Source organism: Erythrolamprus reginae, chromosome 2 (genome assembly GCF_031021105.1).
Source record: "Erythrolamprus reginae isolate rEryReg1 chromosome 2, rEryReg1.hap1, whole genome shotgun sequence".
NCBI classification, from domain to species: Eukaryota; Metazoa; Chordata; class Lepidosauria; order Squamata; family Dipsadidae; genus Erythrolamprus; species Erythrolamprus reginae.
In genome coordinates, this window is record NC_091951.1 from 117,871,722 (window position 1) to 118,015,900 (window position 144,179).

Genomic DNA, 144,179 nt, shown 5'->3' on the forward strand with positions numbered 1-144,179 from the left:
TGTATATTGTTTTTATCATTGCTGTGAGCCGCCCCGAGTCTGCGGAGAGGGGCGGCATACAAATCTAATAAATAATAATAATAATAATAATAATAATAATAATAATAATAAAAATAAAAAAGTTCAATGTCACATGTCCACATCACTTAGCAATGACAATTCCAGCAGTTCTGGTTGCTGCCATTAAACAAGGACTACACAGGTTAGGTGAGGACCAGAGGTGAGTTCCTCCTGGGTCCTCCCAGTTCGCCTGAACTGGTAGCAACCCACTGGTGATGCCATAACGGCATCATGTAACTGGTTCGGTTGGTGCCAGTCTGTGGGTGAAATTTTTTTTGAATAATTTTTTTGGGGGAATTTATTTAGTTATTTATTTCTTCTGACCATGTGCAGAAGCCACGTTTCTGGCAATGCACATGTGTTGCCATCTTGTTTTTGGCTTTATTTTTTTCGGCTGAAAAAAATATTTCATATCTTTTGGCTGTGTGCATGTGCACTGGCAAAGCAAATCAACAGTAAGGTAAGTTAGAACCAATCCCTAGTGAGGACCTCATGTAAGAACAGCATCTGGACAGCTTTCCCATTGACTTTGATTGTGGGAAGCCAACAGGAACATTGGAAATTGCAATCATGTGATCATGTCTTGCAGCAACATTGTAATTGTGAGCTAGGTGTTAAGTGCCTGAATTGCAATCATATAACCACAGGGATACTGCAACAGATGAAACTCTGATGACCAGTCATATAACCCTCCTCCCCATCACAAGTTTTAATGGCCACTGAATGATTTGTTGTAACCCAAGGACCGCTTTTACTTAGTTCCCACCATAACCCATGGTTTTTTCTGTATCTGTTGACATACCCCAATTCTCACTTCTATATGAGAATGTGGACATAAACTTGCTCTTGTACCCAGCTAGATTTCCTTCTTTTGATAAACATCGTCTACTTTGTCTTTTTTGCTATTTGTGCCAAAACACATTTACTTTGGTCTTGGATTTTACCGTTTATCTAATGTTCATGTTTTCAGCCAACAGCATGATGTTATCTACATAGAAAAGTGCATGTATATTCATGTTCTCCACTAATGTAACTTTAATGTCACTACAAGTATTCCTTAGGCATACATCCATAAATATACAGTATTAAACAATCAAAAGGACATTACACATCTTTGACTTATTCTGATCTCAGTGTAAGCTTTTTATTTATTATTTATTTATTATTTAATTTATTAATGGGACTTGTATGCCGCCCCTCTCCGTGGACTCTGTGAAATACTTTTGCCAAGTATTTCATTTATTCCCCTACATATATTACTTTTATTATATTCTCCTCTTCACTGCCATTTCAACCATCTCTTACACAAAAACTATAAGACAAAACATTCACTTTGACACACACATACACACACACACTTCTGCAAGAGAATGCTGGCTTTTTTTACTTTTGGCAACAGCAGAAAATATTGCTCTGCAGATAGCAGATATGGAGATATTTAAAATATTCCCGGCTTAGTTTATCATATGATTCATAAATAAATAAATAAATCATGTGACACCTAGAAGCTTCCATAACTGCATTCAATTTTCTGACACTGTTAGGCAACAACATTAATGAAAAAGGTCAGAGTTACTGGGTTACTATGACAGGGGGAGGACGAAGTAGCTGTGTTTGCCACCCTTAAAATCTGCAATTTATTAAGGGGGCAAGGGTTGTCTAATAAAAACAACAGAACCTGCAACACATTTTCCCTTCATATATCACTGAAGTACATTTATGAGCAGCATATGATATGGCAAGCACCATGTAAAGTTACAAATCAATAGCTGGATTAATCTTTACTCTGAGAGTTGTGGCTGACTTGCAATTTTATAATTCTGATGAAAGAATGGGATGACTACCTGGAAATTATTTGGGTAGAAGAAGAGTTTCTTGTTTTTTTTAGACAACACCTTCCAGTTGGAATTTCTTCACTGAATCACTATCCATAGAGGAAATGTTGAGTCATAGGCCTGGAAATAAAAAGGAAAATTTCAGCTTAGTATGTGAATAGAAATTAGAAATAGTTGGCCTCAAAAATAAGCGTGAAATTCATTTTTGCATTGAGCCTAGGCTATTCAAGAACAGATGAAAATAAATAAAGGAGACTGGGAAGGTTATGGTAACAAAACAATGGGTACCAAAAATTATTGGGGGGGAGGATATTGTAAGAGGAAAACCTTATTAGTCTATAGTATCAGAAATCTAACATTGTCTGGTAGCATTTTTCTGAGTAACGAATTTTATTATAAGACATCAGTTTTCAAGAGTTTGTCAGATGCAAGGAGATTCTTTGCATAACTTTGTGTTGTGTCTGGGACTGAAAGACTCTGCCAATAATCACCAATGTCTTAGTCACCTCCTGATGGTCCATGATACATATATGATACAAAATATAGAAGACAGCTATAGGTTTCTCAATCTATGCATGCTATATCTCTGTTTGGAAAGCTGTATTGGCTGTCAATATACCTTGGGTTCAATGACAGATTCTGATGATTGCCTATAAAGTTTTCCATGGCATGGGGACAGGTTATTTGTGGGAACACTTCTCCCCAATCAGATCTGGCAGGAGAGAAACATTATTGATTCCATCTGTTAAAGAATGCAACCTAGCAGGATTCTTTGTGTTGCCACATCATTCCTTAAAAGATAAGATTGTCCTTGACCCTGTTGCCCTTTGCAAGGACCAAAAATAAAGCCGTGACCTAAAGCTTGGGGTCTGTTTGAGCTAGTGAATGAAGTTTACTGAAAGAGCAATAATACTTAGACTTATATACCGCTTCATAGTGCTCTACAGAATCAGCAACAATCTGGACCCTCATTTTACCAACCCTAGAAGGATAAAATGCAGTGGTGGGTTTTAAATTATGTCAGTACAAGGTACATGGTTGTTAGGGTTTGCCATTGTAAACTACCTATTGTAGTCTCTTGTACTATCACTTTAAATATTTCGGGCTGGTTTGCCATAAGAGGGCACCAGTACTCCTTCCCTCAATAATGCCTTAAAGCTCATTCGCTTTTGTTTTGCCCTGAGGAGGAAGTGTATTTGCTTAGTGCTTATTATATTGGATGGCTTAGTGCTAGTTATGGATTGTTTCTATTTTATATATATGTAAATAGTACTTATTAAGCATAACTAAGTCTGTGTCTTTTTCTTTGGCTTTACCCCACATCCACACTCTGTTACCAACAAATTAGATTGCCACCACTTTGTGTGCACGCTTGCACACAATGCTTTTATGCGCAGGTGGGCAGAGCCTCCCGCTATCAGTTCTAAGAACCGGTCTGAATAGGGAGCAACCCACCGCTGGTGAAAGTCAACCTTGAGAAGGTCAGTCAGCAGAATTAGCCCGCAATACTGCATTCCAACCACTGCAACATCACAGCTTGAAATATTTTGAATTGCATTTAGATGGATAGGGGATTTTATATTTTGGGTGGGCTTTTTGCTGGTTTTTAAAATTCTTGTTAACCCGGAGTCATTTATTTCAGATGCCAGCCATATAAATTGAGTTAAATACTGTACATGCATTAAAGATGCAATTTGGTGCATGCTTATTTGAGGGTAAGTTCCAGTAAATTTTAAAAGGCTTAGTTTGGTTATAGTTATATACTTTTCAATTACATATTTAATCCCTTAACAGTCGGGAGTAAATGGCAAACCTGATCTGGGCTCAGAAGCAGGGTTAAAACGCAGTTGCCATTTGAACGATAGATCATTAGCAAATTAAAGAGCTATAGGCTATGTTAGGAATGCCAAGAAATATCCCAGAAGGCAGCAGTTGTAAATCACTTCTGAACTAAACCCCCCAAAAGCATCATGAACAGGAGAAAAGAAGGAGTCTGTCATAAAGGGAGGCTACTGGAGGAAGTATCTGCTAGATAACTGCTTTGCAGCTATATCTCCAGATATATTAAAAATGTCTTGTTATCCTTTCTCTATTTAATTTTTTATTTTGTAAATGATATGCATATTGTACTGCATCCCAAATCAATAAGAAAGTCGCCTTTTAAAAGACAGCAATGAAAGTAAAGATGACTACCAGTGGAAAATGTGGTTCAAAAACATGCAAACACTAAGAATTTTGTGTATTACTATGCTCCACAAACCACAAAAAACCTCTTTAAAAAAAAGAAATCTCTTTATTTCTCTCCATATGGAAAAGCTGATGAGACAAAGAATACGGGGCATATTTTCATCTCGAGTGATGAGGATGTGAAAAGCCATAGGTGCTCCAATACCTTTTGATTCTCCTTTGCACGCCACATTTTACAAAAGATTCAGACAAAGCAGAATAAATTCAAAGAAAGAGAATGGGGGCGATTAGGGGAATTAACTAAATCTTGTGAAAAATGACTGGAGGAATAGGAAATGCTTAGCCTTGAGAAGAAAATGCTAAGAGTAACTTGGTAGCATTCTTCCAATATTTGAAAGGTTGACATGCAGTAAAAGTCACGGTATATTCTCCATTATTCCAGAGAGGTTGACTAACGTATGAAAAAGCATTCAACTAATATACACAGTTGTATTATGTTGACTCACTTTTTTTCATAGTAAAGTGTGAAGATTGCCTATCCTGTACAACAAGGATTTCATTGACGGCTGCATCAGGGTGGTATTTGACCTGAGGGATTGGGGTGGGCGTGGCCAGCTTGACATCACTCATGTTAGAAAATAGAAACATAGAAGACTGACGGCAGAAAAAGACCTCATGGTCCATCTAGTCTGCCCTTATACTATTTCCTGTACTTTATCTTACAATAGATATATGTTTATCCCAGGCATGTTTAAATTCAGTTACTGTGGATTTACCATGTTGGGGTGCCTGTTGTGGCCCAAGTGCTCTGCCAGCGAAAACGGGCTCTCAAGCTCCATTTTCACTGCCAAAGGTCCTTCACTATTTCCAGGGTGGTCCCATGGGCCAGAACTAAGCACCCCAAGCCCACGGGCCTTGAGTTTGAACTCCTGCTATACAATGACAAAACCAGAGCAAGGCTGGACCATTTGCCTACCTCAATAGCAAGCTGACCAAAGGAAATCTCGCATTGAAATAATGGATAATAAATTTGAACCATTATTATTTCTTCGCACATTGACTTATTATTTATTTATTTATTTATTATTTGGATTTGTATGCCGCCCCTCTCCGAAGACTCGGGGCGGCTCACAACAAATGTAAAACAAATCATAAATAATTCAATTAATTAAAATATTTAAAGATTTAAAAAACCCCATATACTAACAGACACACACACAGGCATACCATGTATAAATTAAATGTGCCCAGGGGTAGATGTTTAGTTCCCCCATGCCTGACGGCAAAGGTGGGTTTTGAGGAGTTTACGGAAGGCAGGAAGAGTAGGGGCAGTTCTGATCTCCGGGGGGAGTTGGTTCCAGAGAGTCGGTGCCGCCACAGAGAAGGCTCTCCCCCTGGGGCCCGCCAACCGACATTGTTTAGTTGACGGGACCCGGAGGAGGCCCACTCTGTGGGACCTAATCGGTCGCTGGGATTCGTGCGGCAGAAGGCGGTCTCGGAGGTATTCTGGTCCGATGCTATGAAGGGCTTTAAAGGTCATAACCAACAAGTAGACTTCCAAGTAGAACCAAATTAAACTGTATGCAGATTCAATCCAGCAACATTTGATCTAGCCAAGTCAAACCATACAGTTTAAGGTGGTTAAATGAGTTTTTGTAAAAATATACAATACAAGATAGAATCATAGTAGTCTGACCACAAGGCAAATAGAACCCCCTTGGCTCAAGTAAAGATGGGGGAAATGGTGTGAGCATGCCTTGCTTGTCTGTTGTAGCTAGCTCATAGCACAGTGTTTTCCTGGCTATCTATTGTTTGAACAAGGGCATGTTGCAGTTAGTTGCCTGCTGACTCGATGGGGGGGGGGAACCCTGATAATGGGTAGCTTTCTGTGGATTGTTTGGATTGAAACCAATACTCCAATACTATGGAGGGGGGGGGGAAACCTTCACTGCCAACAATGACCCAATGCCATTGGCTGGGTTGAGAGATGATCGACATTATGCTATAGTGAAACTTGGCCAGATCACAGCCTGTTGGCTTAAGCAGCTGTATGTAAAAAAGGTGAATAGAATGGAATGGAACGGGATGGAATGGAATGGAATGGAACGAAACGGAACGGAATGGAATAGAACGGAATGGAACGGAACGGAACAGAACAGAATAGAATTTTATTGGCCAAGTGTGATTGGACACAAAAGGAATTTGTCTAGATGCATATGCTCTCAATGTACATAAAAGAAAAGATAGGTTCATTAAGAATCATAAGGTACAACATTTAATTTATTTATTTATTCATTTGTCCAATACACAAATACATAGGAAGAAAATAGACATGTGGTAATATATATAAGGGTAAAAGTGAACTTAGAGGAAAGGATATATGAAAGGAAGAGAATATATATGATAGGTACAAATAAGCAATCAAATCATTTTAGGAACCAGTCAATTATATATTTTAAAGATACAAGCAACAAAGTCATACAGTCATTTGTGGGAGGAGATGGGTAATGGGAACAATTTAGAGAGCTGGGATGGCGCAGCAGGTAGAATGCTGTACTGCAGGCTACTGAAGCTGACTGTAGATCTGTAGGTCAGCGGTTCAAATCTCATCACCGACTCAAGGTTGACTCAGCCTTCCATCCTTCCAAGATGAGTAAAATGAGGACCTGGATTGTGGGGGCAATATGTTGGTGAGTAAATTATTTGTTTAGAAGAGTGATGGCATTTGGGAAAAAGCTGTTATTGTGTCTGGTTGTTCTGGTGTCCAGTGAGCTATAGTGTCATTTTGAGGGTAGGAGTTGAAGAAGTTTGTGTCCAGGATGTGAGGTATCTTAAATATTTTCACAGCCCTCCTTTTGACTCGTACAGTACACAGGTCCTCAATGGAAGGCAGGTTGGAAGTATTTTTTTTCTGCAGTTCTAATTATCCTCTGAAGTATGTGTCTGTTTGTTTGTTCGTTTAATTTATCGGCCACCCTTCTCTTTGCAAACACAGGGTGGCTTATAACAATAAAAACATAATACAAGATTTAAAAATACCCCAATACATAATAAGAACGCTAAAACATTTATCCCAATAAAACAACACACAATCAACCCTCATACTTACTAGTGGCTGGGGTGGAGGACCATCGCTTAACGATCCCAGGCTTGCTGACATAGGTGTGTTTAAAGCACTTTTCAAATGATGAGGAGCTGGTTCTAGAGGACCAGGGCCACAACAGACAAGGCTCTGGCATTGTTTGGCCGATGGGACCTGGAGGAGCCCGACTCTGTGAGACCTTATCAGTCAATGGGACATATGAGGCAGAAGACGGTCCCATAAATTATCTGATCCTAAGCCTTGTAGGGCTTCATAGGTAATAGCTAACACCTTGAATTGTGTTCAGAGACCAATCAGAAGCCAGTCCACCTTGTGGAGTGTTGGACTGATATGGGTGTATCTAGGTACACCCATCACAATTTGCGCAGCTGTATGCTGGACAAGTTGCAGTCTCTGAATGTTCTTCAAGGATAGCTCCAAGTAGAGCACATTGCAGTAATTGAGCCTCAAAGTGATGAAGGCATGAGTGACTGTGAGGAGAGACTCCCTATCCAAATATGACCGCAACTGGTGCACCAGGTCAATCTGTGGGAAAGCCCCCCTAGCCACAGCTGAGAGATGTTGTTCTAACCTCAGCTGTGGGTCTAAGAGGACTCCCAAGTTATGCATCCTCTCTGAAGGGGTCAAAATCACTCCCCCGAGTGATGGATGGACAATTGGCATTGTCCTTGGGAGGTAAAACCCACAGCCGCTCAGTCTTGTCAGGGTTGGGCTTCAGCCTGTTGATGCCCATCCAGACCCCCACAGCCTCCAGGCACGAGGACAACACTTCAACTGCTTCACTGAATTGTCATGGGATGGAAACATACAGCTGAGTATCATCAGCATACTGATGGAAACTCACCTCATGCCGATGGATGATCTCACCGAACGGTTTCACGCAGATGAATTTAAACATGCCTGGGATAAACATATATCCATTGTAAGATAAAATACAGGAAATAGTAAAAGGGCAGACTAGATGGACCATGGGGTCTTTTTCTGCCGTCAGTCTTCTATGTTTCTATGTTTCTATGAAACCAGTTGTTGGGTTGCAGAAAACAAACCACACAGTTATAGAGGTGCAGATGACAGACTCAATGATTCCTCTGTAGAACTGTATCAGTAACTGCTTGGGCAGTTTGAACTTTCTGAATGTGTACAGAAAGAACATTCTTTGTGGTGCTTTTTTGATGATGTTTTTGATGTTAGGTGTCCATTTTAGGCCTTGAGATATGATAGAACCTAGAAATTTGAAGGTCTCTACTGTTGATACTGTGTTGCCTATTATTATAAGAAGTGGAAGTATGGGCTGATTTCTCCTAAAGTCTACCACCATTTCTACGGTTTTGAGTGTGTTCAGTTCTAGATTGTTCTGGTCGCACCACGAGGCTAGTTATTCAACCTTCTGTTGGTATGTAGATGAGTCTGATCACTATTGTGTCATCTTCAGTAGTTTAACAGATGGACCATTAGAGATGAAGCAAACAGTTCCTCAGATTCTTAAAGAAAGAATGCGTGCAAGGAGTGTGCTCAGCTATGGAATATTGTTCAGCTCTGTGAATTATTATATGTCCAGTTACAGCTTGTACAAATGGCTAAAGCATTCCAATCTGAGTATGCGTTGCTAAGCCACAGACCTACTCACTTCACCTATGTTTCTAGGTAAGCAAATAATAGCTGGCGATGTCAGAATCAAAACTACTCCACCCACTGAACCACCCATTTCATCCTAACTATTATGTTCTCCTCCCAACTTTTCAACAGAGGAGGAAAATCAAACAATAAGATTTCAGCATTTTTGTACTTCTTATAAGGTTGACAGAATTTGCTTGTTTGTTTATTATTTATATTCCACCTTTATTTTTACAAAATAACTCAAGGCAACAAACATATTCAACTCATCTTTTTCCACCTATTTTCTGCATAACAACAAGCCTCAGAGATGGTATTGCTGAGAGAGAGTGACTGGCCAAAAATCACCTCACTGGCTTTCATGGCTAAGACAGGATTTGAATTCACAGTCTCCAAACATTCTAGCCAGGTGCTATTTTCAATTTTTTAAAAATTGCTAAATTACTAGCACACGTTGCAAAAGTGTCCTTATAATTCTCTGTAAATTTAAGCTCTTAAATAAATGGGAGTGGGTAGTTACGAGTTTACATCAATATATTTATACAGCGTTATCAATTTCTACAAAGAAAGCATAAGACTTCAGCAGGCCATTTTTCATGTTAGGACTTTTTTTAAAAAATGATTTTTAAAAGTTAGAATTTTTTTACATCACTGTAATAGATCCTCCTTTCAATACACCTGTCTAGAGTATTACAATGCAGCCGACATGGGGCTACTCTTTTCCCCCCAAAGTTTTTATTGAATTTTTAAAAACAATATGAAAACATAAAAGACTAATAAAGCACATAGTTATTTTTACACTTTACATTTCTGTAACATTGAAAAGAAAAAATATATATATGCATAGATATTACCATATCAATCTACCATATCTACCATATCCAGTGCAATAATAAACTTCATTAATGTTTGTCTTTACATTTGCTATTTATTTCTATTTGTTTATTTGTTTGGGTTTGGGGGTTTTTTGGTGTGTGTGTGTGTATAGAATTTTCCCCATATGGTAAAAAGCTCTCTCTCTTGTCTATTATGTAGTTCATAAGTAAGTCTTGTCATTTCAGTGCAGTCCATCAGTTTACTAATTATCGTGTTCTCTGATGGGGGATTTTCATTCTTCCAAGTCTGTGCAAATGCTAGTCTTGCTGCAGTTAATATATGTATAATGAGATAATGATTTGCTTTGGTGTATTGTCCCTTGATAATCCCTAATAAGTATGTCTCGGATCTTAACTCTATGTCACATTCTGTCATTTCTTTTATCCAGGTCTTGGTCCAATAATTTCTTGCCACGGAGCAGGCCCACCAAAGGCCCACAAAATGTGCCGTGAACTTTTTTGCATTTCCAGCATAATGAATCTGTATTGGGGTAAATTTTTGCAAGTCTGGCTAGAGCGAAATGCTAATGATATAATATTTTATATACGTTTTCTTTGTAAGAGACTGATAAAATAAATTTGTAATTTGCTTTATCCCAATCCTCTAGCTGTATCACGTATCCGAAATTTTTCATCCACGCAATTGTTTTCCTTGATTGTTTCCTCTAATTTGTCATACTCAAATAATTATACATTTTTGTTATAAATTTACTGTGTGGTCCTACTAAATTTTTAACTATTAGATTCATTTTTTTTACTCATACCATATTCTTCCAGATCTGTTTTGTATCTGCTCCACAATTGAAGGTATGGGAACCAATCAATGTTTCCCTTCTGCCTCTAGTCTTCAGGTTACTTTCTCTATCTAGCAGCTCTTTGTATGTCCTCAATTTTGTTTTATCTAATGTGTGGGGATAGATCAAAGCCTCTATAGTGTATAACCATCAAGGTATCTGTATATAGCGCTTGATTTTGATTTTTCTCCATATATGTAATAGGGTTCCTCTTTGGAAATGTGTATGTTTAGTATTCTTTTTCCCCCAAAAGATGGGCATACCAACCTTTTTGGATATTATATCCCTCCAATGTTAAAATACTTTCATTACTAAGCATGATCCAATCTTTTAAGTAAGTAAGATTACTGCTTGTAAGATTACTGCTTGATAATATGTTTCTAGATCAGGCAGCCCAAAGCACCCTCTGGATCGGTTATCTTGTAGTGTCTTATATTTAATCCTTGTTTTTTCCCTGGAGCATATAAATTTGGATATTGCTTTATTCATTTGTCTAAAAAAATTATGAGAAGTGTCTGGCTGTTAGCCAAAACTCTAAATATTTGATTTTTTTTTGTTGCTTGTAATCCTGTTTTCACTAATTTCCTGGTCTGTGTGTTGGGTACAATTTTTGGTTAGCATTTTTGTTTGGTCCGTATTAATTTTAAATCCTGCCACTGGGGCTACTCTTGAAGAATATTTGGAAGTTTCAATTGGTACAGAATTTGGCTGTACAAACAATTTTGGGCAGTCCAAGAATGGCATGTGTAATATCCTGAAGGAGATGGGTAGTCTAGGTACATGAAATGCAAGTAAGTAAGTAAGTAAATAAATAAATAAATAACTTTGCTGCATGAGATGTTCTGGGTGAAACTTTGCTTCCAGGTTCAGTTCAAGGTATTGGTTTGCTATGGGACCAAATTATTCAAGGCACTGCTTTAATCCCATCATATCAGCCCAGCCCATCCAGTCGGATAGAAAAGGCATGTTACAGATCCCCACCAATTAAAGAATTTTGACTTTATTATTATTATTATTATTATTTATTCGATTTGTATGCCGCCCCTCTCCGAAGACTCGGGGCGGCTCACAACATGTAACAACAAATCATAAATAATCCAACAGTTTTTAAAATGTTTAAAGATTTAAAAGACCCCATATACTAACAGACATACACACACGCATACCATATATAAATTTATCCAGGTCCAGGAAAAGAGCCTTCTGTGTTGTCTTCCCCATCCTCTGGAATTTCCACCTCCCCGCCCCCCGCGACTCTCTTGGCCTTTTGAAAGTCTGAAAACCTGGCTTTGCCAACTTGCATATGGGTCTCAGAGAGGGGTATAGTTGGTGCCGTGAATGTCTCCTTCCACCTTTTAACTTGCAAGTGATTTAATAAGCCTGCCAGTAGAGGTTGTGAATGCTCCATCACTTGACACATTGAGAAGAAAATTGGACTGCCATCTGGTTGGGGTGGTGTAGGGTTTCCTGCTTGAGCAGGGGGTTGGACTTGATGACCTGCAAGGTCCCTTTCAACTTAAATAAGTAAGTAAGTAAGTAAGTAAGTAAGTAAGTAAGTAAGTAAGTAAGTAAGTAAGTAAGTAAGTAAATAAATAAATAAATTAACGAACAAACAAACAAACAAACAAACAAACAAACTCCTTGTTTCACCGTGACCTTTTTCCTGATGCATTGTATCTTTATTAATGTATTGTATTTTTATATACTCTTGAGAGAGAGACTACATTTGATAATTTTTTTTTTTTAAATATAAAAGCCATGTATACAATTATTTTCTTCCTTCAACCCTATTGTTGTTCACAGGACAATTTGGCTAAATTTAGAAATAATAATGACTGGCTCCATGTCACAGTTTCTTGGGCAAACCACCAGCCTTCTTTTTCAAGCCTAACCAAACTGGTAATAGAATAAACAGAGAAGGGCAGGTAAATGTAAACAATGCAGGAGGTGGAGCACAGATACTGAATTATGTAATGATGCATGCAAGTGGTGGAGTTGTGGAAAAAGTTCGAACAATAACCTTTGGAATTTAAACTGAACTGTTATAACCATGTTCTACTTTTATTTTTGAAATGCTGGAGGCTAAACTTTATTAATACAGTTAATTGTTACAAGAGAATCAATTAAAAAAATAGGAACTGTCTCATCTCAGACAGAAGAATGTTGCAGCAGTTTAATAAGTACAAAACTACTTAGAAAGTGGCCTGGTTTCAAGGGCATTGTGTATGAGGGTCACTTTCCTGTGGAGCAGCAAAATAACTTAGGCCACTGCTGTATCACTACAGATGAAAAGCTGTAAATTGTGTCACACACAAATACACGTAAACACAGAGAGAGGAGGGGGAGGGAGGGAGGGAGGGAGAGAGACGTCCATTGCATAGCTGACCAAGGTGAAAGGACAAATCAATGGGGGAGACTGTTTTCAGAAGTTTATTGAGATATTTCACTACCATAGTTATAGAATGAGGAAGGCTTGCAGGAATAGGAGAAATGTAGCTTTACCATCAGAACATCTAAGGATGACTAAACCATCCTATTCAGGACCAAAGATAAGATGAAAGTAACATCATGGGGACAAACTGAACAACATGTTGCTGTAGCAAGTTTTTAAGTGAGAGACGTTCAAATGAGGAAAATACTATTATACTATTTAGTGTAGCAGGCTATAACCTTAATATTTAAGTCCCATTATTTGGGACCCTTTCTAATCTAGGATACTATAAATCCCAACACATGGAAGTCAGATCTTTTTTATTCAATCTCCCCCTCACCAAAACACTACTCAGAATATTGAGATGGGATCTGGGTCCAGTTTTGCCTTAGTTGCAGCTCTCTCAAAGACTCCTAAAAATAGATAATCATTTTAGATAGACAAGAGTATAAAAAGTAAGGGGAAACATTTTATTTTCCATTCTTCTGTTAACCCCTCAGAGTTCCCACTGCTTGTAACGATTTGTACAATATTGTGTAAATAAAACCAATCCATACATTGGCAGAGGGGGCTCTACCAGTGACTTGTTTACCTAGAAAGAAATGTAAGTCAAGATTGCTGGAATTGAAGAGGAAACAAAGGCAGGCTCTACTGTGTTCTTTGTGATTGTTGTTTTTTCTATGCTTTCCTTAGAAAGTTGCTCTTCAGTTAGGGAAAGCATATGAACCTGAGGTTTGAGAGCTCTCTCTCTCTCTCTACTTCCCTCTCTCCTTCCCTTCCTCCCCCTCCCCTTCTTTCTCTCTCTCCTTCCTTCCCTTCCCCCACTTCTCCTTCTCTCTCTCTCTCTCTTTCTCTCCTTCCTTCCCTCTTTCCCTTTCTCCCCTCTCCCCCTCTCCTTCTTTCCTTCTCTCTTCTTCCTATCTCTCTCTCCCATTCCTCCTTTCCTTTCTTCCCTCTCTCCTTTGTAATTTGAGCACTAGTTAGCAATTGACTCAGGTATAAAAGAACAGCAGGAACCCTCAAAAGAAAAAAAGTTGTTTCTGTGAATTAAAAAAAACAAAAATCCCTCCCCAAGCCTAATCAAGGAATATCTTTACCCCACGGCTCGTTCTGCAGAAGGGCCCAAGGAGAAAGTTGGATTCCCGCCCGCCCTGAGCGTGAAGGGCCCCGCCTCTCTCTTTCTCTGCCCTCTGTTCCTCCTCCTCCTCCTCCTCCCTCTCACCCTGTACGGGGAAGCCGAGAGAGACGTCAGGCCGGACCGGAGATTAGCAGGCGCTTTAACTGGATTAGAAAAGCAGCAGAGGCAAAAAAAAAGAGAGAGAGGGGAGCCGAGCTGAGGAGAGAAGTTGCTTTGCGAGTTGTTTGCAGCCGGCTGGCCAGGCGCGCGCTCTTCTCGTCCGGCTTTTCTTTCTGGCTTGGAAAGAGCCCCCGCCATGCCCCAGACAGTGGCTCTGAACGGTCCTTCGCCCTGGGGGTTCCGCCTGGTCGGAGGGAAAGATTTTAGCACCCCGCTGACTATTTCCCGGGTAAGTGTGAGGGAAAAACCCGCGTCTCTCCCTGCTCTGAGCGCCGGCGGGGGGATGGATGGAGGTTGGAGAAGCGCCTCAAGGCGACCGAGGCGGGAATTGGCACTTTTGGTCAGCACTCGCGTCGCAGCGCCGTTTTGGGCAGACTGGTAGAGGGTGGGGGGGGGGGAGAAAGCGTGCGGGCCTCGGTGCCAAGAAAGCACGTTTGTACCCGCCTGGTTTCGTTCAAAGGTTATCAGGGGACTGAGGTGTCTTTGTTGTTGTTCTTTTAAGTAGCCTTTGTCCATCGGCGTCCACCGGGCACCATGACATCAGCTCGTGGCAACCTGGAAAGCCCCAGACAGACAGACAGCCCGCCCACCAAACAGAAAAGTGGCGATGCACTTCAAAGGCCCTCTGGGGCTCTTGTCGACCCTGCGGGAGGCACTTGTTACTGGCCGGCCGGCCGGCCAGCTCAGCGTTCTGGCGCTCCCGCCGTTGCGGCTTTTCGTTGCTTGTGGAGAACAAGCGGGACGAGAAACGGGAGGGCGCCGGGAGTGTAAACGCCCCTGCGAGAAAGCAAAGATGCTTGGCGTGCGATTTTAGGCAGATCCCCGTCTGATTTGGATGCTGTGAAGAGCCGTCTCAGATCTGCAAGGCGCTGAACTTTGGGGCAGTTTTTATTCTCTCCCTCCCTCCCTCCCTTCCCTCCCTCCCTCATTCTCTCTCTTTCACTCCCTCCCTCCCTCTCTCTCCCTCTCTCCCTCCCACTTCTCTCCTTCTCTCCCTCCCTCTCCCTCTCTCTCTCTCTCCCTCTCCCTCCCTCCCTCTCCCTCCTTCTTTCTCTTTCACTCCCCCCCTCTCCTTCCCTCTCTCCCTCCCCCTCTCTCCCTGTCTCCCTCACTCCCTCTCCATCTCTCTCCCTCTCTCTCTCCGTCCCTCCGTCCCTCCCACTCTCTCTCCCTGTCTCCCTCACTCCCTCTCCATCTCTCTCCCTCTCTCTCTCCGTCCCTCCCTCCCTCCCACTCTCTCTCCATCCATCCCTCCATACATCCATCTTCACTCCAGTGCCTAGGCTGGAAAGGAAGACTTTAGAAAGAGAAAGCAAGCTGCTGAGTGAATTAGCAGTGAGTGGCATTAGAGTTTAACAGTGCACTTTTTTTTTTAAGGAATGTGCAGGCAAGTTTCTTGGAGAGAGGGAAATGAAAACTTGCAGGAAACAGACCCATCAATAAGTGGGCAGAGACACACACACAGAGAGACCACACGTGCACGCACACACACACACACACACACGCCTTGGGTCATCACATTTGGGAAGGCAGAGAATTTCCCCCTGGACATATTAGTCACAAAAATTATTGTCTTATGTTTAATGAAATCATTTCCTAAACTCCTTTAAATTTCCAATAGGCAGGTCCTAGGTGTGATTACTAAAACTATGTTTTCCCAAAAGCAGTGGGACTTGAATATTTATTTATTTATTTATTTATTTATTTATTGGATTTGTATGTCGCCCCTCTCTGAGGACTCAGGGTGGCTCACAGCATATATAGTAGACGTAACAATACAATAGATCCAATTAATACAATTTTTTTTAAAAATTGAATTCTAAAACACTTTAAAAAACATTCATTCAAAACATTCAATATGTCGGGCAGCTTATAATCCTAAACATATTAAATAGACTATGTCAAAATTCAGTGGCATTTTCTGCTGAGAAAGATAACAGGATTACATTGCACAATTACCCCATTAAAATAATTAGTGTTCATTATTAAGATGCTTAATGCACACAATAAACAAGTACTGGTCATGACGTTTTGTTTCTGAAAGATTTTTGTGAAATGTTGTTCTCTCATGATGAAAGTTAAAATGGGGAAGAATAACGATCTGGTCATTTTAATTTTAAATGTGCATGGTTTTATAATAACAGCATATTAGCTGGCACAGTATAAACCTGATATTATAGGAAAGTTACTATGTAATGTTTGAGTTCTTGATTTTAAGGGAAACTAACATTGAGCAGAATCAACTGAGCACACAAATATTTGAATGAAAAAAGTGGATCTGAAAACAGTCTGGGTAAAGATTAGTAAAAAAAAACCTCTGGCAAGAGAAATTAATAGCAAAGGAGCTCAAAAGCAGGAGAAAGGCAATAAATTACATTCACAAACTATTCCAATGCAAAGGAAAAAAATGAAGGACAGCAAAATAAGCTAGTGTGACTACATTAAAAAATAGTTAAAGGAAGATTTGGGGAAGAAAAAAAAGACAAAAATTAAAAAAAAAGGAGAGGGGGGGAAAAACCAGATCACAAAGGAAAAGCAGGTAGCCCAGAACTATAGTGCTGATAACTGGCAAGCCAAAATTCAGAATTAGATGAAATTAGTAAAAAAAAGGTTAAAAATAAAGCAGGACGTCTTAAAACCTCTTCAAAATCCATCACTATAATAGCTGCCCAATGCAGAAGGAAAAATGCTAATAAATGACAAAGAAGGGGCAGAGCTATTTAACTTTGTTTTAGTTCAGTCATCAACAAAACTATGAGTTGTACTTAGGAAGAGCAGAATGACAGGGTAGGTTTATATTTTACACTGACAGCATTATGTATGTATGTATGTATGTATGTATGTATGTATGTATGTATGTATCACATGTTTTTTGCTGAAATTTTAAAATTAAGGGAGACTAGGATGGCACCATTTCGGCCTTGTATATATATATACATTTCGGTCTTGGTATACAGTGATCCCTCGAGTTTCGCGTCCTCGAGCATCGCGAAAGGGCTATATCGCGAGTTTTCAACCCGGAAGTAAACAACACCATCTGCGCATGCATGCCCTTTTTTTCTATGGCCACGCATGCGTAGATGGTGGAGTTTCCCCAGCTGGGAAGCAATAAGAGCAACGGGGTGGGTGGGGGAAGGCCGGGCGGCGCGCGCGCGGGGGCCCGCTTCCCAGCTGGGAAGCAATAAGAGCAACGGGGTGGGCGGGGGAAGGCCGGGCGGCGCGCGGACAAGCGGCAGCAGCGAGGCGGCGGGGAAACCCCAATCTTCGGCTCCTTGCTGCTGCGGTGGAAGTAAAAACACCATCTGCGCATGCGCAGATGGTGTTTTTACTTCCGCACCGCTACTTCACGAAAAATCGATCGTCGCGTGGGGTCCTGGAACGGAACCCTCGCGATGATCGAGGGACCACTGTAGTCGGGTTTCTTCCCGTGTAGGATTTAGAAATTTCTGGCGACGTTTCGACGAGGTCCCACTCGTCATCTTCAGGCTGGTGCTTCTGTCCTTGTTCTAGGGCAAACATTTCTAAATCCTTCACAGGAAGAGACCCGAATATACCAAGACCGTCATACCTGTACCCGTGAAAATCTACGAAAACAAATATATATATTTGTTTTGTTTGATTCGATACAAAAAATATGTAACCCTTCCCTGGTGCAGAGCTGAAGGGATTGGATACTGTAGCCTAGAGGATAATTCACTGCCTTACAAGACAAAGGTTGCAGGTTCAAGTCCCAGTGGGTATGGCTAGATGATGAGGCCAAAATAAGGCCGAAATAGATCTATCCTAGTCTCCCTTAATTTTCAAATTCAGCAAAATAACATGTGACACACACACACACACACATATATGTCACATGTTATTTTGCTGAATTTGAAAATTAAGGTACAGTGATCCCTCGATTTTCGCGATCTCGTTCTTCGCGAAACGCTATATCGCGATTTTTCCCACCCGATGACGTCACTCTTCCTTCCTTTCTCATCTTTCTTTCTTTCTCTCTTTCTCTATCTTGCTTCTTCCTCTCTCACACTCTCTTCCTCCCTCTCATCTCTTTCTTTCCTTCTCTCTCTTTCTCTATCTCTCCCCCTCTTGCTGGCGGGCGGCGGGTGGCGGGGCGGGCGGGCGGGGGCATCAGAGAGGAAGACCCAGGGAAGGTTCCTTCGGCCGCCCAGCAGCTGATCTGCTCGGCAGCGCGGTAGCAGCGAGGAGCCGAATCGGGGTTTCCCCTTTGCGTGGGCGGCGGGGAAACCCCGATCTTCGTCTGCTCGCTGCTGCTGCGGCCGCCCAGCAGCTGATCTGCTTGGCAGCGCGGGTAGCAGCGAGGAGCCGAATCGGGGTTTCCCCTTTGCGTGGGCGGCGGGGAAACCCTGATCTTTGTCTGCTCGCTGCTGCTGCGCTACCAAGCAGATCAGCTGCTGGGCGGCCGCAACAGCAGCGAGCAGACGAAGATCGGGGTTTCCCCGCCGCCCACGCAAAGGGGAAACCCCGATCTTCGTCTGCTCGCTGCTGCTGCGCTACCGAGCAGATCAGCTGCTGGGCGGCCGAAGGAACCTTCCCTGGGTCTTCCCCGCCGCCCACGCAAACTCCACCATCTGCGCATGCGCTGCCATGAAAAAAAGGGTGCGCATGCGCAGATGGTGTTTTTACTTCCGCAACCCTACATCGCGAAAAATCGATTATCACGAGGGGTCTTGGAACGGAACCCTCGCGATAATCGAGGGATCACTGTATATATATACCTTTGAGTTTAACTTTAGGACTAGATAATTGTATCCTAGGGTACTGTATTAAAAGAAGTAGCTGAGGGAAGGGTTGAACTCTTATATTTGAGGATTGTTGGAGAATGGATGCTGCCAAGCAACTGGAGGAGAGAATTATTGACCATGATGTTAAAAAGATTCAAAAGAAAATATAGCAGACTACAAACCAGTATGATGTTGATACTTGGGAACATTCTAGAATCCATGAAGGCTTAGATCAGCAATTTAGAACCAAACATCAAGAGATGGTCAGGGGTGGGCTACTGCCCGGACAGGGGGAGGGGAATGCGGTGAGGTAGCAAAAATGGAGCTCCACCCCAGAGCACCCAATTTGCACTGAAAGATGTTGAAAGAAAATGCAGGGCGTCCTGCATAAGCCACGGTCACAGTGTGGTAGTACAAATTTTGATAGCCCTTCACTGTCTATAGTATAACTCACATGGAAAACAATGCAGCAATTACCAGGAGCAGTGATTTGTTGAGAACAAATTGTGTCAGATTAATTTTAGCTGCCTGGCTAGTGTAGCAAAATCAGGTGGTTGCTTAACAATATGGTCTGAAAATAATACATAGATTGCAAACCATCAGTGGCTCCTTGCCAAATTGGAAAAAGAGAGTGGGTGTGGTGCCATAAAAATATTTTAGGTAGCCTACTTTTCAATATTTTATTACCTATTTATTTACCATATTTATCAAGCCACCCTTCCCACAAACTCATATCTCTGGTCTGAGTACAACACAACACATTTAAAAGCTCCACAAGAATCCAAAGCCAACAAACCAAAATAAAATAAACATAAAGTAATCATGCAAAATAAATAAAACAACAAGTAAACCCCAAGAAACCAGGAGAGCAAACATCACTTAATCTCATACAGCCGCCTTGCACCCTGGAATCCCCAAGGCTGATGAAAAAAGGCATGTTTTCAAGGGCCTTCTTGAAGAACCTCAACTCAGGGGGAGTGATGTTCCAGAGAGTAGGGGTCATAGAAGAAAAAGGTTTTCCCAGCTGGAACTTGTTAGAAGATGGGACCCACTGCATACTCCTCCTGCCTGCTCCACTGTTTGATTGAGATTGTAGAAGAAAAGTTTATTAAATTTTCAGATGGTATAAAGTACCCTAGGAGAGATGAATGACATTTCAAACAAACCTGATAATTTGGAGAAATTGGAAGAAAGTAATGAATGATATTTAATAATAACAACGGCAAACTTCTTTGCTTAGGGAAAAATAATCAAATCTGTGTAATAATTGATTATACGGGTATTCCTGGATTTATGATGGAGCCTGCCCATTACAGTCATATGTCATGGTGATCATCAAGTGAAGTATCCATGTGATTGTCATACTTAATGACCACAATTTCTGCTTTCCCCATTGCAATCATTAAGCAGATCACATAGAACAGTGATGGTGAACCTATGGCATGCGGAGCCATATTTGCTGGCACATGAGCCATTGCCCTAGCTCAGCTCCAACCTGCATGTGTGTGCCAACCAGTTGATTTTTGGCTCACCCAGAGGCATTGGCAGGGCGCTTTTGGCCTCTGGGGGATGGGGAAGGGCATTTTTACCCTCCCCTAGTTCTAGGGAAGCTTTTGGAGCCCAGGGAGGGAGAAACATGAGCCTACTAGACCCACCAGAAGTTGGGAAACAGGCCATTTGCGGTCTCCATGGGGGGCGAGGAAAGCTGTTTTCACCCTCCCCAGGCACTGAATTATGGGTGTGGGTACTTGCGTGGCCCCCACTCTTTTGGTCCCCCCCGAAGAAAAAAAGGTTTGCCATCAGTGACATAGAATCTCTGGTGATGAATGCCCTAGAAGGCTTAGTGTGGGTCAAGACCTGCACTATGTGTCAATGTACCATTTGTACATCCAAAGATGAACGGCATTGTTGACAGCTTGATGAGTTATCAGCTTGGAAGACTATTTCCAATATACTGTTTTACATATAAGTCTATTCATTTGAATACATGACAATGAATATGAATATGATTAATTTTATTGCATATGATGTAAGTAAGGAAAGTAAGGAAATATATAAAAATAGCAGGTATATCTGAGAATATTTGATCTTGAATGCAAAAAATAATACTGTAAGAACCTACTAGTCTGTCCTGAAAAACGTCCATGTTAGACATTTCTGTTATAATATTACTTGAGAAAGAAAAGGTGAATGTAATCTATCAAAGCCATATACCATAGATATTCCGTATACTGTAAAAATGTAAGAGTATTGCACTTTGTCTTAATATGCTTAATGTAGCAAAACTGTACTTTGCATCTTTCTGTATCTTAGGTCTGAAAAGAACTGTTTTTCTCTTTGAAGAGAAATGCTTTGTTTATATTATTTGTTATTGGTTGTCAAGCCTTTGCACAGAGAAAACAGTTAAGGGTAATTCCCCATCTACAATCTGCAAAGTGATTTCAGCAAATGATTTTACAATAATTCACTGCAGCAAGTTAAAAAGAATAAGGGGGGGAATGAAAATTTTCAGAACAATTATAACAAGTAATTAACTTGGATTTTTATTTGCAAAGGCTACTAATTTAGATAGGCTTTCTCCCTTAAATACTCAATGTTTTAAACTGGGATTTTAATAGCAGAAATTATTGTAGTGGATAAATATTTTTATTTTATTTTTTCACCAAATTTACACAAACTTCCATATATATACCATAATATCAAGACATCCATAGTAATACATTTCTGTCCAAAATGCTAAAGATACAGTACAGTATATCCTTAATTTGCTCCTTTTATACTTATATCTTCCATCTGCTTTCCTTCTATATTTCATACTACTCACCTCCATCTTCCTCTCTTCCCTCTACTTTCTTTCTCCCTCTCTCCCTCTTTCCTACTTCCTTCCTCTCTCCCCATTTCCTTTCTATTTCCTCTTCCTCCCTCTTATCCTTCACTGAGTACATCTAATCTTAATCCATTTTCAATCCACGTGTACCAATCTAATATAGAATTATTAACCTATAAAAACCTTTTAACTAAATAATTGTGCTGATTAATTATACAAATTTATACACAACTAATATTGTTAACACAATTAACTATAAAACAATAATTCAAAAAAATTGATGACATTCCACCCTCTATCATCCATTCTCTTTTAATCTCTCAAATATTCTATTTCTTGTAAATTTTTCCCTTCCAACCCCTTCTCTTAACTTTTTCTTTTACTTTCTTTTATTTTTGTAGCAATAACTTTTTTTCAAAATACCTTTTCTCCCTTTGGAATATAGTATTAGTGTAGGTCTACTATCAATTCCTCATAGTCTCTTCTTCCTATTACCCCATCATATTAAATTGCTTCCTCTGATACCAATGCTTATAAATCACTGTAAATCCCAGTGTAAATCCCAGTGTAATCACTGTAAATCCCAGTGTAATCATCAGTCTGTTTTTTATTTTCACTTCTCTTTTCATCTTTGTAGTCTTCTTGTTTTTCATTTTCTTCATTTTCATTTCCCACCATTGTTGATTCTAAATGTTTAGCACCTGGTTAGGGCTGGAAAGAAACTTACTTGGAGCAAGTTAGAGTAATGAAAAAAATTCTGCAAAGACTTAGAGCTTGGAAAACATTCTTCACAGACAGTAACAATGAAAGAACTTGCAAGATAAAGCTGGGAAGATTGTTAGCACCTAGTTAGGGCTGGAGGGGGGGGAGCTTCGAAAAAAGCTATTCAGAGTATAAGACACACTTGAATTTTCAGCTTCTTTTAGGGATGAAAAGGGTGCATCTTATACAGTAATACCTCGTCTTACGAACCTAATTGGTTCCCGGGGGAGGTTCGTAAGATGAAAAGTTCGTAAGACGAAACATTGTTTCACATAGGAAACAATGTAAAATCAATTAATCCGTGCAATGAAAAAAAAATGCAAAAAAAACGCCGCCGCCTGGCTGTCACCTTTTAAAACAGCTGGGGGGCTTCCCAGCATCCTCCTGAACCTGAATGCCAAACCCAAACTTCCGGGTTCAGTGTTCGGGAGGTCGCCGAGAAGCCCCCCGGCTGTTTTAAAAGGTGACAGCCAGGCAGCGGGGCTTCTCGGCGGCCTCCCGAACCCGAACTTTTGCTGAACTTCTGGGTTCGGTGTTCAGGAGGCCGCCTAGAAGCCCCGCCACCCAGCTGTCATCTTTTGAAACAGCCGGGGGACTTCTCGGCGGCCTCCCGAACGCCAAACCCGGAAGTTCGGGTTTGGCGTTCGGATTCAGGAGGACGCTGAGAAGCCCCCGAGCTGTTTCAAAAAGCGACAGCCGGGTGGTGAAGCTTCTCAGCGGCTGTGGCGGCGGGTTCATAAGAAGGGAAAAGTTTGTAAGAAGAGGCAAAAAAATTCTGAACCCCGGGTTCGTATCTCGGGTTGTTCGTAAGACGAGGGGTTCGTATTATGAGGTACCACTGTACTCTGAAAAATATGGTAGATAGTTGCGCTAACATGCTAAGTAAATGAGTGTGAAATGTTGTTAGAGAAGAATTCAGTCATGCTTGTTTTAAATACTATTGCTCTGACATGTTGCTATTAGTTTTCCCTGAGACTTGGTTCAAGTATCCACACTATTCTGCAAAGGGCAACAAAATTACAAGCCTCAAAACCTGCTGGGCTTGAGAATAATGTGATGGAGCCTACTATTTATGCATTTCCTTGATAAATTGAGTATAGTTTCCCCCTAAAATACTTGAAGAGTTAGTGAGCAGCCAGTCTAGAATCTAAGACAAGATTTCACACTAAGCCATATTTTTGTTATGGTAACTTTTATGCTAGATATCCTTCATTGCTTCCTTGTTCCTCCTTCTTTCTACATTTGTTGCTTTTATTAGAGTAGTTGCTGTGTAATAACAACAGTGTTTTAAGGTTATCCATTTATATGTATATTTTTCATATCTGGCAACTTTCAGATGTGTGGGCTCTGGGGAATTCTAGTAGTTGAACTCCATAAATCCTAGAGTTGCCAAGTTTGAAAAAGACTGATTTATATATTTTTGTATGAAATAGTTGTAATATTAGGCTAATTTATGATAAAATAAATTTGATAATATTCCCATTATTGCCACAATAACAAAAGCTGAGAGATTAAAAACTAATATGTGCCTGCAGTATTTTTTTTTCCTGCTCTAATGTGCTATTTATTTTTCTTTACCTCTGTGAAAAAGGTACATTTATTTACTGCCATATATAATTCTCTCTAATATTAAGTTCTGGTATGCAACAATTCCAGCCTTTTCATTTACTTACAATGCCTTCCACTCCCTGTTTACCAAAGACCACCATCTGCAGTCTCTACTTTGTAGTATTCAGGTGTAATTAATTATGGAGCAGCTTCTTAGCAGATAAAAAAGCTTTACAGAGAATCATTAGAACTGCTCAGAATATCATTAGGCTTCAGCTACCAGCCCTGGATGATATCTTCACACCTCGCTGTTTTAGAAAGGTGCACAACATTCTCAGAGATTCTTCTCATCCTGCTTACAATCTTTTTGGACTGCTGCCTTCTGGCAGAAGATACAGAACAATTAAAACTCGAACCACACGTGTTCTGAACAGTTTTTATCCCAGAGCTATAATTGCACTTAACAATGTAGTAGAGGGTGACCATCAGTGAACTACTGGACAATACTACTTGGTTTGTTGTGTGGATGTTGGATGGTTCAGGTAAGAAATTGTCACGGGTTGAGTATGTTCTTTTGGATTGTTATGTATGTTGAAATTGGTCTTGGCATCATACGAAGTTTGTTGCATGGGTATGCTGTGTATACAATGACAACAAAGTATTATTATTATTATTATTATTATTATTATTATTATTATTATTATTATTATTATTATTATGAGAGTTACTCACAATACAGGCAGTAGAGACCAATCTCACTCCAGTAAATTGTGGCTGAGAATCAATTAAACCAGCTGTGTCCAAGTATGGAATTGAAATATTTATACAATGGAGGCCTCTGGGTATGCTACCATTTACACCACCTGCGGACATAATGTCATAAATGGCAGGGATCCTCCCCTTCACTTAGGTATTTTTAATAACTCCTGGATAACATGAGTATCTTAAAATCATTAGAAATTGTATACTAATCATGTTGTTAAGGAGTCAGTATCTGTGTAGTCTACATGTGGTTAAATAAAGATGACAACTTTGGTCTTGAATAGCTTTCTGAGTTATTCACAATGCAAACATCAGTTAGGTATGTGCCCCACCTGTAGAAATGATCCATTAAATCCCGCATTACAGTAATCTCTTAGCAAACAGATGCAGCTCCATCTTATTCAGGTTTATTCAAATATTTTGTGTATATTTCTGTCATGTTGTACAGCTTGAAAAATATTAGCCTTGTATGTTTTAATGGTTCCCTCCCCCAAAATATTTACGATTGTAGTCCTTCAAAGTTTGTCTCTATGGCTGAGTATTGTGTTGGTTCACATCACAGTTTTGGTTCTGCAATTGCTGTTATTAGTTTCACTTACAAAATGATTCAAGTTATTTCATTTTTTAAAAAATTAAAGCATCCATAAAGCAACTAGCCTAGGAAACAAAACTACCCTTCAACATCTCCCTCCAGTTTAAAGGGACCATTGAACTATCCTAGCCTGAAAGAAAAAACAGGGTTTCAAAGGACACCTGAAGGCAGGCAGGGTTGGAACCCTATGAATCTCCAGGGAAGGCTGTTTCAAAGGGCAGGTGCAGTAACAGAGAAGGCCCACTTCCTGGGTCCTGATAAATTAACATTTTGTTTGTTTGTTTGTTTGTTTGTTTGTTTTATTGATTGATTGATATGCTGCCCCTCTCCGAAGACTCGGGATGGCTTACAACATATAGAAAAAACCAATAGAAATATCCTAATCCAATTTTAAGGATAAAACTAACTAATCTAAGACTCAGGTTCCTTAAAAACCAGCCTCTCCCATTCAAACATTCATTACATTCATCAGCCAGGGGACTAACATCTAATGCCCCCAGGCCTGATAGCACAAATGACTCTTCAGGTTCTTGTGGAAGGCAAGGAGGTTGGGGATAGTATGAATCTCGGGGGGGGGGGCTGGTTCCAGAGCGCCGGAGCTCCCACAGAGAAAGCTCTTCCCCTAGGCCCTACCAAGCAACATTGTCTAGTCAACAGGACCTGAAGAAGGCCACTCTGTGGGACTTGACCGGTCACTGGGGCTCATGCGGCAGAAGGCAGAAGTAATCTGGTCTGAAACCATGTAGGGCTTTATAGGTTATAGCCAACACTTTGAATTGCGTTAGGGACATGGGCATACCTAGGGAGGCCCATGACTGCTCCCATGGCTGCATTTTGCATGATTTGTAGTTTCTGAACACTCTTCAAAGGTAGCCCCATGTAGAGAGCATTACAGTAGTCGAACCTCGAGGTGATAAGGGCATGAGTGACTGTGAGTAGAAACACTCTATCCAGATTGGGCTGCAACTGGCCCACCAGGTGAACCTGGGCGAATGCCCACCTCGCCACAGCTGAAAGATGGTGTTCTAAAGTCAACTGTGGATCGAGGAGGACACCCAAGTTGTGGACCCTCTCTGAGGAGGTCAAAAACTCCCCCCCAAGTAATGGTTGACAGATGGGGTTATCCTTGTGAGGCAAAACCCACAGCCACTCCGTCTTGTCAGAGTTGAGTCTGAGCTTTTTGACACCCATCCAAATCCTAAAAGCCTCTAGATACCGATACATTACTTCCACTGCTTCACTGAATAGGCATGGGGTGGAGATGTATAGCTGAGTGTCATCAGCATACTGATGGTAACTCACCCCATGTCCAGGATCTGAAGCAAATCAAATCTATCAAAAGATGGATAGCACCATAGAAGACATGGGATCCTTCAAATATCTTGACCTTGTGCCATGGCCACCTAAAAAGTGACCAGAACAGGTGAGAACATGAGGAAATCTCTAAAGCACACTTGGCATATTACTACACATGTGCAAAGGCTTTCCTGACCATAAGTGCCATCTTTGAGATTGCCAAGTGGGATAGTACAAAAAATGGATCCCCTGTTCCAGGCGGACATAACACCCTTGGCCGCTTAGTTTTATTTGATCTAATCTAAGCCTGTTCCTCCCTGTTTCCCTCAAGAGCTTCCAGACACTTGGACAAAACATTAATTGCACTGTTTTGTTATCCAATTATTGATGGACACTGCTTCAGTCTGTTAATGTTACTTCTTCCAGTGGGTTCATCTAAACCTTGCCATGAAGAAAGGAGGAGAACCACAGCAACACCATGCTTCTCATTCCCTATAGCTGACCCATAAGGATACCATAAAAGTTGTGGAAGTTTCAATAGCTGAATATAGCTGAATTCAATAGCTGAATATAATGTTAAAATGTTTTGTTTTAATGTAGGTAGAATGACAAAATACTGAAAATAAAAGTTATTTTTTCCAGTTCCTTGCCTGTCTTAAGAAGTATTTGATAAGGCTCTTTCTTAGATTTGCTCTTCTACAGCAAAAAATATAGTTTAGCTTTATTATACAACCTGAATTTTGTGACTGAATCTTGTTTGTTTCATAATGTGGCACAGTGGGGAAACCTTTCAATCTAAGATATCACAGATCAGGGGTGACATGCTGCCAGTTCAGGCGAGCTGGTTGGTCATCATAGAGACGGTAGTGATCAGAGTGCAAGGCTTCCCCCACCCACCTGGATGTCGCCATTTGGGTTCTTTTACCCTCTGTGCATGTGCAGAATGCTTTGCATATGTGCAGATGGTAAAAGAACTTGAATAGTGGCTTCTGGGCAGATAGGGGAAGCCTCACACCGGCTCTAGGATGACCAATTGGCCTGCACAAACCAGGAACATTTCACCCCTGCCACAGATGTGTTACAGAATATTAATCCCCCAGTTTAACCATCTCCAATTAACACACTCTGAATTTGCTATAGAAAACCCAAGTTACTTTAAATAACCTCACAGTGGGCTGGTGGTATTCAAGGGAGAAAAGGTTGGTTTAGATTTATATCATTTTGGACATAATTGTAAAATATTCTTTGTTTATTCAATCCATTACATTTTGGCACACAGATAATTAGAGCCATTTTAATGTCATGCCTCTTATTAATTACTTCAATTAGTTTATGGCACCGGCAATGCAGAAGTGGAAATCAAACAGGAGAAATTATTTATAATCTTTTCATTCCCAGCCTGACCTTGGTGGAAGCTTAACAAAATAAATCTCCCACACCCTAAACACTTTCTGTCTTTGCCAAGCTGGATGAAACAAAAACATTCAAGCTCCTTAGGGGAATTTACACCATTTTGCAATGTTGGTGTAATGACATCAGACATTTTTTAAAACAAAGTTTAAACTATTGTTTTTCTGATGCAGGTGTACCTAGCTACTGTAGAAATAGAGATATACAAACATAAGAAGAGGAAAGTTGAAATTTAAAAACCATATATATATTGGAGAACATATACTGAAGAAAACCTATTTTTCAGATTGATTACAATAATTTAATATTTCTAAAATGAAAGCAGTTAAAAATACAATCTTTTAATAATACTGATTACTCGAATTCCTTGTGTGTCCAATCACACTTGGCCAATAAAATTCTATTCTAAAAGTGGGAGTACAAATAAAATAAATGAATGTAATCATTCATACTTAATAAAGTTGCTTCTTGAGAATAGACAAATACCGAATATCTTGATGCTTAAGGGGCGCAGTACAGATCTTAAGTTTATTAAATTTATGCATGGTATGTCAGTATGTATGATTGGCTTCTTAAATTGTGTTTTTTTAAAATTAACTTAAATATTAGATTTGTTTACGAGTCTACGGAGAGGGGCGGCATACAAATCTGATAAATAAATAAATAAATAAATAAATAAATAAATAAATAAATAAGTGTGTATTTTGCATAAGGTGTGAGTGATTTGCCTGTTTTTCCTTTGAATGTGGATGACATGAGATGGTATTTGATTTACGTGGTTAAGTGTACTCCTGTAAATAATATGATTGGCCTTCTATGGAATTGTCATTTTGTCCTTTGCTGGGACAATACATTTACTACTGCTGTTTTACATCTGCCTTGAAGCATTTTCTTGCTCAAATTATCTCTGAATATATTTGGATTGCCTTCTGTGAACTTGATATTGGACCCAATCTTATCCCCCAAAATATTTTCAAGAGGAATTTTTGGGTTTGGGATCTCTGCCATATACTGAATGGACAAATAACTGATTTTTCTAAAGTACAATTTTATCTTTTGAGAAATTGATATTCTCCAGAACCAAAAGTTTCTTAGAACTCACTCACTGAAAGAGTTAACATTTGCTTTAAATCACCACAGAAGAGGGAATACTGTAGTCAGTAGTGTCCAGCTTAGGTGGTTTGCTTAGCTTCTGTGTTGGCTTCTCTTATCTCTTCTTCAATCCAGAAGCCAAGTGGTTTGCTGGAGGAGGAATAACTTTGTCATCAGGGGATGACAGGAATAAATATGCCAAGCCCTATTTTGTTTGTTTTCTCTCTTCGCTAATGGGATAATTCAATTCCTTTTGGCTAGCAGCAATATTCATAACTAGGACCATACTGTTTAGTTGCAAGCTCTTGTGCTCTCTGGAGTAGATGGTTTTTTTTTACTATGAATATAAAGGAAATGTGTCAGTTTCCAGAGGACAGTTTTCAGAAATCCATGCAAAAGCAACTAAAGGCAGCCTGCTGAAATACAGTTGTTTTATTTTCTAAGGTTCCTGGCTGGAAAAAGAAGTTGTGAGTGTTAAAAATTTTAAAAACAATAAAGGCATTTTTTAGGAAGCACAGTATTTACTGTTGTTTCCATTTATCCATTCAAGCAAAAGCTGTCATTTAAACAGACTATCATTTACATTTTTCTAAACCAATTCTGATTTACTGAAGATCGGCTTGTCTTTTTTTTGTAGGAAAGTGGGATTATTTTGTTACCCTATTATTATTCTCTCTAACACAACTGTATGTAAAAGGGCCTCTCCATCCTTCATCAGAATAATTCTATCAAAACTGAACAGAGTGGGACTGGATTTAGTGGAGAAGGGTAGGGAAGTAGCTGGCAAAAATGATAAAAGTCTAAAATGAACTAGATCTTGACCTGTCCTGGTCAAGGGAAATTTTTTTCCTCATAAATCCTGTTATCTCCTGGTTGGGTGACCCATAGAAAACTAGTGATTAAACCCCAAATTTGCTTTGCCTCACCAGCCTTCCCCAATCTCTAGTGGAGGCAATGAGGCATTTGAGAGACTAAAGTCAGGTTTTATTTGAATTTCCTTAAACTCTCTACAGAAGAAAATACAGTATGTCTTTCTTCTAAGGCCATTAATTGCTGGTAAATGGGTTTGAAAGTCATGTGACTCAGAGGTGAGAATACAGTATACATTCTGCTGCATTCTTCTCAGTGCACACATACAAAAAACTATGGGCAAGTAAAACTGCAAGACAGAGCAGATACACATATACAATTGCACTGATTATACTTTGCAAAGGATATGCATAAAGGCAGACATGTGGAAGAAGGAGAAATAGAGAGCAGAAATATGCAACTATGCACTTAGAGAACCAGCCAATGTTTTCCACCCAATGAAACATTGGGAATAAATTATTTCTATCTGTCCATCCATGAGATTAATTCTGAGGACCAAACAGAAATGGGACCAAATTTGGTGTAGTGGAGGGAGGTGGAGTTGAAATCAGCAGAGATAAGTTCAAGTTAGAATATGGGCCAAATCTGTTTGGGGACTGCCAAAGTGGAGAAATGTTCAGTTCATCCTTCAAGGAGAGATGGCAGCTAGGCAGCAGCTCAGATTGTTGGCAATTATTACATTTTAACTCTCTGCCAATCATGGAATCCATAATGGACGTTATGAAGCTATTATATCATATGTAAACAAATGGCTCCTGCTGACAAAGGAATTTGAAATAATTCCAAAACTATAATCTTCTTGTTTCCCTCCGTTGTTAAAAATTGAATTTTAAATTGCAAGTTACTCTGAGATTCTTTTCAGAATTGAACAGTAATTCAGAAATATTGCTTGCTTTGCCCGATCTTCCATCCAAAATCCTCTCTTGCCTGCCGCTTGCTTCACCTGATCTTCCATATGAAATCCCCCTCTTGCCTGCCACTTCCTTTGCCCCATCTCGCTTCCAAAATCACCACTTACCCGCTGCTTCCTTCACCCCATCTCGCTACCAAAATCACCTCTTAACTGACGCTTCCTCCGCCTGTGGCTTTTTTTTTTAGCCTTAAAGTTTTGGATTTTCCTAATTTTCCTATTTACTTTTACATTGATTCCTATGAGAAAAATTGCTTCTACTTACAAACATTTCTTCTTAAGAACCTGGTCACAGAACGAATTAAGTTCATAAGTAGAGGTACCACTGTATAGACAAAATAATAAGGTACAAGGAACTGATAAATAGAACAAGGGAATCTGAAATCTAAACAAGAATTGAAAGAGCAGGGAGTAGACATAGACTGGTTGACATATTCTAAAATCCAAAGCAGGTATAATAGAGATATAAAATTATATGAATTCCAAAAAGAACAACGACTTAAATAAGATTCTGCAAGGTATGGATGAAAAGCAGATTAGGAAAATATATAAATTCTTATTAAGATATAAAATGGAAGTGGTCAAAGATACAATGATCAGGTGGGCAAATTTTTTTTGATACAACATAATTTTGGAGAAATGGCAAAGAATTTGGGAAATAAGTTTGAAATTAACTATGTCAGTGGCATATAAGGAAAACTAATACAAAATGTTCTACAGATGGCAGCTTCCACTAGCAAGACTTACCAAGATGTTCCCAAATATGACACCGAACTGTGGAAATGTAAGAAATCATATGGGCGTTATTACCATTTATAATGGTAACTACAGTGGACCTGTCCAGCAGCAAGAAATTATTGGATTGAAATTAAAAAGCAGCTTGAAGAAATAACAGGGCATGAGATGGATTCAAAAGCAGAATTATTTTTATTGGGGATATTTACAAGAAGATATAATAAAGAAACACAATACTTAATTTTTCATATAACTGCTACTCTATGCCCGAAATTGGAAAATTCATGTCATACCAAAAGAAGAAGAAGTGATACGGAAAAACCTGGAGTGTGTGAAGATGGACAAATTGACAAGAGAGATAAAACAAAAAACCGAAACAGAATATTATTTAACATGGTACAAAAGGTACAAATGGGTAGAATGAAAAGCAAGACAATTCACAATAGAGATGACTTGGAAATTGGGAATATCAATAATATGGTACCAAATATATAATATATGCAGAATATTGTATTGGCATAATAAAAAAATACAATATGTAAGACGTAGAATAAGAATATATAAAGAAATAAGGGAACCATAAATATGTATGTATGTATGTATGTATGTACTGTATGTATGTATGTATGTATGTATGTATGTTTTTTCTATCAAATCACCCAAATATGGGAGGGAGCATACTGCTTCCTTTTTGCCTCTCAACAATTATACAGTGATCCCTCGATTAGCGCGGGGGTTACCTTCCAAGACCTCCCGCGCTAATCGATTTTCCGTGTTATAGTGGTGCGGAAGTAAAAACACCATCTGCGCATGCGCGCCCTTTTTTTTCCATGGCCGCACATGCGCAGATGGTGGAGTTTGCGTGTGGGCAGCGGGGAAGACACAGGGAAGGTTCCTTTGGCCGCCCAACAGCTGATCTGCTCCTCAGCACGGAAGCAGCGAGGAGCCGAAGATGGAGTTTCCCCGTTGCCCAGGCAAAGGGGAAACCCCATCTTCGGCTCCTTGCTGCTGCCGCGCTGCGGAGCAAATCAGCTGTTGGGCGGCCAAAGGAACCTTCCCTGGGTCTTCCTGCTGCCCAGGCAAAGGGGAAACCCCAAGAGAGCCAAAAGAGCACCGGGCCGGTTGGTTCCCAACCAAAAGAGTTTACCCCGATTGTCCTCGGTGGGGGAAAACAGCGCGTCGCCAGGCTCCCCATCTTCAAGAGAGGCGCGACGGCTAGCCAGGATCCACGCAGGGGAGAAAAGGCGCCGCTCCCACTTGGAGAGCAGCGCCCCGCTTGGAGAGCAGCGCCCCGCTTGGAGAGCAGCGGCGAGCAGAGCACAGAAGACGACGAGGCTTTCGAGGGCTCCAAGGCGGGCGGCGGCGCGTCCTTCGAGCACGCCGACGGCGACCCCAAGCTGAAGGCGGCCACCACACACACACACGCCGCCGCCGCCATCCACCCCGCCGGGTTCCCCGCTTGCTACCTCTTCGCCTTCTCCCGCCTCCGAGGCCGACCAGCCCAAGCCGCAACAGACACACACACACATACACGCACTCCCTCTCTCGCGCTCACACAGACGCACTCAGACAAAAAAGAAAAAAAAATCCCCAAAAGAGAGGGACAAGAGGCAGGCACAAAGCGGGGGCACAAGGGGAGCTGCCCGGCAGAGATTGCTTTTTTTCTTCTCGTGGGCAAGTGGAGGGGGGGAGAGAGAAGGAAAGAGAGAGAAGGAAAGAAAGAGATGAGAGAGGGAGGGAGGAAGAGAGTGTGAGAGAGGAAGAAAGAGAGAGAGAAATGATAGAAAAAAGGGGAGAAAAAAAGAGAAATGAGAAAATGATTGAAGCAGAGAATGACAGGAAAGAAAGAGAAAGAGACAGAGAAGTAACTCTTGGTGATGACGTATGACGTCATCGGGTGGGAAAAACCGTGGTATAGCAAAAAAACCGTGGAGTATTTTTTAATTAATATTTTTTGAAAAACCGTGTTGTAGCGTTTCGCACTAATCGAGACCGTGCTAATCGTATTGGATTATATTGAAATTGTTATAAAATGGTTAAAAAAAATTGAAGTACAGTATTATTTATGTTTTTTGTTTTTTTATCTGTTAAAAATGTCTTTTAAAAAGAAAAAAGAAAATGGGTGTGTGTTAAGGATTGCATATACAGTATTCCCTATTGGATCTTGGATCTGGACAGTTTTTGGTCATGGATTGCCTAACTGAGCGATGTGTATAAGCCTGTATTACATATATTTAAAATTCTCATTCCTGGCAAACATACATAAGGTCAATTTTTGTTAATTTAACTAGGTTAAATGGCACAGTATGTTCTTTAATTCTCTTCTATGGTATTAAGAGAACATGCATTATGATCTTTTTTGTTCTGGTTGCTTGGAACAATAATTAATAGAGGAAATGTTGAGGGTCATAGTTACAAAAATACTGTTCAAAAATCAGTATGATTAAATGAATTGAAATCTGAAGATAAGAGAAAGAGTCTTCCTGCCTAAGTAACCACAACTGAACTCATGGGTGAGGCAAGATTACATGAAATATATTATGTTCAGGTTATGAACCAGGCAAACTCTGAATATCCTGCTCTTTTTCCATTTATAATGTCAGTTATCAATCTGAATATAGAAATCATGCAAACACTGAAAAAGAGGGCAGCCTTGGATGAAGGCATCAACTTTACTAACCCAGAAACAAGAGTAACATTGTCTCTTGAATGCTGTTACTTCGTTCAACTTTTACACAATAGAAAGTTTTAACTTTGGAAAATATTCCAGTCCTGCCAAACAAAACCACACCCAACAACTGGAATATCCAAGGTATTCTGTACTGAGCTACTTCATTCATATTATTTTAAAAGGTCAATTTAAATCTTCTTTTGGAAGACAGGAGTGGCTTTTCATTTCCTTCCCACCACAAAGAAATTAACTCACGTTTGCCAAAATAATTCAGCTATTGTTTGTAAAGGTAATATATGATTGAATATTATCAATGAGTATTATTCACCGCAATATGTACAATATTGTTTTGATTCAGCTTTCCCTTAATTGATGGAGTCAGTTTTCCCAATTTCTAGCAAGGTTATTTTAATTCAACCTAGTTGTATAATCTTTTAAAAGTACTGTAATATGTTTTTTCTCCTTTTTCTGTATTAAGCCATTGCCAGGTCTTAATGGAAAACATTGAACTAAACAAGCTTTTTCATTTTTTCAATTTTTTCTTTGTTTAAGAACGTATACTATAACAAAGGCTGACTTATCTACCAAGAAGCATATGGAACACTATAGAAGAAACACAAGAATGGTTGCTAAACCTTTATTACACTGCAAAACAATTTTATTATTTGGATATGGAAATTGCCTGAATCCACTAATCTGAATGAAATGGATCAGTAATACTTATAGAGTAGTTCTGGAATAATCTTATATAAATTAGAATCTTGCATTATACAAGACTATTAAAATCAATCAAGACTACTAAAAAAAAAGAGGGTCAACACTTGGGAGAAGGTCAGTGTTGCAGAAAGAGATAATTTTTTTAGAAATTAATCACACATACCCAAAGGTTACAAAATTCTGGTTGTTGTTGTCAAGGGCTGTCATGTCATAAATCAGATTTAGACAAATAATGGATGGCAGCGATACAGAAAATTTTACTTTTTCCATGTGTTTGTTAATCCAGATTTTTATAGCCTAAATGTGGTCACCCTAAACTGAACAGGTTGACAGAAAAGTAGTAGAAATGTAACACATGCCATAATGAATGTATTAGTTAAATTAAAATTAATAATAAATTAATAGGTTATTTTACAAAGGAGCTTAAATTGGGCCTCTTCGTGAATGTGGAGCACAGATTAGATATGGCTACTTTGCTACAAAAATCTGAATGAGCTCTAGATAACAGAAGAGAGTTTTAGTTTTTTGAATTTGTTGTCAGGTAAATGTTTGCAGCCCAGGAATGGTACATCTGGTATAGAATGGATTTGTGACAAGAATTTTACAGTACAGTATTTCAGTTATAGCATTGGTTTAGCTATGTTACTATTCCCAATTTAATATTATTTAACATAATAAAGAAGGTCAAGAGAGAGAAATCACACCCAGGTACTATGTCCCATCAGATTCTGAAAGCCACTAATAACCTCGGAAAATTCTCTCTTTTTTGTTTGTTCATTTAAAAAAAAGCTCTTTCTTGCCTTGGTGGAAAATAAATATATTCTGAGGAAATATCTTTATCTCTGATCCTCATGAAGCAACATGTTCTTTATTTAAAAAAAAACAATTGGAGATGATGAAAAGCATTTACATATTAAACACATCTTGACAAACAAGATTGCAGCTGCAATAAAATATTATATTTAATGGAGCAGATATGATTAAAACCACCAGCATAGTTCCCTCTAAGCTGAGCAGTAAGCAATCGCTCACTTAAAAATCATCATCAACTCAGAGTTTTCCAAACCTGCCCAGAAGCCGAGAGGGAAAGAGTGAGAGGGAAGGAGAGAGAGAGGAAGAGAGGAAGAGAGAGAAACAGATAGAAAAAAGAGAGGAAGGAAAAGAGAAAGAAAAAGAATGGGAGTAAGGAAGAGAGAAAGAAAATCAAAATCTAGTTTGAAACTAGCTCAACTATTTAAGTGGCATTTTGATATTGATAGAGTTGCCCTATTATGAGCTCACTGTTATAGACACACAGTACAGTATTTTATTTTGAAATTCTGTGAGGCAAAACAGGGTGGGTTTTTTGTTTGTTTGTTTGTTTGTTTATTATTTCTGTGCCGTCCAGTCCCGAAGGGACTGCCGCTCAGACACTATACTTTTCCGCCCTCCCCCCCCCAAAAAATTAGAGGGAACACTGACCACCAGAGCATTTTCTCATTAGATAATGCCAACTATCTAGAGTTTATGTTTTAATGACAAGTTAATAAGTAATAATAGAAGTTGTGAAAGAGTATTGAGGAAACTTCTGGAATGAATGTTGCCCTTACCAACTTTCTCCTCTCCAACTAGAAATCACATGAGCTACAGCACTGTTTTTCAACTTTAAGATAGGTAGACTTCAAGCCCCAGAATTCCCCAGCCAGTATGCCGAACAGTTCCAAATGTCTTGGAGGATATTAGGTTGAGGCGGTAATACAATACATTTATTTATTTTGTTTTATTTATTTATTGGATTTGTATGCCGCCCCTCTCTGCAGACTCGGGGCGGCTAACAACAGCAACAAAACATTATATAACAAAATCCAATACTAAAAAGAGTTAAAAACCCATTATATAAAAACCAATCATACATACAGACATACCATGCATAAAATTGTAAAGGCCTAGGGGGAAGTGTACCTCAGTTCCCCCATGCCTGGCGGCAGAGGTGGGTTTTAAGTAGCTTTCGAAAGGCAAGGAGGGTGGGGGCAATTCTATATATACGTACTAGCCACTGATTTAATGTTAAGGTCAGCTGTATAGGTGGAATTTAATTTTTTTTAAATACCAGTATAATCGATGCTTACTGAAGGATTTTGTTTTATTTTAAAATGCATTGTAGTTGCTCTACAAATATTGCTAGGATCTACCATTAGTCACACTCAAACAAAGTAACAGTCACTGCAAGATCTTGGCATTAAGACAAAACACCAGGGGAAATGCTGTTGAGTTTAATAAACAGCATGATATTTCATGCATGACTGGCAAGTGACAAGCTATTTGAGTACTAGCCAAGCAAAGCTGTTGGGGAAGATAACACCCCAGCATGAAGCTATTAGTGTGGCTTCCATAATGTTGACTGCTTCTTTTAATTGCAGAAATATTTTATCATTTATTGCTTAGTTTCAAAGAACTGATCCATGTCGCTAAGCACTGAAATTTGGGATTAAAGGCTGGAGATTTCCAAGAGTCAAATATACTTAGAGCCAAATTTTAGAACTTGTTGAACTTTGAGCTAAAAATGTTGATTTCGGAATTGTAATCAGTTGTCAAGAATTATTTTTATCAAGTTCCAAATATAAAAATCACATTTGATTTCTGAAAGGGCAAACATTTAGAAACTCTGAAGAATATTTACATTCTTAATTTTGATCTGCCTATTGAAAAACAAAGGTACTTTATCAGTACGAAATATGAATTTCATTCATGTACAACATTAAACCAGAAATCATAGTTTGTTGAATAAGTCACTGGCATCTTTTAAAAATATCACCAAAGCACTAAGTAGGAAAAATCACAAAATAATTTACTTTGGGTATGAATCACTGGTCATGGTATGAAACCTGAATTTCAGACATCTGTCTTTGGGGAAACTCAGAGGAAAAAATATTAATAATTGATAAATTCTGAAAAAGGTTCATGGTGCTGTTTTCTGTTGCTAGTATTCTCCCACCAGCTCAGCTTAGGGCTTTAGGAATTTAGTGTTAGCATTTTTAGATAATTTTACACTGTTTTCTAAGAATTATTGTGCTTGAATTATTTACTGAGTGCACTAATTCTCTGTTAAAATATGGGCAATTCCATTGAACACCACACTCAGGTGTAGAAAATATGATCACATACTCTTTAACTGCCAACTATATGCCCAAGCTAGGGTGTAATATTTAGAGCCACTACTTGCAGGAGAAAGCCAAGTGTGATATACAGTAGTATTTAAGACAACAGGCTACAAAGCAAGCTGGCTGATCTTGGGCCAGTCAGCCTAGGAAAAAGGCGGCAATAGCAAATCATTTCTGAAATTTTGCCAAGAAAATTGCGAGGACTTGTATAGGCAGTTGCCAGGAGTCAATGTTGACTCGAAGGCAACAATAACAGCAACAAAAATTACAGGATAACTCACTGGGTTCTTCAAATATCTCCCACTTCCATGTATTTGTCCTTTCAGGGACAGATCTGAGTTTCACACAATCAAAACATCATAGTTTATAACTTTTCTTTCTTTTTATTCTATAGATAAATCCAGGAAGTAAAGCTGCTCTTGCAAACCTTTGCCCAGGTGATGTCATTTTGTCAATTAATGGTGACAGCACAGAAAATATGACACATTTAGAAGCACAAAACAAGATCAAAGCTTGTCTGGATCAACTGATATTGTCTGTGAACAGGTAAATGTCTCAACTTTCTATCTCATGCTGACCTATCAGGTATATGCACACATGTGGTTGGGCAGTTTATACCCAGTGAGTGACAGTCCACAGGCAATGATATAAATGATATATTGTGGAAGAGGGCAACTCTGGATATTTTTAGTATTTATGTAGCACTTTTTAGCCTGGTTTCATGGCCTGTTTTACTGTAAATAAAGAAAAACAAATTTTGCTTATTATTTTCAATTGTTGTTGTAATCCCCGATGTGGCAAATTAATAAATTATCATTTTAATTCTCAGCATGTGTGCATAGGCCATTAAAAAAAATCCCCTGGTTTTAGTTTGTTCCGCCATGAGTAATTAAATATGACATACTCCAGCATTCTGAGTAAAATTTTCAAGGCATATTGGGAATAGAAATACAATCTTGTTCCTCTTGCATATGTATATGCAAGAACAGGCCCAGTATTTCTGCAAGAAAGGAGGACCCGGATTGTGGGGGCAATATGCTGGCTCTGTTAAAAAGTGCTGTTGCTAACATGTTGTAAGCCGCCCTGAGTCTAAGGAGAAGGGAGGCATTAAAAAAATAGAATGAATGAATGAATGAATGAATGAATGAATGAATGAATGAATACATACATACATACATACATACATACATACATACATACATACATAAATACATACATAATTTTCATAAAAAACAACTTTAATTGGAAAGAGTTTTGCCTTAAAAGCCAACTCCTTGTAATTTTATCATATAAAGCATTGTCATCTATTATGTCACTGTTATAATTATTTATAATTTTGATCACAGAAAGTGAAGTAGAGCATCCATTCCCTCACTACTGAAGAAAAGGATTAAATATTAGTTAATTGTTTTGTTTTATTCCATTATCAAATCACACAGAATCTACATAATGAATCTGAAAGACAGGTAGCCCTTGACTTACAATCACTACTGAGCCCAACATTTCTGTTGCTAAGTGAAACATTTATTAAGGTAATTTTGTCCCATTTTATGACCTTTCTTGCCACAGTTGTTAAGTGAACCTCTAGTTGTTCAGTTAGTAACACAGTTAAATGAATATGATTTTCCCATTGACTTTGCTTGTCAGACGCTTGCAAAAGGTGATCACATTATCCTAGAAAACTGCATCCATTATAAATATGAAACAGTTGCCAAGCATCTGAATTTTTATCACGCGTCCATGAGGATGCTGAAGTAGTCATAAGTATGAAAAAGCATCATAAGTCATTTTTTTCAATGCCATTGTCACTTGCTTTATTTATTTATTTAATTAATTAATTAATTAATTGGATTTGTATGCCAGCCCTCTTTGAGGACTCGGGGTGGCTCACAGCGTATATAAACACAAAACAATAATGTAAATCCAATTAATACTACAGTTTAAAAACAATTAAAAGAAAAGTTTATCAACCAAACATTCAGCAATCATACTTAAAGCATTCGGTGGTCAGGGGGAAGATTTAAAAGTCCCAAGCCTGGCGGCAAAGATGAGTTTTTAAGCTCTTTCGGAAAACAAGGAGGGTGGGGGCAATGCGAATCTCTGGGGGGAGTTGATTCCAGAGGGCCGGCCCCCCCACAGAGAAGGCTCTTCCCCTAGGTCCCGCCAGCTGACATTGTTTGGTCAATGGGACCCTAAGGAGGCCAACTCTGTGGGACCTCACTTGTTGCTGGGATTCGTGCGACAGAAGGCGGTCTTGGAGATAATCTGGTCCTGTGCCATGTAGGGATTTCAAGAATCACTAAATGAACTGTTATAAGTTGAGGACTACATTAAAGATGCAAATGTAAAATTACAAAACAAACATCTCATGTTCACAGTTAAAACATATTAATGTGTTGGATATGTTTTATTTGTGAAAACAATAAAGGCAGAATGTAGCTGAATGATTGAATGAATGAACGAATGAATATTATGATCTCTGCTTTGTACTTATCAAGAGGCAGCAATTCATTTTTCTTCTCTTATCTATATCTTATCTTCTCTTATCTCTTATCTCTTCCTATAGGGGATTTTCCTCCCTCCCTTCTTAAAAGGGGCTTGCAATAATCATGCTGGTTTCAGAAGGTGGAGCAATGAAAGAATGCTGTATATCTTTCTAAACTGTAGAGATTAACAGACCATTAATTAAACATTCCTGAACTCTTGAGCTAGGTTGGTTTTTTCATTCATTTTTCCAGATACTGGCATGAGGACAAAGGATTCTTCTTGTTAGTTTGAAGCCCCTTCTATAATTTGGATTTGATCTCCTGGTTTCAGGGAATAAGCTCTTCTTTTCAAATTTTGGCAGTTTGGAACACATAGCACATCCAGTAGGGATTCCCTATTCTTTCCTTAATGGCTCTGTTACTGTCTAACTTTATTGTCATAAATGCTATCCGACAGATATTACACATTTGGAACCCAGCCTTTTACGAGGTGATTCCAAAGAGAATGTCAGGGATCTGTTAACACCAGAGGAACCAAGCCTATGGTGATTCAATTCAGGTTAATTAATAATTGAAGTTTGTGATCTGGATTCTTGCCTTTTCTGACAGTGGTCCAACCTTAAAAAAGAAAATAACTTTGGGAATGTAATTGGGAACTTGAAAAACTTCACTTAGGGATTTGGACTGAAACAATTCAAAGATGCAAGGGTTGTAAAATAATAAAATTAACCTCACTATAAGATTTGTGCAAAAGTTATAATATGTCCGTAATTTAGAAGCTAAAGAAGCCCAGAGTTATTGCAACATGTTTGACATACAAACATAGAAGACTGACGGCAGAAAAAGACCTCATGGTCCATCTAGTCTGCCCTTATACTATTTCCTGTATTTTATCTTACAATGGATATATGTTTATCCCAGACATGTTTAAATTCACTTACTGTGGATTTACCAACCACGTCTGCTGGAAGTTTGTTCCAAGGATCTACTACTCTTTCAGTGAAATAATATTTTCTCACGTTGCTTTTGATCTTTCCCCCAACTAACTTCAGATTGTGTCCCCTTGTTCTTGTGTTCACTTTCCTATTAAAAACACTTCCCCCCTGAACCTTATTTAACCCTTTAACATATTTAAATGTTTCGATCATGTCCCCCCTTTTCCTTCTGTCCTCCAGACTATACAGATTGAATCCATTAAGTCTTTCCTGATACGTTTTATGCTTAAGACCTTCCACCATTCTTGTAGCCCGTCTTTGGACCCGTTCAATTTTGTAAATATATTTTTGTACGTGAGGTCTCCAGAATTGAACACAGGATTCCAAATGTGGTTTCACCAACATCTTAGGAATCTATTTGCATACTGTTGCCTAGACCCATCATTATGTGGGAAAGGGGGACAAAGCCACAGATATTTTCAGTATTTGATCCTGTACAATTTTTATTGAAATTTTACAATTTTAAGTGAATGATATTTTTAGGTTTTAGGTTTGGTGTCTTCTAAAAGCCTATTTTGAAGATAACTACAGATAACTTTTAATATGGCAGAATGTACTGTTTACTTTTGAGAAATGATAATGCCTAGGTTGGTCGTGGTTACATATTTTATAAGAAGATTTGAACTTGATTAATTATAGACGGGATATTTTACATTGGTTTTTGTCTCTTTGCAATCTCTCAATGGAATTGTGTCCAAAAGTCTCACAAAAAATTGCAAATTATTCTATAGTCATGCCAACATTTTTATGAGTTTAATATTATTTTAGTGATTTTAAAGATACTTGTAGCTGAAAGACTTTTTAAATCAAAACCGAAAGGGCATTCTGATATACAAAGTATTATAACTTTACTCTTTATACTTTGTCTTAAAAAATATTAAGGTACCACGGTCTTGAAAACTCTGAAACTTCAAGTCAATGTTCTTAACATGTTATAAAATCAATTTTAATACAGTGGTACCCGATACTAATTGTTAATTGGTTCTGGGAGGTGCGATTAGTACCAAAATCGATGATTACCAACAGTGGTAGGCCCCACCCGGTACGAATGGGATCGGCAAACCGCTAGGACTTTAATGGGTTCCGGAGGCTGGCCAGCACATGTGCCCCCAACATGTATGTGTGTGCCCCCGTGCAAGATTTTGCTTCTGCGCATGCATCCGAAGTGAAATCTCACGGGAGGATGCTTGCGCAGGTGAGATTTTGGCAGATTTTGCCCCCTTTTTTTGCCCGTCTGCATGCGCAGAAGCAAAACAAGGGCAAAAATTACTGAAATCGCGCCCACACTAGTGTCCTTGTGCAAGATATCGCTTCGGGCGCATGCACAGAAGCAAAATCTCACATGGGGGCACGCGCACACATGTCGGGCACGCCCATGCTGGCCTTGAGATCCCGTACTAGTAGGAAAAAGTAAGTGGAGCCCTTTGCTGATTACCAAACAATTTTTTCCCATAAGGAAAAATGTAGTAAGTCACAAGGCAGCCAACACCAATAGGATCTAGCTTGTGTGTTGACTACCAAACAAACGATGAATACCGGGACAAATTTTTTGCATCAAATTGTCAAATACCAAATTCAATGAGTTTCAAAACAGTTGAGTAGGTACCACTGTATCTCTGTTTTTCCAGTTTTTTCTATAGGGTATTGATTTGGCATACAAAATGGTTCAAAGTTTTGTTCAATGAATTTAGTTTATGTCTCTGATACTGGCCAGTTCTACCTCCAGAGAAAATATGAACACAAAACTTGGATGTCATCTTTTTTGTTATGATTTAACATTTCCAACCTCTTCCACTGTAAGATTATTTTTGAGAATAGGAAATATCTTTCTGTGATGCTTCCCAGCATGTAAACATTCCACAAAAATACATAAAAGAAAATGGGAATTTTTATTGCTGCATACACATAAAAAGAACTTGTGTGAAATCTCAGCCATATAGATTTATGTCAGCTCAAAATTTCCCATAAACTTTGGTGACAATATAATACATATATACCATGCACAGTAACAGAAAATTTCATAAATAAAGGTCCTGTATTAAAATTCCTGATTAAAATCATTAAATTGTCAGAAGTTTGGAAGAGACTATCTAAGTGTCTATATAATTCATTTATCCTTAAATTAGAAATCCAAAGAATTTAGGCGGCAGTGCATAAGTCTGTAACAAAGAAAATGATATACTCTGCCCAGAGTTTTTTGTTAAGATGAATGGCTGTATAAATCAATCAATCAAACAAACAGACAGACAGACAGACAGACAGACAGACAGACAGACAGACAGACAAATAAATAAAGTCAGACTTTACTTTTCTATTTTTTCCTATAGTTTAAGAAGATTTATTTTGGAAGAATCTGGCTATATCATGGTACTGAACTTGACTTTGTGGTAATTAAACCTTGGGGTCTTATTCCCTGTAATGTTTCATATAATGTTTGTCCATCACTTTCAAGGAGGACCTTGACATCTTGGAGGGGATGTCAAGACTTGCAGGTACATTGGATTAAAGTGAAGGAGAGGTGCATATAATCAGCCTCACTCTCTCTTCCCAAATTCCATCTTGCTCCAGTATCAGGACAAGAGTCAAGATAGTTGGAGATGGTCTAGGCGTAGTGAGATAAGGAATGTTTCATATATATAGTAGATGAAATTACTGAACAAGGTTATTTAGAATTTAGAATTTCATCAGGTTTGCCCCCACTAGCCATTAAATACAACCGAGATGTATATTTGTTTTCTTAATTTAAAATATTTTTCTCATGTCTTTTAAATTGTCTTTTAGAATTATTTCTGTCTAAGCGCTGCTTGCTATTTGTTCTTAGTCCCACCTAGTTTTGTTTAAATGCTTCATTTTATTCTAATTTATTTTATTTATATTATATATTTGTAGTCTGTTATTTGGCTGAGAGGTTTTTCCCTGTCATCCACCCACTATTTAATTAACCATAAATAATTTCATTATGGTTGTGCTACATTACATGAATCGCCAGGTCTAACTTCATATAGCATATCCAGAAGAGTGCATTAGAAATTTTGTTGGACACCAGTGTACATTTGATTTATATGAATCTACTTGACCATTTTTAGCCATATAAAATCATTTTCTTAAAAACTATATAATATTATAAATGTACAAAAAGACAAAAACTTAGCAATATTAGACAAGTGAAAACAGTGGTCAAGTATCTATAGATGGCTCATGTGATTGGTCCTTCCTTCAGGGTTAGGTTGATTGTTGCTTTTAATTGTCTATGGAATTCTGCATTCCATGCCTGTGAAGGAGAATTCCATGGAAAAAACAAAGTGAATATAAGAATGTGTGAGCAGAGCCTCGGTGGTGTAGTGCAGCGTTTCCCAACCAGTGTGCCGCGGCACACTGGTGTGCCGCGAGACATGGCCAGGTGTGCCGCCAAGCTTCAGCTGGGCGGGGCGCTGCCGGTACTTCCGTCCTGGGGCTCCCGCTCGCAGCTGTCCCCCGGCTCCTGCTCGATGCCGCGGTTTTCGGCGCTCTCCTGCTGGGCCCCAAAGAAGGAAGGCAGGGAGAAGGAGAGCTCCATTCTTCGCGCCTTTTCCCCGCCTTCCTTGTTTGGGACCCAGCAGGAGAGCGCCGAAAACCACGGCATCGAGCAGGAGCCGGTTGACAGCTGCGAGCAGGAGCCCCAAGACGGAAGTACCGGCAGCGCCCCGCCCAGCTGGAGCTCCTCTGGCGTCGACGGCAAGTGTCCGATGGGAGTGGGGGGGGGGCCCGCAGCGGTCGCAGGCAGTCGCGGGGAGATGGTGGCGGCGAGAGGGAGCGCTCTCTCTCTCTCTCTCAGCTGACTGCAAGCGGGAGCCCTGACGGTGGCGGTTGGACGTGCTGCTAGACGTCGTACATGCTGGCGCTGCAGGCCTGGCATATACGGTGTCCAGCAGCACGTCCAGCTGCCGCCGTCAGGGCTCCCGCTTGCAGTCAGCTGAGAGAGAGAGAGAGAGAAAGAAAGAGAGACATATAAGAGAGGCAGAGAGAGAGAGAAAGAGAGACATAGCAAGAGAGGCAGAGAAAGAGAGACAGAGCAAGAAAGAGAGGCAGAGAAAGAGAGAGAGAAAGAGAGACATAGCAAGAGAGGCAGAGAGAGAGAAAAAGAAAGAGAGACATAGCAAGAGAGGCAGAGAAAGAGAGACAGAGCAAGAAAGAGAGGCAGAGAAAGAGAGAGAGAGAGAAAGAGAAAGAGAAAGAGAGACATAGCAAGAGAGGCAGAGAGAGAGAGAAAGAGAGACATAGCAAGAGAGGCAGAGAAAGAGAGACAGAGCAAGAAAGAGAGGCAGAGAAAGAGAGAGAGAAAGAGAGACATAGCAAGAGAGGCAGAGAGAGAGAAAAAGAAAGAGAGACATAGCAAGAGAAAAAGAGAGACTTAGCAAGAGAGGCACAGAGAGAGAGAGAAAGAGAAAGAAAGAGAGACATAGCAAGAGAGACAGAGAGAGAGAAAGAGAGAAAGAGAAAGAAAGAGAGATAGCAAGAGAGGCAAAGAGAAAGAAAGAGACATATAGCAAGACAGTGAAAGAGAGAGAGAGAGCAAGAGAGAGAAAAAAGCAACAAAGAGATAGCAAGAGAGACAGAGAGAGAGAGAGCAAAGGAGAGAGAAAGACATAGAGGAAGGGAAGGAGGGAGAGAGAAAGAGAGCAAAAAAGAGAGGAAGAAAGAAAGAAAGAGGGATGGAGAGAGAGAAAGAAGGGAAGGAAGGAAAAGAGAGAAAGAGGGAGAAATAGAGCGAAAGGGAAGAAGAGAGAGAGGGTTTTTGTCCAAACTTTTCTTTAGCCCGCCCCCCCACCCCACCCCTTTCAGTGTTCCCCAGGATTTTGAAAATATGAATAATGTGCCGCGGCTCAAAAAAGGTTGGGAAACACTGGTGTAGTGGTTAGAGTGCAATACTGCAAGTTACTTCTGCTGATCACCGTCTGCCAGCAGTTTGGCAGATTGACTCTCAATAGGCTCAAGGTTGACTCAGCCTTCCATCCTTCCAAGATCGGTAAAATGAGGACCCAGATTGTTGGGGGAAATATGCTTACTCTCTGTAAACCGCTTAGAGAGGGCTGCAAAGCACTGTGAAGCGGTATATGTCTAAATGCTAAAATGTACAGGAAAAAATAAAGTACTGAACAAATTGGAATTGCAAAATTGTATAAACTTCTGCCCGGCTGCTGGGTGGGCATGGCTATGGTGGGTGTGACCTAGTCAGCCTCCTGCACCGCGGGGAGGTGGCATTTTTCCACTCCCCAGGTTGTGGAGGCCCTCGTCAAACCGTCCAAAATCTTCACTAGAGGATCACCTGAACCTGGGTGAACCCATAGCAGCTCACCCCTGATGACAATCGTAGGTTACGAAACAGCAAATGCCAATAAGTATAAGAAGAAGATCCAAGAATCAATAGAATGGGAACTAACAGGCTCCCCCAAACATTGGAACAAAGAGTGAGGTTGAAACTTGGAAGGACAAGGAATGAGGAATTCCTTAGGCAATTAAGAGAAACTCTTCATGGTGGACCAATTATGATTTATTTGAAATAAATTATTATTTATGCTTATATATTGGAGGAGAAAGCAGAGAACTTCTAAAATAGCCAACTAAGTATTTTAAAAAGCAACATCTCTCCCAATCTGAAAACCTACATGTTTATTTTATGCAATAAGCATACTAATTATATTAACAATTGTATTGGTGCTTTTTGAGCCTTGATCAGATAAAACATCTGGACGATGTAGTTATTGTATTTCTTAACTCAGCCCTAAGCAAATCTTTGAATTGCAAATAAAGATGTCTGGCCAATAAAAGTAGTCACTGCTTAAGCCAGATGCAGACTTATTTGTTACTGAAAATGAGTCATCCTTTTAGCAAAGCATTGTTTTCAAAAGAAAAGGGAAACTAGCTCCATCAGAAAATTATTTATTGCGATCTGTATAGATCATTTCTGTAGGAATTGTTCCAGAAACCTGAATGTGTTTTCTTTATGTTGCTATCAATACAACTTGTATGAACAAACATTTCACAGTTTATTGATTTAATATTGTTTGCTTAAGCACTGTTATATTATACTTTAATTCAGTGATTGGAAGGATGATTACTAAATGTATCAAGGTTCACCCTATCTCAATCGCATTGAATATAATAGTTGTCCTTAAATGAAGTAATTTCTTCTGTTTCCCTAAAAATGTTTATTGCCATGCACCCAAAAGCCCAATTGGGTTTGTTTGTTTATTGATTGATTGATTGATTGGATTTGTATGCCGCCCCTCTCCGTGGACTCGTGCCGGCTAACAACAGTGGTAAAAACAGCATGTGACAATCCAATAGAAAAACAGTTAAAAACCCTTGTTATAAAAACCAATCATACATACAAACATACCATGCATAAATTGTAGAAGCCTAGGGGGAAAGAATATTTCAGTTCCCCCATGCCTGACGACAGAGGTGGGTTTTAAGGAGCTTACGAAAGGCAAGGAGGGTGAGGGCTATTCTAATCTCTGGGGGGAGTTGGTTCCAGAGGGTCGGGGCCGTCACAGAGAAGGCTCTTCCCCTGGGTCCCGCCAAATGACATTGTTTATCAGGAGATATTTTATTTGGGGGGAAACAGGGTAGTTGAGAAAACAAACAGTATGAACTATTTTTCATTATTTTAAAATATCGTATACTGTAATTCACAAAACTCTAATGATTTTTGATTAAATTTAAGATATAGTAAAGAAAGAATTGGAAATGAGAACAACCTCATTGAAGTACTTTTCCCTCTGAGAAAAGTATATTCCATCTGAATGTAATTATTAATTTAGATCAGTTGCATATGAAAATGCCCATCTGGCATTTATTGCAATAGTTTAATTATCTCTTGAGATTTTTAGTAAATGTAGGTCTAGCTTCTAATTTTAGACTCATGCTACGCATCCCAAACATATAAAGACAGTTCATCTTTCTTTACAATCTGGTTTAGTCATTCCTATAGATTTGAGTCACTGTGTTTTTGCACACATGTTCAGCTATCAGTGAAGGATGAGATTGCTTTCCTGTTTGTGTCCTTGACATGTTCTTCTTTGTTTGCCCCATTTATTTTCCATCAGACAGAACGGAGGCCAAAAGAAGTGGAACCAAGGTCTGATTTTAACAAATCACTTTCACTTATTTTTGTGTGTTGAGATTAAGAGGGGAAAAAAACCAAGGGTGGGGAAGAGACTTCTGTGGGCCAAATGGAATAACTCGGTTGTTTATGATTTTGTTTCTCTTTATATCTGCTGAGTGAATCCTCCTGGAATTTGGTGCTGCTCATTCTTTGCCAAATAAGGTTCCATGGAGACCCAACTGTAGCCATGTGATTAACGATCATGTCAAGAACAAGGACGTCTTTTAATGAACCTCTTTCATCTTCTGGCAATTGTTTTTCCATACACCACTACATGAATGAATTATTACCAATATGTTGTTTAAAAAAAGAGTTTTATTTTGTAAATTATGCAAAAAAATCATATCCTTTCTCAGCTACAGAAAACTGAAAAGCATAGTAGCATTATTATTGTAGACTTGGGGGAAAAATGGTGCTGTTTTAAAAGTGGCTTAATTACATTGTCTCATATCAGAGCCAGAGAATTTTTTTTAAATTTTTTCAAAATATGCACACCCTCATATTCCATTCTTTGTTCAGCTAAAGATTTGCAGAGACACATAGAAAAAATGACAATGCTGATACATTTTTAAAGACTGCACAACAGAGTGGATTTTAACATAAACATAGATGAGATCCACAATGAATATTCTGGAGGAAAATCTGAAGCACCAGATTCAACTGGACAATTGAGATACCAGACCTGAAAATCCTTATTTCTGGTCACTATTAGACAGTAAGGCTGGATAAGCAAGAAAAGAGCTTTTGAATTATTTAACACCAGTCCTACAATTAGCTCTCTCTCTCAAATGAATGACTTTGATTATTTGACTAACCATGTTGTTATACATTTGACTTGGAGCAGAATGGTATTCGATGCAATTTCTTAGCTTTGTTTTGGTCATATGCTTTAAAACAGATCAGGAACAAGCATAGCAATTCTGGTGCTGTGGTTCTTTATGCTTGGTCTTAATTAGAAAACTGAATGAAACCTTTAAAGCCAGTCCTGCATGCGATATCTTGTTAGCATTTCCATGATATATTACTAGAAAATGGTTTAATTCAGGCCTGCTTCAGAGGACCTACAGATGGCATACTGAAACTCACATAAAACATGTGAATTCATGAACTTCCTAGGTAAATTTTGAATAAAACTATTTTAAAAACAAACATTTTTTTTTAAAAAAACACAAGGTTTCCAGATTTCCATAGCCTGTAGGTTGCCAAAGAAGTGATTACTTAAATGATTAATAATGTATAGAGGAAACATAATATATGAATGCTATGATTTGTTATTTGGAGAATTATATGGAATGTGTGTTGTATATAGGCAGGGGAAAGTCAAGAGCCAATTCCATTTCATGGCAGTTTAAAACCACAATGTTTTATTTAGGTAGTTTGTTTCCAGCACATTTGGATATAATAAAGCATCTCTGATAGTGATGCCATATGTGTACATACGTGTTGTTGTATGCAGCAGAGTGATATTGGTACACATGAAAAGCATTATTCATAATTTTCTCAAATTTCCAGATTGAGTCATAGGTTAGAAATGAATAACTTCTCAGATTTTTGGGTAAGAACAAAGTATAATATTAATTGCATCATTTTCCTCTGGAAAGGGTTTGAGGAAACACTGGATCTCTGATTTCCATAAACAAATTAGATCCCTAATAAATATTAACAACTATCATATATATTCAGGAGCCATTATTGGGAATTGGGGAAGGGGAGGAAAAATGTTTGTTTCCAACAGATTAACTGTAATTTCGTTTCATTACTTGTTTAAAGAAACAATTTCAGATTTGTAGGAATTTTCCTATGCATATGCTAAACAAGATTTGTAAATAATTATTTGTTTCGTTGTCTATAGCAGTGTTTTTCAACCGGTGTGCCGCGGCACACTAGTGTGCCGCGAGACATGGTCAGGTGTGCCGCGAGGCGGTTCCCCCCCCCCCGCTATTGCCCCCCACCACCGCCGCTATTGGCACCCTCCCACGGGAGGCCGGCAAAGGTTGCTTTGAAAGTCGGCCCCCTCGCGCCCATGGCTTCTCGTCGCTTCCCCAAAGCACCGTCGCTTCCCCGAAAGCGCGCTCCTCATCTCCCTGCCAGCCCGCGGGGGGGCGGGGAGGCACAGGCAGTAGAAGGGAAGGGAGCCGCGGCCGCCCCTGCCTCCCCACGGTGCCTCCGGCCCCCTCGGCCTTTCGGCGCTGCCCCCCGCCCGTCCCCTCTCCTCCTCCGTTGTCTCCTGCCTTTTGGCGTGGCTCCTCCCGCACCCGGAACGCAGGAGACAAAAAATGGCCCAACTCTCGTTCTCTCTCCGTTCCCAGCGGAGGCCAGCGAAGGTAATATTCAATGTCGGGAGCGCGCGGGCGGTTGCGCGCGCTCCCTACCCCCCTGCTAGCCGCTCGGAATATTCAAAATAAGAAAAACCTTCGCCGGTGAAGGTTTTTCTTATTTTGAATATTCCGAGCGGCTAGCAGGGGGGGTAGGGAGCACGCGCAACCGCCCGCGTGCTCCCGACATTGAATATCACCTTCGCTGGCCTCCGCTGAGAAGAACGGAGAGAGAATGAGAGTGAGTGACAGCAACAGACAGCAAGATAGAGAGAAAGTGAGAAAGAGAGAGAGAGAAAGGGGGGAGAGAAAGAAATAGCAAGAGAGAGAACAAGAGAGAGAAAGAGTGTGAGAAAGAAAACAAGAGAGAGAGAGAAAGCAAGAGAGAGAGAGAAAACAAGAGAGAAAGTGAGAAAAAGAGAGAAAGAGGGAGGGAGAGCGAAAGAGAGAGAGAGAAAGAACAAGAGAGAGAGAAAGAAAATAAGAGAGAACAAGAGAAAGAGAGAGAAAAAATAAGAGAAAAAGAGATAGCAAGAGAGAGAGAAAGCAAGAGAGACAGATAGGGAGAGGAAAGGAGAGAGAGAAATGAGAACAAAAAGGGGAGAAAAAAGGAGAAATGATTGAGGCAGAGAATGAGAGGAGAAACAAAAGAGAGAGAGAGGGGTGATTCTTGAAGCATATGGTAAAAAGCACCCAAATAATAAGAAATGCCCCCCAGCCCATACCTCTTTTTGAAAAGAATAAAAGAGAAAAAACCCCAGCCCTCAACTGGTTTTGGAAATGGTTCCAGTGTGTATACACACACACACATAAGGGGGGGAGAGAGACAGGGATGGAAAAAGAGGAGAAGTGAGAGGGAAAAGGAATGAGGGAAAAAGGGAGGAAGAGAGAGAAATGACAAACATGAGAGAGAAAAGGGGGAAAGACAGAAGTACCCAGAAATGAGATATAAATTTGAGTAGGGATGATTGATGATTGACTGTATTTATAAGGGGATGTTACATGGGATTGTATATACGAGGGGGTTATGTATGTATGTATGTATGTATGTATGTATGTATGTATGTATGTATGTATGTATTTATTTATTTATTTATTTATTTATTTATTTATTTATTTATTTATTTATTTGATTTGTGTCATTTTGGTTGGTGGTGTGCCCCAGGATTTTGTAAATGTAAAAAATGTGCCGCGGCTCAAAAAAGGTTGAAAATCACTGGTCTATAGCAACTAAGAACTCTGTCAAGTGAAGAGAGAAGGAAAGTTTATAGTGGTGATTATAAAGGAATTGTATACTAACATAAACTGAGCAAGATCTAGATTAGTACCATATGTTAAATCTAGCGCAATATAGAAACTGACTGATACCATAAAGTTAAAATACCATCCGAAAGAATCTTGAGAACATAAATAGGATGTATATTCTATTTAACGTACGTTTAAATATGTTTTGTTCTCAGAATGGGTTGTTAGTCATAATGGTCAACTACATTCTTTACCACCTATAATTTCTGTTTTCCTTCTGTAAAGTAAGCATAATTATATGACAAACTTGCATTCCAATATATACAATAAAAATAGGACAAATCAATAAAATATTATATAAATTCAACCCTAAAACAATGCAAAAGATGCAATGCAATGTTGTTGTGAGCCACCCCAAGTCTTCGGAGAGGGGCGGCATACAATTCTAATAAATTATTATTATTATTATTATTATTATTATTATTATTATTATTATTATTATTAATAGTAGTTATGGAAAGGCGGGCAATAGTTAGTGAAATGCACAGGAAAATAAGTAAATCCTACAGCACCCCAGCCGAATGACAGTCCAATTTCCTCTTGAAAATGTCCAAAGTTGGGGTGTTCACAACCTCCACTATCCACTGGTTGATCTCTCTCACCATCAGGAAGTTCTTCTTTATTTCTAGGTTGAATCTCTCCTTGGTCAGCTTCCAACCGTTGTTCCTCGTCTGGCCCTCTGGTGCCCTGGAAAACAGCGTGACCCCCTCCTCTCTGTGGCAACCCCTCAAGTGTCTGTAGACTGCTATCATGTCCCCACTGGCCTTTCTTTTCTCTAGGTTATCCATGCCCAGTTCCAGAAATCTCTCTTCATAAGTCTTGGTTTCTAGTCCCCTAATCATTTTGGTTGCTCTTTTCTGCACCTTCTCCAGAGTTTTTATGTCTCTTTTGAAGTGTGGTGACCAGAACTGAATACAGTACTCCAGATGTGGTCTGACCAGGGCATTATAGAGTGGTATGAATACCCCTCTGGTCTTGGAGTGTATCCCCCTGTTGATACAGTTTACGACTGTGTTGGCATTTTTAGCCGCTGCTGCACATTGATGGCTCATATTTAGTTGATTATCCACCAAGACTCCGAGATCCCTTTTGCAGTCACTACTGCTAAGTAGGGTTCCTCCCAGACTGTATGCATGTCTAGGGTTTTTTTTACCTAGGTGAAGGACTTTACTCTTCTCGATGTTGAACATCATTTTGTTAATTTGGGCCCACAGCATTAATCTATCTAGGTTTTTCTGCATTTTGAGCCTATCCTCTAGGGTGTTGGCTATCCCTGCCAGCTTGATGTCGTCTACAAATTTGATTAGTTCCCCCTCTATTCTAGGTCATTGATGAAAATGTTGAAGAGCACAAGGCCCAGGACAGAACCCTGTGGTACCCCACTGCCTACCTTCTTCCATGTGGATTTGGAGCTGTTGAGGACAACTTGTTGGGTGCAGTTGGTCAGCCAACTTTTTATCCATCTGCATGTGTTGTAGTCTACCCCTTTTTTTCTAATTTGTGGATTAGGAGATTGTGATCTACTTTATCAAAAGCTTTGCTGAAGTCCAAGTATATGAGGTCAACTACATTGCATTAGTCTACTGATTTGATTATGGTGTTGAAAAATGATATGAGATTGGTTTGACATGATTTGTTTCTGACAAATCCATGTTGGCTGTTGGATATTATCTTGTTTATTTCTAGGTAGTGGCAAAGTTGTTTTTTGATTATTTTCTCTAGTATTTTTCCAGGTATAGAGGTCAGACTGATTGGTCTGTAGTTTCCTGGATCAGTCTTTTTACCTTTTTTGTGGATGGGGATGACATCAGCTCATTTCCAGTCATCCGGTAGATCTCCTGTGGTCCAGGATTTTTGGTAGATGAGGAGAAGTGGTTGTGTTGATGATGAGGTTCTAAATATTTGTTTATAAATAAGAGATGGGTTATGGGAAGAAGAGATCATCTGTAGTACTTTTAGAGAAAGTAATAAGTTACTAAAATTGTTTATACTTGTGATAAAGGCGGAAAGTCAATTCTTTATATAACTATTTTTTATTATATTTTCTATTTTTCTTTCATTTTTTTAAAAATAATTTTTATTAGTTTACAGAAAAAAAGTATGTACAAAGGGAGGAAGAGTAAATATATCTTAATTGCCATCATTGTGATAACATATACTCGCAAATGTAATATGATTATTCTGTTCAATTAAACTTTATCCAGTCAGTATACATATCAAACCCAGAACCAATTATGGAAAATTCGTTATCATTTAAGTCTTCTGACTCTTCCTTCCCTCCCCCTCTCCCCCAGTGAACTGTAACAGTTCTGAAAGCTTTAAATTACTAATTGGGCGGCATATGGGTGCTGCGGTTTTGTTGTTTTTTGTTTTTCTGTTGTTGTTTTATTTTTATCAATACATTTCTAGATTACACTTGAGATAAAGTCATATTGGATTGATCAAGGTGTTCATAATGATCCGATAAAACCGTTCAGAGTTTTATGTTATGTCGCTATAAAGGTTTCTCCACTATCCGTTAATGTATTTTTGATCTACAGTTTATGTTGTTTCCTTGTCTTTCTTTTCTTTCTCCATTTGTTTTTTTATTTTTACCCAGTCGTAACATTTTTCCCAATTCTTATAGAATCTTGAATCTTCTTTATTTTTAAGTTTTTGGGTGAGCCTATCCATTTCTGCACAATCATAATTTTTTTAAATAATTTCTCTTTCACTTGGTGTATTGTCTTTTTTCCAATTTTGTGCTATTGTGATTCTTGTAGCTGTAATTATATGCTGTATTAGGTATAGGTCTTCTTTTTTATTTTCCAAATCCATTATGCCCAGGAGGAATATTTCTGGTCTAAGTTTTAATGAAATTGCTGTGATTTGTTGTATCCATATTTGAATTTTTTTTCCATAGTTTTTTTATGCGTGGGCATGTCCACCATAGGTGATAGAAGGTTCCAGTTATGCTGTTGCATCTCCAACAGTTTGGTTTTAGGTTGGGGTAGATCTTAGCCAATCTAGTTGGGGGTAAGTGCCATCTATAGAACATTTTTTGTAGATTTTCTTTGTATGGTATTGATTTAGTAATTTTCAGGTTTTTCCACATTTGTTCCCATTGTTCTATATAGATGTTATGACCTATATTTTTGGCCCAAGTAATCATATTATCTTTTACTATTTCAGTTTCCATAGTATACCCCATTATATAATTGTACATTTTCGTTATAATTTTTTTTTCATATCCTAATAATATTTTATCAATTATACTATCTTTTTCTTGGATTCCTTCTTTCTTTTTGTCTTTAATCCATTTCGTCAAAATTTGAGCATAGGACCACCAATCAATATTGATATTTTGGTTTTGTAGTTGTTGTCTAGATTTTATAACTCCTTTCTCATCTAATGTGTGATTATAATTCAGCACTTTTTGTATTTGAAATAAATTAGGGTGTCTAAGGGCTTCAAGGCTGGAATACCACCTAGGGATTTTGGAGTAGTGTTCTTTTTTAATTCTAATACCATACATTTATTAAGGAGTCCCTGATCACGTGGTTTCTAAAATATACTGGTATTTTCTCTTTTTCATTCCATAGGAAGCTATGCCAACCCTGTAGAATGTTGTGTCCCTCCAAAGCCAAAGTTCTCTGATCTTGGAGGGTTATCCATTCTTTTGCCCATAGAAGAACCGATGCTTCGTAGTAGACTTGAAAGTTTGGTAGTCCAAATCCGCCTTGTGTTACTCTGTCTTGTAAAGCTTTAAATCTCACCCTTGGTTTTTTCCCGCCCAGATGAATTTTGAAATAGTTGTGTTTATTTTGGTGAAAAAGTTTTTGTTCAATTTTATTGGGATAGTCTGGAATAAATATAAAAATTTAGGTAAGATAGACATTTTAATTGTAGCTATCCTCCCTGATAACAAGATGTGAATTTTATTCCACCTAATTAACTGTTGTTCTGTTTTTTTGATAAGTAGATCATAATTATCCTTTTGAATTGTGCCACACCTTTTAGTTAGTATTATGCCCAGATATTTTACTTTTTTGACGGTTTGAATTCCTAAAATTTTTTCTAGTTCCTGTTCTTGTTTGATGTTCCTGTTTTTGGTTATGATTTTGGTTTTTTGTTTATTGATTTTTAGACCGGCTACCTCTCCATATCGTTGTACTTCTCTCAATAGATATTCCCCTGCTTCTATTGGGTCCTCCAAAATAAATGCTAAGTCATCTGCTTAAGCTTGGACTTTAAATTCCTGTTTTTTTATCGTGAGACCTGTGATTCTCGCAATGGTTCTTATTTGATTTAGTAGTGTTTCTACTGCTAAAATATATAGAAGCGGAGATAAAGGACATCCTTGTCGGACTCCTTTTGAGATTTGAAAAGACCTTGTTAATTCACCATTAAGTATTATTTGAGCTGATTGGGGGTTATATATAGTTTGAATCATTTTTATCATTTTTGGGCCGAATTGCATTTTTTTAATTAATTCAAGAGTAAATTCCCATCTTAGGTTATCGAAAGCCTTTTGGGCGTCCAAAAATATTAGTGCTAATTGTTTTTCTGAATGTGTCTCGTAATATTCTAAAGTGTTGAGTATTGTTCTTGTGTTGTTTCTTATGTATCTACCTGGGAGGAAGCCATTTTGATCCTCCTTTATTATTTTGTTTAAGATTGGTTTAAGTCTTTCGGCTATTATTGTCATAAAGATTTTATAATCGACATTGAGAAGGGATATTGGCCGATAATTTTGTATGTGTTTCCCCCCCCCCCCCCGGGTCTTTCGGGATTAAACTTATTAAGGCTTGTGTCCAAGATGTCGGTAGCAAACCTTTTCCTAATACTTCGTTAAATATTATTACTAGAATTTCAAGTAAAGACTCCTTTAGCGCTTTATAAAATTCGGCCGGCATCCCATCTGGGCCTGGAGTTTTGCTATTCTTTTGTTTAGCTATTGCGTATTCAGCTTCTGATATGGTTATTTCTTTATTTAGTATAGTTTCATCTGATTCTGCTATCTTTTGTACTTTCGCTTCCTCTAAGTATTTATTTAATTGGGCTTGATTTGTTTCTTCCTTTTGATACAAATGGGCGTAATATTCCACTGCTATGTTCTTTCCCCCCCCCCAGTATATGTTGTATTTCCCCGTTTTTATCTTCTAAAGTTTGTATGTATCGCTCTTCTTCCTGTTTTTTTAGTTTATAAGCAAGCCATCTACCTATTTTATTCGCATTTTCAAATTGGTATTGATTGGTCTTCCTTAATTTTATGACAATTTCATCTTGTATTATTAGATTAATGTTGTGTTTTATTGTGTCTATCTCTTCTCTTATTTTTCCATTTTGGAGGTCTTTTTGAGCTTCTATTTCTAAGTGTTTTAGTTTACTCTTAAATTCGTCTAATTTCCTATCTTTATGTTTCTTTTTTTTGGCTAGGTAAGCTATTGTTGTCCCTCTCATAAATGCTTTTATTGTATCCCAGATGTTCTGAATAGTGGTGTCAGTATTCCAATTGTCTCTTAAGAATACCTTGAGTTCTTGTTTAATATGTTTAATATAATCCTGATCTTGGAATAATAGCTGTTTTATGGACCAACGGTGTTGTCCTGGGGTCGGTATTTTAATTTTCATCAATATTGATTGATGGTCTGCCCATATGTTTGGGCCTATTTCAATCTCGTGGATTAATTTCCCAAAATTTTGGTCTGTCCAGATCATGTCTATTCGGGACCACGACTTTTGGGGCGGTGAGTAAAAAGTGTATTCCCGGGCAGATGGATGTCTTTCTCTCCAAATATCTACCAATCTATATTCCCTTGCTATTTCCTGGAATTCTGATGGCAGTGTTTTTCTATCTTTCGATTTTTTCTTCATAGATTTAAAATCTTTTTTAATGTCACTCACTGCATTATAATCCCCAATGATACAAATGTCCCCTTTTTGTACATGTGCTAACTGTTCAGCTAATTTTTTGTAGAATTGTTTCTGTTTTGTGTTTGTAGCGTAAATCGCCACTATCACTATTTCTCTATATCCTATTTTAATTTTTACAATCAGTATTCTTCCATCTTCATCTGAGTAAATTTTTTCCGGTTGGTATATGTCCCTAATGTATAAAGCAATCCCTCTCTTTTTTGAGTCTGTTAGAGCCGTGAATAGTTTACTTATTTTTTATTTTCTAGGAGTTTACGATCCTGATTTCTGATATGTACTTCTTGAAGGCATAATATATCTGAATTTTGTTTTAATAAATTCATCATTATCTGTTTTCTTTTTATCGGAGAATTCAATCCATTGATGTTTACAGACATTAACTCAAGTGTTTTTAGTGTCATTTTCTTCCCTTTTTTCCCGGTTGCTTTCCTTTCCTTTATTGACGTTTAGCCGCCGCTCTTGTTGTAACCCTTTGTTCCTTTTGTTGTTCTTCCTTGTCTTGTTCCTCCTCTCTTCTATCCTCGGTCCGTCTCTCCTCCTGTGGTAGATCTTCTATAGTTTGACGGTTCTCTGGCTCCTGTTCTAGATGTTTTTGAATGAAATAATCTGCTTTCTCGAACGAGTCTATTTTGATTTTTTTCCCATTCCACGTTACCAGGAGACCGTCCGGAATTAGCCATCGGAATGGGATTCCCCTTCTCAATAGCTTTGCTGTAAAGTAATGGAACTCTCTCCTTTTCTCCCTTATTCTTTTCGGGATCTGTTTGAGAATTATTATGTCTTTTTCTTGATACAAGATTTTCCCATTTCTTGTTGATTTGTATATTTCGTCCCTTATAGATTTTTTGGTAAATTTTACGTGGACCTCTCTGGGTAATCTGTGGTTCTTAGCATAGTTTGTTTGAATTCTGTAAATTTCATCGATGTGGTCTTTGACCTTGTCTAGTTCAATTTGTGTATTATCAGTGATCAGCTGCGCTAGTTTATTGAATAGATCTTCATCTGCATTTTCGGGAATATTTTGAAAGCGGAGAAAGTAAGCTGCTTTCTCCATTTCCAGAATTGCGATTGAGTTTTCGAGCTCGTTATTGGCCGCAATTAATCTTCCTTCCGCTTCGATTCTTCTCTCATCGATTCTTTTTGTGTCTGTTTCAATTTTTTGTATCCTCTGTTCATGGTTAATTATAATTTCCTGTATGCCTTCCATTCGGTTTTCCAAACCTTCAATTTTTCCAGACACTTTTTCAAAGTTTTGATTTGTTTCTTCGTGGTTTTGTCTTATGGTTTCTTGGGTGACTGTGGCTGCCTCTTGGCTGCAGACCATGAACTCTTGAATCAGGTTTAACGAGGCCTGGATCGATTGCAGAGAAGTTTTGTCGGTAGTTGCCATTTCTATATTTGATTTTGTGCTTTGCGTCGTCGGTGTTCCTGGTGTGGTTTTTTTTTTGGTATTTAGAGAAATTGGTTGTCATACTCCCTTTCCAGATAAGAGTGATTAACAAATTGTCTGAGATAATGTCCTTTCCACGTATTTAATTGATTAGTAAAGGAGGAGTTGTTGTTTGAGTCACACTTTAAGGTTAGTCTCACTTGGTAAGTTGGAGTAATTGAAATTCGTTCTAACGTAACTAAATTCTCCAATATTTAGTATAAGAGTAGTCAAATATAAAATTTCTAATTACTAATTTCTAACTGATTATATATATATCTCTTCTTAACTAGTCACTTATTATCAATTGTTATCAATTGTTATCGATTGTTATCAATTAATCAATTAAATAAATAGTAAATATCAGTATTCAGTACACATATAAATAAGGTATAGATAGAAATAGAGTTTGAGTGGACAATTAAGGTAAATAATTAATGTACTGTCAAGTAGTATTAGGTAGTTAAATGAATTAATTACTTAGTTAATAGTTAACAGTTAATAATTAATAGTTAATAAATAGTAATAAATAGCTTAAATAGTATAAATCTAACTTAAGTTGTTTCTAAGCAGGTCTTAAAATCCTTAAAACACTTTATAGGTATTATAAACACTATAGTTAATAATTAATAATTAATAATAATTAATAATAATTAATAATTAATCTTAGATAGTTGTCAATTGTCAATTAATTTAAAGGTCTTAATACAACAACTAGTCAATTAATCAATTAATCACTTTTGATTCTTAAATAGAAAAATAAGGTGTTTTTTTTAAAATCTTGATTAGAAAAGGAAGGAAGAAAAGAGAGAGGGGGAAAAAGATTAATACAGTAGAAAAAAGAAAGGAAAGAAGGGGAAAAAAAGGAAAAAAGGGAAACAATAAAGTAGAATCAAGAATAGGCAATTAGCTTTTTAGCTTTTAGTATTACAACACGTTCCAGTCAGCTCAAAAAATTCGCAGCGTTCACTTTAAATAAGGCTCAGCAGTTCAGTCAATGTTATTCACCAATGATCGAGGTATCCTGGTTTGTCGTAACTGTCAGCAACGGTTTCTCAAATCTCCCTGCAGGCGTGCAAAAGAAAAAGGCGTCTTCTCTCCTTCTCTCTCCTTCGGTCGCATTAAACTATGAAACTCCCACAGACCATTCTCAAAGCCACAGGCTTTTAACCCTCCTTCACTTCCTCTCCTGCTGTCTCCCAGCCGGATTTCTTTTCTCCTTCGTCTTACAATCACTAAGAGTAGCTGGATTCGCTGGGGGAGAGGAAAGGCAAATAACAAAACAAAAAGGGGACCGAGAACAGGCAGCGGTTGTCTCAAATCTTCCACCGCTGGTCTTACTTGTCTCCTCCACGTAGATATTCGGCTGTTGAGATCCTTCACAACTCGGCTCCGCTGCGTTCCGACCGGTCTAGGCCTCCCGTCTCGTTTGGTTCGCACCGCTCCCCGGTCTCCGCTCTCCGCTGCAGACGTTCACGATATACTACTTTCTATAACTGTTCTCGCCTCTGCTCTTTCTCCTCTCTCTTTGTCACTGACCACACCAGCCACACAGCATCAGATCCTCCGTCAAGCTACCGTCTCCTTCACACAGAACTTCCTCTTTTAACTTTCTAACCGGCTGCGACTACTTCCGCCCACCATCAGCAACTTACTTTTCCCTTCAAAAAAAAAAAGAAAAGCTCTGCTCTCCTCAATCGCCGCTCGTTAATCACAGGAGACTATATGAGTTCTCACAAAGCCATTGTTTAGCACCTCTAGATCATTCTGGGTAAGTAATTTTTTTTTTCCAAACCGCTGCTGCCGCCGCTCTATTTTTTTAACTTCCTTGATGACAGCTCAGTAAGCCAGGGCTTCGGACTGAGGACAAACCCCGGCTTTTTCCCCCGCTCAACTACGGGGGTTTACCACCCGCTAAGGGAGGGGTTGCGACCCCCCGTAACCAGATGCTTCCCCTAACTATAAGTCTTCTCACCAGGAAGAATTAACACTCTTCGGAGAGGGGCGGCATACAAATCCAAATAATAAATAAATAATAAATAAATAAACACCACTAAGTGGTCTTTTAAGTGAGAAATCTCGAGTACAAACCAAGAGCTACTGATTTGCACGTCGCTTCAGCCTGGCTCCACCCCGGAAGTCCGCTTTTCTTTCATTTTTTCATTTTCTTAACTTTCTCTCTTTTTCCATTGTATCCTCTTTTTTAGTTTACATTGATATTTATCTTTTTAATTGTATCTTTTAATAAAATTACTATTAAAAAAAACAAAACAAAAAACACTCACTGTTTGGAATTTGGTTTGCCTTTAATTGAAATAAGCCCATGGATTTCACATTTTGATTAGTACAGGGGTCTTCAAACTTGGCACCTTTATGACTTGTGGGCTTCCTCTCCTAGAATTCCTCAGTTGCCAAGTTTGGAGATCCCTGGATTAGTGGATAAAACTATTATTTTCCTCAACCTCCACAGCATCCTTGATCTTAAATAACTCTTCTCTGCCATATGGATGGGATATTTTTTGCACTTTTTTATTTTTTATTGGAGGTTTTTTTTTACATTTCTGTGCATTATCATTGTATCTTTAATTAAACTTACTATTAAAAGACATGCTATTATCAAACGTTTTAGGATCACTTTCAAATCAGGATTTGGTTCATGAGGGCTTATTTTAAAATCTCAGGATGATCTGACTGTAATTTCTGTAATTCTTTCTGGTGTCTTATTTCAGCTGATCAACAGTAAACAGCATGCAATATTTACCTGTGTTCTTTGTGTGCATTGTGCCTGTACGTCTGTATTGGTGTTGTCTCTTTATTTAATCTTAACTTTAAATACGTTAATTCTCACTGATTTCAGTAGAACTTGCTTCAGAATATAATACTTGTAAAAATTGAGAACAACATTCTTATCATAGTTATGGAAGGCTTTAGTAGCCTGTATAATTAATTGATTCTTTCAAAACACAATGCTTTCTTGTTTCATTTGGACAAGGAAAAAACAGCCTTAGATAAAAACTTCGTAGACTAAAACCCTTAAATGCTATAAACAGTTTGTGTGTCATTAATGCGAGCAATTCACTTAAACTTCAATATTTAATAGATCGGGAATTAAATATAAATAAAGATTCTCAGCGGTAGGAGCAAGAAGCTTTACATTTTCTAAAATGACATGTGCGGCCTAAAATGAAAAATAGAAATTCCAAATGTGAGTTACATTATGAAATCTTATTTATGTTGTTTTGATAGCAGTTGACTACTTTTGCCAATAATTGATGTCCACAAAGATTAATTTGTGGCAAGATAAGCTAAGGCATTAAATTGCAGGCTAAGGATAGAAACAGGATACTACTAGTTTGATACTCATCCTTTTCCCTTTCATTCTGCCCCCACTCCCAAATATTAATTTGCTCTCCTTCTTGTCAGCTTTAACTACTGTAGCTCAGTAGTTAAAGCAAACCAGATATTTGCAAATATGTTTGAAATTCTTACCATGAGCGTAATGCAGAGGTGGTATTCAGCAAGTTCTGACCAGTTCTGGAGAACCAGTAGTGGAAATTTTGAGTAGTTTGGAGAACAATAAATACCACCTCTGACTGGCCCTACCCCGATCTATTCTCTGCCTCATGAGTCCCAGCTGATCAAGAGAAAATTGTGGTTTTTTCAGTATCCTTCCCCTGGAATGGGGAGGGAATGGAGATTTTACAGTATCCTTCCCCTGCTATGCCCACCAAGCCACACCCACAGAACAGGTAGTAAAACAAACTGAATCGCACCACTGGTGTAATGGCTACGTTAAACATGGAAAGACGCAAGGGGACAATATTTTAACAACTGTATAGTTAAGCAAGACAATTTTTAAACGAATAGATCATATTATTTTTATTTCTCCAAAATGAACTGCTAAAGACTGTAAAATGCTATTAATATAGCTTTTCTAGCAAAAAAAAAACCACCCTAAAGCAAATGAAATGAATTGCAAATCATGCTATGTTTTGATTTTAGAAAAGATTCTAGAAAAGGTGGTTGTGAAACAGCTCCAAAAAAATGCTGGAGGAAGTGGAGTATCTGGACCTTTTTCAGTTGGCATTGATTGCAACTGTAAATAAAATGTGGCAGGAGCAGGATGGAAGTGGTTCTTGACTTCTTGGCAGGTTTTGATAACATCAGTAATGGTATCCTTCTGGATGGGTTTAGGGATTAGGAGTGGATGACAATGTGTTGTGCTGGTTCTCTTCCTTCCTCCAGAGCAGTCAGTGTTGATAGTAGGGAAAGATCCAGCCTGAAGTCACTCCTTTACAGAATTCTGAAGAGCTTGGTACTATTTAAATTAGATTAGATTAGATTTATTGGATTTATATGCCGTCCTTCTCCGCAAACATCTCCATGAAGCCACTTTGTGAAGTCAGAGGCATGCCAATAGTATCTTCTGCTGCACAAATCCCAGCGACCGATAAGGTCCCACAGAGTTGGCCTTCTCTGGGTCCCGTCGACTAAACAATGTCGTTCGGCGGGTCCCAGGGGAAGAGCCTTCTCTGTGGCGGCCCCGACTGTCTGGAACCAGCTCCTCCCAGAGATTATTATTATTATTATTATTATTATTATTATTATTATTATTATTTATTCGATTTGTATGCCGCCCCTCTCCGAAGACTCGGGGCGGCTCACAACATGTAACAACAAATCATAAATAATCCAACAGTTTTTAAAATGTTTAAAAATTTAAAAGACCCCATATACTAACAGACATACACACACGCATACCATATATAAATTAAACATGCCCAGGGGGAGATGTTTCAATTCCCCCATGCCTGACGACAAAGGTGGGTTTTAAGGAGTTTACGGAAGGCAGGAAGAGTAGGGGCAATCCTAATCTCCGGGGGGAGTTGGTTCCATAGGGCCGGTGCCGCCACAGAGAAGGCTCTTCCCCTGGGGCCCGCCAACCGACATTGTTTAGTTGACGGGACCCGGAGAAGGCCCACTCTGTGGGACCTAATCGGTCGCTGGGATTCGTGCGGCAGTAGGCGGTCTCGGAGATATTCTGGTCCAGTGCCATGAAGGGCTTTAAAGGTCATAACCAACACTTTGAATTGTGACCGGAAATTGATCGGCAGCCAATGCAGACTGCGGAGTGATGGTGAAACATGGGCATACCTAGGTAGGCCCATGACTGCTCTCGCAGCTGCATTTTGCACGATCTGAAGTTTCCGAACACTTTTCAAAGGTAGCCCCATGTAGAGAGCATTACAGTAGTCGAACCTCGAGGTGATGAGGGCATGAGTGACTGTGAGCAGTGAGTCCCGGTCCAGATAGGGCCGCAACTGGTGCACCAGGCGAACCTGGGCAAACGCCCCCCTCGCCACAGCTGAGAGATGTTTTTAGAACTGCCCCCACCCTCCTTGACTTCTGTAAACTCCTTAAAACCCACCTTTGCCGCCAGGCATGGAGGAATTGAGATATCTCTCCTGGGCCTATACAATTTATGTATGGTATGTTTGTATGTATGTCTGATTAATAATGGGTTTTTTTAAAATGTTTTTAAATTATTAGATTTGTTATGAATTATTCTATTGCTGTTGTGAGCTGCCCCGAGTCTACGGAGAGGGGCGGTATACAAATCTAATAAATAAATAAATAAATTCATCTTCACCTCTGACTGTCCACGTGATGCAGTGGAAATTCAGTTTAGTGTATGGAAACTATGGAGGTTTGGATGAGAAACAACAGGCTTCAACCCTAACAAGATTATGTGGTCTTGGGTATTAGGGCATCCTGGTTCTAGAGACTCTTCAACTTTAATTTTGAAGGTGACTGCACTGCTTCAAACAGAATTGCTGTGCAATCTGGCCGATCTCCTGGTTTTAAGGAACAGGTAGCTGTGTAACCAGGCCTTTGTACAGTTTCATATTGTTTGTCACATGTTCCCATTCCTAGAAGAGGAGATTTGCTCACAATCACTCTTGCATCAATCACTTCCCAAATGGATTATTGCCATGCATTTTACTGGGGCAGCCATTGAAGAATTCGGAAGCTGTGTGTGGTACAAAATGCAGCAACATGGATAATAATGTGTACTCCTTGATCAACACATGCTACATCTCTATCCTGCAAGTTTTTAGTGTGCTTCTGGGTTCAAATGATAGTGCTGATAGTTGGTGCTGATTGTTACCAATAAAGCCTTCCACGGCATGAAGTCAGATTGTGTGAGGAAACCACCTCTCCCTCTCCATCCAGTAGATCTGGTACATGAAGCATGCTCTGAGTCAGATCCATTAGGGAATGCAATCTAGCAGAGACTTCTGTCGCTTTGGAACAACATCTCTCTCCCACTCCTGGCCCAAAGATTTGACTCCGTCTGACCCTGCCGGCCTTTTGTAAGACCTTAAAGAAGTGGTTGTGTCACCAAGCTTGGATCTGTGGTAGAGACCATGCAATGCTTACATTGATTTGCTGATGGCTTTTTTCTTTTTCTTCCCCCCCCCCCTCTCAGCTGCTAATTATGGGTGTATTGCTTTTTTTTTTAACATTTGAGAATATGGTTTTATTAAAGACAGAAAATAATGAACAATGGATGGTATATTCTAAAGCGGGAAAGGCTTATTATTCAAGGTTATTCCGCAGTGGCATATGCTCTGTAGATCCTATTTTTTATAATTATTGGTAGCACTTATATTTCATTTTTTTTCTCCAGGAGCTCCAAGCAACAATAGTTGTATTGTGTTTGTATTACTAGGCCTTTCATGGTGCTTTTAACTGTTGTTCAGCTGCCCAGAGTCATGAATTTGAAATGGACACCATATAAAATTATTGACTGAGTGGATGGATAGATGGATGAAAGTTTACTTATCAGTATAAAGAGAATATAATAGGAAAGTAAAAATAAGTAAATGATATTTTTCATTCATCCAGGTTTCTGGATTCTTGGAAATGTATAAAAACATATTCAGGTTTACTAACAATCTACAGTGCATTGTATATATAATTCTTAATTTTCCATTGCAGGGCTGAAAGCAAGGTTTGGTCACCTAATACGGTAGAAGATGGGAAAGCACAAGCTTATCGTGTCAGTGTAGAACCTGAACCACAGGTATGTGATCTTTATATAATTTAAACCATTTTTAAAAATAGGACATCAATCTTCCTCAATATAGTTGGACATTAAATGCATAGTTAGGACATCAGAAAAATATGTTGCCTTCTCGATCTTTTGTATATTTACGTATGCAAAGTCCTTTACTGTTTGTATTTTATTTATGTTTGCTGCCTATGTTCTATTTGAAATAACTTACGGAGGTTTATATCAAAGACTAATTTTAAAAGAGGTTAATAAGCTTTATTTCTGTTGAAGGCTTGCCGAAGTGGGGGGGGGGGGGACAGGACGGGACACATAATAAAGATGAGTATTAGGTAGATCCAGTACTAAAGGAATTTAAACTATGGTTTCTTTTCTAATTTTTTAAAAAAAGGTTTGTTCATTTACTTGGAATCAGAGCCTTCTTTTAGTATCCTTTAGATATATTTCCAGAGTATTTTTAGATTCAACTGTAATGTCTAAATGTCTGTTTCGATAGTGTGGTATGTTGATGTTTATAACAAATGGATCTTTACATTTCATGCTGTCCATATATGGGCTAGGCAAGTGATCACACTTTCACTAACCTTTCATAGCAACAGCCCATAGAGACTCTGCATACAGTGGCAACAGTCTATAAAGTCTACTTGTGGTGAAGTACTGTATATTTCCCATTCAAATCATTTGACTTTGTATGAACATTATAATGCTAGGGAATATATTTCCTAGTTGGCAGAATTTTTTTAAAAAGCCAATGCAACATAAATGCAGCAGCGAGATCAGTAAAAGAGCAAATAAAGGATATTTCTTCATTAGTATCCTACTCTTGGTGCTCTGGAGGAGAAAACTGTTTTGCCACCAATATCCTTAGCTAGCAGGAGAGATTTTCTACCAGTTTAGATTCTATCTGTCAACTTCTTTGAATGCATTATACAGTATATACTTCTGAATTAGCCTGTGTGGTAGCTCATAATGGTCCATGAATTAATTCTAAAATGAAATGTTTAAATTCTGCAACATCTGTGAAGTGGTGATATGGTTTAGACCAGTGGTTCCCAATGTGGGGCCCACGCCCTACAGGGGGGCAATTTTATTTTTAATGGGGCAATTGGAACATTGTTTAAACCCAGTTAATGGCTTTTTAGGCTTCCTCCATGTGAGTAGTTCAATTTTTGAATAATAAGAATTATATATTATGGGGCGGGGGGGGAGGCCTCTCATGATTTTAAAGATGCTTAGGTGGAGCATGGCCAAAAAAAGTTTGGGAACCACTGGTTTAGACCCATGATGGTGAACCTATGGCATGCATGCCAGAGGTGGCACGCAGAGCCACCTGTGTGGGTATGTGCACCATCGCCAGCTTTTCTGGTGCATGCATGCATGCCAGCCAGCTGGTCTTTGTGCCTTCCCCAAAACAGCCTGAAAATGCCCTGGAAAATGCCCCCCAAAATCATTAAAAAATCATCAAAAAACAGGCATGCCTATGTCAGCCAGCTGTTTTGGGGGTTTCTGGTGCTCCAGTATGTGCAACACCCAGCTGGCTGGCATGCATATGTGTACCAGAAACCCCAAAGGCTGGCTGGTCTTTGGTGATCTGGCGCATGTGATTTTTGGTGCTCTGGCATGCGCGCATATTCATGCGCATGTACACTCATTCCAGTTCACTGGTTTAGATAGTTAACGTCATTGTTTCTATGCTTTTCTCACAAATCTTGACTTCTTGAGTTGCTTAAAGCAGTAAAGTACTGACATATAACAGAAAAAAATTTGGAGTCAAACATACTCTACGTTTTAGGCTCTATATAATACCAGGTGACACTGAATAAGTTGTTCCCTGCCACCATTGCATCAGCACAATACCAGAGCAATTGTAAATATGTGCTAGGCTTCCAAATAACAAGACAGACTTTCTCAAAAGATTGCAAAAGTTGCTGATACAAATAGCAAAGATTTGCAGTACTTATTACAAGAGCCAGCAGTTCAATCCTGACTGGCTCAAGGTTGACTCAACATTCCATCTTTCCAAGATCAGTAAACTGAGGACTCAGAATGTTGGGGGCAAATGCTGACTCTAAAATCTGCTTAGGGAGTGCTATAGAGTGTTAGCTTGACATCAGTTGTACAGTGGAACCCCGACATAAGAGCTGCTCTACTTAAGAGCAACTCGAGATAAGAGCTGGGAGGGGAGAGATATTTTTGTTCTACTTACAAGCCCAAATTCGAGATACAAGCGCCAAGGAGCTGTCTCCTGAAGCCAAACGCTAACTTCCGCGTTCGGCTTCAGGAGACAGCTGCGAAGCGGTGCGCGTGTTTTAAAAGGTTGCAGCCGGCCTGGGGGGCTCGGGGGGGTGCTTGCAGCTTTCTTTCTTGCTCTTTTTCTTTCTCTCTTTTACCTTCCCTTCCTCTATTTCTTCTTTTCTTTCTCCTTCCCACCTTCTTCCCTCCCTCCCTCCCTTCACTCATTCCTCTCTTACTCTCCCCTTTCATAAGTTTCCTTGCTTCCTTCCTCTGTTCCTGTCCCTTCCCCCTTTCTTTCTTTCTTTCTTGCTCTTTTTCTTTCTCTCTTTTACCTTCCCTTCCTCTATTTCTTCTTTTCTTTCTCCTTCCCACCTTCTTCCCTCCCTCCCTCCCTTCACTCATTCCTCTCTTACTCTCCCCTTTCATAAGTTTCCTTGCTTCCTTCCTCTGTTCCTGTCCCTTCCCTCTTTCCTTCCTTCCTTCCCACCCTCCGTCCATTCATTCACCCATTCCTCTCTTGATCGCTTAAAGCCGGTCCCTGGTGCAAAAAGGGTTGGGGACCTCTGTCCTACAGGATTGGGTGGCAGAGAAGTTGAACATATGTAAATTTAAAAGTTTAAGAAAGTTTACAAGTTAAGTGAAAGAAACTTCATTATTCATTTATATGTACATGTACATTTCTTCATTAAAAACATGTCTTTCTGCATAATTTAGACTAACTTTGTGAGTTTTTTGAGGGCTGGAACCAATTAAAATTATTTACATTAATTCCTATGGGGAAAAGTCGTTCGAGATAAGAGCTGCTCGACTTAAGAGCGCAGGTCCGGAACGAATTAAACTCGTATCTCGAGGTACCACTGTAGTTAAAATGATGGAGACTCTATTCAAAAAGAGGTTAAATCAGCACCTAAAAACCAATAATTTATTGGACCCAAACCAGCATGGCTTTACTGAAGGCAAATCATGTCCTCCATTGATTTCTTTTACTATGTCACAAAGGTGTTGGATAAAGGTGGTGCCGTGGATATTGCCTATCTGGACTTCAGCAAAGCCTTTGATACGGTTCCATATAAAGAGCTGATAGATAAGTTAGTGAAGATTGGACTTAATCCCTGGAGAGTTCAGTGGATTTGCAGCTGGCTGAAGCGTAGACATCAGAGGGTTGTTTTAATGGCGAGTGTTCTGAGCAGAGACTGGTTTCAAATGGTGTGCCACAAGGGTCTGTTCTGGGTCCTATTCTTTTTAATATCTTTGTGAATGACATAGGCAAAGGTTTGGTAGGGAAGCTTTGCTTATTTGCCGATGACTCTAAAGCACTGTTCCCTGTAAGCTGCGCACGTGCGCGTGCGCGCTCTCCAAAATACCCCCGTGCACACCTTTTTCCTCGGGCGCGCAGTCCCCATCCCCCTGCCAGCCCGCGGGGGAGGGGAGGGGGGGCGGGCGGGGAGTCGCGGGCAGTAGAAGGGAGCCGCGCCCACACCTGCCTCTCCATGGTGCCTCCGGCCCCCTCGCGCTCCTAGCTTCTCGGCCCTGCCCCCCACCCGCCCGGCCTCTCTTTCTCCTCCGCTGCAAGAGAGGGGGAGGGGCAGGCGTTCTCCGGAGGCTGGCGGGCGCGTGGGCCGGCGCACGCTCTTCCCATCTCCCTGCCTGCGCGCCCGCCTGGAACATTCAAAGTAAGAGCGAAGGGTTTTCTTATTTTGAATGTTCCGGGCGGGTGGGCTGGCAGGGAGATTTGGGGAGTGTGCGCCGGCTGCCCCCCGAACACCTGGCTGCCCGCCCGGCCGCCCGCCGCTCGCTGCCCGCTCCGCCTATCTTTCTCCTCCGCTGCAACACGGCGCCCAGCCACGCTCCGCCTCCCGGGAGCCCAGCTGAAAACAAAACAGCTCCAAAAGTCGGCTGGGATACTGGGAGGCGGAGCGTGGCCGGGCGCCGTGTCTTCGCCTCCGCGCGCCGCCTCCGCCTGGCCGAAAACAAAACGGCTCCAAAAGTCGGCCAGGCTCCCGAGAGGCGGGGCTTGGCCGGGCGCCGTGTCTTCGCCTCCGCGTGCCGCCTCCGCCCGGCCAAAAACAAAACGGCTCCAAAAGTCGGCCGGGCTCCCGGGAGGCGGTGTGCGGCTACTTCCTCTTCGCTGCAGAGCCGCACGGAGGCGAAGACACAGCGCCCGGCCACAGCGTCCTGCCTCCCAGGAGCCCAGCTGACTTTTGGAGCCGTTTTGTTTTCGGCCGGGCGGAGGCGGTGCGCGGAGGCGAAGACACGGTGCCCGGCCACGCTCCGCCTCCCGGGAGCCCAGCTGAAAACAAAACGGCTCCAAAAGTCGGCTGGGATACCGGAAGGCGGAGCTTGGCCGGGCACCGTGTCTTCGCCTCCACGCGCCGCCTCCGCCCTGCCGAAAACAAAACGGCTCCAAAATTCGGCCGGGCTCCCGGGAGGCGGTGCGCAGCTGCTTCCTCTTCACTGCAGAGCCGCCGGGCAGAGGCGAAGACAACGGCGCCCTCCACTCTCTCTCCATCTCTCTCTCTCTCTCTCTCTTTTTCTCTCTGTTGCCGGCGTGGTGAACGAGAGAAAAAGAGAGAGAGAGAGAAAGGAGGGGAGAGAGAATGAGAAAGAAAGCGAGAAAGCAAGCAAGAGAGAAAGACAGGGAAAGAAAGCAAGAGAGGGGGGAAGGAGGGGGAGGGAAAGACATAGAGGGAGGGAAGGAGGGAGAGAGAAAGAACAAAAAAGAGAGGAAGGAAGGAAGAGAGAAAGGAAGAGGGATGGAGAGAGAGGGAATGAAAGATGAAGGAAGGGAGAGAGAAAGGGGGAGGGAGAGATAGAAAGGAGGGAGAAGGGGGTAGTTAGGGAGAGGGAAAAGGAAGGGCTTGGAGAAAGGGGGAAAGAAAGATAGAAAGGAAAGAGGGAGGGAGAGATAGAAAGGAAAGAGGGAGGGAAAGATAGAAAGAAAAGAGGGAGGGAGAGATAGAAAGGAAAGTGGGAGGGAGGAAAGAGGGAGGAAGACATAGAAAGGATAGAATTATGGATGCAAGAACTTGCTCATGTGTGATAGTTCACGCCCACACTTACTTACTTACTTACTTACTTACTTACTTACTTACTTACTTACTTACTTTATTTATATATTTATTTTATTTATTTATTTAATTTATTTATTTATTATTTAGATTTGTATGCCGCCCCTCTCCGCGAACTCGGGGCGGCTCACAATAAAAATATAAACAATCGTACAAATCCAAATAGATTCAATAAATTTAAGTATTTAAAATAGTTTTAAAAAGAACCCCACTATATTAACAAGCACACACACAAACATACCATACATAAATTGTACGTGGCCGGGGGAGGTGTTTCAGTTTCCCCATGCCTGACGACAAAGGTGGGTTTTAAGAACTTTACGGAAGGCAGGGAGAGTAGTTATTTATTTATTTATTTATTTATACTTATATGCTGCCCAGTGCCAAAGGGACTGCCGCTCAGACACTATACTTTTCCGCTCACCCCGAAAAAAAATTAGAGGGAACACTGCTCTAAAGTGTGCAATAGGGTTGATATTCCTGGAGGCGTCTGTAATATGGCAAATTATTTAGCTTTATTAGATAAATGGTCAAAGCAATGGAAACTGCAGTTTAATGTTTCCAAATGTAAAATAATGCTGCACTTGAGAAAAAGGAATCCTCAATCTGAGTATTGTATTGCAGTTCTGTGTTAGCAAAAACTTCAGAAGAGAAGATTTGGGGGTAGTGATTTCTGACAGTCTCAAAATGGGTGAACAGTGCTGTCAGGCAGTAGGGAAAGCAAGTAGAATGCTTGGCTGCATAGCTAGAGGTATAACAAGCAGGAAGAGGGAGATTGTGATCCCACTGGTGAGACCACATTTGGAATACTGTGTTCAGTTCTGGAGACCTCACCTACAAAAAGATATTGGCAAAATTGAACGGGTCCAAAGACGGGCTACAAGAATGGTGGAAGGTCTTAAGCATAAAACTTATCAGGAAAGACTTAATAAACTCAATCTGTATAGTCTGGAGGACAGAAAGAAAAGGGGGGACATGATGGAAACATTTAAATATGTTAACGGGTTAAATAAGATTCAGCTGGGAAGTGTTTTTAATAGGAAAGTGAACACAAGAACAAGGGGGCACAATCTGAGGTTAGTTGGGGGAAAGATCAGAAGCAACATGAGAAAATATTACTTTACTGAAATAGTAGTAGATCCTTGGAACAAACTTCCAGCAGACGTGGTTGGTAAATCCACAGTAACTGAATTTAAACATGCCTGGGATAAACATATATCTATCCTAAGATAAAATACAGGAAATAGTATAAGGGCAGACTAGATGGACCATGAGGTCTTTTTCTGCCGTAAATCTTCTATGTATGTTTCTATGTTTCTATAAAGCACTACAAAGTGGTATATAAGTCTAAGTGCTATTGCTATTCCATGCAAATCAACACCAATTAACAGGCGTATAATTTAATGCTATTCTGAATTATTTTATCATAAAATAATTTTCAAGGATATTATTTCTTTTGAGTATCCTGTTTGTTGCAAAAGCAAGGTGTAGGGCAAATATTGGAGGCACATCCTTAATCTGGGTTTATTGGAGAAGCATGATGATGCTGTCTGTATTTTTCCCCATTTCTTGACTGCGTTTGCCCAATTAATCAGCTGCAGCAATTTATTCTTAAAAAACTGTTTCCAAATGTTGTTGATGTTTTCCAGAGCTGTCCATATGGGGGGACAGTCTATTGGAAACAAATGCATGAATTCTTCTGCCAAATATATTTCTGAGGGAGAATGCACATTAATTTTTATTCTTGCCATTACAAAACATATTCTTAATTTATTTTTAAAATGGAAATTAACTATGTGACTGGATAATGTGCCAAAACAATGCCTGCCTATATCACAAAACCTATTCCTGCCATAGCAGTAGTCTCTATGATGTCCAATATACTGTAGATTCCAACCAATAGGAGTATTCCTCAGATTGCAAGAGCAGTTGAAAGAACCCTGACTAATTTGGAAGAAGCTAAACAGATCCAGTTGGTACTTAGATGGGAAAACAGGGACTACAAAACAAAAATCCTAAAAAGGGATAGAGGCAAACCATTTTTGCAACAAAGCAGGAATTAGGTTCAACTCAAGGAAGAGTTTATTTCACAAATCACTGGTGTTGCAACATAGTGTCCAGGTTAATGCTCTAAGATAGGTATGTGTTGTCCCCTGTTTGGCCCTCAGCAGATAGGAATGCCTGTGTATAGCCGGAGAGCCGTACACAGGGTTAACCTATGCTAAAGTCCAAATGGTGTTTTTCCATCCCTCACCTAAGCACATTCCACAAAAGGCATTACTACCTCACTCACCTGTTGTTTTGTACCTTTCCCATTGGATGAATTTTGCTGCAGTATTGTGCAATCATTTTGTATTGGACCTGGTTTGTCACATGTATCCAACTCTCTAATTGTCTGTTTACAATAAAAGGAGGTCCCCTGACCTCGGTCGGGGTCGTCTCACCTGAACAAATTCTTGGCTGTGCCTTCTGGATGAAATAATTTGGAGAATCCCGAGCGACCCACTAGGAGCGGGTGGGAGGGAGTCCGCACACTGGTATATTTGCAGTCATCAACTAGAATAGATTTGTGCCCTTTTTAAAAATATGTCAGGCAAATTAAAAGTTTAGGAGATACTGAAGAGTAACTTTCATAATTCATTATTTTACTAGATTTAGATTAAGTGGTTGGAAAGTTGCTGTTATTTACTGCTTTCTGTAACTAACTTGCTAGTAGTTATAGGCCAGTGTTTATGAACCTTTTCGACATTGAGTGCCAAAACGGGAGTGAGTGCACACGCAGAGGCGTGGCAGAAACCAGAAGAGCAGCTCCCTAGCAAGCACGCATGGAAGCGCCAGAAATCAGAAGAGCATGCGCATGCTGGAGAAGCTGAGCTTCTGGTTTCCAGCGTGTGCAAGTGCACCAGTCACCTGGTCTTCTGATATATGGTGTGCATGTGCATGTGAAGACCAGCTGGCTGGTGCATGCAGGAAGCCAGAAGAGCAACGGGTGACAGCTGACATAACAGGAGAGATGGCTCTGCATTCCACTTCTGGCACGCGTGCCATAGGTTCACCAGCACTGTCATAGGCTGTTTCTTTACTTTTGAGCAGGCATTAAATTACAATCACTGCAGTACTTAAAATATTTCTGTGGAGTTTTTAAATTTTTCTAGGTAGAGGCAATATTTTGTAACTCCCGTTGGTTTTACATGAAGGATTAAAAAACCATAGTATATATCTTTTATATAAATTGTTGTCTTGCAAAACATGGTAGCCTAGAAATGGATTGTGAAGCATGTTGTGACTAGTATAACTTAATATCTATATACTATTAAAACTTTCTTGTGTTTATCTGTTTATAACTTTTAAATAGCCAAAATAGGGCATTGTGGGGCAATGATTTTTGAATTGAGATATGTCAAAAACTTTAACTTAAAGAATGCACACATAATTTAGGGTCTGTTACATCCATGGAATTGAAATTTGAAGAATCTTCAGACCAGTTGTATTTGCAAAATATTGGGCACTGCATCAGCAGCACAATCATGTGATTTTGATGTCTGATGTTCTCTAACAGTTTCCACATGCAAAAATCAATAAGGAAGCCAGCAAGACACTGCATTCTCATTGCTTTTGTACCCCCCCCCCCCCCGTGGCCATTTTATTTATCTGTTTAAGTAAGAAAATATTGACAAAAGAAGATCCAATGGGTCATAGGTTGTCCAGTGCTTTTTTCAAGTTTTGGAAATTTAGATTGTTTAGAAAGAAATTGCCACTACACTTGATGGATTAGAAATAGCTCTCAGGTGTTACTGACTCACCCTCTGGGGTCTAGAAATTATAGATTCCCAGATTGGAGCGAGCCATCTAGTGCTGTAGAGAAATGATTCTGAGAGTGTCGATCAAGGAACTGTCAAGAAGAAAACAACACATTTACTAACACAGACAGGGCAACACATATTCTCTTCTATTGATTCTAATATTTATCTTGCAATTACAATGATAATACAGAGGTACCTCTACCTAAGAATGCCTCTACTTACGAACCTTTCTAGATAAGAACTGGGTGTTCAATATTTTTTGCCTCTTCTCAAGAACCATTTTCCACTTACAAACCCAAGCCTCCAAAACTGTAATTGGAAAAGGCAGGGAGAAGCCTCTAGGGGCCTCTCTAGGAATCTCCTGGGAGGAAATAGGGCCGGAAAAGGTGAGGAGAAGCCTCTGTAGGAATTTCCTGGGAGGAAATGGGGCTGGAAAAGGTGAGGAGAAGCCTCTCTAGGAATCTCCTGGGAGGAAACAGGGCCGGAAATGTGGGGAGAAACCTCCATGGGGCCTCTCTAGGAATCTCCTGGGAGGAAAAAGAACCTTCCCTATGGTTTCCCAAATTGCATGCATTATTTGCTTTTACATTAATTCCTATGGGAAAAATTGCTCCATCTTACAAACTTTTCTACTTAAGAACCTGGTCACTTAATGAATTAAGTTCGTAAGTAGAGGTATCACTGTAATGTGTGTATATAAAGTGTTCTAAACATTTTACAGTGGTAAGTCAGGGCAATTATTATTATTAGTGTGAAAATATGTAAGGTCTTATGGGAGAAGAGAATGAAAGTCTCATCACTCCCCTATGTATATAATTTTCAGGCCATTGGAGAAAAGTGAACATTAATATAAATTGTCTTAGGTTTTTTTCTCTTACAGGCTTTTAGTCAAAACACAACCATATGGTGATTGTAAAAGAATGGTACTGCTTTCTTTTTATTCAGGATTCCTTTTTGTGATTTCTTTTCATTTATCTTGGCTCAAATATATCTATCTATCTAACTCACTCACTCACTCATTCAGCATATCAAAATCTAGATCATCAAATTTAACTCCCTGATTAGTATGGGAAGTTGGTGCATTCCAACTAGCCTCATCTAATAATTTCAAAGTACATTGGTACCTTGGTTCTCGACCACAATTCGTTCCAGAAGTGTGGTCGAGAACCGATTTGGTCGAGTACTGAATTAATTTATCCCATAGGAAATAATGGAAATGGATTTAATTGGTTCCCAGCCCCTGTTGACTCGCTGGAAACCAATTAAATCTATTTTCTTCATTTCCTATGGGATAAAAAATCTGAGGAGCTCTGTAAGCGCTCCAAGTTGCAGGAAGGGTGGAGGCGGCTGCAATCCCGGCAGCTTCGGGGGGCTCCTTTCCTCAGTGCTTCGTCTTGTTACCTGTAGGCAGCTGCACCAACTTTCTCCTTCCCGGCGGCGGCAATGGCGGCGGCTTCCCTTCGAGTAGCAACAGTGCCTGGAACGTCACGTAATGAACAGAAGCTGCTGGAGCGGCGGCAACTGCTGAGATGGCTCCGGTGGCTTCCCTTCATCACATGACGGTCCCAGCGCTGTTGTTCCTCGAAGGGAAGCCACCGCCGTTGCCGCCACCGGGAAGGAGAAAGTTGGTGCAGCTTCCTACAGGTACCAAGACAAAGCATTGAGGAAGGAGCCCCCCGAAGCTGCTGGGATTGCAGCCGCCCCCAGCGGTAACATTTCAGATAAATAACAAAATTTTCTGTGGCAGTTCGGTATCCGAATTTTTGTTCAGATACCAAAGGAAATTTTTGCTGAAAATTTTGTTCGGTATCCGAAATGTACGACAACCAAGGCATTTGAGAACCGAGGTACCACTGTATTCTATCATTTGTCTGAGTGAATTGGCTGCAGTGCTGAACTGCTTGAAATAGCTGCCCTGTACTTGTTTATTCGTGTTGCCCTTATGCTGATGAAATCCCATATTATTTACTTTGTCCACTAAGCAATGGCAACAAAATATACCTACAACATTACGCCTGTGAAAATCAGTTTGGTGCCATCAGGCTATTCACCAGGAGCCCATGAGTTCTAGCCGTGCCTTAGGCACAAAGACCAATGGGTGGCCTTGGGCCAGTCACTTTCTTTCAGTCCAAGAAGGCAATGTCAAACCACTTCTGAAATCTTGATAAGAGAACTTCATGGACCAGTCCAGGCAATCAGCAGTAATCAAAGACTGATTAGAATGCACCTAAAAAAAGGGAGCTTATCATGTCTCCCTTGCAAAAATCCAAATAGCCAGAAGAGGTCACGAAATACTGGAAATTCTAACTCTGTGCTACCTACTAATGGTCATTTGGATATAACTAGTATTTTATTTTGTTAGCCTGGTAACCTGACTGGTAGATAAAAGAATCTATCCTTTCAACCGTTTTAATTTGATCTCACTCTGTCATAAGGAGTGCTGGTAATGAATAAACTGATTTGAAGCCAGTGATTTAACAAAGTAATAAAGGTTTTGGCTGGCTGGACATTTTATTCTTTAGAATATTTATCGGACAATGAGACCGTGAGGGAGAGACTGAGAAAGTTAGGAACAGGAAATAGCAGACCTGGACAGTGAAGAGAAAAACTATGATAGGTTTTAGTTTGAGATAACTAAAACAATAACTCCCTAGAAAACTAAGGAAGGGTCAGCAAGTTTTAAGAATCTGTTCTATTATGAACTACTGTATGTGTATGTGTGTGTTTAAAAATCACAAGAATCCCCTCTTCCCCCCAAAAAACCCCCACCTTCTAGCACTGCACCTTTGTTTGAAAGGATTAGGTAATATAAACCTAAACTGTTTTAATTAAAGAAACTGCTCTAAACTAATTGGATTTCAGTTGTTAAAGCTTAATTTTTCCATAAAAAATATAAACATTAAACAAAATTCATGGTATAAATAGTGAATCTTTAAAGCAGCATTTGGTGCATAAAACCCACAGTTTAATTTAATGGAATGCATTACAAGTATGAAAAGAATTATTATGCTCTTGAGAAAAGAAAAAGATGAGAAAACACCCTGGCACAATTTTAGATCCTATAAGGAACTCTAAGCTTGTCTATGGATGATTTAGTGGTGGAAAGATACAAAAACTTTGCAGCTACTGTACTGTTGTTGAAATAAATCATGAATGGAATGAATTTGTACAATTTGTACAAATTATCGTTTTCCTGCCCTCCCTCCCTCCCTCCTTTCCGTTCACATCACAATATCATTTTAGAGACAGCTCATTCCAGGAGTTCAAATTGCTAGGGGTGGAAATGTCATTTAAAATCCTCCAAATGTTATTGTTGCTCTATCCAGTAATGATAAAACACATTAAATATGGTGCATGGTTAGGTTTCCAAGTCACTACACTAATGTGAGTTACCTACATTAACTAGAGTGTCTGAAATGAATATCATAATTTATTATATTAGTATCTCTATTTTATTATTTATTATCTTTGAGGATTGTATCAATCCAATTGAAATCTGACAGAAATTAATAATTTCAGTACTCAAAGTAAGCAATTATCTCCCTCCAGCAGATACCCATAGATAGGTAGTTTTCTTTTGGTTTTAGAAAGAAATATAGAGGTGCTTAAATAGCCAACATTATATTCCTAATTTGCTAGTAAATTGTTGCCTGACATATTCCTATTCTTAGTTTCATTTGTGCTTCACCTACGTGGTCAAAGCTCATGGGAAAACAATCATGGTTCTGTTAACCATCTCACTCTCTCATTTCCACACTGTTACTTCCTGTAAATAAATCACTTTGTCATTTTCAGCATGCTAGTAAAAGTCTGTTTGTAACTAAGCAACAATAGTTGGGTAAATAAATAATTCTGAAAACAATGTAATTTGCGGTTCCTCTTTGGGGAATATTCATATCCAAAGAGTAATACCATCAATTATATTTTATATGGCACTGAATCATTGGGAAAATCTTTTTATGTAAGGATGCTATTAATACTAAAAGGCTCCCAGATGAAAAAAAATCTGGTTTTATACATGGTTGAACAGGCATCTGATTGCTATTATGAATATTAATGATAATAATTCTATCCCTTCATCTATAGAGCTAGCAATTCACATATAAAGTAGCATTTTAAATTGTATTAAAAATAATATAAATAGATAAAGCAAGCATGAACAACCAACATATATCTAATGGAAACATGAAAGATTACATTCTGATGCTTGACAAGTGGTTCATATTTATGACTGTTGCAGTGTCTTGGGGTCATTTGATCCCCTTTTGCAACCATCTGCCAAGCAAAGTCAATGCGGAAGCCAGATTCACTTAACAACCATATTACTAATGTAACAACTAAAGTGATTCATTTAACAAATGTGGCAAGAAAAGTTGTAAAATGGGGCAAAACTCACTCAACAAATTTCTCTTAGTAACATAAATTTTGGGCTCAATTGTGGGAGTACTGTATACAGTTCTGGCACCTCAAGAAGGATATAATGGAACTGGGAAAGGTACAAAAAAAGGGCAACAAGAATGATCAAGGAAATGAAACCAGGTTGCAACGCTTCAGCCTTGAAAGATGGTGTTTAAGAGGTGTATAAAATCATGCATGGGATAGAAAATGTGGATAGAGAAAAATTATTTTCTCTATCACACAATACTGGACGAGGGGGCACTCCCTAAAGCTCACAGGTAACAAAGTGAGGACAAATAAAGGGAAATATTTCTTCACCCAGAGGGTCATTGGTTTATGGAATTCACTTCCAGAAAAGATCGTGACAGCTGTCAGCCTTGATAGCTTCAAGGCAGGATTAGACAGATTAATGGATGCCAAGTGTATTGGTGGTTATTGAAACGGATGTCCAAATGCCGCCTCTATGTTGATTGAGGCAGGCAGGATTCCCTTGGGTACCATTTGTTAGGAGTCAAGGGAAAGGGAGGGTTTGCCTTCTCTTTCTGCTCAAGATCCCCATGTACAATTGGTGTACTGTGTGACACACAGAATGCTGGACTCAATGGGCTTTGGCCTGATTCAGCATGGCTCTTTTTATGTTATTATGTGAGCGTAAGCTGACTACCTGTATAAACAGAGCATTTACTTTTGAAACTGATCAAATACAAAATAGAAAGAAAGCATTTAAATTCACATAATCTTAGATAGTTTTATGACATAATCTTTTCTGGTGATAAAAAGAGAAGAATTATAACACTTCTAAAATTTCATTTTCTCAGTTACAAGATACCAAAAAATCCACTACAAGAGCCATTTCCTTTTAGTAATAGTTAGAGGTGGGGGGGTTGCGTTAGTAAGCAGATTGGTCATGGAATACCAGAGATGAATATGTATTTTATAGAATATAATGAAAATGAAAACTGCATTGAATGGAATTAAAACAGAAATGTCTTTTATGAAACTGGAAATAAAATATTTAGAACAGGAGCAAAAGAGGAGAATAAAGTAGAACAGGATTTAACAAACAAAACCTAGGAATCAAATATGGATCTAATTGGGTGACTCCTCAATTTTGGAAAGAAATACGGCTGTTTAATAAAACTTTCTGGCATTAAGTTGATCCTCTTATAGAAGTTGTTCCGTCAACATCCCTAAAATTATTATTACATTTCCAAAGGAGGTTCCTGATAAGGATGAAGTAAATGAATAATAAATATATAGTATTGGAAGAACTGCTGTTTGTGCCTTCATTATGACTTGGTATATCACAATCCTGAAAAGACTAGGCAGACCACATCCAGAAAAAAACATATACAGTACATCAAGAAGGATTTAACAGGACTCTGCAATTAGAAGTTAAGAGGAATTAGCTTGCTTGAATTCTATGATGCTGACTTAATAGTATTACCTTCTAAACTGAACATGACTACAAATGTTAGTCCATTGTGGGAATTACAGGGTAAATATCTGAACATTTACAATTAAATATTTAAGTTGAGCTAGAATAAAATGATTGGGAAGCCATCTCCTGCTCAGCCACATTGCAGACATTATATTTAATTATACTATTTCCGCTTCAATAAAACTAGGTCCTTGAGTTTTATAAACAAAACAAAATTAAGAATAACAGAAAGGCCACCATCAGTGATAAATGAATAGAAGTAATTACATCTGATTTTTTGCAACATATGTTTGAAATTAAATAGTTTTGACTACCTATCTCAGTCAGACAAGATATTCTTTAAAAATCATTTAACTATAGACGTATGCATTGAACATTTAACTATGTTTTCAGATATCCTGCTCAGAGTTCTTTCAATAACAACTGGTATCTTGCACCAAAAACAAATCTCAAAACGATTCAACTAATACAATATTATCAGCAACGTGGTTTCAAAGCATACATCCAAACTCATTTATTTCCTCTCAAAACACTGAATTTATTTTCCTTTTAACTAAATTATGAAAGTGAGACTCAAATTGGATATGCTGCGGAAGAGCTGTAAATTGAGTACTTCACATTTCAAAGTAACAACTGGGCGGTGGTGGTGGGAAAAACACCCAGATTTTCATATAGATAAGAATTGTAGACTTGGTACATAAACAATAGGCTTCTGGGGAGGGGATAGTTCCTTTGTAAAAAATTGTTTTTTTCATGACAAGATAATAAGTGACAAACAGAATGAATGAGTGAGTGAATGAATGAATGGTTTTACAATATGAGAAACTATAAAATATCTGTGTGCAAATCACACTTTCCCCCCTTTTATTTTACATATAATGTAAACAGAATTACATATTTATTCTTTTTTATGTTAACTGGATTTCTTTTCTTTCAATATGAATTAACAATTTCAATTGCGTGAGACTCTACTATTATTACTAGATAAGAAGCATTACATTTAGATGCAGAAAAGCATGCACTTCACAACTGTTAGCTGGGATTATTTTGATAGGGTCCTAAATTTCTGCTCTTTAACTATTTTTTGCTTAAAATTGAATAAATCTATTGTAGTGGGGGGAACTATTAACTATTAAAATATGGTTCTATAGCAAGAAAAGAAGTTTCTAAATGTAGCTTCCTTGCTAGTGAATTTAATATTTTTAAAAGTAAATTTAAAAGTAATTAATTAAAAAATTTAAAGTAATTGTTTTTTAACAGAAAGAAAATTTATTCATGTATTCCCTGATCCTTTAAACTACTTCTGAAAAAGTATTACATGGATTACAGCATTCATTAAATATTATAACCACATAAATCCTGCTAAATATAATTTCGGTTGCATTTGAACAATGTTTGTAAGATGGTTCCATAAGATAGTAGAATAACATTATAGAGTTGTTCTCTAGTACGAATCAGAGTACAGTGAAAATACATGGGACATAAGCTTTCTGCTAACAGAGCACCATTGTTTGCTCTGAAGAATGAAGAATTCTTCTTTGTAAATGTTTCTTTTACTAGAGATGCATGAGTGAGTTGCCTGACAATTCTAAACAAAGAACAAAGTGCTGAGCAAAGGACAACGGAAAGAGCTGTTATAAGTAGTACAAAAAATAAACATTGGCTGATTATCAGGGGAAGAAAATAATTACTACTTTATCAAAGAGAAGACATTGTCATGTACGCTTTCCATTTGACCTAGATCATAGATACAGAAATATGTTAGCATCTTCAGATGCATTTCAGAAGAAAAGGTTTCTGCATCATTGCGAAAACTTCATTATGTGCATCTGGAGTTGAAAGCAGAACAACTGGAGTTTTGACATGGGAACAGAAAGTGAATTAATCCCATTTTAATGATAAGGGACCCGTGTATTAAATGATATCTTTTGTTGGACCAAATAGTTTGGGTCGGAGCAGCATCGTTCAAAGAAAGGATTTGAGCAGTTTAAATGTGAACTTAAATAAACTCTGCAGAGTTTCCCCTTTGTTTGAAAATGTGCCAACTTTCCTTTTTCAGCCACCCACAATTCTACATGAAAGAAGCTACTCCATATTAAGACATTGCTTATGAAAGCTCACATCTGAGAAAGCATACCTTAGATCCAAAAAAAATGGAATATATTAAAACATGAGTGGGTGCAATTAGTTTGTTTGGGAGAGTGTTTCTATGGTAATAGGCATTCCATTGGTCTTCTCCATACATAACATGATCATCTTTTTAAGAATTTTAAGTTATAGAGGCAGCCTTATCAGGCACATCCTGAAACAGGCTTCCCCAAACAGGTCAGATGAGATTAACCTTGGCAATATGAATTATGCAAAATGGAGAACATTCTTAAAAGTTACGAAACATTTTGCTCCACAGACCTGTATGGAAAGGCATCACTTCCAGTATACTTAACAATTAATCACCAGATTTTCAAGTCTCCATCTGAGATTAAAAGATAAAATTTGCATGAAACAGGAAATAATATTCCAGTAAGCATTACGCTCACCTCTCTCTCCACCTATTCTCTTGAGACAGAAGCATTCATTTCTGGCTTTAAAATAGACTACATTTTCCCATCCTATCCAACTGCAGTCTCTTCGCACATAAAATGCCAAGCTATTGTGAATCAATTCACACATGCAAAATCAAAATCAAGTAAAGCAGTTTTGGAGAAATGTACTTTTTAAAAACTAATTAAGATTCTAGTATGATTATTTTGATGATGACTTATTTTGAAACCACAAACAATTCATAGATGCCCTTGTTTAGAATTGTATGTAGCTTAAAGCCAGAAGCAGATGCTTTCAGGGTTCCCTTGGTTTGCAAAAGGAAAGAAAGATATAGAGACTTGCTGGAGCACAGTGAAGTGGTATGTAAGTCTAAATACTGTTGCTATTGCTATATATAGGCAATAATATGTAGTGTTGTATGTGCCTGTGCTGGAGTTGAATTCAGTTTCAGTTCAGCCCACTGCATCTGCATTCTGAACCAAGTGCATCATAACAATTTGCAACTTAACCACTTTGTCACAAGTTAACATAGATGAGCTTGAAATGTGTTCAACTGTTTCCATGTCTTCTGCCTATTGACATTAATTATCAAAATAAATAGTCTGGGGGTTTTTTCAATAGAAATTGTGACTGAAGTATGAAAGAGCTGATGCTAATATAAGTAAATAAATCAACTCTAATTGTATAGCTTTGGAAAAAAAAGATATAAATTAATTTTATTAAACATCAAATGTCAATAGAGAAATTTATCACATGGACAATCATTTCAAGCAACAGTTTCATGCTAAAACTACCATTTAAGCAATGAACTGCTAAATCTTGCAAAATGCGATTTTGCAGAAGCACCTTTTCTTTTATGATAAGTTATCTGATGAAAAACACATACGCTTGCATGGTAGATTTCACATGTCACTGGAAAAAAAATGTACGCCATAAATTTCACAGCAGTCTAAACAATTAAATCCCAATATCCCCATTCAAGTACATCATTCTGAATTTAACTCACATTGTTTATATACATTTATTGGAAAATGGAGACTGGTTTGTATGATCTTCCATTCAAGGCGCTATATCTGCAGTCTGAAGATGATTCAACTAAAACATTTCAAAGGAGTACATGGAACATTTTAGCAATCTAGTTTCTTAGTTGTTTCGAAAATAATTCTACAACTGGACAAATATCAAGAATGAGACAACATTTCAAAAGACAGGGCTCTCCCGATGCATTGAACTGCTTCTATGACATTCTGACATTCTGCCTCTGGCTAGAGTTTTCAACCATAAACCAGCCTACCTACATGAGGGTTTTTACAGGTCATCACATTTTCAAATTTGGTTAAAATTACTGTGAAAAGTTTTGTAAATGACATTGTGGAAAATGTTATCATGAACCAATCAATTTCTATAAAACCTATTGTTGGTAAAATGGAATGAAAACTGCCAATAATCTGTGTCCTACAGATCACGTCTTCAAGCCTAGCCATCTCCCATCTACCTTCCCATTCTATGACCCTGGCGGAATAAAGCGAACTGCTTTGGGAGAATAAGCAGCAGTTATATCTACCTCGACTTACAGCCACAATTGAGATCAAAATTTCCATTGCTAAGCAAAATAGTTGTTAAGTGAATCACAGCAGGTTTATGTACACTGGGAGCATATGCACCAAGACAATTTTTTTGTGTACCCAATCACACTTGGCTAATAAAATTCTGTTCTGTTCTGTTCTATTCTATTCTTAACTTAGTAACATAGTTGTTAAGAGAATCTTGGCTCCCCCATTGACTCGGCTTGTCAGAAGGTTGCAAAAGGTGAACCCATTACCCTGGGATCCTGCAAACATCATAAGTACATGCCTGTTGCCAAGCATCAAAATTTTGATCATATGACTGTGGGAAGGCTGCAGATTATCTCCGGGACCACCTTCTGCCGCATGAATCCCAACGACCGGTTAGGTCCCACAGAGTTGGCCTTCTCCGGGTTCCGTCGACTAAGCAATGTCGTTTGGCGGGACCCAGGAGAAGAGCCTTCTCTGTGGTGGCCCCGACCCTCTGGAACCAGCTCCCCCCAGATATCAGAGTTGCCCCCACCCTCCTTGCCTTTCGCAAGCTCCTTAAAACCCACCTCTGTCGTCAGTCATGCGGGAATTGAAATTTCCCCTCCCCCTAGGCTTATAGAATTTATACATGGTATGCTTGTATGTATGAGTGGTTCTTTAAATTGGGGTTTTTTTTAGATTGTTTTAATATTAGATTTCTTTACATTGTCTTTTTATATTGTTGTTAGCCGCCCCGAGTCTTCGGAGAGGGGCGGCATACAAATCTAATAAATACAAATACAATACAAATAGTTATTAAGAGAATCTTGGTTCACCCATTGACTCGGCTTGTCAGAACATTGCAAAAGGTGACCCTGGGATCTGCAACCATCATAAGTACATGCCTATTGCCAAGCATCAAAATTTTGATCAAATGACCGTGGGAAGGCTGCAATGGTTATAAGTGTGAAAAACAACCATAAGTGGCTTTTTTCAGTGCCGTTGTAACTTTCAATGGTTGAATGGAAAGTCAAGGAGTGTTTGTACTCTTATAATACTCTCAGTAGGCCTGAAGAAGGAAACAAAGAGTTCTGAACAGAAAATAGCCACAAACATAATACAGAATTTGGCAACGTGTTGTCTATATACTGTGTTGTGTACAAATGTTACCCAGTCCCACGTTTGTAGACCCTGGCCCACTCAATATTGTACTACTAAAATTAGGATTATATTGTCAATTTTCAGTGATATGTTTCTTTTTCCCATGGGAAGAAGTTTTGGCAGTTGGATGGAGGAAGAATAAAACACATGTGTTCTATTTCTGCAAGGCTTGGCCTATATAATGAAGGAATTATCCCAAATAAAAACAGCAGGCCAAGAATTGCATCTATTCTCTTGATGATATCACCAACCACATCCCTGCACTCTCTGGTAACCATTTTATTTATGTCTTTGTAAAGAGTACTTCCCAAAACAAAAAATCTCTAACACTATGATTTTATAACCCAAATTATAGTTGAACATTAATTACTGTTCATTAATTTGGATAACATGATTAAGCATTTGAACTCCAAATGTTAGGTAAAACCTTCCTAACTGTTTTTTCCAGACAATATTACAAGAGAAAAAAAACTGAGGAAAAGAGAATTGTGCTAGTATAGGAAATGGATGCTAGTTAGGTTCATTCAGTAATCAATAAAAGGGTATCATAAATTCAAATTTATGGAAACTCATTTCTATCCTGTTGGTTAAGTCTGAAAGATAGGGATATTATTCACTTACAGTATCCTTTCTTTATTCACAATTTTACAGAATAAATGTAAGAACAAACCAGGGGTGGGCAGTAGGCAGGATGGGGTGGAATGCAGTTTCACCAGTGGAAATTTATTTATTTATTTATTGGATTTGTATGCTGCTCCTCTTTGAGGACTCAGGGCGGCTCACAACATAAATGAACCTGTGTGCCCAGCTCCAGCTGACCATCCCACCCACCCTCCCGTCCTCCTCCGAAAACTGCAGGAAGAGCAGGGGTTGCAGGGCTGATTGACACACGGTCACCTAGCTACCCAGCCTGAGGCAGGGAGTGACCCAGGCAGGAGAGCGGGGGAAACCCGAAGCAAATTGTCACTCCAGAGAGCGACAATGGTGAGGTTGTAAGTCAATGACTTAACAGTTCACTTGAACAATGATGATCATTCAAGTCATTCTCACCTAGTAAACATGGCCGGCAAGCCATTCCTGCCCAGTCACATGACCATCAAGCCACACCCACAAAAAAGCCACACCCACCGTGTGGCAGTAAAAATTTTGGCTGCCCACTACTGGAACAAACATAATTTAAGTTAAATATTTTTTCATACTTACAAACCATTTAGGATTCTGCAACACCATATTTACTAAATATTTCCATACGGATAAAGCTTCCTGAAATGGTTAATGGATAATGTTTAAAAATGTTTAAAGCATAATCACCTCTAGTATACTTTTGAGCAAACATCTTAAAAACTGCTGGTTATTTCCTTTTGACTTGATTTATTTTAAGTATTTGGATTTTCTTAAGATATTTTACAAGGCACAGGACAGTTGTCATGAACTAAGCTAGTTATTGGGTAGGCTGTGAAAAAGCATCTATATAGTTACTTCAGAATGAATTGTCAGGTCTACATTTTAGGCAAACCAGCATACATACCAAATGAAAAATAACAAGTAAATAAAGCAGAAAACAAAAGGAAGGTAAAAATAGGACCTTAAAGAAAAGAAACAAAAAAAGAACACACAGGAACTAAGAACCCAACAAGAGGGAAAGCTAGCTTTTAACCTGGAAACAGTAGTAAGGAATATGTTCCCTTTTCAGTTTAAAGCTAGTTTCTTTGCATCAAGAGATACTCATGTATAAATCAGAACAAAGTTCTGAAGATCAGTATAAAATCTACTGATCCAATAATGGAATGGCTTAGACATCAGGAGCATAGCTATAGCTTTAGTACATTTTAAGTACTGTATATATTTATTCAGTGCATTTTATATAAAATAATACACATATAAAATATAAAATATTGATATCATGAACTATGAGAGTCCAGAAAAAGTTGATTGCTCCACATGTGTATTCCTAAATGTAGAAAAGGAAATGGGAGACTTAAAAAGCAACAGAAAATGACATAGCATTAATTTCAAAAGATTATTTTGCTCACTGAAGTTATATCTTCACTGATAAAAATAAACCTCTGGCAAGATCATAAAGTACAGGTTTTTTTAAAAAGTATCGTATGTATAAATCCCAGTGAGTGGAGAAAACAAACAGATATATTGCTGATACCCTCAAAATCTACTAGAAGATATGATTATAAAAAGAAAATTAGGAAGTATTTCTGATTTCCAAGAAAAGGTTTATATGCAAATGTTTTTACTTCAGTTCTTTAAACCCACAGATTTCCTTTTAGGCAGTTGTCTTTGAATTTAATGTTCTGTATGTCAGAAAATTTTAAACTCTAGTACTGTGCGGTTTAAATTTATGTTGATTCTCTATAATTAAACTATAAGACATAATAAACTATTTGCAAAACATTAAAAGAAGGTTGCTTATTTCTTTTTACATACTTTTTGATTTCACATTTTCGCCCTTGCACAGATGTTAACATGAAAATTGGTTTACTTGGTACTAATGCTTTTCTTAAAATTTAGCTTTCATGTTGATTTAAAATTCTAGGAATCATTTAAAATATGTTTGTATCGTTCAGCTAGTTTAATCTAAGTCAATTGTAAAGCTCTAAATGCTTCATTAGAAGGCCCTCCTTTTAATGTATGTTTCTTTTTTTATATAAAGTATTCTTTTTCTTTGCTAAATTCTATTGGTTGAAACTGTATATTGAAACTAGAACATTATGTGTACTACAAATTTGTGCATAGAGTAACACATGGTACAGTATCTCTGTGAAGCAGTCTAATGGAGAATAGCAGCATGAATTGTAGAGTTGAATTTGAACCATTTCTTGTGTCTTATTGACAGGAAATATTTAAATTCCCTGGCATACCTCCCAGAGACCAATAAGATTATGCAGAGTTGGTCTCCTCCGGGTTCCGTCAACTAAGCAATGCAGGTTGGCAGGACCATGGGGGAGGGCCTGCACTGTGGCCTCCCCGGCTTTATGGAACCAACTCCCTACTCGATGTCCATACTGCTCCCACCCCATGAAGATCTGGCTGTGCCAGCAGACCTGGGGGCCATAAAATTGACATCTGTCATGGCCAATTATATTGTATGTATGTGTGTTGCCTGGATTGGTTGAGTTATGGGGGTTTTTTAATTGGGGTTTACAGTTTTAGATTTTCCTTGAAACTTCTTTATTATTGTATTTGTATTTTTATATTGTGGTAAGCCACCCTGAGTCCTTCAGGATTGGGTGGTATAGAAGTATGAATGAATGAATGAATGAATGAATGAATGAATGAATGAAGGAAGGAAGGAAGGAAGGAAGGAAGGAAGGAAGGAATACTAAAGCTTATTAAATAAATTTTAATACATTTTATCAGCATATTTGGGGTTTTTTGTTTATGAATTTCAGTTTTAAGGAAATAAAATAGTGTCACTATAAATTGTTTTCATGTCAAGAATATTCTTGAGATGAAATAAGATGACTTAATTATTTCATGTTCCATTGATCATGGAATGCCTCAATTATTCTAAAATGGAAAAAAAATATCAGGAAAGATTAATGTCTGAACTTGACAGCGGTTCTGAAATAATTTTGTGGCTGCTGTTCTTTTAGAGATGCATATGGTGATATGCAGAATTGCTAATCTATGACTGAAAAGGCTCTTTTTGCTATGTACAAAGGACTATTGTTGGTTTTCCATTTTTACTATTCCTGGTAGACCTTGTTTATACTGTATGACCCCTAAGGCAGATTTTCTGAGTTGAATAGAAAAATAAAACCACATTTTTCCACTTACCTTCAGTCAGTCATCTTGTTCACAAAGTTCAAATTGAAACCTTGTCTATTGAATATACACAACAATGAAGAATAATACCTATTGAAACATTTCTCAGGTATGTAGATAAAGGATAGAATATAGATACAGAATATTTATTCTTATAAATTGTTAAGTCTCCCAAAGATATTGTTTGTCTCCTAAAAATAAAACATTCATATAGAGGTCATATACTGTAGGAGCTCTTCTTTGAGGGAGATGGGCAGTTCAGAAATATGAAAGATAAATAAATAAATTGATTGATTGATTTATTTGTGTGGACTAATCTCTGAATTAGTAAATATTTAGTAAATACCAAAAGTGGCATATATAGCTGAGAAATTGATGCTGAAATTAGTAGAAAGTTAACAGATTGTCTGCCTGGGAAACTGGTTGGAAAGAAAATGTTAGAATAACTTGAAGTTTTAGATTGTAAGTAATTTCTTTTCTTGGCACAGATGCTTTGCTGTCTGTTTATAAAGAACCCATTTGCACATACATATGCACATAATTACCTTCCAGATGTGTTCTTCTTGTCCATTTACAAATGATTTTTGCAAAATTAAATATTTAATGTTCTCATCCCAATCCTAAGGAGCGCTACACAAAAGTTTCACTAGCTTTAGTGGAGCCTATTCACAAGCAAAATTATGGTACCCAGATTTGCAGGGAAAAGCTCATAGTATGCTTTTCTAATTTATTCCTATTGTTAAATCTTTTTTAAACATCCCCTTTATTCACGTTTTATCGTTCTTTTTTTGTCCTCTGACATTTTTTGTGATATGACAGGTTACCTTACTAATTCTAGGACAAAAGGATTTACATTTGTATAGCAATAATCCTTTTTCAGATCAACCAGGAATGAGGGAAAGCAATTGTGTGATCTCATCCCCCACTTCTGGAAACTTACCAAGCCCGATGCTGCTGAAGACATAAAGCTTATAGAATTGATATCTTAATGAACGGGAAATCTAATATCTTTGAATTCATCATACAAGTGAAACATCTCTACAGGGATAACACTTAACTTGGCTTTTGATATAATGATTTATCTATTGGCAGTAATACAACTACTGTACAACTCCTACTACAACAACTCCTACTACTACTACAATATGTACACTAGGGATTTGGATCTGATTCTTAAAAGGTGTTTTGGGATGTATGAGAGCCATTTCCTGAAATCAGATTGTTTTAGAATAGAATAACAGAGTTGGAAGGGACCTTGGAGGTCTTCTACTCTAACCCCCTGCTTAGGCAGGAAACCCTATACCAGTACAGTGGTACCTCGAGATACGAGTTTAATTCGTTCCGGACCTGGGCTCTTAAGTCGAACAGCTCTTATCTCGAACGACTTTTCCCCATAGGAATTAATGTAAATAATTTTAATTGGTTCCAGCCCTCAAAAAACTCACAAAGTTAGTCTAAATTATGCAGAAAGACATGTTTTTAATGAAGAAATGTACATGTACATATAAATGAATAATGAAGTTTCTTTCACTTAACTTGTAAACTTTCTTAAACTTTTAAATTTACATATGTTCAACTTCTCTGCCACCCAATCCTGTAGGACAGAGGTCCCCAACCCTTTTTGCACCAGGGACCGGCTTTAAGCGATCAAGAGAGGAATGGGTGAATGAATGGACGGAGGGTGGGAAGGAAGGAAGGAAAGAGGGAAGGGACAGAAACAGAGGAAGGAAGCAAGGAAACTTATGAAAGGGGAGAGTAAGAGAGGAATGAGTGAAGGGAGGGAGGGAGGGAAGAAGGTGGGAAGGAGAAAGAAAAGAAGAAATAGAGGAAGGGAAGGTAAAAGAGAGAAAGAAAAAGAGTAAGAAAGAAAGAAAGAAAGAAAGGGGGAAGGGACAGGAACAGAGGAAGGAAGCAAGGAAACTTATGAAAGGGGAGAGTAATAGAGGAATGAGTGAAGGGAGGGAGGGAGGGAAGAAGGTGGGAAGGAGAAAGAAAAGAAGAAATAGAGGAAGGGAAGGTAAAAGAGAGAAAGAAAAAGAGCAAGAAAGAAAGCTGCAAGCACCCCCCCGAGCCCCCCAGGCCGGCTGCAACCTTTTAAAACACGCGCGCCGCTTCGCAGCTGTCTCCTGAAGCCGAACGCGGAAGTTAGCGTTTGGCTTCAGGAGACAGCTCCTTGGCGCTTGTATCTCGAATTTGGGCTTGTAAGTAGAACAAAAATATCTCTCCCAGCTCTTATCTCGAGTTGCTCTTAAGTAGAGCAGCTCTTATGTCGGGGTTCCACTGTATTGGCAAATCTTTTGGCCACTGATTGCCAAAACAGGAGCGGGCATGTGCACAGGGAGCACCAGAAACCAGAAGAGCAGCTCCCTGGTGTGTATGTGTGCGCTAGGAAGCTGGGCTTCTGGTTTCTGGCATGCACATGCATGCTGGTCAACTGTCTTCTGGTTTCTGGCAGGCATGTGTGAATGAAGACCACCTGGCCGGCGCACATGCGTGCACCGGAAACCCAAAGCTTAGCTTCGCAGCACACGCATGGACACCAGGGAGCTGCTCTTCCAGTTTTCGGTGCTCTGGCACATGTGAAGATCCATTGGCCAGCATGCATGTGCACGCTAGAATCTGGAAGAGCAATCAGCGATGGCTGGTGTGCCCGGAAAGCTGGCTCTGCATGCCACTTCCGGCACACATGCCAGAGGTTCACCATCACTGCCTTATACCATTTCAGACAAATGGTTATCCAATCTTTTTATTAAAACTTCCAGTGTTGGGGTATTCATAATTTCTGGAGGCAGGTTGTTTCACTGATTAATTGTTCAAACTGTCAAGCAATTTCTCCTTAGTTCTAAGTTGAATTCTCTCCTTGATTAGTTTCCATCCATTGCTCCTTGTCCTATACTCAGGTGCTGTGGAGAATAGCCTGACTCCGTCTTTGTGACAACCCCTGAGATATTGGAACACTGCTATCATGTCTCCCCTAGTCCTTCTTTTCATCGGACTAAGCATATCTAATTTCAGCAACCATTTTTTATATGTCTCCAGTCCCCTAATCATCTTTGTTGCTCTTCTTCGCACTCTTTCTAGGGTCTTTCAAGGGGCTTGGCTGCTTTAAGGTGTTGTAGACAAAAGTTATATTTGAGTGCCCACTTGCTCAGAAATACCTTTTGGAAATTGAATCCAAAGTGCTTCCCAGCTTGATTACACAATCTGTTTTCAAAGACAATTTTGAATATTGGATATAGGGAGTAAATCTCGTTCCAATTAGCCTACGGTAGAGTGCTTTGTTCGTCCTTCATTTTTTAAAAAATCCTTCCTGTGAAATCATTAGGCCAGATCAGGTGAGATAAAGAGCTTCATTTGGAAATCCCTCAAAAACCGAAGCCAGTTCCATTGCCACAATGTTCCATTTCCGTCTCAGATGTGCTCCTTTCTCTAGTGGAACATCTTTTCTGCAGGACCACAAATGTTGAAGTCAGCGTTGCTCTGGCAGCCGTAATTTATCACATCCATCTAAGAAGAAAACTACAGTATTAGCAAACAATTACTCATTCCAGGAGGACATAAAAATCATGCAGCAATTTTAAAACCGTGTTTCCATTTTAGTGTAATTCTTCTGGCATAGTTAACTTTGGGAAACCAGCACATCTGTTCACTCACATACATTTTAATACCATGGAGCAATTTTATGGTCCCATAAACATTTTCAGTCTCTTTGTGCTTCCTGCAATTTTAGAGACAATGGCACATGTGATTCTTCTAGCAATGATAAAACAACAGGGAGGTATGCAGATTAACCTCCAACTACCTAGCAATGAAACAAAACTGCTAGTGATATTTAATTTAATTCATAGAAAAATCACATAATACAGATAGTCCTTGACTTATTACCACAAATGAGCCCAACATTTATGTTGCTGAGCAAGTTTTGCCCGATTTCTCTTGCCATGGTTGTTAAGTGAATCATTGCAGTTGTTAGGTTAGTAACAACCTTAGTAAGGTTGTTATGTGAATCTTAACTTTCCTTGTCAGAAAATTGCAAAAGATGATCACATGACTCCAGAACTCTGCAACCGTCATAAATAGGAACCAGTTGCCAAGCATCGGAATTTTGCTCACGTGACCATGTGGACACTGCAATGGTCGTAAGTGTGGAAAGTGGTCATAAGCCACTTTTTTCAATGCCGTTGCAACTTTGAATGGTCACTAAATGAACTGTTGTAAATCAAGGACTCCCTATAGTTATTATATCTGTGTGAGGCCATAAAAAAACTTTGTCATGCTTTAGATACAAGCATTTCAACTCCCCGGATTCCCAGCAACAATTGTGCTATCTGGGAAATTCTGGAAATTGAAATCTACATAACATTGTAGAAGGGCAGCTCAAAAACACTGCATTTAAAAAAGCCAATTAATGATACACAATTCTGAAGTTTATAGCAGCCCAATTAGTTCTCTTAATAAAAAGGGTTTTTTTTAGAGTTTTGGACGTATTTAGAATGTTGGGGAAATATGAGCACTATCAAAAATAAGCCAGTGTGGTAAGTGAACCAATCATAGAAATAATCTAAAAGATAATTCAAATTCCTAATTTTTTATTTATTTATTAAAGTTGGAAGGGACCTTGTAGGTTATCTAGTCCAGTGGTCCCCAACGTTTTTTCCACCAGGGACCAGTTTCATCAAGACAATTTTTCTATGGCCCAGTGGGGGTGGAAAGGGGCGTGGTTGGGGGCGGGATTAAGCATGGGGGTGCTGGTCCTCCCCGCCCCTCTTTCCCGCCATCGTCCTGTGGCCGGCAGAACCTGCCTCCCAAGCCCTCTTGCCCAGCGGGAACTAAGCGCTGGAGAGAGGGGGTCAGGCTGGCCCTCCTGCCTCCCCCCAGCCAAAAACGCAAAAGCGCCCCGCGGCAGAAGCCAAAAGAGGCTTGAGCCTCTCGGTCCTTCCCACCCCTCTGTCCCATCCATCGTCCTGTGGCCGGCAGAACCTGCCTCCCGAGGCCTCTTGCCCAGCGGGAGGCGAAGCGCTGGAGGGGGGGTGGCGGCATGAGGGCCGGCAGCTGCTGACTCCACGGACCGGTGCAACATGCCTCGCGGCCCAGTACTGGTCCGCGGCCCGGTGGTTGGGGACCCTTGATCTAGTCCACTCAAGCAGGAGTCCCTACACCATTTTGGACATACATACATACATACATACATACATACATACATACATACACACACACATATATACATACATGCATGCATACATTCATTCATTCATTCATTTATTGGATTTATATGCCCCCCCTCACTGAGGACTCTCCAAGGACATATGGTAGTCCTGTCTCCCCTTGAAAGTCTCCAGTGTTGGAGCACTCACAACCTCCACAAGCAAACTGTGGTACTGATTGATTGCTTTCACCATCAGAAAGTTCCTCCTTATTTCCATGTTGAATCTTTTTTTGGTCAACTTCTATCCATTATTCCTTGACTGGCCTTCTGTGCAAGGCACAGTTGGGTCCAAGCTTCAGAATAGCAAAATGAACCCAGTTTCTTGGGCCAACAGAAAACAAGGAGACACAGAGGCTAAAAGGTACCTTATTTAAGAATCCTTAGAACTTACTGTTGTGTTTTTCCTTTCTTTTTCCCTCTCTTTCACTCAGGATCACCCATAGGATGTTGTTTTTCTCACCCCAGACTTTTTAACATCATTCTCAAGAACTTCCGGACCTTCACCCCACACCCGTTTCTCTTTCCTAGCGGTAATCCAACTACTTCCTCCTGCACCAAGCAAAATTATCGGTACTCATCTTTCCCCTGCTTCCTCTTCTCATATCTTTAGGTCATAAAGCTTCCTCTTCTCATAGTTTTAGCCTGTTCCCAGAAACCCTTTAATATATCTGTGTTTCCCCCACTGCCCTTCAACATCTGCTGCTCAGGACTAAATATTGGATCGGTTAATTTGATGCTTTTCTTTTTGTGTTTTAATTGTCTAAAACTGCTTCGAAGCGAAAATGCTGGCCGCTGCATGCTTACCCAGTCTTCTTTATAGAAAGTCTCCTGACTCCACAAGGCACAGAGGAACTGTACGGAATAAAGACAGCCAGCACTCGAAGACTCTGAAAGAAGAACTGGTCACACACCTCTCCCGCAAAACCCATGTGTATTTCACAGGCACAGAGACAATTCCACAGGGGCAGTTAATACTTGCAGGTGTCCTGATACTTGACTATGAACAATAGGAAGAAATGAATTTTGTTATCATTTATATAATGTTATAATTTGTTTTTATGGCAGGAGATAATTCCTCTTAACATTGTCTTTAGAAAGCCTTAACTTAATCATAATTGATAATGAGAGGACTCATAATCATATTTTTATGCCCTTCACTGACAGCAAGAATGGATAAATGAATGATTTCATTCATTAAAAATATTACTAAGCCCCCTTTAAGATTGTATCCTCAATACACACACACAAATTTTCAATGACAAATGATAAAGTATTAATCCATGGTCATATTGGTCTGTTGCTATGTGTGGCCAGCAAAGACTTTCAAATTTTCCAACACATCTGAAGATCCTCTCAGGGAAGACTGAAACATAGAAGACTGACGGCAGAAAAAGACCCCATGGTCCATCTAGTCTGCCCTTTTACTATTTCCTGTATTTTATCTTACAATGGATATATGTTTATCCCAGGCATGTTTAAATTCGGTTACTGTGGATTTACCAACCACGTCTGCTGGAAGTTTGTTCCAAGGATCTACTACTCTTTCAGTAAAATAATACTTTCTCATGTTGCCTTTGATCTTTCCCCCAACTAACTTCAGATTGTGTCCCCTTGTTCTTGTGTTCACTTTCCTGTTAAAAACACTTCCCTCCTGAACCCTATTTAACCCTTTAACATATTTAAATGTTTCGATCATGTCCCCCCTTTTCCTTCTGTCTTCCAGACTATACAGATTGAGTTCATTAAGTCTTTCCTGATACGTTTTATACTTCAGACCTTCCACCATTCTTGTAGCCCGTCTTTGGACCCGTTCAATTTTGTCAATATCTTTTTGTAGGTGAGGTCTCCAGAACTGAACACAGTACTCCAAATGTGGTCTCACCAGCGCTCTATATAAGGGGATCACAATCTCCCTCTTCCTGCTTGTTATACCTCTAGCTATGCAGCCAAGCATCCTACTTGCCTTTCCTACTGCCCGACCACACTGCTCACCCATTTTGAGACTGTCAGAAATCACTACCCCTAAATCCTTCTCTTCTGAAGTTTTTGCTAACACAGAACTGCCAATGCAATACTCAGATTTAGGATTCCTTTTCCCCAAGTGCATTATTTTACATTTGGAAACATTAAACTGCAGTTTCCATTGCTTTGACCATTTATCTAGTAACGCTAAATCATTTACCATATTACAGACCCCTCCAGGAATATCAACCCTATTGCACACTTTAGAGTCATCGGCAAATAGGCAAACCTTCCCTACCAAACCTTCCCCTATGTCACTCACAAACATATTAAAAAGAATAGGACCCAGAACAGACCCTTGTGGCACACCGCTTGTAACCTGTCTCTGCTCAGAATACTCGCCATGAACAATAACTCTCTGATGTCTATGCTTCAGCCAGCTTGAAATCCACTGAACTATCCAGGGATTAAGTCCAATCTTCACTAATTTATCTATCAGCTCTTTATGTGGAACCGTATCAAAGGCTTTGCTGAAGTCCAGATAGGCAATATCCACGGCACCACCTTGATCCAACACCTTTGTGACATAGTCAAAGAACTCAATGAGATTAGTCTGACACGATTTGCCTTCAGTAAAGCCATGCTGATTTGGGTCCAATAAGTTATTGTTTTTTAGATGCTGATTTATCCTCTTTTTGAGTAGAGTCTCCATCATTTTAACTACAACTGATGTCAAGCTAACTGGCCTGTAGTTTCCAGCTTCTTCTCTACTGACCTTCTTGTGGATAGGCACAACACTGGCCATTCTCCAATCCTCAGGAACATCTCCTGTTAACAGGGATTGGTTAAACAAATCAGTCAGGGGGGTAGCAATGACAGATCTGAGTTCTTTAAGAACTCTGGGATGGATGCCATCTGGACCCATTGCCTTATTTATCTTTAATCTTTCAAGTTCTTCTAAGACATCGGCTTCTAAGATCACTGGAGCTGAATCCGTACAGCTGGAAGCAATGCTATATCCCTCTATAGTATTATTTTGTAAGGTGTCCTTTGAGAAAACTGAACAGAAGTAGCTATTGAAATGGTCAGCGATCTCCTTATTCCCATTAATGCATGTATTATTCCCGGTACTAAGCTTTGTGATACTGCAGTTTTTCTTCTTCCTATCACTAATATATCTGAAGAAGGTTTTATCCCCCTTCTTTACAGATTTTGCTATTTCTTCCTCTTTTGAGGCTTTAGCAGCATATATTATCTGTTTCGCCTCCTTCTGTCTCATTTTATACACCTCTCTATCAGCTATACTTCCAGACTCTTTATACCTCCTATAGGCAGCCTTTTTTTCATTGACTATAGCCCTTACATCATTGCTAAACCATAGCGGTTTCTTCTTCCTTTTACCTTTAGTTACTTGCTTTACATAAAGTCTTGTGGCTTTTAAGATGGCTTTTTTTAATACAGTCCACTGGGTGCTCGCTCCTGCCATTTTATCCCTCCCCTTTAATTCATTATTTAAATATTCCCCCATTGCATTAAAATTTGTTTTTCTGAAATCCAATACTTTGGTTACCATTACTGTAAAGCTACTAAGAAAAGTACTTCTGCAAATGAAACAACCATCTTAAGGAAAGACTGTGGTGCAGATGTAAGCTTTAAAAGTCTTATAGAGGCTACGAGTAAATCAGGTTGATGGAAATTTAATAACTGTGGGGGCCACTAAATGTATTTATTAAGTGATGGAGTTCCTTTGTTTTTAAAAGCACTGGACAGAGAGAAAAGAAATTATCTCTTGAGCTTATCAGTCTAAACGAAGGTAACGGTGAATTAGATGAGCAGTCCCTTTGAAGTAGAACTGAGACAAGATGGTATGAGTGAAAGTTTTCTTAAAGATAATTATTCAGACAATAAATGTCTTAGGACAGATTTAATGTTAACGTTTTCCATTTGGTCCTGGTTTTGTATGATCCTTCCCATGCACTTACAATTTGTTCCTTTTAGAGTTGCTCCAAAATGTTTTTTCCATCTGCAGAACAGAATAACTTTTCTTGAAAAATAAAATATCCTTGTGTGTCCCAGTTCACAAGGCTTCGGCAGGATTTTTTTAACTGGGGAGGAAGCAATACAAATTTTATGAAAGCAAGCTGCACTCCAAGCACAAGATAGCCAGAAATTTCTTGCTGACAGTGAGGCAGAAAGAGTCCAGGTTTTTCAAGGAGACTACCATGGCTCAAAGTTAAAAACTAGCTGTTGTGTCCAGAGGACAGTTAAGCATTGTACCCGCCCCATATTCCCTGGGCGGGAAAATACTATAAGGTGATTGGTTGGCAGCCCGGCATATATATAGCTGCCAGGCAAGGCCATGTTGTCTTTTGCTGAGTTCTGTAACCGTTACTTGTTATTAATAAAGAGTCGTTACTCACCCACGAGTGCAGTCCTTCATTCCGCTAAGGACTTAACACTAGCTACATAATATAGAAGAAATGACAGAAGTTGTTCCCTTACTGTAAGGCTCTCAGGGAGTGCCTTAAATTCAGGGTTCTCTGACCCCAGTGATGGCGAACCGTTTTTGGTTTGTGTGCCAAAAGGGTGTGTATGGGTGTGATAACATGCCTGAACATGCCCATACCCCTTCCCTCCCCCTCCACATGCACACACACACACTTGCTGCCCCCATGCATGCACACAATCCCCCCTGTCCCTGTGCACAGGCCTCACTAAAGCCTGGGATGTGAAAAAAAATGGCCAAACAGGGAAACCGGAAGTTTGGAAAAACAGACTTAAAGTTTTACCGTTGTGCTGTTTTTTTGCACTACAGAGGGTTCAGGGAAGCTTACCTGAACCCTCCGGAGTGCAAAAAACAACACAACGGCAAATGTTTGCCTTTCAAATTTCCACTTTGTTCATTGGGTGGGGTTTTTTTGCACTTCAGGGCTTCAGGGATGGTACTCTGAAGCATCCAGAGGGCGAAATGGTCTTTTCCAAGGCCAAAAATCAGCTGGCCAGTGCACGTATGCGCACTGGCGCTATCTCACGTGCCCTCAGAGATGGCTCCGCTTGCCACCTGTTGCACATCTGCCATAGGTTCACCATCGTGGTCCTAGCTTGTCTCTTTCAGGAAGAAGAGAGTCAATCAGCTCTGATTACAAGAACTTGTGGTTGAAAAGCAGCCTCCTTTATCTCCTCCTTCTCTTCCTCACCATGATGCCTCCTCATGCAGTTGAGCATTCCTCTGTGTCTGTGCTCTCTTGCCTTCCTTATGAAGGAAACTGCATAACTGAGGGACAGGTGAGTAGGTAGGTACACAGGGGTCTGAATCGGGAAAGGATTCCTCCAGGTTCACACCAGATTGGCCAAACCATTATTGGCCCACTAGTGACATGACAATGGCACTATCTTTTTTTAAAAAAAATGGCAATTTTTTTACTGTTTTGAAGGGTTTTCCTGTTCTGCTGCTTGTAAAAGAGCCCTCCTGCCCGCCCTTGGGTTAAATTGACCTTTATTCCTTCAGTCGAAGCATAGCTGATCAGCTCCTCAGCTGTGTTTTGGGCCAATTCCAGCTACTGAGCATGTGTGGAAGCCAAATTGCGCAAGGGAATGCACCTGTATGAACGGAGCATGTGCATGTATGTAAAAGGTTGTGATGCAAACTAGTGGCGAAAGTAAGTGGAACCCACCCCTGGACTGAATCTCCAGGCATGTACTCAGGGACAGTGGGACATAATTCAGCTTCATCACTGGTTCTTGAATGGCTCTTCTGAATTGAAAGATGAATCATAGGAACCCCTTGTTCTTTGACATGCTAGCTGCATATTGTGACTGCTTTGGAAAAGAATTGTTCTCAATACAATATCTGTTGATTTGTAGAAAATTAGGGAAGTAATGCTGTGTTTCATATAAATGTTTGTTTAAATTGCAAGAATTATTTTGATTGATACAAACAAGAAAACTCTGACTTCTGACATGCAATAATGGTGGGAAATATAATTTTTAACAATGACAAAAATAGAATTTTCAAAACAGTAGGGAAAAAACGATATAGTTGTGTTTTTCAAGTTTTTTGGCCTTTTAGATTTTCTTCTGCTCTGATCAGATTTTGGAATTAGATCCATTTTTTGTGAATCCTGTCAACATGGATTTCCTTCTCTTACAAAATCCATTAAAATCTCTGTACTTTTAAAAGAGTGGTTAGCACTATCATTTTGTTTAAAGTTATAGCTGCAGTATTCTCATGAACTCATTTTTCAGTGTTTATGACACACTTTTTTCCTCCCTAAAAGAGGCTGATAATTAGGGTGCGTCTTGTACTCTGAATGTAGCTTCCCCACCCCACCCCCGCCAGCGCTAACTAGCTATTAATAATATTCCCAGCTCTTACCTTGCAGGCTCTTTCATTGTTTCCCTCTGCAAAGAATGTTTTCCAAGCCCTAAGTCTTTGCAGGGTTCTTTTCATTGCTGTACTTGCTCAGACTCTTTTTTCCAGCCCTAACCAGTTGCTAACAATGTCCCCAGCTTTTACTGGCTTGCAAGCTCTTTCATTGTTACCAAGAATGTATTCCAAACCCTGTCTTTGTAGGGGGGGGGGGTCATTGCTTTACTTGCTCCAGATATTTCTTTCCAGACCTAACCAGGTGCTATTAATGTACCCAAGTTCTTTCATTGTTACTCTCTGTGAAGAATGTTTTCCAAGCCCTAAATCTTTGCAGGTTTTTTTCCCATTGGTCTAACTTGCTCCAAATGTTTCTTTCCAGCCCTGACCAGGTGGTAACAATGTTCCCAGCTCTTACCGACTTGCAAGCTCTTTCATTGTTACTCTCTGCAAAGAAGAATATTTTCCAAGCCATAAGTCTTTGCAGGGTTTCTTCCATTGCTCTACTTGCTCAGACTTTCTTTCCAGGTGCTAATGATGTTCCCAGCTCTTACTAGCTTGCAAGCTCTTTCATTGTTACTCTCTCAAAATATTTTTAAAGCCCTTAATCAGGGGCTAAAATAATGTGCTGAAGCTGACCAGACTAGGGATGCTAGCCAGATGAATACCTGCTAAGCAGGTATTCCCTATTTTCCTCCCCAAAAACTAAGGTGCATTTTATATTACGGTGCGTCTTATACTTCCAAAAATACAATATATTACATAGCAGCTAAATGTTTACACAAATGCCGCTCCTTGCTTTATCAGGACTCACTGAAAATGCCATATTTGTGTCAGCTGGAGAAAAAGCTGAAATAAATGGTGCTGAATTGGGTTGTGCACTTCAGAAACATTAAATCTCTTTTCAGAAACTAAGAATCTGGCAAAACTATTACAGTGATAAAAGGCCCTGTGTGCTAGTTGACATGACTCAGCAGGAAGTATGGTAACAAATCAAAAACTTTCTCTTCAGGGAAAATAAATCTGTATACCAAATTTATAATATTCAGTAAAACCAAAATGAGCTGTATCAAATATTCTCTCATATTTTCTTTTTTTATACTTATTGCCATTTACTTGTTTTTGAACATTTTAACTATTTATTTTCTCTTGTGCTAATTTACGATAGGAAAACTATGGGCTAAAATATGTAGCCAAAGAAACATATTTCCAGCTTGCCATTCCAGTTCCCCTTCAGTGTAACAGGTAATAAAGCCAGGAAAATTAAAACACCTGTTTAATATTTGAAAATGTGCTATTTCTAATTAAAGTAGCAATCTGGAAAACAATAGCTTTAATGCCGAAAGACAAATAGTCGAACTGTCTCTCCCTCTCTATGAATGCTGAGCGCAGTTGTTTAAAACAAGTCATGAGTTTGCTTATTTACTTTCATATCTTTCACATATCACCTTAGCTCTGTTTAGACTTCAGGAAGGGGAAAAAAACCTGGTACAGAGAAAATGAGAAATACTCATTACAGTCTCACCCTGATTTCTGTACAATGAGAGGAAGAAAAGTCCTATGGAGAGGAGGTTGGGCATGTGTCCTTATCCTGATTCTTCTTCTCCCACTGCAACCTTAATATATTAATGGGGAAAGTCAAATATATATGACGATCATTTTTGTTGGTGGTATAGTCCTCTACTTAGAACCATTGGTTTAGCAATCATTCAAAGTTATAATCAGAGGTGGATTCCTCCTGGTTTGGACCGGTTCGCCTGAACCAGTAGCAACCTGATGGTGATGTTACGATAATGTCATGGAATCGGTTTGGTTGGTGCTGATCCATGGGCACTGCCATCTTTTCTTTTTTGAAATTTATTTATTTTTTATTCTGAGCATGCACAGAAGTCGAGTTTCTAGCACTATGCATGTAGTTGCCATATTTTTTTTTTATTTTTTTGTTTTTGTCAAGTACATGATACTAGTAAGAGATAAACATTAGGGGACAGAAGGCACTCTGGTGTAAGGGTAAAGTTTTGGGGGCTAGGTGATGATATTAGAGAGTCTGGTAGTGAGTTTTCAGATTTGGGGGGGGATTTTTGGCACTGCACATGCATACCATCTCCCCCCCCCCTTTTTTATTATGTTTTTGGCCTTACTGTATGATAGATTAGGTTGAATGTGTATGACTGCATAGTTAGGGGTTTTATTATGTTATTAATGCCTTCGTAAATTGATTTTAATTTTTTATTATTTGATTTGTAATGTATTGTATTACTGTTATGCTATGAGCCGCCCCGAGTCTTCGGAGAGGGACAGCATACAAATCTAATAAACTATAACTATACACAAAGCATGTGCTTTTTAATAAGGGTTTTTTAGGGATTTTTAAATTATTAGATTTGTTGTACATTGTTTTATTGTTGTTGTGAGCCACCCCGAGCCTACGGAGAGGGGCAGCATACAAATCTAAATAATAATAATAATAATAATAATAATAATAATAATAATAATAATAATAAAAAATAATTCCCATGAGGCACAGCCAAGGGCACGTAAGGAAGGGAACTGGCAGTGAGGTAAAACTGAAAAAAGTTTTTTATCCACCTATCTAGTCCTTGTCAAGGACCTGAGATAGGCACATGCTTTTATTTGATGCTGCTTAAGGTACCATCACAGGGTATGTGGCATTCCAGAGTTGCCTTTTGCAATTGCCTGGTGGTAATTTTGTCCATGTCAATGATGTTGAAGTGATGTTCTTAGTATTTTGGGGGTTGCATCCAAGAAGCCTAATAAAATTGATAGTATTGTTTTCCTTTCTTTTGCATAATCATTTTATTTCTATTTGTGGATCTTTATATTTTCCGGTTCTTTTTCTTTTCTGCTGTCACCAGGCAGTGACATATCTACTATGCAGACTTTTTTTGTTCTCAAGAATTGTTAAATGTGAAGTGTTGTGTGCCAGGTGCTTGTCTATTTGAATTGCAGAATCTGAGAGCACTTTAGCTTCTTCACTTTCTATTCTGTGATATCATCAATTCTTGCTTGAAGGCAAACATTATTTGTTGCAGATATTTCAATGCAACCTTGTTGCTACTTTGTCATGATGTTGTTTGTAATCCATCTGTGTGATCCTCTGGCAGCCGCTAACTAGGTGGTCCACTATTTCTTCAGCTTCTTTGTAGAGTGGAATTTGCTATTTGTTTCTGTTTTCTCAATTGGGGCTTTGTAGACCTTTGTTCTTATTATTATTATTCCAGCCATCTGAAGAGAATTGTAGTGCCTCTTTCCTCCTCCATAAGAGGCACACCATGGTTCCAGAAACATAACTAATTTTGTATTTGACTGTCCCATCTCTGCTTTCTCTTTAATGGGAAAGAACAGGTCCACAGAAGCATTTTCTAGGTTCAAGGAATTACCAGAAAAATCTGGCTGCGTTCCTGATTATGTAGACTCTATTTGTTCCCCTCCTAGTTCCTTTTCCTGTACAAGAGTTGGGCAGTGCAGAGGAATAGCCGGGCACCAGCTGAGGGGTTGGAAAGGCATGCTGGCTTGATGCCATTTACTGATCCATTCCCAGAAGTCAGGAAGAAATAAATTGGGAAATAAGGAGTCCATAGTTAATCAGGGCTTGCCATTCTAAACAGTTCGGGCACAAACACATGTTCTAGAGAAATACTTCTTATGGAAAAGAAAAACCAGCTAGTTTTAAAAGTAGCATTCATTTATAGATAAATATTTGAAAAACTGTAAACCGTAAAGTATTTGCGGAAAATTTCAGAAAAATCTTTACACTGCTTATGCATGTCATAAAATTGCAATTTCTAAGCATGGAGATTGTAATTACTGTGTGACTGGACTTTTGCCTCCACTTGAGTGTAACTACTTTCTGCTGCTCTTCAAAATTGCTTAAATTAGATCATTGGCACTTACTGTTTGCAGTTGGTGGACCATCTAATGGGTCTCCATTTACTGAAAGTGGTAGTTTATTATGGACAAGGGCAACCTATCATGATTTCTTCTTTTGTTTAGGATAACGGACCTGTTCTAAACAGGAGACCCATGGCCTTTTCACCTGGAGGAAGTCCAACAGACAACAAGCCGACCTTAAATTTGCAATACAATAATCTTTCACGTCTGTATGCAAACAACAGTCCAGATTCTAGTTTACCTTCGCAGATGAGTGGTCTCCATCTCACAAGTCCCCAGAGGTATGGAGTAAAAAGTGTGCATGTCAATTGAATTGCTTTTAGAAATGCCTGAATTGAATTAATGAAATAGGGCTACTGCATCTGCGCTGCAAAATTGCTGCAGGCAATTACTAGAGGGCAGTAGGGAGATGCAGAAAGATCTCACTTTTAACATCCATTTAATGGTCATCTGGATGTTTTCGTTCAGACATGGTTACATCCAGTGTGAAAAGGTAAGTGTTGGGGCGGGGAGGGTTGCACCATTTTTCCAAGTAAAAATCTTCACCCTTTCACACATACTAAAACAACTATGTGCTTCTGTTTGAAGAGCATCCTGCCACCACCTAACATGGATTTAAACACTTGAGAAAAATCATTTCAGCGCTATTTTCCCAAATGAATCAGCCAACTCTTCAACTATTTTACTAAAAGTTCAAACTACACTACTTGGGCTCCAGAAATTCTGGTGACCAGTAGATAGCAGCAAAACAGAGGCATTTTCTCCACCTTTTTACTGCCTAGTGTTGGCTGAGAATGTTACACCCCAGGCAGGGTAGCCTGATTAAAAGACACATATCACATTGATTTATAACATTAATTGTTTTGGAGTTATCTCAAACCCACTTTGTTATAGATTTTAGACTGATTTACAGCTTACAACATGACAATAAATTATGACTTGTTCAACAGATCATGGGTAAAAGAGTGTTTGCATTACAGCTTTATCTATTAGCACACAATTGTTAAAATAGCAGCCTAATTTAAAAAAAATCAAGATAAATCGGCAAAAGAAAAATGAAATTCATGTTAGAACATTCCCATTTGTCTCAAAGGTGTTTTTCAAAAGGCAGCTGAGAATTGAAAAAAGCTTCTTGTTGAGAAGTGAGACATTTTCAGGGAAAAACCAAGGAAGTCCAGTTGTTCTTTTTGAAAAGCATCTTTGGGACAATCATGACCTGGGTAATGGAAAATATTGAGAGACTTTCTCATTTGTAAAGCCATCTTTAAAAAACATGTGTAATATTATATTATTCCCCCCACCCCTCTGTTCAATTGTGCTGATTCTCAGAAACTACCTGGACACGTTTCTCCAGTTTGCTTGTGAAGGTTTTTTTCCCCTAGAAGTGGTGTGTCTTTATTTTCTTTCTAGAGCTAAGAAAAAAATGACTAGCTCAATCAAGGTCACTCTACTGCCTTTGTGCCTTTGTGCCCTTGTGCCTTTGTGTCTCTAGGGACCCAGCCTTGTGTCTTAACTACCACACCAACTGTCTCTTTAAATTATATATGCAATGCTACAAAGTAATAGTTTTAAATGGGCTCATTTGTTAAAAATAGGATGAGGATACATTTTTTAACATGTGAATTTTTAGACTTGAGCTTTAAACTTGTCTGGCCTACTAGATTAAATTCAGAAATCTGGGTTTATACTGCAGATCCCTGGTCCACTAGCTAGAATTAACCATAATTGTATGAATAAGAAAAATTCAAAAGAATAGAAAGTTTGGAATCGGCTATATGCTGCATTTTCCAAGTATAAACGTACTTTGGTGTTAAATATACATTCTTCTGAAAGCATAATTTCTATCTTCTGAAGGACATTACTGTAGATTCCATTTAAATAATGTCAGATGGATTTTATAAACACGGATCATCTGAAAAATAACAAATCGTGGCTGTGTCCTTTATTATAATGAATAGAATAATACTAAAATGAAATTTGGCATATTTAAAAAACATTTTAGATATATAAAATCTATCAAATTTGAACCCGCAATTTCTGCGGATTCCAGCTGCAAATAAACAAGAAATAGGAAATCCATTTGGGGTGATAAGGGTGAAATTAATTTAAAAAACAGATGGAAAAATTTCAGATTAATTTCAGCCACTTGGGCTAAAATGGTGGCAAAAATGATCCAGCAATTTCAAGAGTAACCAAACTTGATAGTCATTTCTAACCCCAGTCCACATTTTTCAGGGAATTTATGTAGTCCAGGACACCGTTGCATCTCTCCAGAAGTTTGTGATAGCATGTAGTTTCAGAATACAGTACAGCATTTAAATAAGGCTGAACAGAAATGAGCTTTTTCTATTTCACCCTCTTTCCTAAATTTATGAGTGGCAAAATAGATCTCCCAAAAGGACCCTGTGTGTTCATATGAGTGACCATTATTTTTTACTTCTTAGCCATATATGTTTGCCATTTATATCAAACATTATGTCAAACATTTTTTTTCAAATATGTTATAGATGAAAGGCAACCCAATATACAAGGAATAAAATTTATAAGGAGTGAAGTCTCTTTTCTTTAAATAGTATTCCTGAGACAAAGTTTGGCAATAACAAAAAAAATAAGTCCAGTGCCAAATATTATTCAGTGGTGGGAGGACTTCCAATTCCTTGAGTAATTTAATTTAATGCATTTAAAAATGTGATCTGTGTGTAACACAGTAATCCAATGAATTTCAGCAGCTGTCTTGCACTTACTGGTTAGTCTTAGATATATGGTTCAGTAGCCAGTAGAATGAACTCAAGGGCTCTTTCATTGGCAATTCTTTGCATATAATAGGTTGCACATGTACATGACCAACCATCACTCCAGGAACAAGAAAGCCGAAACAAATTGTTGAATCCTCATTAGTAAACATGGGATTTGTTTGCCAAAAGTTGCAGTAATCAAGCTCATGGGTTGATGAAACAATTCAAGAACACATTGTGAAAGAAACTCCTCATGAAAGACTCCCTTTCTTTAATGGACTTTAGGTTGGTACCTCTTTAGTTGGCATCAATTGGTTGACCTTCATTTTCTATTCAAATAGTGCTGATCCTCAAAGGTCTCTCCCAAGGAACAAAAACGGAATCGACACAGACTCGGATGTGTACAAAATGCTACAAGATCATGAAAGGCCCGTTTCAGAACCTAAACAGTCAGGATCTTTCCGGTATCTGCAAGGCATGTTGGAAGCTGGAGAGAATGGTAAGGAGCACAAATGTTCCTCTTTTATGCATACCTTAAGGTACAGGCCAGTCTTAGAATTCATATTTGCAATAATACTTGATCATGATGGTTGGTCACACAATCAGCCAGATGCTTGGGCTGGATTTGGCATTTCAATCTACCTATTGAGTCCTTCCCAAAGACCTGGAATAGGCAGGTGTTCTTTGATGGTGCTAAAGGTATCATCACAGGAGACTTTATTTATTTGTATTTTGCCATTATTATATTTATAAATAACTCCGGATGGCAAACATAGCTAATATACCTTCCTCCTCTTATTAATATAATGAATTCAAGTTTATTAATGTAAGCTGTTCCAAGTTAAGCTGCCTTTTGCAATCGACTGGCTGCAATTGATTTTATCAATGTCAGCATAGTACTTCTGGTGATCCAGTGGTTTGGGGATTGTGCCCCAAGGCACTTATTACTATTGATACTATCTTTGTTTCCTTTTGCTACGGTTTTCCATTTTTAATTGCAGGTCTCTGTATTTTAGTATTGATGTGAGTGGAGAAGAAAAAAACAGGGGGGGTCAGGAACCACACGCGCACACACACACAGATACACACACACAAAACCACCCCTCACATACAGAGTAAGTGATTAAAAAGAACAAGGAAAGGGGACACTGACATAAGTGTTAGCAAGCAAAGTTTCAAAGCATGCATAGGCTGTTTAAAAAGCAGGGCAGTCAGTATGTGAACATTGGTATCTGCGTATCTGTATATTCAAAAGCATTACATGTATATAAACCTGTGTATATAAAGATTTCTTCTCTCTTTTAGTGGTTAGTTCAAACTACATAGTTTTTTTCATAATACTGTACAATCCTTATAAAGAGCCATGGTATCTTGCTTTCATTAAAGGTCTTTAAAGGTCTCTCTTAAGTCCTGACATACAGTAAAATAAATAAATCGGGTGTGCCATAAAAGTGCACTTTAGCAGTGTTATTGCCTTGCTTGATTTCCTTTACATAGCAAGAGGACACACACACACACCCCAATCCATAAAGTGAAAACATTTTCTAAATTAGATAACATCATCTGTCTTCTATGTTTCCTCTATATGGTTTCTATGTACTTTGTTACTTTTTAAATATCTGTCACATCATTTTCCCCTTGTTTGAGGTTTCTTGGGTTTTATCTAACAAAAAAGAACTTCATATGAGATTCCCATGTTATCTTGCTTTCTTATTCTTATAGTCATGCTACCATTTTAAAATAAATACCTTAAGCTTAATGCTGGTCACCTGTTCCATAAACTTTACATCATCTGACATATAGCTCCCTATTAGGTCAGGGTGGGGAAATCCCATTCATTTCTAAAGGCTTTTCTGTTTTCTGTGAATGCAGCCTTAGGATGTCCCTATCATGCTGGTGATAAAGGAAGGAATGTGTGTATATTTTTGAATTCAAGAAGAATTCAAGAAGGAATTACAGGTAGTCCTTGGAGTTATGTCCACAATTGAACCTGAAATTTAACAAAAACATTTTTGAAGTGAGTGTGCCCCATTTTACTGCTGTTAAATGAATCATTGCATTTGTTAAGTGAATAATGGTTAAGTGAATGGGTATTACCCATTGACTTTGTCAGAAGGTCAGAAAAGGTGATCCTATGACCCCCCCAGGACACTGCAACCATCAGAAATATGAACCAGATGCTAAGTGTCTGAATTTTGATCATGTGACTATGGAGATGTTGCCACAGTTATGTGAAAAAGGGTCCTAAATCACTTTTTTTCAGTGCCATTGTAAACTTTGAATGGTCACTAAATGAAATGTTGTTAAGACAAGGCCTACCTGTATTTAAACAAAGAAGTTTGCATAGCTGGGACATTCCACGTGCCTTAAATCAATAATACTGACATTTTATCTTACCTTGCTAACAGGTGAAAAATACGACAAAGTGACCAGTCCGAGACACATTAAATCTCCAGTCCCTAAACTGGGTGGTGCCATGTCTGGCTTGCAGGTGCTCACTGAATGTACCAGATGTGGTAATGGCATTGTGTAAGTACATGAATCTCCCCCGGAGATAGTTTATATCCTGTTTGGGAAAGAGAGCAAATAAAAGTGCCATCTGTTTCATTTTAAACTCTCGTTGTAATGTACGGGCCATAAAACCACGTTATGTGCTGGGGAGCCGGATGGCATCTGGACTTCTTCTTTCACAGGAAGGTTAATTAAATATGTATTGCAGCTTTAGCATTGACGAATGTTAGCCTCTTGATCCAAAGTACCTGTGTTGGTCCGAAATTTGTTTTGAACTCCACGCAAAAGAGGATTCCCTGATTTTATTGAAATCCAGTCAGCTCAGAGAGATGGAATTAAAGAGCAGCATCCTTGGCTTTTGCAAACGGTGGAAGCAAAGCTCTTAGTTTTTGCAGGATCCAGTCTGGATTGGTCACCAGGACTAGAGATTTTGTCTCCTGAGCTTTCAAACTCGGGCTAGAGTCCATCCTCAGGGAACTTCTCGGTGTGCTTTGGGATGCTATGTATGTGGTATTTATATGGTGCCTGTCAGGGGTGGCTACTAACTTACCTCAATGCTGGTTAACTTCCTTCCGTGGCTGCGCAGGCATTATGTGCTGTGTGTCCACATGGCACAGGCGTGTGCTTTGCACAGGCACAGGGCCAAAAACTCAGCTTTTGTGCATGCACAGAAACCAAAAACAGCAGAAAAATAGCAAAAAATAGGTGGTGGCAGCCATGGACCAGCACTGACAGAACCAGTTCCCATGACATCACCACTGGTTTGCTACCGGTTCTACCGAACCAATCCAAACTGGGAAAAACCCATGGTGCCTGTTATGTGTAGTTTTTTAGATGTAGATGGAAGTGTGGAAGGCTAGCTATTAAGTCTTATTAACTCTTAGTCTTTGTCTTGGGGGCCAGAGATGTGCTTAGGTAAAATAGAACTCTTTAGGCTTGTCCCAAAGGTGCTTTTTCAGAAGGCAACTGGACTTTCTTGTTTTTTTCTTTTGAAGATGTTATATTTTGAAGATCAAAAGCAAACCATCTTCAAAAGAAAAAACAAGAAAGCCCAGTTGCTTCCTGAAAAAGCACCTTTGGGACAACCATGACCTGAATGTTTGAGAATATCTGCAGATGTTTAGGCTTATGTAATAACGCATTGACCTGCAAGAAATAGTAATGGTTTTAAGTATTTAACTTTCTTATCTTCTCTCCTTCACTCTAACAGTGGCACAATAGTGAAAGCCCGTGACAAGCTCTACCATCCAGAATGTTTCATGTGTGACGACTGTGGCCTCAACTTGAAGCAAAGGGGCTATTTCTTCATTGAGGAACAACTATACTGTGAGACGCATGCCAAGGAAAGAGTTAAACCACCAGAAGGATATGACGTGGTAGCTGTTTATCCCAATGCCAAAGTTGAACTCGTCTAAGTAGATACTCCTATTTTCCAGCCAGGTTGAAAGAGTTAGAAGAGAGTCAAAAGGGTTTATTCTCAGTAAAATATCTTTCAGAGATCAAATGAATTAACCTTGGGACCTTAGGTGGGACAGTATTGGTTGCAGAAAACCTTTGGGAAAAATTGCTTTCCCCCCATTTCTTATACAACTTCGCTTTTTGGTTGCTGTGCTGGAGTTTAAAAAAAAACATGCCAATAATATTTGCTGTAGACCATCCAAAATCTATGTAAAAATAGATGCTTTTTAAAAAAAGAACTTTTCCATATACAATCAGTACTTTTTTTGTCCCATTTAAAAATAAGGCACTTTAAGAACTGACAGTTTAAAGCATTGCATTCAATTTTACTTTTTGTCAGTAATATAGATAGTATATGATAAATACAGCTTTGTGGCTTTCAGGGTATAGAACACTGAGGCCATGTTTAATTATTATTATTAGTAATAATAATATAGTTAGAAAAATTCTCTTATAAATCCTTTTTCAAGTGTTGTTATAGTTGCTGCCTACTTGTTATTTTAATTATGTTCAGTATCTAGGAAACTAATGCCTTTTTATTTGCAAAATAAAAAAAAGCAAAACCTTTTTTTAAGTTGAGCTTTACTCCTAGGGACTGCATACTTGGGCTACCATATCTAAGCTTCAAAAATTTGGACCTCCATTAGAAGGCAGCAGCAAACTAGAGGATTCTGTATGTTTTGTGCCCTCTAGGGTTGACTATTTTGCAGCCCAGATGTGATAGCCTTATTCACGGACATGTACACCTAAGTTTCTTGGCAATAATGCAAAAGTCATTCCACACTTTTCCTGGAACAGTCAAAGTGATAAAGAACCCCTTTTTGTCATCCTTGTGACAGTTGGCAGCATTAGCAGCTGGAACTTTCTGCTTGACTAATCCTGTCCTTTTAATTCTCCTAAAGAAAACATTATTGGAAACTATAATTGATCCTCTGTTGGTTAAGAGAAGTGAGCAGATTAAAGATGATATGTGTGTTCTGAGACCTTTTAGATCATCTGATGCTGTCAGTTGTAAAGATCAAGAACTCTCAAATATAAAATTCTCTGTAAACAAAAATGTATGGAATGCATGTACGGCAAAGAATCAGATATAACAGACTTTTTACATACAATACCAGTGTTCTTTCTTTTCTGTGAGATACCATAATCACTTTTGCTGTTATTTCTTTATATCAAATCACATGGACAACTATTTCTACTATTTCCTCCTTTGTGTTTAAACTGTAACATTTTATATTCAAGCCTGAAATATAGAACTGTTCAGTTAATTTGAATTTTAGTATTCATCTCTGGGGCAAACATCAATTCAGTCAATATAAAAGAAATCCTGAAAAATCACAAAGTTATTTTTGACTTTGAGTTTTCAGCATAGAATATCCCAGGAGGTACTGAAGTCTTTTCACATTTGAATGAATTGAATGAATTGCAGAAAGTGTCTTATAAAATTATAAGAAAATTAAGCATCATTTCAGAAAAATAGTCAGAGAAGTTAGACAGACATTTATTTCTTGATAACATAGAATGAAACTTGCCCAGTGTGAAAACCACTTTATGTTTTAACAAGTAAAATGTAGCAATAAGGATAAAGAAAATTATGTACCTTTAATTAAAACATAGTTCTCTAAACCATTAACCTATTGTCTGCATTGTTAGGGTTCTCATTTAAAGAAGCTTGATTGACTGAGTTTATTTTTTCCCCATCTGCAGTTGCTATCAATGTATATATTGTACAGAAGAGCCGGGGTGGCGCAGCAGATAGAGTGCTGCACTGCAGGCCACTGAAGCTGACTGTAGATCTATAGGTCAGCAGTTCAAATCTCACCACCGGCTCAAGGTTGCCTCAGCCTTCCATCCTTCCGAGGTGGGTAAAATGAGGACCTGGATTGTGGGGGCAATATGCTGGCTCTGTTAAAAAGTGCTATTGCTAACATGATGTAAGCTGCCCTGAGTCTAAGGAGAAGGGCGGCATAAAAATTGAATAAATAAATAAATAAAATATATTAATAATCACTTAGCTAGCAATCCAGACCCTGTCAGCCATATAAGCTATAATAGAAGACACAAAAGCTTTTCCTCCAGAAGACTAGTGAAGTTCTCCTTCATGGAAAACCGCTGATCCTTTTCCCTTGAAGTGCCTACAAAATTCCATCTGGTAGCTTTCTGCCTGCCACTGCTTGCAAGGAAAATGCTGATGATGTCCTTCCAGAAGGACCACTTCTGCTACATCCTATTTTTAGCCATCTGTAATAGGAAAGGTAGCTCAGCATTGCATTGCTGTTTGAGTTTGGGTTTGGGTTTGTGGTTTTTTTGCTGACCAGTTAAACAGGAATCCTTTTTGGAGAGGGGGTATAAATATGAAACTAGTTAATAAGTTACTAAAGCACTGCAACACTTTTATTTTCACATTAGCTCTATTATGCAAAGCTTCCTGTTAGGTGGGAAAACAGCCCTATTTGAGCTCTTCAGTAGTTTTCAACTCTTAAGTGAAGGGTTGTAATTTTATTACCATTTAGCACTGGTTGTTATGGTGTTTTGATCTAACATTTGTGTTTTTCCCTTCATGGAATCATTTCAGTAAATCAGGGAACAATTGTGTATTATTACAGTTACCATTAATCAAGCAATATTACTGTTTTATTTCTTGGTTGCCAAGAGATAACAATTTCTTTTGCAATGGTTGTGTATAGTGTTGGGTGAACCGAACTTGCAAAGTTCGGGTTCGTGCCAAACTTTGCAGTGTTTGGCATGCCGAACCCAAGCCCGGACGTTTTTAAAAGTTCGGGTTCGGGTTCAATATTCGCTCGAACACCACAAAATGCCACCGCCTGGGAGGAGAGTGGGGAATCTTATCGTGGGATTTCTCACCTCCTTTTGCTTGCAGCGCTGCAAGATAAAGGAGGTGGGGAATCCCACGAAGAGATTCCAGGGGCGGGGCTTTGATGTCACAGAGACTCCTTCCTCCCTGTTTCAGCCGACCAGGAAGTAGTCTCCGTGACGTGAAAGCCCCGCCCCTGGAATCCCATCGTGGGATTACCCACCTACTTTTGCTTGCAGCACCACTGCAGCGTCCTTTTCTGTAAAAATAAAAGGAAGCAAAAGGAGGTGGGGAATTCCCCACCTCCTTGTTTATTTTTACAGAAAAGAACGCCGCAGTGGCTTGCTGCTGCTCGGGTTCGGGTTCGGCGAACTCACCCGAACTTCACGGCAAACAAATCTAATAAACTATAACTATAACTATAAAGTTTGGGTGAGTTCGCCGAACCCAAACTTCGTTTGGTTCGCCCAACACTAGTTGTGTATATTTGCTCCAATTTGGCTTATTCGCATTGATCCTTAGTGCCCCCAGGTATGATTATATTGTTTCATAGGTTATAAGTGCTCTGTGGAGGTATGATGATACTGTTTCGTGGTTTTGAAGTGCTCTGTGGAACACATATAATGTGAGACTACAATTTTACAAATTGCTGTGTACTTTTAAATTCAAAATTGGTACCTAATTTCTGGTCCTTGAAATCCGGTTGATAATTCACAACATCTGGTTTTATTGAAAGGTCTCCCCAGTTTATCTCACATCTCTCTTATCCTTTCATTATTGAGTGAATTTGATAAACAAGTAACCTTTCTTGACTTGTAATTAGGATTTTGCCTGTAGGGTACATTCTAACGAAGCGGCAGACTGCCTGTCCATGGTCCTTTGCACAAGTGGCTTGAAACAGCCCCCTAGAAATAAAAGTATTTTTACAAGCACTTTTGGGTGAACAATTTACCTTAATGTCTTGCAACTGTTCATTGAAATTAAATTCAGACATTACTTTTAATCCGATACAAGATTTGATCAAATATAAGTTTGTTTTTCATTGAAACTTTCTACTTGGAAAAATTACTTTACAAATTCACAGTATGAATTCTTTAATACAATTTGACGTAAAAGTACTGTACATGTTTCATTGTAATAGCTTAGAATATGCAGACTTTGATTCTAGTTTTTTAAAAACATTTATCAGTTTGAAAACTGCTAGTGCTTATTTTTTTCGTTTTGCAAATCATTGCTGCAATAAAGCTGAAATCTAAAAGATGGATATTTCTATCTATATACATGCCATAATAATCATATAGCTGCTTGACAATAAAGAGAACATCTTTCTAGGAAAGAAACTAATTTGAAAATAAGTGAGCCCAGATATTTCCAGATTGAGAAATGCATCACAAACCTGATATAATCAACTTTTTCTCTTCTGCAGTGAAACACAGGTTTCTGAATATGTTGGCTATAGATCAGTTTGCATTGCTCTTTGTTCTCCCCTCAACTTCATTTCAAAGGCTGTTTTTCACCCTGCAGGAATCTGCTGTCTACTTTAGATCTGTTATAATAATATTAAAACATGTGGCCCGTGTTGGAAATTTATTAGTCTTGAATTGTGTGCATTATAAATTGCATAAAACTAATTGCACATAATTATTTAATTCAATGATCTATTTCAGCCTTTATTGTATGCAAATAACTTTACTAGGCAAGGAATAAAACGTTTATCTTTTATCTGCATGGAAATAATTTGTCTCTTGCTAGTTATTTTTCTAAATTGATAATCCATGTAGTATTCAAATTGGAACCATCTTGTTACAAATTCATTTCCTTCTAATTATTATTATTATTATTATTATTATTATTATTATTTATTGGATTTGTATGCCGCCCCTCTCCGCAGACTCGGGGCGGCTAACAACAGCAATAAAACAGTACAACAAAATCCAATACTAAAAAACTGTTAAAAACCCATTATGTAAAAACCAATCATACATACAAACATACCATACATAAAATTGTGAAGGCCTAGGGGGGGAAGTGTATCTTAGTTCCCCCATGCCTTGCGGCAGAGGTGGGTTTTAAGCAGCTTACGAAAGGCAAGGAGGGTGGGGGCAATTGGTTCCAGAGGGTCGGGGCCGCCACAGAGAAGGCTCTTCCTCTGGGTCCCGCCAATCGACATTGTTTGGTTGACGGGACCCGGAGAAGACCCACTCTGTGGGACCTAACTGGTCGCTGGGATTCGTGCGGCAGAAGGCGGTCCCTGAGATATTCTGGCCCGGTGCCATGAAGGGCTTTATTGGTCATAACCAACACTTTGAATTGTGACCGGAAACTGATCGGCAACCAATGCCTCTTATGCTACGGAAAAATTTGTAACGTATTATTAAAAACTGCACTGTGGTTTATTGACAGTTCAATCAAGGGACAAGATATTTTTATTTGTGTGGATTAACTATTCAATAATACAGAAAAGCATTTAAGGAAAACATATTGTGTATGGAGTTTAAATATATTATGAGTCCAGCTCATTATCAAATGAATTATGGCTTAACTATTTCATCTCTGCTACTACAGATTTAAGATTTTTTTATTATTTCATACTCCGTCACACCCAGAAACAATGTGATTGGTATTTGGTAATGTTTCTCTTATACTGCCAGCCATCAGGATCTTGTAGCAACTATTGATTAGATTTTTGTACTCCTGATCACACATTTATTTCAGCACTGGTATGCTTCAACTTTTAAAAAAATGAAAAATCATGAAGATTTTGTCACAATGTCCTTATAGCACCAAAGGGGAAATTGAGAGCATGGACGATGAATTCCCTTGTTTTCAATCTTTCCATTCACATCAATTTCTCCTCTGGAGGAATCTTCCAAATCTCTCAGGTAGATTTTATTCATTTTATTTATTTATTTGGTTTGATTTCTATGCCACCTTTCTCTGCCCTTCTCAGGGTGGATTTTGCGGAGAAATTGGGAGTAAGGCTATAAAATAAAGGTAAGGAAGAAAAAGCCCTATTATGTGACCCAACATCTACTTGGATGACTTTCAACTTCACTCTCAACATATGAGGTACCACTCCTAGCAATAGATAAGGTGGGATGTTTTCTTTAATAATACTGGACTGGAGCATAATCAGAGGCTGCCTGTCTTTTAAAACACTGAATGAATTTGGTTAAGGTTCCAATGCTTCATGTTGCACAAACAGTAGCAACTCTGTAGGGTTCTTGATGATCTCTGAGCTTGGCTGTTTACTTGCAAACTCTGGCACTGAGGACGCTACCTAGTTTGATAAAGAAACATCTGCAAGAAAAGAACCAAGCTTTGGAAACACCAAGGACCCCAACCCTGAACTACAAATATTTTCTTCTATTAGTAGTAATTCCACCACAAATATAAAAAGACATAGAAGCAAAGAGCCACAAGGACATAGTATTTTATTTTAGTAGAGAAGAGACTTTTTCTGAAGCAAAACTGATGCCCATCAGAAGATATCTATGAATGGACACGACAATGTGCTGTAAAATAAGACAACCTTCTGCACTGGCCCCACCGATTAGGAAGAGTTTGTCCAAAATATCTCTAGAGGTTCATAAATCCTATATTCTTTGGAGGTAAAGCTGAAAACCGAAAAGTGAGGAAAATAAAACCAATTTAAATGAAAATTGTGTGTTCACCCTCTATTCAAGGAACTCAGTCATAACCTACTAAATTAGGAGGTTGTTACCAGGCTACGAAACAAATTCTCTCTGGAACTTTGTTTAGTCCTAAACTCTATTTTTAGAAAAGATGTCGGGGCATGTCCTTTTAACTTAGCTTTTTATATCTTGAAGGTCACCATCTTGTACATTTTTCTGGAATTGAGCTCTGTGGAACACCAGAAGAGAAAACTCGCAGGTCCAGTGCAGGGAAAAAAAATGACCCTTGGTGTTTAGGCTCATTGTTTGCATTGTTCTTTCTGTGTACCATTCAGTAAGGAGGCCATGACATTCACCTAAATCACACAATATGTAATAGCCACAGACACACAAATATGAGGAAACTGTAATATTTTCCTAACACCAAACTAATGCTGTTAAAGATGACAGCTGGGAGAAATTTAAATATTGTGAAATATGTGATTAATTCATGTTGATTTATTGTACATTAACGTGTGGTCTGGAACATTTCTTAGACGGGTTGTGGTCTTTCAGAATCGACTCCTGGAGGATGCTTTGCTATTTATGGCAAGAGTTCACAACTTAAGGCTTCTGAGTTAGAAAGATTGATAGGATAGACTTTCATGTATTTATTTTCAGGCTGTGTCTTGTCCACTATGTATACACTGCTCATAAATATACAGTATTTGCTTGTGTATGAGTGTATTCACGGTAGATATGAATAGCGATAGAATAGATTAGAATAGAATTTTTATTGACCAAGTGTGATTGGACACACAAGGGATTTGTCTTGGTGCACATGCTCTCAGTGTACATAAAGGAAAAGATAAATTCGTCAAGAATCATCAGGTACAACACTTAATGATAGTCCAGATACAAATAAGCAATCCAATCATATGAACCAGTGTAAGGATACAAGCAAGAAAGTTATATCATACCATCATTTGTGGGAGGAGATGGGTGATGGGAATAGCTCAATATAAGTGATTGCAAAGTAATATATCCCTCTAAGTAAATAGCTTCTCCTTATCTAAAGCATCTTCTCTGTCGATATGTCTTCAAACATAAAGTAGGCAGGGCTAATTAAATTTGAGCTGCTTTGGGTTCTTTTTGCAGAAACATTTGCACTGCAAATCTTGATCTTAGACAAACCTGAATGTTTTAAATTCAAACGATACTTCTGTCACCTGAACAATTGCAGGGTTCACACCGTCCTGCAGTCAAATTCATTGTGGTTGTCAATATTGCAGGTGCCAATCATGGCATGCCATGCATAGTGCCTGAACCTTATAGAATCCTGTGTTTAGAACTACAGAACATTTAAGTCAAAATCTACGGAGACTGGATGTGACGAAGATGGAAACATACAGGAGTTACTTTGCACTGCTTCAGTTGGTACGCTGAACGGGTCTGATGCCGATTAGATCAGCCTTGGCCATGGTTCCACATATGTTCATTACTCATCAACTGAATTACAGAAAACCACTTGCTGAAGCGATTACTGTAGAACGAAACAAAGCTGCTAGACTTTTGACTAGGGGGGAAATGCTGTGGATTGTGCAAAAGTTTTATTTCATCGGCTACAGTACATTGGCTACCAGTGCATTTCCATATACAGTTCAAGGTGCTTGTAAGAGCTACGTGGCTTGTGACTTGATTCCTGGGAGCCTATCTCCCATCCCACACTTGGTTCTTCCTTCTCTTTGACAATTTCTCAGTGTATTTAAGTTATATATGCCTTTACCTTCAGAGAAATGAGTTAGCAATGGCTGTATCTACAAGGTAAAAAGTCCTATCCCAAGAAACGAGGTGTAAAAAATGTTCCTTTTCTCCCAGCAAATCAGGATTTATTTTTAAATCATAATTTCATTCCACTGTTGTATAATCTTATTTATCAATGCCTAGTCTACCTATGCCTCCTTTGTTGCTACCTGTAAATTGTTCCTGTGTAGTGTTTCTGTGCTTCTGAAAATAAAATAATGTTCCTTGGATTATATACCCAGCATATTATGTTCAGTCTAGACTGGATACACCTGTTTGGCTGCTGCTTAACATGGAATGCTGATTTATTTTTATTTTATTTTATTAATTTACTTGTTAATTTGGCATCTCCCACCATTCTTCCAGGAGCTTCAGGAGGCTTGTAGCAGTGAAGGGCTACCAAAATTTTTACTACCACACTGTGGGCGTGGCTTATGCAGGACACCCTGCATTTTCTTTCAACATCTTTCAGTGCAAAACTTGTAGGCATGCATGCCCATATCCATATCCATATTTTCCTTTGTTCACTATGATTGTCTGGAGCAGGTTGTGTTGAAGGACTGACTGCCGAGGTTACGTATTAACCTTCTGTGGCTGGTAGTAGACACAAGCCTGGCCTCAACCCAACACCCTAATCCTTAGACCACACTGGTAAAGAAAAACCTTACAGCCTTGTATGTTATTATTAGGAAAATTGCAAAGTTGATGGATCAGGGCAATCAGCCTGTTAAATAAATCATCACACAAGTACTTTTAAAAAAAAATTCCACTATTACTACAGTTCCAAGGAGATGTAAAAATAATAATGCATATATCTATCACAGCAAGCACAAGTTTTCCATGTGAGAGCAGTAAATATGCTGATTCTGAAGTTGTGTCTACCCCTCTGCCCCTCCCCAAAAATTTGTAAAACAGGATACTATTACATAAAATATGTGCAACTGACAGAATGAATTACACATTGAAAATGCGAAGACATGAAAGGGACAACTAAAAACCCCTTTGGTCCAGCATTCCATTCCCATGGTGGCCCATAAGGAGATGCCTCTGGAAAGGCGATTAGAATAGTGATACTTCTATACTTCCCACAGCTGGTAAATGATACTCCTATATTTCCTACATTCTGGTGGTCGTGAGCAATATCCATTGATAGCCTTATACATCACACTGCAGTAGCAAATTCCACCAGACTAGACTATTGTAGAAACCTACTGCAATTGTGTCTTGAGGTTACCAGTTCTTTCTATAAATTTGACTTCTTTTTCATTTGTGGTTTCCTCTCACCAATCCATATAGAATGATTTAAGGTATTCTAGGCAAAGAATGTATTACTGGTACTAGTTCAACTACTTCAATCAAAGCTTTGGAAAATCAGATCATACAATGGTTGATGATGTGATGATCTCAGTAGATAAGTGGAGTCAACCATTATTAGTACAGAGAGAAGGAAGCTTAAAGGATAAGAGTTCTTCTTAAGAATGTGATGTTCTAAAGCGAGAAAGGAAGAAGTGATAGCCCTAAAGCTGTGATGGCAAACCTATGGCATGGGTGCCACAGGTGGCACGTGGAGCCATATATGAGGGCACGTGAGGGGTTGCCCTATGTCGGGCTCCAGTGTGCATGCGAGCTGATTTTCAGCATTCCAGAAGGCAGGGAGGCTGTTTTCACCCTCAGAAAGACCTCCGGAACCTGTGGGTGGTTAAAAATGGACCCAATGGGCCTACCAGAAATTTGTTTTCAAACTTCCAGTAAGCCTGTTGGGCCATTTTTCGCCCTCCACAGGTTTTAGGTTTCATGTGCACTGGTCAGCTGATTTTTGGCTTTCTGTAGGGTGGGGGGTTCGTTTTTGCCCTTCCCAGGTTTCAGGAAAGCCTCTTTCAGGAGGCATTCCTGAAGCCTTGGGAAAGTGAAAAATGGCCCAAGAGGCCTACCAGAAGTCCAAAGGCTTAAGTAAGGCCTCCACACATGTGCAGGGGGGGGAGCATAAGACGGGGGTTGTGCACACATGTGGGGGGGGCAAGGGCATTGCATTATGGGTGCGGGCGAGCGCACACACACTTTTGGCACCTGAGCAAAAAAAGGTTTGCCATCATTGCCCTAAAGTCAATCCAAATGCAAAATGTAAAGTCAGCATTGATACTAAGAAAAGTGATTGCTAATATGAATTTGCTATTCCCTATTCCTGTTGAGTTACAAACTGCTAGGAAAAAAATGCCCTTTTGAAGACCAGTTTTTGAACAATAGTTATAGTTCTTCCTGATACACGGCACCACTATTAGGCAGTGAATCAACCTCAGGTAATAAATGCTTTGAGCAAAGAGTAGCACGTCCCATGCAACCACTCCTAGCTACCAACGGGATACCCTATTCTAGGAGTGTCAAACTGGATGTGTCATGCACAGGCCACACACACCCCAGCTCCATAAATGGGGAAAACATCATGAAACATCACATGATGGCAATGTGATGCCACAAGTTTGTCACCCGTGCCTATTCTATCTCTAATTAGTTATAATTGCTAGTACAAGTACACTAGAGTGCCTTCCATCCCCTGTCCTATTGCTCTCCTATATCTCCTATACCTTTCTTCTATTCCTATATCTCTTCTTCTATTCTTTCATTGATATGTTCTATTACTATATCTTCTTTTCTATTCTTTCTTAGATATATTTTACTATGAGTATCTCCTCTATAACCTTCATCATGTATTTGTATATGTGTATATAGATGTATACCCACTAAAACCCTCATTGTGTATTGGACAAAATAAATAAATAAAATAAGAAAATAAATAAAAATAAACTAGTTTAGTAGACAAAATATAATAGACAAAACAAACAGCTAACTCTCTTGTTCTTCGTCTCATCACCTTGCTGGTTTTACCTAACATTTTACTCACTTAGTTAAAAGAGTCTGGCTTGATCTATCTAAATGGCAAAGGCACCTCCAGGACAGCAAGATTCCCATTACATTACATTGAAATCATAACATAACACTGCCTGGTTTGACCTGGAAATATCCACAGCCAAGTATAGAAGTTTGTGATTGCCATCTTCTAGGACAGCAGCAAAACACATATCCGAATCTTTGCTAAACTCTACTGGGATTACAGCCCCCGCAGTTACTCATCTCTATGATTGTTGACCATGTTGTGGGGGGGTATTTTAGTCTCCCCACACATATGGTACAAGACATGGATTGGGAAAAGCTGAAGTCTGTCACAAGGAAGAAATATGTAGTGGGAAGAAATCTAGAATGTATCTTTTGAAGTGGTTTGAGAAAGCTCGCGTGTAAGTCAATTACACAATCAGCAAGGGCTTTTTATCTGCATGAGGCTAATATTGTGGCCTATAGCATGGATAATAGAGAGTGGGAGGATTGCACATTGGCTTTGCATGCAAGATGTTTTGTTTTCTCCAAAAAGGGGCAGAACTTGCAACATGGTGCTTCTTTTAGGACATTGCCCTGGAAGCGGAGTAAAGACGCTGAGACATATTGTGGATTAAATAAAGGGTCATTTTATTAAATTAACATAAATTTAACTAACATAACTTTAAATACGTAAATTTAAATATTTAAATTCAACATAATTAAGGACCTGCAGAGGCCAAAACTAACGGGGTGGAAATTCCTGCCAGAAACTTCCTTGGCAACATTGGGCAAAACTCCTTGCTGAACCAGGTAAAGGTAGCCACCTTCACTTGGATCCAAGCCACTCCCCTTAGTCATGTGGGAGGAGCTCACCCTCCAATCCCCGTGGGAAATTGGATCCGGTGATTCCCATGGACATCCTCTCTCCAATCCCCGACGTTGTTCCAACCTCTAGTTCCTGGAGAGAGGCGGTCCATCACCCTTTAAAAGGATGCCCAAAGGAGCATGCGCAGTCGCTTCTAATTGCCCATTTCTGCCCCTAACCTGCCAAACCCCAGTGACCAAAGGGAGGCCTATTCTGACATCTATGTGCGCCGCACCCCCTAAGCAATCCATCTGTACCGTCAGTGTGGAATAGGTGAAAAAATGGCCGCCTCTAAAGGGGAGGCCGCAAAAAATTCCTATTCGGCCCCGAAGTGACCTCCAAAGGACACACTGTTAATAGCGGAGGGCGGGCGGGTGTTCGCTTCTCAGGGGCAGCCAGGCAAGGAGGAGGTCCTGCTCGGATCGCCCTTAAATAGGGTGATCAAGGACCTCCCCTTGGTCCCAAAATGCAGCGCGCCTTCCTGGTGCGCTGCCAGAAGCCGAACTTCCAGTTTCGCCGGAAACCAGAAGTTCGAGGCTCCGTGGAGCCGCCAGCAGTGTCCCCCTGCTCAGGGGGCAATTTTGGCTGGCGATTTAAGCCGCCAGTCGGGCATTTCTGATGAAAGCAATGGAGCCTATAGATGCTTGGTTCTTGTAATCATTCTGGAATAGGATTTTTTTTTTTTACACAAGCAAACTTAGACTATGTTTATATTAAGAGGCAGCCTTAGATTAAAACCCCTCTTACTTGAAAACTGGTATCATAGTACAGATCGGGGTGGGTTCTACTTACCTTTGCCACCGGTTCACATCACGATGTTTTGTGCATGCACTAGTTCCCTTGTGCAATTTGCCTTCTGCACATGCTCAGTAGCTGGAATCGGCCTGAAACATAGGTGAGGAGCTGATCAGCTGTGCTTCAGGCGAAGGAATATAGGTCAGTTTAAACCCAGGGGTGGGAGGGAGAGCCCTTTTACAAGCAGCAGAACAGGAAAAACCCATCAAAACAATAATATGTTTGCCAAAAATTCAAAAAAAAGATGGCGGCACCCGCAGACTGGTGCCGACTGAACTGGATCCATGACACCATTCTCACATCACCAGTGGGTCACTAGTGGTATAGATGATCTGGTCCGGATCGGGATGAACCCACCCCAGTGCATATATGATATTCAGCAATTTGGAGTTTGATTATTTAGCTTTCAAACCACAAAAAGTTCAAATGGATTTAGTATTATTATCATTATTATTATTATTATTAATTAGATTTGTATGCCACCCCTCTCCGTAGACTCAGGGCGGCTCACAGCAATGATAAAAAATATATATACAATGACAAATCTAATAGAATCTAAAATAACAATAATACATTTAAAAAGTCTAAAAAACAATTAAAAATCCATTTGAACTTTTCGTGCCTGCTATATATTCCAGAGGCTACCGGAAACGGCCAGCATCATGTGACTGTGCATCCTAGTCAATGGTCAGTTTTAAAAATGATATACCAGCTGTAAAACGTTTCTGTTGCTTGCATAATAAGAGAGTGGAACAAATTCAAAAAGCTCAGACCAGCAGCAACTAGCAGCCGAGACTACAGAGATCCAGGCTTGGCTGTTTACCCAGCGCTTCTTAAAAGCTTTAATAAAGGTTTATGATCTGGGCCACATCAAAACCAGCTTGTGCGTTCGCTTTCGTTTAAACCCTTTCTGAAGCAATGAGCAGCATTTTGGCTCCTCTTTGCTCCTGCTAGGGTAGCTTTGGTAAACACTTCACTTGCGTTTCCACTCTGATGCCTTCCAGCACGCTCTCTTTCCACCCGGGACCCGAGATGAATTGCATCATCCCTGTGGGTTTCTTTGTGGATTTTTTCCCCCCTTTTCCTGAATCCCTTCCCTGCCCTCACAAACTAAGCCAATGATTGCAGCAGTTCTTCAGTGACTAGACTTCGTGTTCCACTGAAGACAGGCTGGATTTCTTAGAGGCCCTTCCAGAGCCTCATCTCTGACTACACCGTGTAGTTTCAGCCTCTCTCTCTTTGCCAGTTTCCCTCGGCTGATAAATTGTTTCCAACTGTGAGAAATGTGGGACCATTCCCTTGGCCAACCAAGACTGGAGGCCAAAAAAGGAGTGGTTGGAAGTCAGACGATATATCCAACTTCTCCTGGGAATTTCCCAAGAGGGAATACTAAACTAATGAGTAAAAAATTACCCACTTTGGCCTTCAAGCCAGGTTGCTGTCATAAAGCATTTGTGATTTCTGGATCAATTTCTTATTCCTCTGCATTAATTTCAGATGCTGCTCTATTCCTAAGGAAGGAAGTGGAGAGAAAGGTTGCTATGGATGTATTGTCGGCATTACAATAATGATTGAATGCATGCTGAAGGCTAGGCCAGGTTTTTTTCCCCGTACTACGTGCTTGAGGAACAACATATCATGGCCTGATGGAGTTTTGAACCCACCCAGTACAATTTAGCATTCTCTATGAACCATGCTGGTGACCACAAATGTTTTTTCCCCTTCCCATGTACGCCTCGTACTATAATTATGAAATGGCTGCATATTGAAAAAGCATTCAATGAATTCCTGAAGCCTTTTTTTTTCATTTTGGATGCTAGGGGTGACCAGTAGGTTATTATTCTATCTACTTTCCACTGCTCCCAAGTAAAACGTGTCTATTTGACCTCTATAGGAAGTAATGAATAAGCAAGATAAAGTCTTGGCACCAACTCAATGGTACCAATATTTTATGACAGTAGTTATGTTCAATTTTTTTAATATCTTCCAACTTTGAATCTTATAATGAAAGTCTATGACTTAAAATGGAAAAGATACATTGGTTTTAAAAGTGTCTGGATCAAATCTGGGAGGGATTTTGCCATGTACTAGAACAGAGGTCTTTGAACTTGGCAACTTTAAGTTTCATTCATTCGATTTTTATGCCGCCCTTCTCCTTAGACTCAGGGTGGCCTACAGCATGTTAACAATAGTACTTTTTAACAGAGCCAGCATATTACCCCCACAATCTGGGTCCTCATTTTACCCACCTCAGAAGGATGGAAGGCTGAGTCAAACTTGAGCCGGTGATGAGATTTGAACTGTTGACCTACAGATCTACAGTCAGCTTCAGTGGCTTGCAGTACAGCACTCTACCTGCTGCACCACCCCGGCTGCATGGGTGGACTTCATGGACTTCAACTCCCAGAATTCTTTAGCCAACATAGAATAGGAGTCCACAAGTCTTAAAGTTGCCAGGTTTGGGGACCTCTGCACTAGAAGAGAAAACTGCAATTCCCGTATTTTTCAGAGTATAAAATGCACTCTCACCATCTAAAAAAGGCTGAAAATTTATGTGTGTCTTATACCCCCAATATAGCTGTTTTTTAAAGCTTTTTTTCAGCCCTAACTAATCTTCCGTGCTTTACCTGCTCCCTGTGACTTTCAGCTGTGGCTTTAAAAGTTTTTTTCAGCCCTAACAAGGCACTAGTGAGTGAAACAATCTCCATGTTTTGCCTGCTTTTCTCATTGCTTCGCTCTCCAAAGATCAATTGTGCTTCAGAAGCTGTTTTTTATCCCCAAGCAGTGAGATATCTCCAAGCTCAAAAGCAGCAAACTAATGTGCTGAAGCTGACCAGACTAAGGATGCTAGCCAGATGTATACCCAGTAGGTAGATGTTTTTTTTCCTATTTTCCTCCCCAAACACTAAACTGTGTCTTATACTCCAGTGCGTTTTATACTCTGAAAAATATGGGTACTATTATATCACTTGCTAGGGCAAAAGATACAGCGTTTGAAATGAAACACTCCAAATCAAGTTTGTTTATGCCCCAAAAGATACTTTACATTCTTATGTGACTGATTACTACATGTTAAAATATGCATAGAAATGCACATTCTGTTGACAGATAGGTTGGCACCTAAGTGAACATCTGAAATGTATCAAATGCCTCTGCTAAATTCATGTTCTGTAGATGACATGAGGGCAAATCTCTATTATTATGCCGAATTCAGGCATTTGCTTTCACTGGAGTTACAAAAGTATCCTTTGTCCGTGCTTTAACTGTATGGGTTTCCGTTTTGTGTGGCAATAAAACACACAAAAAGGTCAAATGTGATTAGCTTGTTTCTGTTTCCTTCTATTTCCATGTTGTCATGTTGGAAATAACCACTCTATAAATACAATATGACCAGAACATGGGCTAGGAAGCTATTAATCAGATAGGTGGTCCAAAGAATATAAACAAATTCAAATCATGGTGTGACATGCATAGTAAAAAGAATCTGGAATGTAGGGTTGTTTGTTATCGCTCTTTCTTAACATTTTTAGGCATGTTTCTTATACACCTGTCAGTCATTTTACTGTGAGCTGATTGATCATCACAAAAAGTGTGTTTCATCAATCACTAGAAAACCTAATGTTCAGATGATTGTTCCCATTCTGCAGAGGTTATTACATACACAAGTAAGGATTATTTGTTCTTTTTTTAACTTTAGCAATCCCTTCCTTTTAAAGATGGGAAGAAAAGTTTCTCAAGGAGGTGAAAGGGGAGAAACCCCATGTTGTGACTGTTTTAAATTAAACCCATTCATTTTCTTTGCTATATTTCTTTGCTAATATACTCAACAGGAACATCTCTGGCTTTCTGTCATATTTTTAACTAACAGTTTTGTTTTGTCTTTATTAATTTTTAGTCCTACCACTTCTCGATATTTTTCAATTTGTTGTATTAATTTAGGTCCCAACTCTAATGGTTCTTCCAAAATAAATCCCAAATCGTCTCCAAATGGTTGCAATTTATATTCTTTTCTTTTAATTTTTTTTATTTATTTATTTGTTTGTTTGTTTGTTTGTTTGTTTGTTTGTTTATTAGATTTGTATGCCGCCCCTCTCTGTAGACTCGGGGCGGCTCACAACAGAATAAAACAGTTCATAACAAATCTAATAATTTACAATTTAAAATATTTTAAAAACCCCATTATTAAGCAGACATACGTACAAACATACCATACATAAAGTGTATAGGCCCGGGGGAGATATCTCAGTTCCCCCATGCCTAGCGACAAAAGTGGGTTTTGAGGAGTTTACGAAAGGCAAGGAGGATGGGGGCAGTTCTAATCTCTGGGGGGAGTTGGTTCCAGAGAGTCTGGGCCACCACAGAGAAGGCTCTTCCCCTGGGGCCCATCAACCGACATTGTTTAGTTGACGGGACCCGGAGAAGGCCCACTCTATGGGATCTAATCGGTCGCTGTGATTTTCATCCCTTTATTTTATTTTATTTTGCTCTGTCTTATACATCTGTTCAATATTTCCAACGTTAAAACAAATAGTAGTGGAGAAGAAACATATCCTTGCCTTATTCCTTTCATAATATCCACCTTCTCTGTCATATCTCCATTCACCATTACTTTTGCTGATAGTTTAAAATAAATTGTTTTGATTGCATTAATAAATCTGTTTCCAAAATCCAAGTTTTGAAGTAGCACTATCAATAAATTGCCAATTCACATTGTCAAATGCCTTCTGTGCATCTAAAATCATCAATGCCACTTGTTTTCCAGAGTTCACTTCATATATTCTATAAATATATAGTTCGCATATTATCCTTAATCTGCCTTTTAGGTAAAAATCTGTTCTGATCGTAGTGTATAAACTCACTTTTTAAAAATTTAAGTCTATTCGCTATTATTGAAGCAAAGATTTTATAATCCGCATTCAAAAATGAGATGGGTCTATAATGTTTAATTTTATGTAAATCAATCTCTTCTTTCGGAATTAGAGTTATAAATGCCTCGGACCATGAACTTAGTTCTTGTTGAGAAAAGTGAAGGGTGAAGACTTCTCCTCAAAATGGCTGTTTCTTCATGCTAAGGGCACCAGAGAAGCCATGGGAGGAAGGAAGGGAGAGAAGTAATAGTCTTCCGAATGCTCCAAGAACCACTTAAGTCACTTTACGCAAGGCAGGGCCATGCATCCATGTGTGAACAACAAACCCCAAGAGGTGCTCTCAGACTCATACACCATTAAATGTATCTATTGAATTCAATATCTTATGCATGTTGTGGAGCATAATAGCCATTGTACAGAGAGTACTGTAAGTTTTTACTGAAAGAATAACAGCTTGCATTCCCTCTTCTTCTTTTGACCCAGTTGATAGGAATTGCAAACACAGAGACAAAATCCATGCTGTATTTTCTTCTGCCTTGAATACTGCAAATGAGTTTTATTATATCTTCCTATTTGTAAGCCACCTGGATTCCCAAATAGGGGTAGGCAGCATAGACATGTCTCAATCAATAACTAACCCCCAAATTCACTTCTACACCTGGAGTTTTTTTACTGGGTTGAGAAGGATTTCCAGGCCTGCACTGCACATCTGCAACGATCAGGCCAACTCAGTCAGCAGCTGTTGCTGGTTTTTCTGCAGAATATTTTCCTCTTACCACATCTGTCAAAATGTTTCTCCCCAAGCATGAAGTCACCCTCGCTTAGTCACTGAAGCACATCACATATCCCAGGCCAATCTTCTGTGATAAAGTGTTCTAAATTTAAATTTTGAAATGGAGACAGTGAAATAAGGAGGCCTTTATTACTTGTCTTCATGCTTTGTCATCAACTGGATTCCACCGTGAAAACTCAAAGAAAAACATAAGTGGATAGAAGAGAGAGAGAAAAAGATGCTTCAAGCATTTTTGAAGAGTGCTGTTCCTCTTCACGCAAATTATTGAAACTTTCAGCATTTCTCATCTGGGAGAGTTGCCGCTGATTTATCAAAGGCAGTGAGGACCCTTCATCTCCTAGGATCCTCACAGGATTAGACAGATGCATGGATGCCAAGTGTATCGGTGGTTATTGAAACGGATGTCCAAATGCCGCCTCTATGTTGGTTGAGGCAGGCAGGATTCTCTTGGGTACCATTTGTTGGGGATCAAGGGAAAGGGAGGGTTTTGCCTTCTCTTTCTACTCAAGATCCCCATGGACAATTGGTGGGCCACTGTGTGACACAGAATGCTGGACTCGATGGGCTTTGGCCCAATTCAGCATGGCTCTTCCTATGTTCTTATTTTATTTATTTATTTATTTATTTATTTTGTCAAACAATTATAGAGTGGTAATTTGTACAAATAAAACATTAGATAAGTAATGATAAAAAGTAACAAAAGAAGACAATAGGACAGGTACGGTAGGCACAGTGGTGCGCTTATGCACACCCCTTACAGACCTCTTAGAAAGGGGGAGAGGTCAATTGTAGATAGTCTAAGGCTAAAGGTTTTGGGATTAGGAGTAGAAGCCACAAAATCAGGTAGTGCATTCCAGGCATTGATTACTCTGTTGCTGAAGTCGTATTTTTTTCAGTCAAGTTTGGAGCGGTTGACATTTAGTTTAAATCGATTTCGTGCTTGTGTGTTGTTGCGGTTGAAGGTGAAGTAGTCGTTAACAGGTAGGACATTTTGGTATATGATTTTATGAACTATAATTTGTTCAGCCGGCATATGCCACACGCCTTCAATTAAAGGGAAATTTAGCCAAGCAGACACACCACACACAAGAGAATGCAATTAAATGTTCTTTATCCAAACAAAAAAGAAGCAAAACTCCCTTTTAAACTTCAAAGGGATTTCTTGTACAAACAAGGCACTCTTGAATACAGACAGATAACGGAGTCCAGCAATAAATCCAAGCAATAAACCAGTAACTGTTAAGTTTATCACAGCTACTGTTGTTCAGATGTGATAAACACTCATAATGTCTTTATATTCCAAAGTCCGGGAATCCAAACAAAGTCCTGAGCACAAACCAGAAACAGCAAGGCACGATTCAAACCAATACGATCAGATAATCTTCCACACTGCGAGACCGGCACACTGCCAATTTATCAGTAGCCCTAATTACTTGAACCCCACCCAAACACAGGTGGATTCAATTATCTTCTGTAATACTTTTGAAGCTGTTCTCCCCTATGCATAGTTCTACGCATGCGTGGGTCTATCATTATTTCCTCATCCAAATCTAACGAAGATAAGGAGGATTGGCTTCTTCCTGGGCTGTCTGCCAAGCCTCCCTCATCCATCCCACCGACACTTCCTTCTCCAGAGAATAATTCACTGGCCGACTCTGTCAGCAGCAAAACAGGCCTGTGACATTTGGATGTTTCCCCCACATCCACCTCCACAGTCCTTGTAGCAGGAGCTGGGCCAGAGCTAACCACAACATAATTATGCCAGAACGGAGACGACGGAGTTGTAAGTTGTCTAAACCAAGAATTTCAAGTCTGGCGGAGTAAGGTATTTTGTTGTGAGAAGAGAAGTGAAGGACTCTTCTTGTGAAATATTTCTGGACTCTCTCAATTGTGTTGATGTCAGATATGCAATGTGGGTTCCATACAGGTGAGCTGTATTCTAGGATTGGTCTGACAAATGTTTTGTAAGCTCTTGTTAGCAGTTCTTATGTTCTTATCCTCTCATCACCATTGGCTCTACATATTTTTGCCCCTAAAGCTTAGGTGATAAAACACTATCTTTGGTGTTATGATTATCCTACGCAGTTAACAAATATATAATTTACTTATTAGATTTTATCTTGATGTTATTACTTGATAAGTAACTTGAGGGGGCAAACATAACCTAATATTCTTCCTCCTCCTATTTCCCCCACCACAACAGCCCTGTGAGTTTGACCAAGGTGAGGGTTGATTTGCACAAAGCCACCCAGCTGGATTTCATGCTTAAAATGAGACTAGAACTCACAGGCACCTCATTTCTAGCTTGATGCCTTAACTACTACACCAAATTGGCCACTACACCAACAGATTATTAGGAGTTAAAGAAAGATGCTCTGATTCATTGTGGAACAGTAATAATATGTATTTCACCTATTTTTTTAATAAATAATCCTGTGACAGGCAGAAGAATAGGGATAGATCATAGTTCTCAATTTTAGCTGGAATCTTTCAACCTGAACGGGATGTTCTAAAGATATCGGAGCACGCGTCCGCCTCTTGGCTCCCTGCAGATTCAGAATAATTTCAGCTATGTGGTCATCACCAAAGCCACATGACAGGCTTCTTTCCCTGCCAACAAAGCCTTTAACTGAACTGAACAATCACAGGAGGGATGGAAAGAATTAAAAGTAATACAACGCCACTCGCATGTGTCTGTGTGTTCATTGTCAACTTGCCCATCTCCGTTCCCCCAGCTATTCTCATTTCTGCCTTTTTTATAACTCTGTTCCCTCATATTTATTTTTTCAAGGCACAGGAGGCCTGTTTTCATGTTTTGAAAAGAAACAAATAATGCTCATGTTTGTAAAAATATACATTCTCATTCTTATGAGTTTAAAGTAACCTTTCCTTTGCCCAACATTTGGTCCCTCTTTATATTATGCCTCTTTCCATTTATAACCCTAAGGAAGGCTTAAGTCTCAAGACCACAATTGCTTAATTATGTCTTACTCAGTTCTTAAAATACAGTGTGCTTTATTGTATCTTAAACAAAATTCTTCTACATGGACATGGTTTCTGCAAGGATTAAAACTCTAAAATATGTTAATAAATAAACCAGGGATGTATGTATGTATGTATGTATGTATGTATGTATGTATGTATGTATGTATGTATGTATTTATTTATTTATTTTTATTTATTTATTAGATTTGTATGCCGCCACTCTCCGTAGACTCAGGGCGGCTCACAACAGCAATAGAACAATACATAACAAATCTAATAATTAAAAAAAACATTTAAAAAACCCCATTATTAATCAAACATACATACAAACATACCATACATAAATTGTATAGGCCTGGGGAAAATATCTCAATTCCCCCATGCCTGGCAGCAAAGGTGGGTTTTAAGGAGTTTACGGAAGGCAAGGAGGGTGGGGGCAGTTCTAATCTCTGGTGGGGAGCTGGTTCCAGAGAGTCAGGGCCGCCACAGAGAAGGCTCTTCCCCTGGGACCCACCAAACGACATTGTTTAGTCGACGGGACCCGGAGAAGGCCAACTCTGTGGGACCTAATCGGTCGCTGGGATTCGTGCGGCAGAAGGCGGGCCCGGAGATATTCTGGTCTGATGCCATGAAGGGCTTTATAGGTCATAACCAACACTTTGAATTGTGACTGGAAATTGATTGGCAACCAATGCAGACTGCGGAGTGTTGGTGTGACATGGGCATACCTGGGGAAGCTCATGACTGCTCTCGCAGCTGCATTCTGCACGATCTGAAGTTTCCGAACACTTTTCAAAGGTAGCCCCATGTAGAGAGCGTTACAGTAGTCGAATCTTGAGGTGATGAGGGCATGAGTGACTATGAGCAGTGAGTCCCGGTCCAGATAGGGCCTCTTCTAATCTTAACCTGAAATAATAGCAGGGGACACAACTGTTTTATCAAAATGGGTTAAATAAGGTCCAGGAGGGAAGTGTTTTTTAATAGGAAAGTGAACACAAGAACAAGGGGACACAATCTGAAGTTAGTTGGGGGAAAGATCAAAAGCAACATGAGAAAATATTATTTTACTGAAAGAGTAGTAGATCCTTGGAACAAACTTCCAGCAGACGTGGTAGATAAATCCACAGTAACTGAATTTAAGCATGCCTGGGATAAACATATATCCATCCTAAGATAAAATACAGAAAATAGTATAAGGGCAGACTAGATGGACCATGAGGTCTTTTTCTGCCGTCAGACTTCTATGTTTCTATAAAATGATCTTGGGAAAAGCAATCTGAGTTGCCCATTGTAGAGTGGTCGTGGAGACTCGTCGCTTTGTGTGCTCTATGGTTTTAGGGGTTTTTTCTGTAGTTTGCACATTTGCTTGGCATTGTTTTTTTCATTTTATATTACGCTGCTGAAAATCTGATGGATTGTGACAGAGTAAAAATCAAATCAATCAAAGAACACCAGGTAATAGACATGAATACTGCCTTCCAGGTAACATCATCTGAATTAGCATACATACTGCTCAAAAAAATAAAGGGAACACTTAAACAACAGAATACAACTCCAAGTAAGTCAAACTTATGTGAAATCAAACTGTCTACTTAGTAAGCAACACTGATTGACAATCAATTTCACATGCTGTTGTGCACATTCAACTTTGTACAGAACAAAGTATTCAATGAGAATATTTCATTCATTCAGATCTAGGATGTGTTATTTGAGTCTTCCCTTTGAGCAGTTTACGTTGATGAAGGCAACAGGAGTCTTAATTTTTTTTCTCAGTTCAGTATACCTTTTCATAATTTTTTCAGACAGGTTTCCCCCCCCCCCCCCCATAGTCTCCTAATGTCTATGCTTGTCCAATCTCATTAGGGTTTAATGTAATGTGAGGTTCCCAACATAATGCCTTACTCTGAGATTAAATCTTAAAACTGCCATATTGATTTCCTTTCAAAATCTTGTCCCAGATCAGGCTACATCTTAAACAATAAAATCAAATGAATGGGATTTCTTTTAAAATGGTAAATGTGAAATAATAGTGCGATTTGCTATTTGCACTCGTGAGAAAGTTTAGAGGGGGCCGTTAGATTGTCAACTCATTAAATGGAGACCCATACTATCACCATATCACATTTTGGTTTTAAAAGCCAATGCTGTAAATTTGAAGCAAGTGTTAGAAATGAGGGTATCATTCTAGTTAGAATAGAATGCAATATCTTGAACAGCAAAATGGGACATACAATCAACACTAGTTTCCATAAGGAAATTGCCAATCATTTTGAAATGTTCTTGTCTTACATACTTTTGAGATGGCTAAATGCTGGAAGGTAATACAAAGATCCATCCATTACCTTAATTCAATATTATTGCAATGAATTTAAGAGCTACCCTGTTGAGGTCACGGAATATAAGATTTTGTGCAGTGAATACCACTGAGCTGAAGCATGATAACCAACTACCGTACTTATATTACATTTAAATGTATATAGAGATTCTCAGTCATCCAAGTGATAGTTGTCCCAAAGGTGCTTTTTCAAAAGGTTCTGGTTTTTCCTAGAAGACATTTTGATTCTTCATCCAGGAAGCTTCTTCAGTACTTAGATGAGACAAACTGAAGAAATGTAAGAACTTTTGCTTCTGATCTAAGAACCTCTTCAGCTTCTTCGGGGAAAAACAAGAAAATCAAATTGCCATTTGAAAGAGTCTTTAAGTGCACATTCATTCATTCATTTATTTGTTTATTTATTTATTTATTGGATTTGTATGCCGCCCCTCTCCGTAGACTCGGGGCGGCTAACAACAGTAATAAAAACAGCATATAAACAATCCAATATTAAAACAGTTAAAAACCCTTATTATAAAACCAAACATACATACAGACATACCATGCATAAAATTGTAAATTGATTAACCATAGATTGCTCCTAGACCCAAACTAGTAGCGTCACTGCTCAGTGGCAAAGCAACAATTCAATTCCCAGCATATTCAGGTAGAGCCAAGGAAAGCCCCTTCTGAAATCCAAAGACAGCCTGTGGTTTGCTCTAATATTAGCTATTCTAAAATGAGGACAAGCGGAAGGGCATTTTCCATATACAGTGTTCCCTCGATTTTCGCGGATTCGAACTTCGTGAATAGCCTATATCACCGTTTTTCAAAAAATATTAATTAAAAAATACTTCGCGGGTTTTTTCTATACCACGGTTTTTCCCGCCCGATATTATCATATGTCATCGCCAAACTAATAATTTTTGCAAATAAATAAGAAAAAAAATTATTGTCAATAAATAATTATGTTTATAAATATTAGGATCACTAAGTGTCTTATTCAATGGTGAGTACCAGTAATAATGGTGATGAGTAAATGGTTGTTAAGGGAATGGGAAATGGTAATAATTTAGGGGTTTAAAGTGTTAAAGGATGGCTTCTGATATTGTTCATAGCCAAAAATGGTGTATTTTTAATTTTTTTATTTTATTTTTATTTGTTTTGTCCAATACACAATAATACACAATGAGGGTTCTAGAGGATATTATCAGGTAGAATGTATTAAAGGGGGAATAGAGGAGAAAATAAAGGAGTGAAATATAACTATGAGAGAATAGCAGGAAAAGATATAGGGATAGAAGATACAGGAGATATAGGAGAGACAATAGGACAGGGGACGGTAGGCACTCTGGTGCACTTATGTACGCCCCTTAGGAACTTGGTGAGGTCAACCGTGGATAGTCTAAGGGTAAAGTGTTGGGGGTTAGTGGATGATACTATAGAGTCCAGTAGTGAATTCCACACTTCGACATCTCTACTTTGCGGAAATTCGACTTTCGCGGGCGGTCTTGGAACACATCCCCCGTGAAAATCGAGGGAACACTGTACCTGGAAAGACTCATTGAAACAGAAAATGTACCTTTGCTGCTGTTACCATGTAAATGGATACAGTCTGAAAGTATAATGTCATACCATCAGATAGCATAGCACAGTGATGGCAAACCTTTTTTTGATCCGGGTGCCAAAAGGGTGTGTTTGCATGGGCTAGCATGCACACACATAGCCACACCCTTCCCTCCCATACACACATGTGCACCCTCACCCCCACGCTGCCGCTGCGCATAATCTCCCCCCATTCCCACGCATGTCCTACAGGCCTCACCGAAGCCTGGGACGATGAAAAAAAATGGCTGAATGGGCAAACCGGACGTTTGAAAAAACGCACTTCCGCTTTGCCTGTTGTGCTGTTTTTTGCACTCCAGGACCTTCAGGAAAGGTTCCTAAAGTCCCAGAGTGTGAAAAATTGCACAATAGGCAAACCGGAAGTCCATTTTTTGAACTTCCGGTTTGCCCATTCAGCTGTTTTGTGCGCTCCGGGCCTTCAGGGAAACTGAAGAGCAAAACAGTCTTCCCCAAGGCCAAAAATCAGCTATCTAGTGCAAGCCTGCATGCTGGAGATGACATAGGCCAACACCCTGCGTGCCCTCTAATATGGCTCCATGTGCCACCTGTGGCACACGTGCCATAGGTTCGCCAACATGGACATAGCATATAAAATGAACTGAAATAAAATAAAGTAAAAAAATATACACCTGCCTCACTCTGTGTAGACTTGCTGATCTTGGAGGTGGGAAAGTGCTAACTGGATGAATGCATTTTTGGAAGTAATCATATTTACCATCAATTTGGAGAGAGAAAATAAAATTCACTTTCACAGAAAACAATTTGAACAAGGAACCTTGAAACAATCAGTCCACACAGGCTTGCTGTTTTTCTATTTTTCAAAGGCATATTAAATTTTTTAATATGCCTTTTCTATTTTTCAAAGGGAAATATTAAATGCCAGAGGTGAAAGGATGGAATCTTGAATTTGTGGAAAAAGCCATTCATTTACGGGGAAAACATTGGATGCAAATGTCTGATGTGGGAAGCGGAGGCAGGGCCCAATTCCCCAATGTTGCTAGAGAAAACTCATCTGCTTACAAAAGAACGTCTGCTTTCAGGAAACCAGACTAAATATTAGTATCTTTTTTCCAAAGGAAAAGGTGGAAAAGAAGAAAAAATTGGCATGAAACAAAAGACCAAAAAGAAAATGTTCCAACCTCAAGTGCTCATTGACCCAATCCACGCTGATCCAATCCTTTCTCTCCAGTTTTAATCAGCCTTTTGAATGGGCAAAGAATTCACTAATAGATGGCATTGTGGAACAGAATGGATGAAAGAAACTGGAGGACTTCTGTGCCTCCTTCTACACAATTAGACCTGGAGTTAGAACAAACTTTGAAGTTGATTCATTCTAAGTGGCTACGTGAAAGGCAAAGTAACAGGCCGACAAAAAAATATGTTGACTTCACATAATGTATTTGGTTGGCATTCTTGACTGTAACAAGTCAACGTGTGTTTTTCCATTGTATACAAGGATTATAAAACATCTGCTCAAGTAAGTTTAAATGGAGTTGCCATCATTGTGATCTTAGCTGATGACCGACTGCTATTCAGATTTTTTATACACAAGCAACAAAAATAATACTTGGCTCTGAGATAAATCAAGAGTTTGCTTCTTTCCTCACGAGATATTATGTGTATTCTGCATTGGTTACGTTGTCCTTCTGGGCATCACCAATCTAGTTTAAGAAGGTCGTATTGCTGTCTGGACCAAGTAATGAAATGGAAGCACATCTCACCATTTTTTTTCAGCCACAAAGGCAAAAAAACAAAGGAAAAAAATCTACAAAGTAAAACTATATATTCAATTCCATTATATCCAATGATGTGTTTGTATAATATTCTTGTCTATTTGTTTGTACAACATGTAAGGCCAAGTTCCCAGTTCACTCAATTCTAAGTAGCACCGGCGGCAGAAGTCTCCCCCCACCCAGAGACGCATCTGCGCATGTGCAGAAATGTTACACATGTGCGTGCACGAACCAGTAGTAAAGCCTTTTTGGAACCCACTACTGGTAAGGATAACTAATGGTTTATAGTGCCATGTGAGCCCAATTTCTGACGCAAATGCAAAGCAATTCAATTATCTGGATTGGCAACATAAAGAAATTTGGACTCCTTCTTGCAATCTCAATGCAAACTAGCCAAGGAGTATTGGATGAAGGTCAGTGATGGGCTCCTACGGGAACGGTCAGGAACGCAGTTCCGGTAGCAAAATTTGGAATTCCACTGAAATTTGGAGCTTGCACTGAAAGATGTTGAAACAAAATTCATAAGCCACGCCCACAGTGTGGTAGTAAAAATTTTGGTAGCCCATCACTGATGAAGGTGCACATTTTGCCTGGCACCCATTTGTCAAAATTGTCTTTCTTGGCATGACCATCAAACTCTTTCTGTTGTGTACGTGTTTACGCTAGTGGGTTTGCATGCCGGTCGCAGATTGGCTAAGATGTGGCCGGCAAATTCAAAGTGCTGTCAAACCACACCTCCAGAAAGCCTACCTTTTAAAAAGAACTGTGCCACTTACGTTTTGTGCTTGTTGTTCTGTAAATAGTTACTGCATACTCCTGACCATTCCAGCTGTGTATTAAATAAAGGTACAATGGCTTGGCTTATTCTTTAAACTTAACACTTTCCTTCCCTGATCTGGAATGTTGAGTTCAGATACTCAAGACATAATAGAACTGAATGCTACTTTGGTGCCTCTCTTGGTTTCTAGTGTATCTTGAAGCTCCTAGAGCAGTGATGGTGAACCTTTTATTCCTTGGGTGCTGAAAGTGCACACATGCATGCCCACACCCATAATTAAATGCACCCATGCACCCAGGGCCGCCATCAGGAATTTTGGGGGCCCATACAGCCTAAGTGTCTTGGCCCCCCCATTTTTCAATTTGGCCAGGCCCCTGATGCCAGTAGCAGTAATACTGGCCTATTGGCGGCCATGCCTATATCGCCTATATCTTCTCTTCTATACCTATATCTTTTCCTGCTATTCTCTAAGAGTTATATTTCACTCCTTTGTTTTCTCCTCTATTCACCCTTTAATGCATTCTACCTGATTATATCCTCTATAACCCTCATTGTGTATTATTGTGTATTGGACAAAACAAATAAATAAAATAAAATAAATAATCAGTGGAACAACTTGAGGTTGTGGTGGGGGTGGGATGGGAACTCGTCTCCAAAAGTTGTGCGTCCTCCAACATTGGAAGATTTAAAGAAGAGATTGGATGACCATTTCTGAAAAGATAGAGGGTTTCCTTCCTTAGTAAGGAATTTGACTAGCAGACCTAGCAGTTGCACTATATTGCACTATATTGTATTCATTATATTCTATTCTTCTATTTTCTATATTCTACTTTCCATTCCATTCTATATTCTATTCTGTTCCTATTGTATCCCATTCTATTCCCTATTCTATTCTTCTATATTATATACTCCATTCTATTCTATATTCCATTCTATTCTATTCCTATTGTATCCCATTCTATTCCCTATTCTATTCTATATGCCATTCTATTCTATATTATATTCTATTCCATTTTGAAAGCCCCGAGTAGCTTGGAGAAGGGTGGCATAGAAATATAATAAATAAAAATAGAATAAGTGAATTCTTCTATATTCCATTCCTTTCTGTATTCTATTCTATATTCTATTCCATTCCATTATATTATATTGCAATGAACCAGAACCGATCTCAATTCTTTACCCTTCAACCTAACAAGAAATATGTGCAGCTTTTCCTGCAGCTGATGTCTTTTCCAGCATACCCATTCTCACAATCCCGAGTCCATTAAACCTTGGTTAGAAAGAACCCTTTTGCCTGCCTCTTTCTCCCTCCCTGAAATCAATTACTCTCCAATATACAGTATTGGGAGAAAGGATATTCTATCAAACTTTGATTAGGGTTACATCAAAAAAGATAACCGAACTGGGATCCTGGCAAAGGGCAGGAACACACATACATACATACATACATACATACATACATACATACATACATACACCCGTCCTACCCCTCTTGCTCGTAGTCCGGCCTGGCTCTGCTCCGCCCACCGCAGCCTTCCCATTTCCCAGGACCACAGGAGCTCCGCCCGGCTGCTCGTGCCCGATTTTGTCTCCACAGCGTTTGGGAGCCGCCGCCCGCCTGGCGGAGGCTGCTCCAAAAAGGCCCCCGCTGCTCTCGCCCGGGGCCTCCAGCCTTGGCAAGACGGCAATGGAGAAGCTGGGAAATGGGCCGCCTGCGGGCGGTGGTGACCTTCCTTCCTCCCGCTCGCCCTCCAGCCATTCCCTTCGGTTGCAGCCGGACCCCTCTGGCAGCCCCCCCCGTGGGAAGCTACCAGCGCAGACCTCCTGCCCGCCAGCCCCCCTCGCCTCCCGCTGTCTCCCCCTCATCCCGTCCAGCCCCCCTCCCCCCACAAACGTCGCCTGTACCAGGGCCCCGCGGGGTGGCCCAGAGGCCCCTTGGGAGGATTGCCTTACCGGAGGAGGGTCCTGTGTCCCGCGGTAAAGGCTGCCTGCCTGTGGCGCCTCAGGTCTCCATGCATCTAGTCCCCGCACCTGCCTCTCCTGGGAGGGGGGTGTCCACCGCTCCGTCCCTTCTCCGTCCCTCAGTGGGCCCAGGCTGCTCTCCGGTGGAGCAGATGGCAGAGAGGGTCTCCCGGCGGCTAATTGAATTGTTCTGGGCGAAGGCACCCCACCCTAGGCAACAAGACCCCGGAAATGCCGGGTATGGATTCGCCACAGCCTGGGTCCCGGAGCCATCGCCCTTTTCCTTTTCCTTCCTTTTGCTGGCTGTACTTGTCATCTTCTGATGCCGGCTGTTCTCTCTCCGTCTCCGGCGCCTGGGCTAGGCAGTTCAGGGGACGGTGCAGCGCTTTCCCCCGGGCCCCAGTCCAGCCCGGTCTTCACGCTGGGGAGGAGCCAATTCAGACGGGCGCAGAGGCATAACTGCCATGCACTTTGAAAGTGCCGCGCTCAGCAGGGGCGGAGCGGGGAGGAGCCACGGCGGGTGCGAAAGTGCTAAGATCCAGTCTTCTTCAATCGCCGGGCCCCCCTCATGGCCAGGCCCCTGACGCCACTACCAGTAGTACTGCCCTATCGGCGGCCCTGCATGTACCCACACCGCTGCATATGTATGCACAAAACCCCTGGGTTGCCCCACTCCCACACATATGTGTCCAACCCCCCCTTCTCTGCTCCCCCAGTAGGCTCATTTTTCGCCCTCACCAGGCTCCATAGGCTTCCCTAGAACCTGGGGAGGGTGAAAATGGCTTCCCCACCCACTGGTGGGCGGGCGCATGTTGGGCTGAGATTTGGCTTCTGTGCATGCGCAGGAAACAAAATCTCACAAGAAGATGTGCACATGCATGAGATTTCAGGGGGGGGGGTGAATTTTTTCCTGCACATCTTCTCACATGATTTGCTTCCTGCATGCACATCAGCATCAGTAACGGAGGTAAGTTGCAACCCTCATCTGATAAGGACCATAAGATTGTTAATCTAAACCAGGGGTAGGCAAAGTTGGCTCTTCTATGACTTGTGGACTTCAACTCCCTGAATTCCTGAACCAATCATGCTAGCTCAGGAATTCTAGGAGTTGAAGTCCACATGCCATAGAAGAGCCATCTTTGCCTACTCCTGGGATATGGCAAGGGTAGGCAAAGTTGGCTCTTCAATGATATATGGACTTCAACTCCCAGAATTCCTGAGCCAATCATGCTAGCTCAGGAATTCTGGGAGTTAAAGTCCACATGTCATAGAAGAGCCAACTTTGCCTACCTCTGACCTAAAGAGAT

At 39.3% G+C, this 144,179-nt stretch overlaps 1 protein-coding gene across 1 annotated transcript; it reads left to right on the forward strand.

Moving 5' to 3' along the window:
* Positions 1 to 14,113: 14,113 nt before the first annotated feature.
* On the forward strand, positions 14,114 to 114,162 carry PDLIM4 (PDZ and LIM domain 4). The gene is made up of 7 exons (XM_070739297.1): positions 14,114 to 14,425; positions 38,665 to 38,816; positions 66,866 to 66,950; positions 106,449 to 106,627; positions 109,423 to 109,580; positions 111,490 to 111,610; positions 112,803 to 114,162. The coding sequence occupies exons 1-7, from the start codon at positions 14,333 to 14,335 to the stop codon at positions 113,005 to 113,007; spliced, it is 993 nt and encodes a 330-aa protein (XP_070595398.1). The 5' UTR covers positions 14,114 to 14,332; the 3' UTR covers positions 113,008 to 114,162.
* The last annotated feature ends 30,017 nt before the right edge of the window (positions 114,163 to 144,179 follow it).

Coding starts and splice junctions, on each gene's coding strand:
- PDLIM4 (XM_070739297.1), top strand. CDS start 14,333: ATGCCCCAGACAGTGGCTCTGAACGGTCCTTCGCCCTGGGGGTTCCGC. Junction 38,817..66,865: donor CTGATATTGTCTGTGAACAG/GTAAATGTCTCA, acceptor TTTCCATTGCAG/GGCTGAAAGCAAGGTTTGGT. Junction 109,581..111,489: donor GTTGGAAGCTGGAGAGAATG/GTAAGGAGCACA, acceptor CCTTGCTAACAG/GTGAAAAATACGACAAAGTG.